The sequence below is a fragment of the Nuphar pumila genome, chromosome 5 (genome assembly GCF_984573655.1).
Source record: "Nuphar pumila chromosome 5, dmNupPumi1.hap1.1, whole genome shotgun sequence".
Classification (NCBI taxonomy): Eukaryota; Viridiplantae; Streptophyta; class Magnoliopsida; order Nymphaeales; family Nymphaeaceae; genus Nuphar; species Nuphar pumila.
The window spans coordinates 19,311,610-19,455,788 of NC_143253.1; the positions used below are offsets into that span (position 1 = coordinate 19,311,610).

Here is a 144,179-nt window from a genome sequence, read left to right on the forward strand (position 1 = left end):
GAATTCCCCATTTCACTTTTCACTTCTCTTTCCCAAATCCTTTTAAAATTTAAATGTCACATGCTACTTTGATTCCCGATTGTTTTCGAGTTTCGCTTCTCACTCCATTGGTTATAGTATAGGCAGGTTTCTAAAGGAACATAATAGTCCAAATTGCATCAAAATTTTCATAATAAAAGAAAAAGAATTTACATCAAAACAATTAGGTCAAAAACATGTTTCAGAGTTAATAAACCATGGAAAGTGCATCTCCAAGTTTGATTACATGTTACGGACCACCCCAGGGTCCGACCCGACTCAAAGACGCCCGTCCAAGATCCAATCCAGGTGGTTCTAGAAAACCGCCCAGCCTAGAGTCCCTTCATGGCTGGGAGAGAGAGAGACCTTCCAAGATGGGATCGTGGAGGTCTACCCGCCTAGAGTCCCATCTAGGCTGGGATGCCCCCTTGTATTTTATTATTTTGCCCTTTGTAAACTCTATAAATAGGTGTTCATAGCCTACATGTTTTTTAATGAAGTTTATTCAGAGATTTCCCTAAGTTTCGTTCTTAACTTCGATTCTTGATTTTCTGAGAGAACAAATTTCTCCCTCGCCTTTTCTTCAACACCCATCACCGACACGGAGAGAACACCTTTTCTCCCAACCTTGTTGTCGACCCCTCTCCACCATGCGTTCCCTTGTACAGTCGTCCAGTAAAGACGACCCACTCTTTCCTCCCTGACTCGCTCCCGTTATCATGGTGCACGCCCCTCTATCTTGAGTCGCGCCTCACGCCTAGCTTGTCGGAATCCGCAATACCGACCTCCCCTGAGCTTGGGTCCTGACAATGGTATCAGAGTCGGACGACAATGCCCGATGGCTTTCTAGACATGTGGTTTAATTGTTCTCAGTCCGCACCAAGCCCGGTTCACATTTTGGTGTAGCCTAGACACTTTGGGGAGGGGTTTGACTAATCCAGGTGCTCGACAGTGGTTTTGGGATGTTTCTGCCTTGTGTGCAAAAGCTCCACGCCTACCCGGCTGTATGCACACTCGACACTACCGGTGTTGTTTATTGTATCTCTACCCATGTGATTCAATCAATAGGTGAGCCCCTAGGATTGGTCCCAACGACCAGGTCAGCCCCCCTCCTTAGTCTCGTGCCTTTCTAGCTAGGGCCCAAGCCCTTCTTAAATTTGTATTCGTAGATCGCTTCTATCTGGACCCATTCGCAATCCTGGACACTCGAAACATGACACGAGAACAAGAGATAAAAGGCGAGCTGCGTATGGAGGTTCACGAGCAAGTGAATGTGCTCAACGGGAAACTGGACGAATAATTCCAGCATATCCTAATGGTTCTGGACACCATCCAAAATCGAAGGCGGAACGAACGTTCCCCAGTACGTCTTGGGGAATACAGCTTGGGTGGCCAAGGCTCGGATTCCACCAACGGACCCTACCAAGCTCGCCAACCCCTGTTGGAGTTTCCGAAATTTACCAGAGCAGACCCCACGAGCTGGTTGTTCTGAGTTGAGCAGTACTTCATGATTGCCAAGATCCCTGATGAGGACCGAGTTGCATTCGCCTCGATCCACATGGAGGAGGAGGTCATCTGATGGTACCACTAGTTGAAAACCCAGTTGAGAACACCTCTTTGGGAGGCCTTTTCGAGAGCTTTGGTGATACGTTTCAGTATGTCTGCCTACACCAATCACAATGTCACACTGTCAAAGATCCGCAGGGCAACGTTATCGATTACCAAGCAGAGTTTGAGAGGTTGAGGAACCTCGTCATTGGATGGTCCCAGGAGTTGTTGATTGGGACGTTTATTGTTGATCTCAAGTCAGACTGATCGAGGTCCAAACCGTGAGGCCCATATCATTGATGCAGTGTTCTGAATTGACACGCGTGGTCAAGGAGAAACTCTCCAAGATAAGCTCGTGTTGGACCCGTACCAGCAGGACCTACAGTTAGAGATTCACGCCCCCAGTGAATTCGAACTCCAACTGATCTTCGTCTCGTCCCTCATGCGAGTTTGTTCCTCAACGGGCTACCGACCGGACCACAAATCAACCTTCGCAACTGGGGCGTATGATGAAATCTCTCCCCAAGGTTTAGGTGAAGCGGCTCTCACGCGAGCACATGGAGGAGCGCCGCAAGAAGGGCCACTATTATCACTATGATGAGGTGTGGGCGAAGGACCATAAGTACAAGGTACTTGTGTGATAGCGAGGCCGAGGATGGAACGCCCAGTGATGTCAAGTTATCCGACTCGAGTGAATACGTAACGAGGAAGGTTTAGGAGACTTCGTACCATGCACTAGCCAGTGTGGAGGTACCCCAGAAAATGAGAGTACCAGGTAGAATCGGACAGTTGTTTATATTTGTGCTGATAGACACCGGTTCAACGCACAACTTTGTGTATGCGTAGACTACAAAAAAGGGCCAAGTGAGCGACCACACCTCAGCATCCCTTCGATGTGGTGGTTGGGAACGACAGCAAGCTTAGATGCACCGCCCTTTGCCCTGAAGTCTGGCTAGAAAATGAGGGAACGATCCTAACCGCAGATATGTATGCATTACCGATCAAGGGTATGGACGTGGTACTAGAGATGCAGTGGCTTCAGTCCTTGGGTTTTGTCCGGTGGAGCTTCAAAGACATGACCATGGAGTTTGAGTACGGCAGACATCAAGTGGAGATCCGAGCTCCTCCCCAGTCACCTTCCTCTATGGCTGAGTCCAAACAAGTCATCAAGGCGGTTTAGGAGGGCGTGTCGTAGATATTCCTGATGATGACGGTAGAGGGGGTTCCCATGACCCTAGACGAGACTCGAATTGATCTGAAGGCCTTACTCCATGGGTTCGGCAAGGTGTTTGACGAGCCTAAAGGCCTACCGCCCTCTCGGTCTCATGATCATGCGATCCCTATAGAGCTCGGGGCCAAGTCGACCAATGTGTAGCCCTACTGATATGCACACGCTCAACACTAGAGATTGAGCACTTTGTGAAGAAGATGCTTGCAGATGGGATCATATAGGTCAGCAAGAGTCCATATTCTTCTCCGGTCCTTTTGGTGAAGAAAGACGGATCTTGGCAGTTTTGTATCGATTACCAGGCTCTTAATCAGATTACGATTAAGGACAAGTGCCTAATTCCAGTGATCGACAAGATGTTGGACGAACTTCACGGGATGCACTTCTTTTCGAAGCTGGATCATAGATACAACTACCACCAGATCTGCATGACCCCGGATGATATCCCGAAGACTGCATTCTGAACGCATGATGGACACTACGAGTTTCTGGCGATGCCTTTCGGACTCACTAACGCTCCAACAATGTTTCAAGGCCTCATGAATGACGTCTTTCGACACTACCTCTGGCGATACATATTGATCTTCTTCGACAACATCTTGATCTACAGCCCTGCTTGGGAAGACCATATGCGACATTTGCAGATTGCCCTGGAGACCCTCACTAAGCATCGATTGTATGCTAAACAAAATAGAGCTTTGGTCAAGCTCGTGTCCGCTACTTGGGACACATCATCTCAAGCTAGGGTATGGAGATGGACCTCGAGAAAGTCAAGGCGATGCAAAGTTGACTGGTGCCCTAGTCTCTCAAGAAACTACGAAGGTTCTTCGGCCTTACCGGGTACTACCACAAATTCATTCAGGGGTATGCTCAGATTGCCCACCTCCTGACCACCCTACTAAAGAAGGGCACCTTCAGCTGGAGCCCAGAGGCTATTGCGGCCTTCGAGTCCCTGAAGGAGGTCATGACTCGAGCGCCTGTGTTGGTCCTACCGGATTTCATGAAGACCTTCGTGGTTGAGACCGACATGTCCAAGCTAGGTATAGGTGTTGTTCTCACACAGGAGAAACACCCCTTAACTTATTTCAACAAGGTCATCGCAACTGAGAAGCGAGACTTGCCCACGTACGAGGAGTTCATGGTCATCATCCTGGTCGTGGACAAACGGCGGTTGTACCTGATTGAACAACATTTTGTAGTGAGGACAGGCCATAGAAGTCCCAAGTACATGCTTGAACAATGAGTGAGCACGCCTACCCAGCAGAAGTTGGATCTCGAAGCTCTTCGGGTACGACTTTGAGATCCAATACTGCAAGGGTGCAGACGCCCTCTCACAACGGAGACACAAGGACGAGCTAGTGTGCCTCAGTATGACTGCAGTCATGTTCCCATTCTTGGATGACCTCCAATGGGAGTATGTGGTGCACGACTTCCTCTCTTCAGTCAGGATGCAGATTCGGAGATGAGAGACTCACGAGTTTGAAATCTGGGAAAATTTGGTGATGCACCGTGGCGGAAAGTGGTTCCTCCCAGATTTGGTCTTACGACCCTCCTCATAGACCAGTATCACACAAATCTAACAGCGGGATATGAGGGAGTTCATCGAACTTATTGAAGATTGAGCATGGGAGTTTGCGTGGAAGGGGATGAAGAAACAAGTTCGACAGGTAGTGGGGTGATGTGTGTGTCAGCGAGTTAAGTACGAGGTGGCCTTCCCTGTAGGGTTGTTACAACCTTCACTTATACCAAACTGTGTTTGGGATGACATATCGATGTTTTATCGACGAGCTCCCCTCCGTGCAGGGAAAGTGCGTTGTCATGGTGGTAGTGGATCGTATGTCCAAGTATGGCCACTTCCTAGTCGTGGCTCACCCGTACACTGCCAAGTCCATCGATGAGTTGTTTGTGCGCATGGTGTTCCGCCTGCACGGGATGTCCTGTACCATCATCAACGACAAAAAACCGGTGTTCGTCAGCACCTTCTAGGTGAAGTTCTTTCAGTTGTAGGCTATGTCCATGGATTCGCCTAATAGGCTACCGCATCGACGTGATGTGATGCAGGTGCGACACCCAATGCGGCAAAACTCAATAAACCAGAGTGCAATCAACACACACCTAGGGTTATTTTTGTCCAAAATGGACTCTATCAACTTTGACTGAGTCCATTTTGGTCCATTAAAAAAATTAAGGGGAGGGAGGGTTAGGGCACGATTCATCCCCTCCCCTTCCACGACTCTCCTACTCTTCGACTCCTCTCCTCCCTCTCTCACTCCTCTCCTCTTCTGACGGCGGAGACGATGATGACCTCCTTCTCTCCTCTTTCGACGGTGGCGACATCCTCGTCTTCCGACGATGAAGGTACGTCTCTTTCTCTCTCCTTTTCTTCCTCCGCCTCCTCCTCCTCTCTTTCTTCTTCTTTTTCCTTCTTCGCCTCCTCTTTTTCTTTTTTTCTTCTTCTTCCTTCTCCTCCTCCTCCAGCATTTTTTTCTTTCTTTCTTATCCTCCTCCCTCAACCGCCTCCTCTTCTCTTTCTTCTTCCTTCTCCTTCCTCCTCCCCTCGTTGGTGCAAGGGCCGAACCTAGGCTTGCTAGGTTCGGTTATATTAAACCTAGGCTTGGGTTCAGTTGGGTTATGAGTTCGGCCAACCTTTTTTTTATGAATTTTCTTTTAATAAAACTTTTATTATATATACCCCCGCACCCAAGTTTTTTTAAAGTGCCACACCAGCACCCGTATTTGCACCTTCATCTGCACCCACACCTATGTGACATAGGTGGCAGGGGACAAAGCTAGCCATGAGTGCCGCTTATCATCCCCAGACAGATAGACAAAAGTACTGAACCTGTGCTTGGAAGACTATCTTTGCACCCTTGTGGGTGATCGACCCAAGGTGTGGGTAAGGCTTCTACCATGGGCTGAGTGGTCCTATAACATGGCCTACCACTCCGTCGTATAGGCGACTCCGTTCCAGGCTGTGTATAGGCGGTCTCCTCCGACCATAGCCGAATATGTGGGTGGAGTTGTGTGAGCAGATGCAGTAGAAGCATCCTTATTGGAGAGAGACCACCTCCTGCGATTACTACAATGGAATATGGTTGCAGCCCAGGAGAGGATGAAGCGGGCGTACGACCAGAAGCATCGCCCGCGACAGTTCTAGGTGGGTGGCCTTGTGCTCCTCAAATTGTCACCCCATCGGCAATGCACAGTTCAACAAATACATCAGCACAAGCTAGCAGCCCGCCTCTATGGGTCTTTTCCCATCTTGAAGAAGGTTGGGTGAGTGGCTTATCGCTTGGACCTTTCTGCAAGAGCTCAGGTAAACCTTGTGTTCCATATTTCATGCCTTAAGCCCTATAAAGGGGAACCACTAGATGAGAGCTCGGCCCTGCCCAAATTGGGAGATACTTCGCCGCAGCCCTTTAGGGTACTTGGAAAAGAAGACGGAGGAAGGATAGTCACTTGGTCATTGAGGTGTTAGTTCAGTGGACCGAAAGTGGTGTTGATGAGGCAACCTCTGAAGAGAAGGACCGGCTAACAGCACAATACCCGAAGTTCTCGCCTTAAGGACAAGGCGAGTTTGAGAGGAGTAGATTGTAAAGGACCACCCCAAGATCTGACCCGACCTAGAGACGCCCCTCCAGGATCCGATCCAGGTGATTACAGAAAACTGCCCAGCCTAGAGTCCCTTCTAGGCTAGGGCAGAGAGAGAGAGAGAGACCTTCCAGGATGGGACTGTGGAGGTCAACCAGCCTAGAGTCCCATCTAGGCTGGGATGCCCTATTGTATTTTACTCTTTTGTCCTTTGTAAACTCTATAAATAGGTGTACATAACCGACATGTTTTTTTAATAAAGTTTATTCAAAGATTTCTTTAAGCTTCGTTATTAGCTTTGGTTATTGATTCTCTAAGGGAGCATATTTCTTCCTCGCTTATTCTTTCACGTTCATCACCGACCCAAAAGGAACGCCCTTTCTCCCTTGTCGTCGACCCCTCTCCACCACACGTTCCCTTGTGCAGTCGTCTAGGAGAGACAACCCACTCTCTCCTCCCCACGCTGCTCGCTCCCAATCTCGTGGTGTGTGCCCCTCTCTCTTGAGCCATACCTTAAGCCTGAATTCGGGTCCTGACATTAAGTAATTGGAAATCCAAAATGCTTCCAGTGTGCTGCAACATATATACATATTATAAAGCATATAAGATGCATTTTACTTGTGTATTGCCAACATTTCTCTTTATATTTTAGTTGATCTTTCTAATTGCAGCATATACAGTGTATATGTTGTGCTGTCTGTTCAACACACAAAACCCAATCCCAATACATAAACGCCATATGCACACACCCATGTATGAATACATGCATACATGTACTTATGCGACACCCTATCCACATCTAGGTAACAGTACTAGTTACAGCAGCAACAAAAACAAACACTCGAGATAACTGCATCCTTGCATTTGGCATAAAAAAGAAACACAAAGTGGTGACAAGTATGCATAAATACCTGCTGACCCACCACAAGCACTTCGCACAAGGTCTACCAATTCAGTTGTAGAATGCAATCCTCCTCCTAAGCGTGCCCTCATGATTTTAGTCTGCAGTTTGTGCCAATTGCTCTCCTCCCCATATTCACGCAAAATTCGGCCAACTTCAGCCTCGGGCCATGAATTCAGGATATCTTCTGCTTTTAGACTTGCCTGTCACAAACCTGTCCAATCAGTTAAATAAGGTCTTCAACACAGTCCAAACTCTTATTATAAACTAAAACTTCGAAACTAAATAAATGAACTTCCTACACATGCACAAAGACATATATAGTGAGGATATACCAACTCTTTTAAAAACATAAGATCCATAGAAAAATAGAAATTGCAAAAAAATGAGGGTGCACACAGACACAAGCAACAGGCATCAAAATCAACAAAAGTAGTTAAGCTGCAGGCTCAAGGAGCAATACAATGGTACTTGACACATGAGCACTTGCGCAAATGCTACATAACATACAGAAAAACTATCTCGCATAAATATGAAATTATTGTGGATGTAGCAAACAGCGCAGAAACACTGACTTTGATCAACCAAGTTGATCAAATCAGCTTGTGAGAGAGAGAGGCTCAAGGAAGACAAAAATGTGGTGTGGAGAGAGATAATAAATGAAATTAAACAAGGAATGTTATACGTGTGGGAAGAGAGGGATTGACTTCTATAAATAATAAAAACCTCTATTCATTGGTTAGAAAGAGGGAATCAGTAAACACCAAATTTTTTTCATTGGGTAGGTTTGGCATGTTTTTTAGTATATATATATATATATATATATATATATATATATATATATATATATATATACTAAAAAACATGCCAAACCTACCCAATGAAAAAAATTTGGTGTTTTTGTTTTCAAAATTCTGACTGTACAGATGTGTTCAGCATGATTGATTTACTAGAAATAGACACTTGGATCATGAATTTTAGATAGAAAAAATGGTATTTAGAGACTCGAAAAATTATGAAAATTGTATGCCGTTGATTTTTGAAACTTATAAAAACCTATCCATGCATCGGAATCAAATGCTTCAAAAACTAATTCCTAATAAAACAAGCATATAGATCACATCTCTACAGTTCGAATTCTGAAAAAAAACACCAAAAAATACAATAAAACGTGTGGTGGGTAGGTTTGGCATGTTTTTTAGTGGGTAGGTTTTCAATCCTATATATAGGGAAATGAAAACCTCCCCAATGGAAAACCCTCCCAAATCTCCCTAATGGACATTTTATTGGATTTTTGGTGTTTTTTACAAATTTCAACCGTACTGATGTGATCTATATGCTTGTTTTATTAGGAATCAGTTCTTGGAGCATTTGATTCTGATGCATGGATAGGTTTCATTAAGTTTCAAAATCAACAGCATACAATTTTCATAAATTTTCGAGGCTCCAAATGCCATTTTTTTATATACAAAATTTATGATCCAAGTGTTGATTTATAGTAAATCAATCATGTTGAACACATCTGTAAGGTCAGGATTTTGAAAAAAACACTAAAAATTTTTCACTGAGGTTTGGGAGGTTTTCATTCCCTTTATATATATATATATATATATAGATATAGATATAGAGAGAGAGAGAGAGAAATTGGTAGCTGCTCACATGTTAGGTGCGAAATGATAACGTGCTAAATGGGTTTTTCTGCCCTTCCAGTGTTTTTTTTGCAGTTATGACCCCATAAATGTGTCGGGCATGGTCGATTTACGAGGAATCCACACCTGGATCATGTGTTTTCGATGAAAAATGATATTTGGAGCCTCAAAAATTTACAAAGATTTTGGACTGTTGATTTTTTTAACCTTATAAAAGCCCACCCATGTGTCGGAATTGAACGCTTCAAGAGCTGATCCCTATAAAATCAAGTACAAAGATCACATCTGTACGGTCAGAATTTAAAAATAAAATGAAAAAAAATGCTGAAAACAGCATTTAGCACGTTCATTTCACACCTAATATGTGAGCAGCTACCAATCACTATATATATAGTGATGGGTAGGTGCTTAATGCATAGGTGCTGAACCCATGCTTAATCGCGCTTACCGTCCATCACGCGCATTGATGGACGGTCAGCACGCAAAAAAAATTGCGTCAAAAAATGCTAAACAGCGCCAAAACACGCAAAAAAATGTTTTTAGCAGCCCTCAAAACCGCCGCTAAAGGGTCACAGGGACGTCCGCAGTATTATAAATTTGTAATGCCACACGCATCCCTGTGACCCTTTAGCGGCTGTTTTGCGCGCTGTTAAAAGCTTTTGTGTGCGTTCTGAAGCTTTTTAGCATTTTTTTTTGTTTTTTGTGTGCTGACCATCCATCAACACGCGCGATGGACCGTCACCGCGATTAAGCACGGGTTCAGCACCTATGCATTAAGCACCTACCAGTTTTCCTAATAATATATAGAGGCTGATTCTATACACATAACTGTGTAGGCAGCCTTATATACTCTACCGTTTTCTGGTCATTGTGCTACTGGAAGGTGGTGAAATCAATACCATCTCAAAGGGTGCAATGTCCTATACCCATATTGGGTCTTATCACAGCTTGTAACTAGATATAGAATGTTTAGACTCATGAATGTCCTTCACTGTAATAATTCGGACAATTTTGGACCCAGCTTGACTTGGAAGAAGTCACTCCTTGACTTGCATTATTCTGGCATCAGATTGACCAGAAACCATCAAGGCGGTACCGCCCATGCTGGCTGGTGTACCCTAATGGTTGCAGCCAATCTGATGGTGGAATGTGGCCAAAAAATGCTAAACTGTATCACCATCCTGGTATACTCAAGTGTACAAAACATTTTCCATATATATAGTATGATCTTTCCCTTTGTCCTAGTTTTACAAAACTCTTGCATTCTACCACACTTCTGTCATGTCCCATATATGTCTCGGTGCATATGCTACACAGCCATCAGAAGTAACATATGCTTAATAAACTTCCCCAGCATTTCTCATTGAAAAAACATATGCTTAATGAACCAGAAAATTCTTGAAGAGCATAAAAGTGCAGAAAGCAAATGTCATTAAAGGAAACAGAGACTGAAAAAAGAAGTACAGCCCTTACCAAAGGATTCATACGCATATCAAGTGGGCCATCATTGAGCACACTAAATCCCCTTTCGGCATTGTTGACCTGCAAGACTATACAACAATCATTTTCTACATTAAATAGGCCCTATCATAAAGATGAAGGCATGCTTGTTCTGTAAGTTGGCATTGGGCAAAAAGCTGATAAAAAATTATGCTACTGATACAAGAAACCAACAACCGCTGAGGTGCAACTCGGGTTTTAGCATTACATAGAAATGAATGCATGAATATGACTTATAAAGCTAGCCACATGATCATGATGACAATGATGACTGAAGTGCGAGAACGACGGTTAAGAATAGAGATTAAGCAAAGATTTCCTCCACTAGAACACATTAAGATGTTGCAGTAATAGCAAAAACATTCAAACAGTGTGCATCATAATTCTCACATTCTGCTTTCATCATCAATAAGCCTTAACCAACACATGGCGCCAGTTTCAAATTATGCCACACAGCCTATAAAATTAAGCTCTTGGACTGAATGTTCACAAATCCAAAAGCTAACAAAATGAACATGACATTTCCTCAAAAAAAGAAAATGAAAGAAAATGAAAAATGGCTTAGGAAGAATAGCAAAGCAAACCTTAGTAGCATAACAAAACATGTTCCGACCCATAGGCAGACAGAAAAAACAGATATGGTAAAGGCAACTCATGCATGGTGAATGAATCACTAGTTCACTACTCTTGTAGTTAGAAAAACTAACCTGCATAGAAGACATCCCCAAGTCCATTAAAATACCATCAACTCCTTCAGATGCAATATTTTCATCAACCTGCTGAATAGTCGATTTTATATCTCTAAAGTTCCTTACAAAGGTATATCTTTTCAGTACTGAACCTTTTCTGTCAGCATCATCATTGTTAAGAATCAAATCGAGCTGGACATTAGCCATTTTATGCACAGCAGAATCAATGTCCAATCCAATAAAGATCTCCAACTCGGGATGAGATTGAATTATCTGCATAAGGACAAGCGAAATACGAAAGGTGTAAAAGAGTTATAATCCCCATAAATTAAGAAGGAAGACAGAAGGAAACACCATTATAAAGGTTAATGTCAAACCAAGAAGTGTCTAAAACACATTGCCAAAGCATCAGAACCCAGCCGCCAGTTTAAAGGTCAATTAAAGAAGTAGAACCAAACACACAGACACTTTCGACAACAAATTATAATTCTGATCAAGAAACTTATCCAGAAAAGTAGGACAGGTGCACGGTGTGCTTCTCAATGAAATTTCCAAACTTATCCCACTTTCTGGATATAAGTGGGGTGAATCCAATCGCCTTTTTTTCCTATTTAAAGCTTAAATTAAGCATAACTAAAAAACCAAACTTTGATGAATCAAACATTAATTTCCTATGGTAAAGGTCAAACCATGAAGTAAAACTAAATAACAAGCTTAGTAGTTGAAATCGCTAAGTGGTGCCTAGGTGCTAGACAGCAGCTAGAGACCCCCAAAAAATAAAATTATTTTTATAAAATATGAAAAAATATAAAAACTAAGAAAAAATCCTAGAAAAAAAATATCTCAAGTCTCAAGACATGCATTCAAAATATAATTATAATGTTTTAAAACATATAAAAAACAAGAATACAAAAATTAACCTAAATGATCCCCCACCTAGGCACTCCAAGGTGCTAAGAAGTAGGACTAAAATATCAAGGCGTTCTGAAGATACCGAAATTCTAACCGTCTAATGCAGAGGTGAAACCGATCACAAGAATTACATTAAGGAAAATGCTCTCGACGAGTCAAAACTCTAGGTACATTAAGGAAAATGCTCTCGAGGAGTCAAAACTCTAGGTCTCTCTACTACAAACAGTAAGGGTATGGTTGCTTGTCACAGAACGGAAACAGAATCGGACACCACCACCTCCCCCCCCCCCCACACACACACACACACGGGAACGCTTTCTGGGGAAAAGGGGGTCCAGCGAGCATTTTGGCACGCTCGATGCAAATCCAACATCCCATGTTTGTTTCGACATTTTAGGCACTGCGGAAACGCACGCCCGTGAATGAGTTTCTGCAGAAAAGGGGAGTTTTCCGTGGCAAGCAAACGCCCCCTAAAGGAAAAGATAGAACTACTCAAATTCAGCGGAGCCAGAAACACCGTCTCTGTGAATCCAAACTTCCGTCTAGCATCAGAAGCATTCTGAAGAACCAAAACCTTGGTTTCCAAAAACCGTAAGGCTATGTTTGGGAGCCTCGCAATGGGATGGAACCACAGTTTCAATGTGTTGCCAAAATATCGTTTTGACAATGTGTGATGTTGAGAGATGGAGTTGCCAAAAATATCCTCTCGTGAAAGGTGTTGAAATGTGGTGTTGGGCCTGCCAACACCAGTCCCAACGCATTGTTTCAGCAACGCCGCTGCTCCCAAACGGCAAGAGAGTATGAGAGGAAGGCGGAAACCACAACACAACCTCCGATTCAACGCTCCCAAACATACCCTAATTTTCAGAATAAAAACATACTGCGGAATCAAAACCCTAGTTTCCTAAAGACCTAATTTTTCTGCAAAAAAAAAATACGAAGAACCAAAATCCTAATTTCCTGAAACCTAATTTTTCTGCGAAAAACATGCTGAAAAACCAAATCCGTAGTTTTCTAATCCCTAATTTCTCCAATTCAAACCCTATAAAGAGGCAAAACCTGAAATTCCAGATGTTTCTCATAACGTCCATAAAAGACCAGAAAACACCACCAATGCATCAAAATGAACTCGGAACAAATCAACCAAAACACTCTCAGATTAAGAAAAAATAAAAACTTGCAAATCCAAAAAGACAAACAAAAATAATAAAAAAAAAAAAGAAACAGAAGGGTAAAAAAGAGGGAGGCAACAGTTCTGGCGAAAGTACGAACAGCAGAGGAATGGCCGGCAGCACCCATGGTGCAATCGACGAAGGAGAGGAGGGGCCGGCTGCGGCGGTCGAAGACGTCGAGGACTTCGCCGAGGAGGACGGGGACGTGAGAGCCGTTGGAGAGGAAGAAGTCGAGCTCCTCCTGCTTGAAGTGCCGGGTGGAGCGGGTTCTCCGGACGAGGGAGTCCGGGAGGGGTCGGGAGACGCTCCTCCTGGGCGACCCCTTAGAGGAAGCATGGGCGGTGGTGGTGGCACTGGTCCGGCGAGTGAGGAGCTTCGTAGGGAAGAGAGCAACAGGAGAGACTCTCAGATGATAGAGTCTCTCCATATGAGAGAGAGAGAGAGAGAGAGAGAGAGGCACTCACTCGCACGGTAGGAAGGGAGGGAGGGAGGGAGGTCACGTTTGGGAGCCTTCTATCGGGATAGAAAAAACTGTTGTGCATGCAATGCCAAAACATGGTTTTGAAAATTTAAGGTATGTTTGATCGCGCGTTCCGAGGGACACCGGGACCGCGCTGAAAGCTGTTGCTAACAAGCGCAGAACGCAGAACGCAGAGGACGGCGAACACCGTCCCAAACCCCCTCCCATACAAGGTTTTTTCTTTGATTTTCATTGATTAGGGCTTTGAATCAAATATTTTTAATTAGAGTTTTTGTTATTTAATTTTATTAAGGCTTTTTTTATTTGATTAGTGCTTTGAATCTAATATCTTTAATTGGAGTTTTAGATATTTAATTTGATGAGAACTTTTTTTCTTTGATTTTTTTATTAGGGTTTTGAATCAAAATTCTTTAATTAGGACTTCTTGTACTTAATTTGATTAGAGTTTTTTTTGTATTAGATTAGGGTTGTTTTTCTTTGATCTTCTTTCATTGGGGTTTGAATAAAGGCTTTTTATATTTATTATTACAGATTATTTATGATTTCTTTAATTTTATAGTTTTTTTTCTTGGAGTTTAGGTTTTTTTGTTTATTTATGGTTTATTTATGATTTATTTTCTTGAATTTTAGGGTTTTATGATTTATTTATGTTTTTGTATTTGTATATAAAAAATATGAATTCTTATTTTTTCTCAAATTACCCAAAATTTAAACATTTTTCGTACTTTGATCTAGTTTGAGATTCATATTTGGGGCTAAAATCCATAATTTTTTGATAAACTTTCATAATTAGATATAATATATATCAAAAAAATATCAATTCTTGTTTTTTTCTCAGATTATCCAAAATTTAGTTTTTTTTTATTTTTATATCCAATTTGAGATCTATATCCAAAGTTAAAATCCATAATAAACATGTTAAAACATTCGTATGGTTAGGCAGATCGAATCGCACGATCCAAAATAAAGTTATCTGACCCATTATTTATATGTATCCAAGTAGTCTGGACAACATAAAAGTCCAATGCCAGATACAAGGAACACAGCTTGTATCCTCCTAAAAAGAACAAAAGAGTAATCAAGTGAATCCCTAAGTCACAAATAGACAGTAAAGGAAAAGAGAAGCATAGAAAGAATAAAAACATACCTTAAGCCCTTTAGAAGGTTGTGGAATTGGGGCAGGCTCAATGCGTAGATGTATGGGTGGCTCCTCTCCCTCTAAGGGCTCTACACGGGGACGTTGATGTCTCGGTGGCCCACCTATCAACTTTGAGTAAGAAAAGGTATGGTCACCATCCATCCTCAAGCCCCCCTCTAGCGAGCTCTCAACGAAAGTTGTTATGTCTTGGTCTAGAACCTCTGCTCTCTTTTCCACGATGGTTGCATTTGCTGCTCCCTGATCCATTCGAATAATATCATATTATCATTTTTTATAAGAAATTTCAATTTTGGTTATTTTTATAATTGCCAAAATTTTACAGGTTTTACAGTGTTGGTACGAGGGTTTCACCCCTCAGCGAGAGTTATAACTAACTTTCCATTCACATGAAAATCACAAAGGTGAGTTGCTTGATGCATATGGTATTTTGAAAACTATTCTCGATGTACGAAAATGAGTTCAGCGGCCCATAAATGGAACAAGTCATGAGAGGCACAGGAAGCCAAGTCATAAGTAGAAGATTTCTAACATTCTGAAAGCAACAGGAAGCCTCACAATTTAAAAACCCAAGAAAAGTGCTAACAACAGAGATTATCGTTAGCAGATGGTCAAAATGTTGTTAGCAAAAGTACAGTCATGTTAGGATTCAAAGACTGTGATGTGTCGTTAGCAGTCTCCTAACAACACATGGATTGTCATTACCAGATCTCTACTGGCACATGATTTGTCATTAGTAGTTATCTTCCAAAGTGGGTCTAATTATCCTAAAAGGTCTCTTTAGTGGTCATTCCATGCATTTCTGTGCATTCACATGCATTGACCTTTGCACTTTGCTAACCTGTTTTCTTAGTTAACCCATTAAGTGAACCTACTCAGTCCTATCTTTGGATCATCCTATAGATAGATGGATATTAGGTTCATAGGTTGTCTCACAGATTGATGGAGCAATCCAAAATAGATTTGACGAGTGTGTAAACCATTTCTTACCTCCATAAGCATATTTGGACCAACAATGCTACTTCAAATATCGCTATCTTATCTTGATGCTTTTTGCCTAAAATCATGTATTCGTCTTTTTCTTTTACAAGAAGTTTGTCTTTGCGAACTTGTCATTAGTCTTGTGTGCGATCTTATGCAACAAAGCATTTATTTCATCTTTGTTTGACCTTGTTTAGCAAAGACTTTCCACTGACAATAATCGAGTCCAAGAAAAATCCCTTGTGTGAAATAAGGTACTAGCTTAGTCTTCGGTCCAACCTTGTATGGTAAGATCTCTTTACCTATATGGATGGGCATCGAAGAGAGACCCTCGTGTTAAGCTATTTACACACCTTTACCTACCATTTGCATAATCGACAATCATGTTATAGTCTTTTCATAAGATTTTTTTTTTAAAAATACTATGTTAAAACCAATCTTTTACTCTTTCAAGAACTGGTGTGTCTACTTTCTTTGTTATCAACCAAGTTTCACACACTAGACAATAAAGAGGGGTACCTGTAGACACTCCAATTTTGACCGAGTCATTTAATCAAAATCTGATGTCTTCAACTTATTCTAAAGTAGTGTAACTTCAATTTTATTTTTGGCCTTCAAAACGGTTTTCTCAAGGTTTAATAAATTAAACTAGAAGATCTAAACTTTTAGACAAAAAAAAATTAGGTCAATCTAACAACCAAATCAAAAGTTATAACCAAAACAAGTCATCATTCTCTAAATGACACATGGATTGTCATTAGCAAACTTTGAAGTGTTCTTAGCAATTCTTTGAAGTGTCATTAGCAACTCTTTGAAGTGTCATTAGCAGTTAACCCAAACACACATGTGTCGTCAGTATTCTACTAACGACACATCGATTGTCGTTGTTGAATGAGTATTACATATTTATTATACAAATATGAAAATATTTAATTTAATTTATTTATATATTTATATATTGCCATAAGTAAACGACTAGAATAATTAAATCTATATTCAAAAGCCTTCTCATCCTTTTACAAATGGCTTTTCATAATATTTTTAGTTTATTATTGCATATCTTGATTTTTTCATATCTTTAAAAAGGATTCTTTTATTTCTTAGTATTTATAATATCAATTTCCTTAGAACTTTGTTATGAAATTTCATTAAATAGATGAAACTACATGTAAAACTCTCATCACTTTATAAAAATAGCTATGTTCATCTTTATAGCCTGAGTCAACTTGGTTCTTAGAATACATAATCATTATTTTTTATGTTAATTCATTTTTCAATAAGTTTTAAGACATTGGCATATAGAAGTTCAATACATGATGGTTAGTGCAATTGTAATAATCTCTCATTCTTATATATATGACTGAAATGTGCTTTGTCAAACTCTTTTATGATAAACTATTTAATCAAAAGATTATTAACTCATTTACCTAACCATGTAATTTTTCTTGTCATATGTCAATGTCTAAAATACTATAAGAATGTCATTTATATCTTATATTATTATTTTTGTTTAACATCTTAAACATTTATCTTATCAATCACTTTTTAATTAACCTTTTCTTCTTGGTCTACTTTATTCCATCATTATTTGTAACAAATATAGAAATAGTTCCTTCATTTACACTTAATTGTATTCAAAGGGTATTTTAATACAACTTACATGGTCATGTTTTCAGATTTATTTTCTATAATTTGGTTAATTTTCATATAATGTTTACTTTTTATTAATATTTAACAAACCAAGAATTTATCTTATGTAATATTTTTTACGTATGACCTTTTTTTTTGTTTTTAATAACACTTGGAACTCATGAAAACTGTCATGTTTATTTTTTTTATTATCTTCTAAGTGTTCTTTAGATGGTGCATATGAAGTTCTTGCTCTATCACCCAATTTCATACTTCTATTCATATTGTCATTTAAGTTTTAAGTTGGTTTGTACTCATGTCCTTTTCCACTCTAATTTCTTAAGATTTTCTTTATTACAATCAAATTCAAGGTCTTACCACTTGATCTTTTAGTTTTTTAAAGTTATCCTTATTGATACAAACATTTTATGTTATATAATATAATATAACCTGTGCTCTCTATATGACTTTGCCATTAGTGATCATGGATGTCTAGGGTAATAGATATACTTCATTGAGGATGTCTACTTTTGCAAAAGAATACTTATGAATATTTTATTTGATCTAATAGCTTTAGTCAACCAAATTATCAAAACTTAGCACTTATAAATTAAATACTTGTATCAACTAAAATTATTCCATTACCCAGTACCATTGAAGCCAAATAAGCAAGAAAAGACTAAACCTTTTATACAATAAATCGCTTCAAGAATGCAATTTCAAGATGATAAATTAATGAATTCTTTGCAAATGCTGGATAAAGAATCATATATACTATAACAAACAATTGAATTCACCAATGGATTGCAATTATTTTATTGTATATCCATTTCAAATGTAGTTTATAAGATGAGGCTCTTTTTTTATCTACTTAATGATCTATCTTTCTCTAGTATAATGTATGAAACAAAAACAAGAAAAAATAACAAAAAATGTTAATCTTTTTCCATCTGTCTTTTTATAAATAGGTAGATAAAATTATTTTCTCTTACATATGTGACTTTCTTTCCCACTTCTCTCACCCTTTTCTTATGTCTCCTTTGCAAGTAAGACAATAAAAGAATCATATTGATTAGCACCCTGTTAACTTCCTTAACAGACAATTCAGGCAACTAAAGAGATAAGGTCATTTCTTCTTGTTCACTGTTCATCTATCCCAAGCATCTCTTTCTCGCATAAGATGCGCGAACCAAATCAACTTATAGACAGCAACTAATTAATCTACCAAAAAGTAAGGCATATCATTTGAATTATTTCGTATCTATAATTTTCTTATTGGGTGCCATTTCGTTTCGATTGTTTCATATCAATAATTTCCATATAGGGCCATTCTACCCACTATAAAAAATGTTGCCCCTCCCCACATATATATGATAGAAATTTACCATCTTTCCCTTGTATGATATCAAGAAGCCATTCTCCAGAATGTGGAAAACAAAAGGCTAGTGATGATTATGTGTCATGTTTAATTGTTTTTCTAGTTTCTTTTTGTTTCTTTGTTGTTAGTAATATTTGATATCTCCACTCAATGGGTGGGTGGGTGTTGCGATCATGCTCAGTTCACCTTTGCACTCAAGGGCCAATCCCAGTCTACCCCAAGGAAGCTTGTGCACACCTGATTTTATGTATACAACAAACTTGTGTATAGTTTATCCTTTTTTTTTTAATTGTATTGTGTGAAAGTGAAAACATGATATGCTATGAGCATTGCATTCTCCATGGCCTATCAACTTAATTAATAAGTTTTTCTTGCATATTAACTTATATTTATTGAAAAGACACAAAGTGTTTTTTCATTCTTAAATTTTTTTGTCCTTTATAGAAATTTTTGGATCATCAAACTATTAATTTGGCATAAAGATGAGGGCATCTTTGTTTTAGCCATCCTATTCTATTCATTAATTCTAAAAACACTAAGGTTTATTTTTGGAATCCAAATGTGCAACCTATCCTTTTTATGAAAAGTTATCCAAGAAATCTTTTAAGTTCTAAGCAATATGCTACACAAAATGCAGTTGAGGCTAACCTTCGAGTTGGTTTCATGGTAGCCTAAAATATTTGTTTAACAAGGGGTTCAAGAAGTTAGATTTGCTTAAAAGATGTAGCTCAGTAGAAACTCATGCTTTTTTTTTTTTGGCAGGAACAAGCTATAAAGCAACTATATAATATCTTGAGGACTTTAAAAACCATGTTACCTCTTGTTCTATTTATTCATCCTGGGGAAGTAAATAGGTATAGAAAGATGAGCTCAATTGCTAGTGGAAGTAGATTCTTCATGAGTTAGGTAGGTGTTTGCTTCTCTGTATCCCTTCGTTTGGCTTGAAAAGTTGCAAGTGTCTTTTCTTGTTGATTGTAATCAAGCTTAGACAATGTGGCTGATTTTTAATAAGCTTTTTTTTTCTTATTTGGACAAACTGACCTTTCATCCTTTTTTTCTTTCCATTATGGTTTATGTATTTTAAAAAATGTACAAATGAAACAAGTTTCTACCTATATATTTCCAAGCTGCTTTTTGTCATAGTTTTCTATAGTAACATAATTTCATTTTGGTGGTTTATATAAAGTTAACGTGGAGGTTTTGTGCATGCTTAACCATTCATTGCAAAATTTCTTGAAGAATATTCATTGATGATTTCAATCTCTATCGGCAATTTTCCAGAGGTATTGAGTATGAGCAGTATCAAAAGAAGAAGTCAAAAAAGGTACATTTGACAATGATGTGTATTTTCGCATTGGCAATGATTGTCTTCATCTTTATGTCATAGAAACAGGTCTTACAGATATTGTTTCTAACACAGAACAGGCACTTCATTGATGATTGATATGTGAATTTTATGTAACAGAGGTGGGGAGCACACTGTCATTCCCAACAACAAGATGCTGAGCTCACTTAGGAGCCTAGTCGGTCCTGGAGATGAGTTGCAGAAAAAGAAACCAGAAATCAGCGGAGACTTCAGGTAATTGGATAATAAATGAACCAGTTTCACAGTTATTAATCTAAAATTATGAATTTCCCATCCATATTGGAAGGAGATAGGTGCGATCAATCAAACCTGAAACCTGTCCACACCTTAGCCTATAGTCCTATAGTACCATGTGAAATCACTTTAATTAGTTCCACTTTTATCTATAGCAAAATAAACCCATCCAGAAGTGTCCCCAAGTTGGTTGCCTAAGTATCTAACATGTGGACCTTCTGTAGATCCTGATTCATGCAACATGACTAATTCTAAAACAACTCTATGTCCAAGTAGCCATATGACTCGCCAATGTTTGATGGATGCTACTAATGCTAGAACAATATGAAACTATGAGTTGGAAATGAACTAGTGCACCAAATACATTGGCTTCATGTGAACATATAAGATAACCACCATAGCATCTAAAACCAAATCTGATCATGGATGTAGAAAAAAGGTAATGGAGAAGAAAAGAGTACTTGTTGACATCCTTGAATGTACAACATTTATACCACCTCTCCCAGTATTATCATGTTTGGATTGACTTGTTTAGTTCCAAATTCAGTAATCTGGTCACCAGTCCGTTTAGATCCACAGATCTACACCAATTCAATCTAACTAACCAAGATGATTAATTTATATCAACAGATGCTGATAAGCTAGGGGAGAGGCCTGTCATCTTGAGCAACAGAGATACTGAATACCTACATGTCCAAATCTTCCAAACCAATCTCTCTCGTATGTCAGCAATATTCTCAAGACGTCCCCTGCTGATCTCTGCTTCAATCGGACAAAATGCTTCTTTTTTATTTCTGTCATGCAGGTCCCATAACAAGCTCGACATGGTATGTACAGCCTCCTTAGTTGATGGAGGGAAAATGTGGATCATTTTAAAAAAGCAAGTCTGTATTCCTTTCCTCCATTTTCGGCTGGTTAAATGTGATTGTCATCAGAAGAACCAGCTGATGAGAAATTGTTTGATCAATCCTTCATGGGAGTCTACTTCGAACACCTTCGACTTCACCAAATCAGTACTCTCCCAGGTATTACATGAAGCAAATCTAGTTTGAAGAGTTCAAAAAATGGTCATGTCTAATGCAAAGGAGGCAGTGAGGTTAAAATATTTGCACACTGATCATTCATGCAAAAGATTTTGGGTGTCTTTAACAAAGTTATTACCTGAGTTCCATCACTAAGGAGCTATGCAATGGATATCTGGTTTCTATGTTATTGAATTGCATGATTTGTTGGACTTGGTGCTTGCTTTCAATATTGACAATGATGAAATTCTCAGACATGTTAACAAATGCGAGGAACCCCGTGTAAGGATTACTTAACATTCACTGTAACCAATACCAAATAATGTATTTGTATTTTCCTCGCTTATTGATGTAGGAAAAATAAACTAATTTTAGTGGAATTGAAACAATTTTCCTGCCCTAAGAAATCTCAAGTGTAAATTCCCATTTTCTGTGGAAAGAATGTATGAAAACTGATAACTTGTACATTTTATCAAACACTAATAGGCATCTTCCCAGGTCAGTTCTTCCACTTCATGTTGATTGGCACAGGTGGAGCTCAGCCCTCAGAACCACGTTCTGAGTGGGTGGTGACCCAGAAAAAAACCCCAAGGGATAGTGGGGCACCCTGACCTGGACCGTAGGTGGGCAGTGCTCACCCTGACCCGGACTGCAGGTGGGCAGTGCCTTGGGTTAAGGTGGGCACCACCCGTGCCCAACCCCCTAGCCAAGTGGCCCGCATCAGGCCTATATATCTTGGATTGGGTACCCAATTACCAACCGGGTATCCAACTGGATGTCCATGTTGCTCATGCTTATATGAATAAGGTTGCAAGTGTGGAACCAACAGGGGCTAAACTTGTCTGGTAGGAGCAGCTACTGCCCGTCACCTTGTGTTGGGACGTTGTAAGTTCAAAACCCAATGGTATAGTTTTATATCTGGTAGGGGTCTGCCTAACCCACTTGCCTTTAAAAAAATTAGGTTGCAAGTGATAGCATCAAGACGCTTAAAAGGGCGTTGTTACAATCATATTCACATATCCTGTTATCAAGTTAATATCGGCAAGGAACAATCTTGCAATATTTTGAAAAACTAGAATAATTTCAGGAAAATATATGTATATAACTTAAACATGATATTTTAAAAATAGGTTTAGTTTTTGAAAATATATTTTTGTGGCAAAATATCAGCCTTTAAACATTCCTGACATTTTCAAAAGTAGTGATGTTTATACACAAATATACATCACATGGTCGGATAAAAGGACACTGGCATCACTATTTTCTACAACTTCCCGTTCAATAGAATGAGGAGACAGGAGACACCATTGCTTGGTATACTGGTAAAGTGTTTGGGCTTTCCATGTCACAGATATTGCTGATATTTTGAAAGTAGCATGATTTTTCTTTTTTCTTTTTTCTTTTTTTTTATCGTGAACAAAACCCCGGGTTCGGCCCCACAACCACCCTTGATCCGGCGCCTTCATCTCAGCCACTCACAACCACCCCACTGGCCAAACAGGCAACCCCCAAGGTGGTAGAGTAGCATGATTTAATGCTATATTTCTAATGTTTCAACATTATCTTAACCATGATGCAACATTTTGGGAAAAAATGCTTATATTGAAAATATCATGTTTTTAACATGATTTTAAACCGTGGTTAATAAATTGTAATTTTCAATATTTTTATTATTATTTATGGGTTTATTATGTTTTTATATCATATATCAAAATTTTTTGAGTTCTTGAAGAAAAACAAGAACAAATTATAATATCAAATATGACAGTTTACTTGTGCACAAGGGCTCCGCTCATCTGGTAGAGGTAACTTGTGACATCACCAAGTTTTTAAAACCCACAGGGAGCATCCTTTGTCATAAGATCGAAGCTGGGTGTACTCTGGTTTGGGTAAGGGGGATCTCAAAAGTTTTACTAACCAAACTTCAGCCAATGCTAATGTACAGTGGGTGGTGGAGGGGAGTTTCTTTTGGCCTAGCCAAAAGAAAATGATATTTTACTAAGCATTTTGATGAATATACTATCCAATTTGCCACTAACTGTGAGCAAGATCGAAAACTGGTGTACTCCCCGGTGGAGAGGAGGGACCTTAAGGGTTTTACCAACCGGAGGTCAGCCAAGGTGCGGTCGGTGATGGAGGGTTTTTTCTTGAATTATCAAAAAAAAAAAAAAGAGCCTTTGATTTGATATGTTTTTCTTTGTAAAGTTGGTAGGAATTCAACTTACCTTTCCTACGTAGTCCTTTTCTAGCTAGATCACATCCAAACGATCAGTGGCTCATCTAGTGGTTCCTCAAATTCCAGGAACTATTGGTGATTTCATTGGTGTTTGGAAATTTGTCAAGCTGCCTTATTATTTGGTGATGGCGGGCTTTTTCATCCACCAAAACTTGGAAAATCTGGCTATTTTCGAAAATTTATAAAATATTTGGATTTTAGACATTTTAGTTATGTTCAAGTAGTTTGTACCTAGAAGACTTTAACCTGATTAGGCTTAACACATTTTTTTTTTTGATATTTATATGGAGAAACCACCCTTAGGATCAAAGACCTAGCCGCAATGGCTCTGTCTGCATACTTACGGCCACTGTCCTAGCAGCGTAAAACTCCGTGGACTAATTTTTTTCCCCGCAAGGCGCAGCGACACCCATGAGATTTGAACCTTGTCCACCTGTCTAGCGGCCTAGGCCACATCCCACTATGCCAAACCTGAACCAGAGTTCAGATTCACCAATATTGTAGTTCAGATTGTGTCCAGAACCAGCTAAAGAGCCTTGTTTCCAGGTATGGACCCAAACCACGGAGTCTAACCAGGGTTGGCATGGGCATATTCCCTCTGTCTGGTTGATAGGCTTCTCATTCTTGTGGGACAGATCTTTGTCTTAGTTCAGATCTCCAATCCCATAAATAAAACCCACGTTTTAATTGTTTTAAATGGTTCCATGCCCTCTAATCCGAGAGAGAGAGAGAGATCCATGAACCAAATATTCCTGAGATATAAATATTAATCAATCTTTTCTTCTTTGGATTTTATGTGACGTTTTATTCTTTTCTTTCTCTGAGAGTTCTTTGCTTAAAAATCTCTAGAAGATATTTAGTAGTTGAACATCGCTCTAAATGGGATAGAATGAGATAGATGGAAGGTTAGCTCCTTTTTATATTTACATGGGGAAACCACCCCCAAAATCATAGACCTAGCCGCGCTCGTTCTGCCTGCAGTACTTACTGTTGCTGTCCTGGGGTTTAGGTCCCATCCCCGCTACGCCAAACCCTTTTGCGGCGCTGGAAGGTTAGCTTGAAATACCATAACTAAGAAGTTAAAAGAAAAAAGAAAGAAAAAGAAAGAAAAGGATTCCCTCAAACAGGTCCACAAACCTATGAGTTTCAGATTTTTTAACCAAAACACCTTTAGACCTATAACAAAAAAAAAATCTCATGTTTGGCCAAGGACTACTTCAAATAGGCCAGCAAACTTATAAACTAGTTACAGATTTTTTAATCAATTCTCTCAAGTTGGGATATATAGAGATATATTTAGATATGAGTCTAGGTCATAAATCATTATAATGATGATGGCGATGGTAATGATGAAATTACCATAAAAATGATAAAAAGAGACGTTCTAGCAAAAACAGCTACTACACGAGCTGATTGAAACGAGCTTCTTGGCTCATTCTAGTGCATGGTGAGCCAAGCCGAGTTTGAGATCATAATATATATCCCGAGTTCAACTAGTCAAGTTCGAGCCGTCTTGTCTATAAAAAAAACATTGGTTTAGAGCTGGAAGAAATAGGATTACAAAATAATACATGTAAAATATATTTTTTAATACCTAACGAGCTTGTACGAGTCGAGACCAGCCAAGTCCCTATTGTTCACATTCAGCTTGCTGAGCCTATTTTAGGCGTTTGAACAAGCTCTTTACGAGCCGAACATGATCTGAGCCATGGCTTTGCTTCTCAGCCCTAGGTGCAGCTCATGAATGTCACCAAGTTGACAGAAGGTCAGGAGTTTGAAACTCATGAGTGTGTCCTTGGTCAAGGCTAGGTTTACTGCCTGATCGACAGGTTTAGTAAATGAACCAAACAAGGGTCTTCAAGCTTGGCTCATCCTTGTGGCCTGCTTGGAATTAAACGAGCCAGTGGCTAATTAAAGAATACATTTCTTAAAATTAAAAACAATAGAATTAAGACTCTAAACCTAGAAAACCAATTTTAAACCAACTCATTTACAAAATAATATTGTTTCAAAGCTGTAAGCAATGGGATTTGAACTCGTTTATCAGCCATAGCCCTTCCAATGCGTGGTCGGTGATGGCATTCCAAAGGGCATTTATGCCAATAAACTAGGGGATCAAGTCAGTTGTTGTTCCTAAGGGTGTCAACAGGTTGGATCTAGTTCAGATCCAGATGGGATCGGACCAGGATCTGATTTAAGGTACCGGTTATGGGTTCGGGTCCAATCCAACCCACTATAAGAGAAATCATACATGGGTTCTGTAAGAAATGCATGAACCATACTCAATAAAATAATACTTTTTATCTTTTTAATATTAAAAATTTTGCAAATTTTAATCTAAACTTGAGTCAGGACTGGGTCTGGTATGAAATTTCACGAACCATACCTGACTCCATATATTAATTGGGCCTCCTTCGTAATCACCAAACCCTGACTTTATAGGGTTTGGTAGTGGTCGGATCTGGGTGAAACCCGACCAGTTGACAGGCTTAGGCCCTGTTTGGATGACAAGGGGCAAAACTAGGTTTATGAGAAACCTGATTTTGCCTCAGAGCCAAAAACCTAGATTACAATGTGTTTGGCTGACAAAACCCAAAAAGAAGGAGAAAAAAAGAAATATTGAGGCGGGCCATTTTCCAGCCACCCATATGCCTAAAAATGTCTGGGAGAGTATTGACTTGCTCAGGCAGTACTGAGCAGCAGCATCCCGGCCATTTTCCTGCTGGTGGGTGGCTGGATAAACACAAAAAAAAGAGGCCGGCCATTTTCCACCCACCCACCCACCCACTGGAAAATGGTCGGGTTGGTGTCGCATACACCATCCCAGTCATTTTTCGGCCAGTGGGTGGTTAGAAAATGGCTGAAACACCACACAAAAAAAAAAAAAAAAAAAAATAAGGGAGGCTGACCATTTTTTGGTCGGTGGGTGGCTGAAAAATGGCTGGCCTCCTATAAAAATGCAAAAAAAAAAAAAAATTTCTGACCATTTTTCGACCAGATAGCAGCCGAAAAATGGCTAGACCAGTACCGCCCACAACAAGTGGTGACAGTCCGACCATTTTTTCGGCCGAAAATGGTTGGAGGTGGGGCGGTGGTGAGAGGAAGAGAGATGGTTGAGGGTGTTGGGGGCTCCCAAGAAACCAGGTTGTAAACCTGGAGAGCCCCTTTTTTTCACTTGGCTAAGTTTTAATAAAACCTGGCTTAAAACGAGGTTTTGCTTTGTTAACCTACACACCAAAACTTGGGTTTTGGGCACAAAATTCAGTTAAGACCCAAAACCCACGTTAGTTGTCCCTCTGGAGGAAGTGGTGTGGTTGCTATGCATCATTTTTCAAGAATCATACCCAGATCCATATACTAATTGAACCCCTTGGGTCCGATCCGGTTTTCTAATCCGACCTCCTCCTTTATTACCAAATCCTGACCCTATAAGGTTTGGTACGGGTAGAGTCCAAGTCAAACCTCGGGTAGAGTCCAAGTCAAACCTGATCCATTGACACCTCTACTAGTGACCCATATGTGATTGGGCCCAGCCCACTCAGCTAATGCATTAAGCTTAACATCCTCTTGCTTAGCGAATATGTTTAAGCAAATTAACTAATTGGGAATCGGGTCAAGTCGGTCCCTTGACCAAAATCCTGGACTAATTTCAGGTCAACGCAGATCCAGCTACGCTGCTTGGACCAGGACTTTTCTCCATATCCACATTTTCAAGCAACCGCCCACCAACTAATTTAACACCAACATTAATAAAAAATTATTGGCCCAAAAATAATAATAAAATATTATGTGTTAATCATAATCTGACACATGTTAAAATTATTAAAATAATTTTAAAATATTATTAAAAGTATTTTTAGGTAAGTTTTTATATTTATTAAAACATGTCCATTCAGACTTGCAACGTATCAAATTTCTACAGATACACACTGGTACTGATAACATAAAGATTTTTTCTTTCCGCCTGAGCAACAATCTTCCAGCCAGAGCTCTTCCACTCACTAGATTGCCATCACCGAAGCGCTGGACTTACCCACCAGATTGGGTCACCTAAATCCCCACAGCTGATGCATTTTTCTCCCTCTCTCTACATCAAGATGAACTAATTCTCAACTATGAATTTGCTGGGTTTAGGATTGGGGTGTGAGCAGAGTTAGCCGTTTACATCCCTAATTAAATATATATTTAATGCAGTTTCAAGGCATACATTATAGGTTTCTCATAAGTTACGATAAATGGTACATTGTGTATTGCATATAACACTTCATGACAAAATATGCATTAAATAAACTTGCACAATTTCTTGGGTCATATCAATGATGTTTTCCTCATATGTTATGAATTATTTATTACATAATTATGTACACTTTTTCATCGTTTAATCTTCAAGTATGATTATTTTTCACTGTGTATTTCTTTTATTTTCAAGTATGTTGTTTTTCACCGTAGGTTGTTTTCTATATAGTATGCATTTTTTCATCATTATATGAATCATGATACTGTTTACATATGGTATGGATTTAACAATGACATTGTCTTTTCATGCACTAATTTCTCATAACTACATAAGTTTCACATCATGTTATAGTTTAAGTCATAACTCTGCAATACTATATTTAAACCAATATATTATATTGGGATCTCACTTTCTTAGTTAGTCTTAGAGTTCTTATGACTCTTGCATCATATTATAAGACATCATCATGTCCTCATACACACTAGTGGAATACTATATATTTTATCAACTCATGAATCTATGATAAAGTACGATTTGCTAAACATAACAAATACTCTTACTTTTTAAAACTTTCATCATAGTCAGTACTATCACTATCCATGTGCATCATCATCATATCCACGTACTTTAATTTTCATCAGTTTAACTATCACTAGATCATCTTGGATCAATATATCCGCATTCAAACAATCATAAATATGATTAATAAAACATTAATAACTCCATGTTGCATTCTATGCACAAGCTTCTAAAGCATGAAAAATATTCTTTCATGCATTCATAAAACAAATCATAAGGAGCATAACTTATGATGATTAATTATCATTAAATGCAAATAAATATTCACGCACGTGTGTAAAATTATAATTCAGCAAGTATTTTTCCATTACATTGCATTTAAACAATATGCGCATAAAGTCATTACAAACTATAAGCAATATGCACATTAAGTCATTATAAACTATAAGCAATATGAACAAGTAATAAAACCTAAGTCCTCATATCTAAATCTAATTTGGATATGTACTAGATTCATATCCAATGAGAGTTATCCTATTACCATTTAAATATCTTATTACCATTTGGATATGTCAAACATGATAAACTAATTCTAAGATTTTAAACTTATCAAATATGAAATTAGCAATCATGTCAACATATAAGTTTATATCTATTATCGGATCCACTTAAGATCTAAATATAAACTCATTAGATTTTTATGAGTTCATATCCAAAACCGACATGAGATGTTATCATCAAGTACAACACGATCCATATTAAAAAAAAAAAATTCTTGCAAGCTTTAATAACTCCATGGATCACCAAGGATTTGACCAAAGACCAAATCTATATTATTATGCCCCAGTTTCAAATGGATCAACATCACACATCCAACATTATATTAATCTGGATCTATCTGAGTCAAACCAGGACTCATATAGAATATATTATTAGGTCCAAATATTTTGACTTTATACTATCTAGATCCATCATAAAACCTGAATTAAATCTATATCCATATCCATATTTGGGCATTATACCATTTCAGATCCATCACCAGATTCATGCAATAAGAAACTATCTAAATAAAACATGCATCAAACCATGACTGGGTTCACATCATAACATGATTTTTGAGATGAAAATAATTTTAAATTGGATCTTAATACTTGATTCAAATTGAGTTATTTGCTCAACATCTAAATAACCTAAAAAAACTCATAAGATAACCCATTCAATTGCAATAATAGTTCATGCATGTTTAATGATGTTTTCTGGATCCAAAATTTATTAACTGAATTTATTTAGATCCATTCAAGTTCAATAAAATCTAATATTATTGCCTAGATCTAAACTAATACAACTGGATCTATCCATATTCATATAGGTTTAACTAGATCCAAAATATTGTATCGGATCAAACCAAGGTCTATGTCACCATATTAGATCAAAGCATTTGATCCAAAACTGATCAGATCCAATATTGATACAAATATCGAATCTAATGGATCCTAGTCCAATTAAACTTGATCCATCATAAAAACTAGATTAATACTAAGTCATATCGGATCCAAATCCATATATAATAGGATCCAAACATAGACAAATTATAAAACATATAAAAAATATGCAATCATGCAAACCATTTCAGGATCCAATAAATTCATGGTAAAAAAAATTCAAAGTTGCCCATATCGGGGTAGAGATTCAAAGCAGATCATAACTGAGTAAAAAAAAAAGTATCGGATCCGACAAGTTTATAAGAAACTACTTGTATCAACTTGATCCAATTCAGATCCAAACCTATCTGGATAAAGTTTTAAGAGGTATTTCGCAAACTATAAGCACTCTTCTGTAAAATAAAAAAAGTCAAAAGGTAGTTCTGGGCAAAAACAATAAACAAGAACCTGTTTATAAAAAAAGAACTTGCAACCCTGACTTGATTATTGATCATGTATAATATTTGCATTTTAATAAGCATTATTTATGCATGATCCATGTTAAAATTACTAAAAAAACCCAATTTTTATCGTTAATTTTGAGAAACCGCATTGAATTAAATTTTATCAGAAAATCAGTTTTTTCAAAGCTTTCCTTGCAGTTTTAGTGTTTTTACTAGATTTAGATTTTTTTAATTGTAGTTCAATTAGTTTAGGCTTGTATTAGCTAAATTTTAATTAGTTTAGTAAGTTTTTATTTTTAGAAAGACATGTTTTTTCATAAGAGACCTTGTTTTGGAAATTAGCAAAAATTTTCGGTCTCTTTTTGAAAAAACTGTTTAAACCTAATTAGATCATTATAAACTCATCTTTTTCAGCCATGAAGGCTGTTTTTCCAGCAGCCCTCACACCTCCTCCATCTTGCCTCTCTCTTGCTCTCTCTCCCTCTATTGTTGATTTCTCCTCCTCTCTTCTTCTCCCCTTTCTCTTTTTCCCCCTCTGTTTCATCAAGCCTTGAACCCCTTCTTCATCGGCAACCTCTTCTTCTTCATTGGGATAGTGTGCACGCAGCTGGAATCACCACTCTCTTCTTCCCTATCCCTCCATCGAAAGCAAATCACGGTTTGCCTCTTCCTTTTCTTTTCATTTTCTCTTCTTCACGTAATACATTCCATTGCATCACATCATATTTTATTGTATTGTTTTATGTCGTTGCATCGCGCATTTAGATCTGCATAGCATAGCATATCATTCTATTACCTGAAAACAAAAAAAAAAGTAAAAAAAAGAAAAAGAAAAAAATGCAACATAAACTATATTCTTGGGAGCAGATCAAATGTCTGATCCAGTCACATTGATCTCAGCAATCTGGGGTATTGTGAGTGCTGGGATCATGCACTTGGTAATTTTTTTTATCCGGCTCAAGAACCACCCGATTTGCTTCTTGAAAAATCGGTTAAGCATAACACGCCGTAACCCAATCGAGCGTGGGTGATAAGATTAAGATTCGTTCATAGTGATTACACAAAAAAAGTCTTTGATCTGCACATCCTGTCTGTACATGAAGCGCAATGTTGAACTGGTAGTTTACCAGATTTGTCAAGCATGCATATCTTCATTGATCGTTCCCAAGCTTGCACCTTGGTGACATCTATTGCATTTGCTAGTTAGGTATTTTTTTTAAGTTTTAAGTTGACTTATGTTTTACACAATCACCAATTAGTTTAATAGTGCTGCATCCGTGGTTTTAAGGTTAGATCAGACCTCACGTTTTAGCATACATTAGGTTATATTATTTAATTAGTATTCACTCGTTAGTTATTGATCTCATTAGTTTTTTTTTATTATTTATTCCATACGGTGATAGTTGTTTACATTAGTCATTATATTATAGTGGATTTGATTGTTGACTAATTTACGTTATAGTCTTAAGTAGTATATTTTATGTAAGTAGTTCATGTATTGAATTAGTTTACGTTGATTGCTTGTTAGTTATATTAGACTAGTTATATTAGACTTAGTAAGTATTTCACATTAACTCCAGCTGATTGTATTTGTGAGCTTTTAGTTTAGTTAATCTCTAGATTCCTTGAATTAGTTAATCATAGCTTGTTAAGTAATTAGTTCTTGAATTCTTGTTAGTTAGGTAGTTTTGCGATTTTGTCTTTTAGTGTAGTTTATTATTAGTTAGTCCATAGTTTAGTTTAGTCAATTCAAATCTTGTTTTTGCTGAATTCTTTTTATCATTAGTTTATAAATTTGTGTTAGTTGTCTGTGTACTGCTTGTTTTGTGTTGTTGTGTTTTGCAGGGAAGCGTTGGAACGTACGGTGAGCCCCTTTCTGTGCCCTCAAGGTACCCTCTGAGGTCCCCTTAAGCTCTCAAAAGTGCCCTCAGAAAAGCAAAAGTTCAAGAAAACATACATTACCTCAAGAAGGGACAAAAGGACTCGAAGCACTGAAGCCTTCTCTTTTCTTTTTAGATTAGGGTTCTATTTATGATATTTATTCATTTAATTGGGTCTGTAATAAAACCATTTATTTTGTTTAAGCCCTCTACGTAGGGCCATACTCCCTTAGTTATTTAATTATTTAATTTATTCTTTTACTTTTGGCAATAAAGAGTAGTTTAGCTTGTGTGTTTGAATACAAGTATTTCCCGTTCCCTGAGATCGACCCAGACTCCACCACTTGTGCGAGCCGGTTTTTATATTTTTGGTGTCTGGCTTTCACTGGATTTTCATTAAAAAAATATTGTTTTAAAAAGGGTTTTCATAAAACTCACACCAATTATTTACTAGAGAATAAACCATTTTATGAAATTTCAAGAAACTAGAGCCCATATTTTGAAAAACAAAAGAGCACAAGCATAATTAACAGAATATATAGGGACAATTTTGGGATCTTGCTCAACAAAGAAAAATTACCAAAAAAGGATAGGGGCAAATTTTGTATTCAAACTTAATAGAGAGGATTTTTTGGTAATTGAACATAAAAGAGAGAAATTACCAAATAGGACAGGTACTATTTAATATCAACATAGAAGAATATTAAGAAAATGTAATGCAACACCTTAAAAAATTGAGCTATTTCTTTTTTTAAATAGAGCACATAGTGGAAGTAAATCATTTTCAATTTTGTTTTATGAAAGTCATACTTAAGAAATTTTAATCACAAGCACAATATTGAACCTAGCATTTCAAAATCAATATTTCTATTGATTCACATGTTCAATTTTCAATGGGTAAACTTGAGTTAATCCTTTACAAAATTTATAATTTTAAATAATCTCAATAATAGTCCCAAAATACACAGAACCCCAAGGAATGGAAGGATCCATAATTCAACTCTAAGAATACTTGAGTCCATTGTATCCATTGTTGTCAAAGCTTGCCTACCTATGGGTGCCTGGAAACGAGAAAGAAAGGGTGAGACAAATAACTCTCAGCAGGTAACTCGACCACCCACCTCACGATAACGAACATAGATAGGTCGATGAGCCAAATTAGACTCCAACCAAGTCCATGACTCAACACGAGTCCAACTCTCGACTCTCTATGGGATTTTACTCGATACCTCTAATTCAAGAGGTAACTTCACAAACCATGCACAACCTAGATGCATGCATATATTTTATTTTTTCTTCATTTAGGTTATTCTTTTGCTTTCTACAATGTGCACACATACTTAATTTATTTTTGATAGAATTATTGTTTTTATGAGGACACCACTATCTTGGGCCGCTATAGGCTCACCGGTTTACATGGGGGCATATTTTCAATCATGGGTATTTTATATATTTTATTATTAACTACATGAGAACTCGATTATACCAGCATCAGGGTTCAGAACCGTTCGCCAAGGCGTTTCTTTTTCTGGACAAGTGGTAGTGCACTATCGTTAACGTATGTAGTTGGATCTCCAATATAAAGGAGTCTGTGTCTCTTAAGCCACCATGGTTGGGGACTGGTGCACTCTAGTGACTAAGATGGGGCCCGCAATAACAACACGCTACTGCTAGCTCAGAAGGAGTATGTTGTCAACTCAACAAAATCCCAAGAGGTTGGTGCAAACTCGCTCATAAGGCAAACACAAAGTCACTCAAGGTGACAGGTTACCCCATCTTTCAGAGCGCGATCAAACATTTTTATGTAACTTGTTTTATAATTTATTAAAGTTCATTTTTAACTTGGCTTATTATATACTTTCTAGGTACATTGGGCCTTGCCCAACAAATTACATTGAAAATTTTCAACTTAGGAGATATATCTTTTTCGAACTAATGCAATCACTTCATTGAACCCATGGGCCAAAAATCTTACTGCATCCTACAAGAGGCTCTCACTTGAGAAAATCATTTCTCAAGGTCCATATTACGAGAAAAATTAAGAACTTTATAAACCTTAAATTTATGCATCCCAATACAACATATGTGACTTGCTAAGGCCCACGTATACAAAGATCAACCAAAATGTCACACTACGATAGTTCTCAAACCCAAAATATAGATTTCTTTGTCCAATTATGAACCTTCCCAAATCCAAAGAAGGGTGTCACACTACGAGCATCTGTCACTCCATAAGGAAAGTATCGCAATCAGCTTAAAATCTCAATGCCAGACAACCGTGTAGGTAGACCTTCTATTTTAGTTGTGCCTGCTCGGAATGCATTCCTTTATCGTCGGAACAAATGGTCACTGGGTAAAAATCGATGATGACAATCAAACCAACACAACTTCTTTCCATGCGTCAATCTAAAAGATTTTATATCCTTCATGCAGTATGAACATGCCAACCTCCTATGTGTGCTCCAACCAGATAACATATCATATGCAAGGAAGTCCCTAATTGTCCATAGAACAACAACCTTCATATTAAAGTTTTGTTTTTTGTGGGCATCGTATGTGAGAACGCCATCATTCTACAGTATTTTCAGTTCATCAATCAATGACTTTAAATATACATCAAGATTTTGGCCCGAAGACGTCGGACCAGGGATCAATAGAGACAAAAAAAAGATTTTGATGCTTCATAAACAAGCTTGAAGGAAGGTTGTATGGGGTGACAAATACCAACCAACACGAGTATGAGGTTGATCTACTCCCAACTGGATTAAATCCATCTGTACATAAACTGAGTCTAACATTTATCACTTCCATTATGAAGGTCTGATGAGTATGATTAAAGTGCTTCCAAGCTTCCACGTCAACAGGATGCGTGATCTTGTCTTCATTATGTCAAACTTTATTTGCATGTCATCTCATGCGTTTAGCTGTCCTCGAAGACATATACAGTCATTGCAATCTAGGGGTAAGAGGGAAGTAGCGGAGTGACTTGTATAACACTTCTTTTGACCTCGTGCTAGCATTGCCCTTTGTCTTTGGCTTGAATCGAGGATGCCCACATGACGGACATGATATATTATTTTCTTGATCTTTGAAATAAAAAATACAGTGATTTTGACAGGCATTTATCTTTTGATACCCCATACCTAGAGCGTTGACCATAACCTTTGTACAATAGAAATTGTGGTAATTTCTTATTTTTGGGCAATATACTCTTCATAATAGAGCACAAACGACCAAAACATAATTGACTCAAATTATACTCTGACTTCAAATTCAGTAATTGAAGAATTACATATATGATAGTGTGACTCTCGCAACCATTCCACAGTAGCTCATCAGCATCTCTAAGTCATAAAATCTACTAGCTGCATTGTTTGTTGCTTCCTCCTTTGCCCTAGTTGGTATATCACTAGGACCCATAGAAGAACCCAATTCTAGTCCTGCGGCATCAAATATTAAATCTATATATGGATTATCGTGCACCACATCTACCTGTGCATCAAAATTGTTCCAAAATTATTCACCATGAAACGTCCAATTCTGATAACAACAGACAAAACCCTTACTGTATATGTGATGTCTAACGTCAAGAGGTTCTACAAATTGATTGTTCTTACACATCATGCAGGGGCACCTGATCCGACCGATGGGATCCACTATACTGACATTTGCCTTTACAAATTCAATAAAACTGTCAACACCATCCATATATTCAAGTGACACCTCATTATCAACTATCCTACGGTACATTCATTGACGGTTTATAGCCATTTTATCCTATAATGTTACAGATATTATCTTAACTAGTTAAAAGAGAATCATAATAATGCTATGATGAAGAAGGTATCTAATTTATCATGCATTGATGGTAGATATAATGATGATATATATATATATATATATATATATATATATATATATATATATCACATGATATATTCATTTTAAGCATATTTTCATGATATAATTGCATATGGAATGCATAATCAAATAAAAAATAACTTCATGCAAGCATGAATAGTCATGTAAAATATTGCAATACATTCAATCATTCATATCACAACAATGTCAAACATTTACCTGCAACAAACATACTCCAATACCCCGCTAACTATAACCATGATTAGCATGGTCTCTGAATTACAAAAATAAAAGCACTTCTATTCCCATGCATTCAAATCATGCTCAACATGATCTCAAAACTCCAGCAAAGCAGTCCTAGATATCTACAACTAAGTGAGTGTGTGAGTAGGAAAGTGTTGCATCCAAGAAAGTGAATAACATGTGATGTGCGTGCATCACTTACTCACCACGAGTATTTACCCGATTTGCATGCATTTGCATTTGCATTTTCTTGTTTCTTTTCGCATGGCATTTTAAATCTCATGTGATACTTAACATTAAGCATCCTACATTTTGCTCTACTACGTACCTGCAATGCCCATTACTCTTGTCGGCCAAAGACAAAGACACAAGAAGAAACAAAAGAAAACAGGCTGTCGACCAAAGACAAAGACACAGGCAGGAGGCTTCGCCCTGCCCTGTCTGACGAAAGGGAAACACGACAGGGGGTAGAGCCCCCTCTCCCTATTGGTAGAAGAACCACTCAGGTAGGAGCTTTTCCCTCCCTGCTCGACGAGAAAAGATAACATCAGGGAGGTAGAGCCCCTGTCGGTCAGAGAAACAAAGTGGACAGGGGGCGGAGAGGCTCCACCCCCTGCCGACTGAAAGAACCAAGGACAGGGGGCTCCGCCCCCTACCGACCGAATGAAAATAAAGAATGAACGGGGGCGGGGCCGAACCCCTCCCTCGTAACCCAAGCAACAAGGAGGGGGTCTTGGCCCCTCCCTTACGAAGAAGCAGAAACGGGAGGGGGTTGAGCCCCTCCCTCAAAACCCAAGAAAAAGAAACACCAAGGCAGTACGGGCAAAGCCCCTGCCGTCCGGAAGGAATGAGGCAGGGGCCCAAAGCCCCTGTTGAAAACTTTGTCACATGCGACTGGGGGTGTCTCCCATGCCGACCTGTCGAAAAAACTGGCAGGGGCTTTAGCCCCAGTCGACCGACCATGGTTTGCTAAAAAAGAAGAACGACAGGACCCTGCCGGTCGATAGAAAATAAAGAGAAGAAGAAGAAGAAGAAGAAGAGGAAGACACAGAAAAAAGAGAGAGGGGGTGAGAGGTTACCTAAAAAGGGGTCGGTGAGAGGGAGAGCACCGACGTGACGTGCAGGCGATAGGCGAGGTGAGTAAGGATTCACCTATGAGAGTCGAGCGAGGGAGAGGGTTCGGGGGTCCGATCCAAGAGGGGGTGGTCGACGGTCGGTGGTCATCGATGGCAGCTGAAAAGAAGGAGGCGATGGTGGTGTTCAGAGGGGTGGTCGGCGGCTTCGGTCGCCGGCATTTTCTTGAAGGATGGGAGGCAACAGAGGGAGAACGAGCGCGGGAAGAGAAAGGGAGGTGGATTAACAAAAGATGGGAGAGAGAAAGAGAGTAGGGGGAGGAGAGAATTTCATGCCTCAGATGAGCTATTTTACATCAAAAAAGTAGCGACAAAATAATTCTGTCTCAAAATTCATCGCTAATTAGCGACAGAAAAGTTTTGTCGCTCATCCATCGTGAAGTTGTGATTGAGTTTTAGACGAAATGTTTTCGTCGCTAATCCATCGCGAATTAGCAATAAATTTTGAGACAAAATTTTTCTGTCGTTAATTCCGCAACTAATTCTAATTTTAGGGATGACTAGTTTTCTCAAACAAATCCATCACAAATTTATGATGAATTATTTTTGTCATAAATTTCTGTTGCTAATTAACGTTTTTCTTGTAGTATTATGTTGCCGTCTCATAAAGGGCTTTACCTTCAAGTTTTCTCGTCACAATAATAAAAAAGAAACTGACAATTGTTAATAATACAAGAAGTGAGATGAAGTGCATGTGGACTTCTCATAAATGCAATGACTTTTGGGCAAAATCCATTCAAATGACAAAAAAAAATGCAACAAAAGAGACAATTCATTTAAATTTATTTTTTTTATTTTTTATTTTTTAATTTTAATTTTTTATTTTCAAATAACTATTTATAAAAAACAATCAAAACAAATAACTCACATTCCCAAAAGATGTGAGCATGATCTTGGATATGTATCCAGATATACCAAGTAACGATTTCTTGAATTTGATATAGATCTTAAAGAATAATTTACTGTTGCTTTAATCCAAATATAAATTGTTTGTTTGTCATATAAAATAAGCAATTAACACATTAGACCAAGTTAAATTACATACAACCATAAAATAAGCATATCCAATCCAAAACATTAGTTTAGATTAAAAATAATACATAATATCTAAGTCAAAAAAACACAGATGAAATAGATCCTAAAACAACAGTAATGGGCAATGATTGGTTTCAATCCACATTTAAACAAGTATACTATACATAAACATGCTCACGATAGAATCACAAGTTAAATTGGATCTAAAAGGCAAAACCCAATAGTCATGAGTCCAGATCCAAAAAATATAAAAAGCAAGTTAATAGCGAAATAAACCAAATTCAAGATATGGTGAAACTCACAAACTGATACAATGCATCTTTTATATGCTTAACTACAAATAAATGCTAAATAAATTATAATCTCAAAAGGATCTAAAAACTCATTTTAAAAATGAATCCAAATCTAAGATAGCATCCACAAACAATATCTCAAAGGCAAAACATTAATGACCTCGAGTGAATAAATACACTACTTTTAAAAATAGTCCAACAACCAGAAATCAATGCTTCTAGGTGGCCAAAACATCTAGCCAAACAGCTAAGAGAGACCATGCTTGACCTAGGGGCAAAATGAATGGCCAACCAGTCTAAAAAGGTCGTATTAAGGTTAAAAAATTGTCCAAAGTTCAAGGCATGGTCAATGGTCAACAAACTTGAAATAAAAAGAGAAGTTGGTTGCGATCTCATTTCATGTGCATCTGGCGAGAATTAGTTGGGCTCTACAGAGTTGTCAATGGAAACAAGATGAACTCCCCATTAAATACCTTGGCCTCCCTATATTTGTAGAAAAGTTGAGCAAAATTTATTGTCAACCATTTATCTATAAGTTCCAAAGTTAGGTGGAGTCTTGGAGTGTTCCATTTTGTTATGTATAGAGAAGGATGATTGGTGCTGCTTAAATGAGTGTTGGTCTCTTTTTCCACATTTTGGATGTGTTTCAAGATTTTCAACAGTGGTCTTTCAATTGGAATTTATTATGTGAATATTTTCTTTGGACTAGGTTTGGTAGCAAAAAAAAAAAATCATCTTTGGCATTGGGATGTTGTTTGCCTTCCTAAACAAGAGGAAGGACTCAGGATGCAAAAATTAGAGGAGTTCAATGTAACATTATTAGCCAAGATTTGCTGGTTGATAGCAGTTAAAATATCCAATCCTTGATTAAATTTACTCAGTATGAAATACCTTCAATGTTAATTCCTTATGGAAATATTCAATAGGCTTTTGGGGCTGGAAGGCGGCTAGAGCAGTAGCCAAAACTGTGGCAACGAGAGCTTAACAGAATCTAGGAAATAGGACTCATTAGAGCTGTCAATGGGTCTGGTTTTTATCGGACAGCCAACCTCCAATTTCCAGGTTTGAGCATGGAAAGTACCGACCTGAATATAATATTTGCGGCAACTCGAACCTGACCGGAGTAATATTCAGGCAGGGTTTGGATCATTATTTTTGCCCAGTATCCAACCCGACCCGAGTAATATATATATATATATATATATATATATATATATATATATATATATATATATATATATATATATATATATATATATATATATATATATATATATATATATATATATATATATATATATATGTGGGTTCGAGTTTGAGATTTTATTTCCATGATCAGACAAAACCCGAACCCAGTTATTAGTTATATGGGCAGGTCCTGGTCAACCTGGACCCAGCCTGTTGACGGCCAATGGAGAATTTTGGTTCGATCCATGGGCTGTCACGAGACATCCAACAATGAGGGAGATTCTATTAAAACATAGAAATCTGATGCAATATCTCTCAAATCCATCTCACAGGTCTCGAATTGCATTTATGAATCATGTTGACGGAATGTGGTGAAGGTTTTGATAAGCTGCTGTGGGACCAGTCCAAGGACCTTAATACTGGGCTAGCATGGGAGACTGTTGAGGGGCAGTTTATGCATTGATATGGGGCAAAGCATCAACGTCTCAAGGGCTCTAGAACTAGATATTGATTTGGGCAATGCATCAGTGCCTCAACTCTCACTCTGATTAGGAATCAGAGTAATTTTCCATGGCAACCCGTGGATCGGGGTTGCGAAAAAAGGTCTTCACCTCCGCCCTATCTCAAAATCTTGCCCTCCATCCTTGCCTTCATCTTCACATGGGTTTTGATTTTAACCTCCATCCCACCTCTATTTCGGTTTCACGTCTTTCATCCCCGATTCAAACCGGGCGGGGTGGGGCAAGGCGGGGATCGAGACAGGAATGGAATGATATGGGAGAAAGCGCAAGTCTATCCTCACCTCCATCCCCACATGGGTTTTGATTTTAACTTCCATCCTCACCTCCATCCCCATTTTATGTTCTTTGATAGGGGCCCCATTTTCCTTGGGTCCACTACTATCCCCTAGCCGCAAATCAGAATGATTTGAAAACCACAGCTGCCTGAAATCTCACGTTGGATTGAACATAAGATTTCAAGCTTCTTTTAGAATCAGTATCTGGACCCTTAGAGTGATTCTAAAGATGCAACCGAACAAGCCCTTAAGCTTTGAAACCAAGTTTTTTGCAAAAGCTCATCAGATTCAGTTAAAAACATATTTTATTGGGTGCATGATCAGGCCAGAGTATTTAAGGCATGTTTGCAATCACAATCATATTACTTTCTCAAGATTAGTAACAAATGAAAAAGTTGTGTTTCTAATTGTCAACAACAAAAAACAACAACAACGCCTCCATCCGAAAACAATTGGGGTCGACGATATGAACCAAAAAAGAAAATCATTCTGGTTCTTCCACATGAATCCTTCTCCAATCATTTCTATCCACTGCCATGTCCTGGGTGAGGTTCAAAGCATTCATATCTTTTCCTATCACCTCCTTCCATGTCTTCCTAAGCCTACCCTAACCTCTTTTAACTAATATATTTTTCCATTTCTCCATCCTCCTAACTGAAGCATCATTAGGCGTTCTTATTTCTCAAGTTACTACTTTCTCACCTGTAACCAAAACAAACATGCCCATGTGACATGCCCCGCCTTTAAAAAAATTCCACGGGATGCGTTTCCGTGGCATTTGTCACGTCACCGACATCTCCCACATAAGCAGCGTGCCCCAGATAGCGCCACTGCCGTGCAAGACAGCGTCCTCACCGTCGATTCCCCGACGGACGGGTCAGATCATTCTCGACGGGGCCCACAGTGATCACCTCCCTGTTTCGTAAAAGCTAAGATAAAACCAGGAGCGATTTCCGCTGGTTGCCAAAACAAAAAGCCACCGACTCGCGAGCGTTGGGGGAAATGATGTTGCTGACAGCTGTCACGCCGACGCTCTGAGAGGGGGGAATCCCGGACCGGATTCCGGCGAGATGGCGAGGGGCGGGGCGTCGGTTTCCGGCGGAGGGCGGGTAATCGAGGTGGTGGGGAAGACGGTGCTGGACTCGGGGTGGGTGGCAGCGAGGTCGACGGAGGTGGGCCGCTCGGGGGTGCAGCTCACCACCACCAGCCCCCCATCCGGCGACGAACCCCTCTGGATGGACGCCCTCGTTCCCGGCACGTAAGATTTTCTTCCCACCACACACACACACACAAAAAAAAAAAAAGACAGTTCTGCAGTAGATTGCATCCTTACTTCATTGGGTGGGGATTTAGTGTTTTAGGGACCCTACTGAAGAACAAGCTGGTGCCTGATCCTTTCTACGGATTGGAGAATGAGGCAATCATAGATATTTCAGATTCGGGGAGGGAGCACTACACCTTCTGGTTCTTCACGTCATTTGATTGCTCATTGGTATGCAGCTATTCCCCCTGAACCATCATTTACATTGTTAATTAATCTGCCAAAGTTAATGTTATTCTCACCGTTAATTAGTATTAAAGTTGTCTTTGCTTAACTTTGGATTAAGTTAAATAATTGGTGATTGTTGTTTTCCTATGCAAAACTGAAAGCGACGGGATCGTATTAGACAATGGAACCCATACCCAGGAATCCAATGAGCCCACTTGTTACAGATGATAAGAAGACTCAAGCCATTTTTTAAGTTAGAGATGGATGAGCTATGTCATTTTTGTGACCACATGGAAGGAGAAGTTCTTGGCACTTTATCTCTAAAAGGTTTTATATTACTTGTGGAGCAGCATGGTAACATGTGCTTATGTTCATATACATTTGACATGAGGAAACAATGGTTCAATAGAATGTAACCAACTCAGTAAAATTTTTGTAGTAAAATATTTACAGAAAATGCAATGCATCTTCTGCGTTGCTTAGGCTTATCGGGGTATTTAGTATTCTCGTTTGGTAATTTGTTCTAGAATTACGTATATTGATTACTACAAAAGCGCATCTACTGATTTGGTAGCTAGATTGCACATATCAGCTGATAAATTGCTTTAATGAACTAAACATTTATGGAAGATGCATTGCTTCTCTCTTGATGCTTCCCCTTTCCATGAAAGAATTTTTGAGTTATGGTAATACATCACCTACGTTGTAAGTGTGTAAAAGGACGTAGGAATCTGCTAATAGAGTATCTCTTTTTTCTTGCTGTTGCTGCCCCCCAAAATTCAGTCACCATGCAATGCACTAGGTTAGCATATTGAACCAAGTTTAACATAGCCATGTACATTACAATTCTCTTAGCTGAGTTGTCTTCGTGAAGGGGACATATTCGTTTACAGTTGATCATCCTTAAATGGTGCATTACTTTTTCCATTCATGTTGACTACTTTTCTTGTAAGCCATTGATGGAAATGTACACACAGAATTTGATTATGCAATATATTTTACAGTTCGGAGGCATGTGGCTTTTAGTTGCTCATTATGTCATTCGTTTATATTTTGTCTTATAATTTTTTTCCCTCAGACTGGAAATCAGCATGTTGATTTGAACTTCCGGGGAGTGAATTACTCTGCTGAGGTGTACTTGAATGGGCATAAGAAGGTCTTACCAAAGGGCATGTTTTGCCGGCACTCTCTAGATGTTACTGACATCCTAAATATGAATGGGAAAAATATGCTTGCTGTTCTTGTTCATCCTCCTGACAATCCTGGAAAGATCCCTCCAGAAGGGGGCCAAGGTGGTGATCATGAGGTAACTAGACATCTACTTTCACCGGTCACATCATCTTGAATGAGCACTCCTATTATATTTGTAGTTATATTTCTTGGCTTTTGGTTTCGTTCAGAACTTAACCAGATATAATCAAGTTTGCTTTCTCTCTCTCTCTCTCTCTCTATATATATATATATATATATATATATATATATATATATACCAAATGAAGGTACAAACCATCTAAATCACTTTTAAAAATCATATTTAAAAGCATTTTTGGCAAATCCAACCACACAAATGTGATCTTCATGATAAAAAAAACCCAAAAAATTGACTCTTACTGCAAACTTTTTTGATGCATAGATTTGATGGGAACAAGTAATTGGTCCCATCAAACTTGATGGGAACAACGGTAACAACTCCCTTGTCGACCATGGAGGTAAAGAGAAAGCTAAAGAGAAAGATGTAAAGAGAGAGAGGAAGAAAAAAGAAGAAAGAAGGTTGAAGAAGATAGATTGCACACTTCCCGAAGCAACGAGCCGGTGCTCCTCCAATCTTCATGGTCTACCAAACAATCTTCAAACTCAAAAAACAAGAGAGCACCAAGGTTTTGATACCATGTAATGAAATACAAAGAAATGGCTCTTAGGTGCTTGCAAAATACACAAGTAGGAGCACCACCGAGGACCACTTATGGGTCAAGATACAAACACAAGCACAATGCCACTAATGGGCAACACAAGAGCATTAAAAATATGTATTTGTATTCTAAAGAGAGCTTGAAACAAGCGTACCACAAGAAGGGGATTACTCCCTTTTATATAGAGAAGAGAGTCCATATAAAACCCTTGGGAACCACCCCAACAACTATAAATATAGCTGTTTAAGGACCATTATTCCCTTAGCTAAAAATAAAAAGACAAAAACTGAAAAATAAAAGGAACAAAGTAAAAAGTAAAAATACTAAAGTGCTTCTAATGGGCACAACCTATTTCACAAAGTGAAATGACAACAATACCCCTAATGAGTATTATATATGCATATGCAACCATATTATACACTTATATATGTACAATTTAACACTATGATGGTACACCCATATATATATATATATATATATATATATATATATATATATATAGAGAGAGAGAGAGAGAGAGAGAGAGAGAGAGAGAGAGAGAGACTCTTGCCGATTTTCTGACCATATTTAGAAAATGAAGTATAGCTCAAACAGTAAGGGCTTGGTTTGTTGCTTAAACAAGCTCACCATGATATGACTCAAATTAGTATGAGCCAACAGACAGGAAGGGCTGCCCATGGTTTTGGTTGTATGCTTGGCCCATTCCCAGCTGATTAAATGGATTTCCTAGTGCTTGTTGGTTTGGACCAGGTATAGCATGAAACCAACCTGAAGTCAAATGTATTTCCTTACCCACTTGAATTTAAATTTAGATTAAGATCCACTCTAATTTAATTGTTCACATGCATGCAGCTGAAAATCCAACAGAACCTAATTCACAAAAGTCAACTAAAACTGTACTCTATATGGACCAGAGTTGCTAGTCGGGGAAGCGGGAGTTGGAAGCGATTCGACAAGCGGGAAGCGTGGGACGACTTAGAAGCGAACCAATAATCGTTTCGGAAGCGAATCAGAAGCGACTTAAGAAGCGAAAAGGAAAAAAAAGAAAGAAAAATAAAAATGAAAACACAAAAAATAAAAATAAAAAAAGGGGCAGTGAGCTTCCCCTAAATGGGAAGCACGCTTCTTAAATTTTTTGGCGCTTCTCAGCACGTTTCGGAAGCGCCACGTTTCGCGCTTCCGAAACACGCTTCGGGAAACCACGCTTTCTCATGTCCTATGGCGCTTCTAGAAATCCTGATATGGACCAAACATGTGCGTTATTGGCTAACATTATAGTGTCTACATACTAGTGTATAATAGCAAATCATTGTAGCTTATATGACAAAAATGAATTTATTTTTTGTTCAATGCATTCAATGGGGATTAGTCCTACAACAAACAGAGTTGGAGGACCCTCTTCCATTCTCTGCTATTTATGGGGGAGGATAGGCCCAGTTTTCATTGTAGAAATACAACTATGCATGCTGTGCAGCGTTCATAGTATTCAAAATATAAAATTTAAAATCTCACATTACTACGCCTGGGCATGGGTTTGACTGTGTCTAAAATGGTCAACTTGGGTTGACTGTCTCGGATGTGGTCAAAACTGTGTTTTAGCTGTATCTGATCATACTCTGACTTGTATTTGGTGTTGCTTGTATCTTATGGGACACGCTGAGTGTCTGGTGTGTCCTTGTGATGCCTATTTTTTGTTGGAGATTGTTCATGGATAATGGGTTCTCTTTTTAACATTTTTTCGCTCTTCTTGTCCTTTCAAATGGACAATGTTGGTTGGATTTTTGGTTTATGTTTGTATTTGAAGGAATAAATGGGCAAACAAAAGCATATTTCTTTCTGTTACCAAGTACATAATTTATATGCATGTGCTTGTGCACCTCCTACTGAAATGGTGTGAGATTCTGTCTCTCAGATAGGCAAAGATGTGGCTGCTCAATATGTTGAAGGATGGGATTGGATGGTTCCAATAAGGTAAAATTTTGAAAGTGTTTTCTGTCTTTTGCTCTAAGACATTCTTAAGAGAACATTTTCTCCTATGACTTTTTAAATGCATGATTCTTAGTATGATAATTACTTTGCTTTTGCTTTCAACCACACCTTAAAAAAACCACGACTTCTTCCTTCTCTTCATTTGAGTTACTTTCTTCCATGCTAATGATTTCGCCAAATAAAAAAAAATTCAAAAGTACTCATATAAATAGGCATCTACATATTATTTAAAAATTGTGAAATAGTTTTTATCTTCTGATGGAAGCAAAAGGCAGCGTAGATTGTGAATTACTTGCATACAAAGGGGAATCCTCATGATAAATACATCACAAGCAGTGTTGTGAAAAGCGTTGAGGCGTAGCGAGGCGCTCCACCAAAAACCGAGGTGAGGCGTAAAGCGTAAGCCTCATTTTTTTTTGAAAACTTAAAAAAACTATAAAAAATATCTAAAATTATTAATAAATAAATAATGCTTTATTGATGAAGCAACAACCAACAAGAAATAAAAAATCTCAAATAAATATTGACAAAATATGAGATTAACATGTAAAAGTAACATTAATGCAACAAGTTGATCTACATAAGTATCTAAGAAATAAAATATGAGCATTCATTCAATAAAAAATTAACAACGAAATGCATATTAGCATTAACAACATCATGTCATAATTAGAAAATGCATGTTAGCATTAACAACAAAACGTTAATATATTTGTCCAAAACTCTTCAAAATGAGAGTAAAGAACAAATATACGCTAACATATAAGAATATTCAATAAAAAAACTTAATATCAAACAATTAAAAAATTGGGTAACTTTATTATTCAAATGTAGTGTGTTAACTTTTTGCCGCTAGCATTCACTAAAAGTAGCTTGTCAACATAAGGGTCAGAATTCATCTATCAATATGAAATAATAGATAAAGGTTGATTCAAGCTGCAAAGAGCTTCTTGTTCACTTTTTTCTAATGAAATCTCGTTGAATCTATAAACTGTCACATAGGTACAACTATGGGTATGGATGCAAGTGTGGGCACATAGGTTACAACATCAGAATTTACAAAAGTATGGGGTATAGGGGTACAACACAACTATGTGTGTATGTGCGCATGTGTGTATTTTTTTTGTTTGAGAAAAAATAGGTATATATGCATGTGTGTTTGTGTGTATCAAGCACCATACAATAATGAATAAAAACAACCGTTTATGCACCTTAAAATGGATAGAAATAGGTAATGGATTGGGTTTGATTGGTTAAATCCAAAACTGGTCTGACCCATGCCCATTAAAGTACCAGTATCAGGTATATCTGTGTTGACAAAGGTCGGTATTTTCATGAAGTAGCCATATTACATAGCTCATGACAAGCCAAACCAAGCCGAGTAAAAAAATTACCTTTCTTCTTCTTCTTTTTAGGCTGACAGAGGAGAAGGTGGGAGAGACCTAGACGAGCAAGTGCGTGAGAGACGAGCGAGTGAGTGAGAGACGAGCGAGTGAGTGAGAGAGAGATAAGTAGAGTTGTGGGAGACGAGCGAGAAGTTGGAGAGAGTGAGTGAGAGACCAAGACGAGTGAGAGGTCGGAGAGAGTGAGTAAGAGACGAGGCTGACAGAATGAGGCCCCCTGACCCTAATTAGGGTCGGGGCCCTAATATTTAGCCTTAATTTTTGGTCAAATGGGGGCTTTGACCCCCGTTTGACTAAAAATTTGAGGCGTGTACGCCTCAAAGCGTATGAGGCGTACGCCTCAGGGCATTTGCACTTTTATGCTGCACCTCAAGGCACAAAGGCCCTCGCCTTGAGGCGAGGTGCGCTTTTTGCGCCTTGAGGCGCATTTTTAATAACACTGATTCACAAGTGATAATAGTATGAAATATGATACAGACAGAAAAAAAAAGTCCTAGCTTGATTAAATCTCTCACACAGATACAAAGGGATGGCTTAAAATCCATATAAATTTGTGAATTCATATCATATCACCAACTATTTCCTATAGAAATCAAGTCCTAAGCTATGTCACATGGGTGCGGGGATGCGTCATCTTGGCAATTTTTTTTAAGTGCGAAAAATTGGACCAAAATGACCCTGGGTGCGTTGACCGCACCTAGGATCAGGTTGACCGCACCCGGTGCCGCACCCGCACCCGGTGCTGCACCCGCACTCGCATCACGTCGACGCGGGTGCGGCACCCTGCTAGCTGAATCCCTGTGACATAGGTCCTAAGTTGATAGAATCAGATTTTTGCTGCATATTTACACGCATATATAGGAACTTGTATGGAGAGAAAATAACATGCACATACAGGAAGCTTCTATGGAGGTACCTGACTCTAGCAGGATCGGAATGAAACCTGTTTATAGCTTATTTATCTGGTTGTTAGTTTTCCAGCCAGAAGGTGCTCGGTTTACCAGGTTAGGCCTATGCCTAGTTCCATTTGGGTGTAGGTATCAAATCCAAACTCAGGCCTAGCATGTTGGTTCTACAATACCTACAGCCTAAGGGCAGCCTGACCTGATCCTTATCCCTAGATATCATTTACCTTGTAATGCTAAGTTCACACATAAATTCAAAGTTGACTGTTGAACCCTTGTCATGCAGAACAATGTTCAAGGTTAAACTTCTACTCTTCAGTGTGCAAAGAATGTTAGTGATTTATTTTTGTATGTGTACGAAGTTCTTGTGCCATCTATTTCATCAGGTCATGCAATATCTATTGCATTAACTTTTTTGTTCTAAACCAACTTACAACCATTTAAAAAGTATTTTCACCTTTCAGCTAGATAAAAAGGAGGTCCAAAACTGAAGTATTTGTTCCATTTCAGGGATCGAAATACTGGCATCTGGGATGAAGTATCTATTTCTGTCACAGGGGTAAGCTGTAATTATATTGTCTGGTTTCCTTTTCCATTTTGAGTAACGGATAATACTGTCCCTAGATGTTTGTGATGCATCATATGCTGTGAATTGTTTGGCTACCTAAATGGGAATGACATGAAAAGTCTTTTTCAAAACCCATCATTGAGGGCATTATGATGACGAGAGAGGCACCGTCAAACACATTCTTTACCAAGCTACTTTCAGAGAATAATATTAGTTTGTATGATCCCTCAGCAGCACTTTTGACAAGAGAAACAATAAAATGTTCTGTACATAAATTGCTGAAGTAGTTGATGTTATTCCATGTATACTGTTGTTGATATTTGACTCCACTCTTTGTAGCTAGCTATCTATGCATTTTTGCCATTCTGAGCAGTAAATCCATATTTTTGAAAGTTCATAACATGGATTTTCTAATCCTTTTTTATTGCTTATGCAGCCCGTTAAGATACACGATCCTCACTTGGTTTCAACATTTTTTGATAACTATAAGAGAATATATTTGCATGCAACTGTTGACCTGGAGAACAGAAGTTCTTGGCCTGCAGAGTGCTCTTTAAACATTCAGGTAACCACTGAACTGGAAGAAGGTATTTGCTTGGTGGAGCATCTTCAGACACAGGTTTTGACAATTCCTGCTGCTAAACAAGTTCAGTACACGTTTCCTCCGGTAAGCCATGCTTTGGATTTAGTGTTCACTATATTGAGATTTTCTTTTTAAATAGAATTTATCCAAGTTTGTCTGGGTCATGTCACATATCCATATCACCATTCATATCCATTTGGGTACTACATGGCACCTCTCTATATGACCAATGATTACATGATTTTTGGATAAAACTCCATATCCATGAAAATGGAAATGTGCGTGCATGATAGACCTGTACTCCACCTGTTGTTTGAACCCTTGATGAAGACAGAGGGAGGTAGGTAGGTAGATATTCCCAAGGCTTATCATAGAAAATATATTAGTATCGTATGAATTTGTAAGTTCTTATTAGTCCACACACAGTTCCTTGAAAATCAGTAACTAGTCCTTCAAAAATTTTGGGCTGCATTTTGATCTTCTACAAGAAGATAAATGTAGACATGTATTGCTAATGCACAATTTAAGATAGGTATATTATTGAAATTGGCAAAGGGTTGAGGATGGAGCGCTATCCATGAGTGTATGTGCCATCAAGTGTATTCTTGATAAGTCTGCAGTCTACAACATGATTGGCAAAGAGATGAGGATGGAGCGCTATCCATGAGTGTTGTATGTACTATCAATTGCATTCTTGATAAGTCTACAGTCTGCAACTTGAAACTGTGAAAATTGTCTCGCTCCTGGATGGCAGTTAAAGAAATATGACATAAATTGGATGTGAGATTCTTAATCTATTGTTACAGACTGGTGGAAGTGCATTTTGTGCCTGCAAGTTAGACACTGGAAAAAAGCCAAAAAAGCTAGGGAATAGTTGATTTGCTAGATAAAGGTGCTGCATGCCACTGCATATGAAGAGCAAGAGAACCAAATGGAATAGCAGGTGAAAGACGGTAGGCTTTTCAGAGGTTTCTTTGACATTCTGTCTGAGGAGAAAATTTGTTACATATGTTTGGCTATTTTTTATGTCAAGATGAAAAGAATGGAAGCTAACTAAAGTCCTACTAGGTATGGCATTTTTGCTCCTATTTATTGGAAAGGAAAGATGTTGAGTGGATGGGCAGCACACATTCTGAATGATCATATTCCACAAGGAAAGAGCATGGATTGGCTCTTCCTAGTTGTAGACTCACAATGTAAGGTGGGGGCTATGCAACAAAGTTGCATCAAAATGTTCAGCATATCTGTTAATGTCAGTAGTTCTGGGGGTTGGTGTTGAGTGTCTCAGATGCTTCTAAAAGAGCCAGAGCATGCACATAAAACCACACGATGAACAGAGTTTAATGTGGTTCGGTTCAATGTGAACCTACATCCACATAACACCTCTCTCTCACGTTTTATTCATTGAAGCCATCCTCTTATACATGGGATCTTTACCTTCATGGTAGCTACTGATTTTACAAGTTACATTTACACCTTGGTTCCTTCAAGACAAACGTTTGTAATGCCTAGGTCCTTCAAGACAAACGTTTGTAATGCCTAGGTTGGCCTTTCCATCTTCTGTAGATTTCTTATCTTCATTAGCTGACCTGGCTTCTTTATCTTTGTTAGGAGTCTTATCTCTTCTTCTAGGCTTTCCTTCTTGATCTTGAACATATAACTCCTCTCTAGCAGTCTTCACAGTTGTTACCTTATCATTTGATGGTAACTCTTCTGCTATCTTCGGAAACTTGCCTTGATTATTGATATGCAATCCTCTAACAGCCCCCCTCAAGCTCAAGGCCTTGCAACAACATTGAGCTTGCTGCATAACATATTAAATCTCTGACTTGACAAAGGCTTGGTGAGAGTATCTGCTAGTTGGTCCTTAGATGAAACACATCGAACCTTTAACTCATTCTTTACAATCTTATCTCTGACAAAGTGAAGGTTGATTTCTCTGTGATTGCTTCGGTTGTGATACATGGGGGTGAGCAACAAGGTAAGAAGCTCCTACATTGTCAACACCATAAGGTTGGTGGGTCGGATAACTGAACACCCAATTCATGAAGAACTTGATCCAGGTAACTTCAGCTGCAGAGTTAGCTAAGGCGATGAATTAGTCTTTTGTACTGGACCTGGATACTGTCGACTGTTTCTAAGAGCTCCAAGATGCAAGATTTGGTTCAAGGAACACTGTATATCCTCCAGTGGACGGATAAAACAGGTGAGGACATTTTTCTTTACTTGAAGACCGTACTTGAGATTTGAGAGTATTATTCAAATATCTCACGGTAGTCCAATACAAATATGTGGGAGCATGCATATACTGATAGACCCGATTGACAACAAATGAGTTGTCGGGTCTGGTCATAGTAGCATACTGGAGTACTACAACACTCCAATATAAAGTGTGATCTTTGAATGGAGATCCAGAAGTAGTATTTAAGGCTGGTGACATGGCCATAGGCGTGGATATGGGTCTTGGTCCTTCCATAGACCCACGCAAGATGAGATCCACAATATATTTTTGTTGGGACAAAAAAACCCCTTCTTTAGAAAAAGTGGCTTCTATTCCAAGAAAGTAGTGAAGAGGACCTAAGTCCTTCACAACAAACTTGGCCCCCATTTTGGCAATAAGATCCCGTATTTGACTTTCTTAATTCCTGTGAGAATTACGTCTACATATACCAAGACATACATAACATGCTCCTTGTTTTTAAACTATGTCACATGGGTGCGGGTGCGGGGATTCGGCACTTCCAAAAAACCCGGTTGTGGGGGTGCGGCAGGGACAAAAATGTCCAAATATATATATATATATATATATATATATATATATATATATATATATATATATATATATATATATATATATATATATATATAAAGGGGGGTCCGGGGGTTCCGCCGGCGCGGGTTTTAACAATTTTTGTAAATTTAACCCCCGTTTTTAAAGTTTGTGGTTAGTGATAGTCATAAATATGGCACTAGCGTAATTAAGAGATAGAATGGGGCATTTAACAATTTTTGGAAATGCAAATAATCGTTGCAAAGCTGACGCGTGGGGCGTCGCAAGGGCATCAAAGTCTCTTCTTCTCTGTGCATCAATCGTTGACACGAAAATTTGTGGAAAAAAACAAGAAAAAGGAAAAGCAGAGAGAGAGAGAGAGAGAGAGAGAGAGAGAGAGAGAGAGAGAGAGAGAGAGGGTTCTTTAGGTGATCGGAGGAGCGTTTGAAGTAGAAACTGAACGAGTACGGGCTTTCTTTGTCTGAACCCATTTCATAGGGCAATTTTTTTTTTAAATTCCGCAGCCCATTTCATAGGGCAATTTTTTTTTTAAAAACCAACAAAAAATAGACCGAAATGATCCTGAGAGCGGTCAACGCACCCAGGGTCGGGTTGACCTCACCCGGTGCCGCACCCGCACCGGCACCAACGTCGAGTCGCGGGTGCGACACCCTGCTAGCCGAATCCCTGTTACATAGGTTTTAAGAATGAATAACGAAGGATCTCTTCTAGCACAAAAAAATCCCATGTTTTGCAAAAATATACTTAATCTGGAATAGCATGCTCTTGGGGTTTGTCTAAGGCCATACAAAACCTTTTTTAACTTGCAAACTGATTTGAAAATTTAGGATCTTGGAACCCTGGAGGTTGATCCATATATATCCTCAGATAAAATTTCATGGAGAAAAGCATTCTAAATATCTAATGGACCACCAAATTTCTTGAAATAACAATAGTTAAAGACCCTGATTAAATCGATATATTGCTACTTTACATGGATGTAATTGATTAGTTTGTCATGTATATGTGCAACATGTAGAAATTCATTGCAATTGATTAATTTTGTTGATTAAATTGAAATATATATATATATATATATATATTATATATATATTGCTGTTATACATGAATGCAATTGATTAATTTGTCATATGCAACATGTAGAAATTCATTGCAATTGATTGGCTTTATTGATTAAATTGATATATATATATTTCGAAGAATGAGACTCACCTGTCGGTACGAGGTTCAACCGTTCCTGACGCCATAACCAGGGGTAATCAATAATACAAACTTTGTAACATGAGCTTCAATCATGAAGCACTTTATATGGGGGAAAGGGCCGTGGGGATTAGTGGATGGGTCAGATTTAGAACTAAAACTAATTCTTATTAAAATAGGAGAAAAAGAGGTACTCTTACGGAGGCAGAGAAGACCATGACTATGTTCATGTATGAGAAAAAATAGAAAGAATGGAGAATAGGGCATGCCAAGATTATGTCTTGGCTCATTAATAGTGTTGATATCAAGAAGTGCTCGAGTCTAGCTAAGTTTGAACATGCAAATAAAGTATGCTCTTGAAGATATTGTCCACATTTGCAACTTATAAGACAAAGTACACAACATGACTCGAGGAAAAAGTATTAGAGAATACTTTAGTGAGTTGTCAGACCTTTGGAATGAGTTGGCTCTTCTTGAGCCACTGGAATTGTCCCGAAGACAGAACTCTGTCAAAGACAAATTGATGCAGAGCATTTCTATCAATTCATCAATGGTCCAAGATCGGAGTTTGAGTCTACCAAATCGACTATTCTTCGTAGAGGAAAAGTTTTTTTGATTGAATATACTATTGAAGAGCTAAGTATGGTGGAAAATAGACTAAAAAAGAAATATAAAGAAGATGATTCTCTGCTAGCCATGTTTAGGCCGAGAAACCATGTCTATGCTTACAAACCACCACATTATGTGACACGAAACAATGATAACTATGGAAAATAAGGTAATAAGTTTAAGAAGAAAAAAATATTTGCTATTATTGTCGTGAACTAGGACATGTCAATACATATTGTCCTAATAAAGAGACCCTATGAGAAAAGGTAGCATCGGTTGCACAAGAGTCAAGTGAGTTCAAAGTTACACAAAAATCAAACATTGGGAGCATGTCTTTGACTCAACTTGTAGAAGCTCTCCAACCTCTACTCAAATGAGCTTTATCAACGGGAGTCGCAGTCTCTTTTGTTGGCATCTCTAACCCCGGTAAGACTCTTTGACTTTTTAATTAAGGTGCGTCATTTAATATGACACCATATGATGATATCTTATCCGAATGTCATAACTCAAGCAGGTCAAATGTTTTTACTGTTGATGGTATATCCCTTGAGATAAAGGAAATAGAAAATTTCGAAAATATTCAAAAGGTTTTTTTATTCGAAGCATTAGATATATTCTCAAGTTAAACTTAAATCTTTTCTCTGTCTCAATTATCTGGCCATGAGTATAATGTTTTCTTCTTTTCTATTGGTTGTTAAGAGCATGATCGTCAGTCAAGGAAGCTGATTGGGGGAAGCTATAGGGATGGAGGTTTATATTACATTGATTTTTTGAAAATACCCAAAAATACCTTTTGTTACGTTATTCAAAAATTAGATTTGGATTTATGACTTAAAAGACTTGACCATCCTAATGTATCCAAAATCTAGTACTTTCCAAATATGAAAAAAATTGTAATTTTGAAAATTTTATATGTGAAGATTGTATTCTTGGCAAGATGAAAAGATTGCCATTCCAAGAAAGAACTTTTTTCTCTACATGATCACTTGAGTTAGTGCATTCGGATGTTTGGGGCCCAACACCAGTTATATTTAAGGGTGAGTTTGCATATTATGTAATCTTTGGTGATGATTTTACTATACACCTGGATTTATTTTTTATATTTTCAAATATTTCACAATTTGGTCAAAAATAAATTTCAAAAGGATGTCTCTATTTTTCGCACCGATTTAGGGTAAGAATTTTTATCGAAAGATTTTAAAGATTACCTGGAATCAAATGATATTACACATAAAAAATCTTGTCCCTACACTTCATAAAAAAATGGTTAGGTAAAAAAAAAACATAGGCACATCATAGAAACCACACGAACTTTGCTGGTCTCAAATCAAGTACCTAGATTTTTTTGGGCTGAAGCCACTTTGATCGCAATTTATCTTATTAACAGAATGTCATGTAAAACCACCTCCTGACGAAATCGTTGGAGGAGATAAAAATTAAAAAAAAGGGAGGCGGTTCCCCATCTTGGGGGATGAGGATAAACCTCACCCCCCACGATCCGCGGGAGGAGGAGAGGTTTATCCTCATCCCCCTCACCCTCCGTGAGGGCTATAAAAGCCCTCACGCAACCCCCTTCACCACGCATCAAGCAGGCGATAGAGGGAGAGAGAAAGGCATGGAAGGGAAAAAAATTTGAAGAGGAACTTACTGGACGACGACAACTCCATGTAAGGTTTTTTTTTCTTACTTCATGAGTATACCACAAACCACATTATGTACGAGCTCTTGTAGGTGACCCGAGCTCAACAAAGTCAACCCCAAACGATTATTTTTGGCATCACCTGTTGAACAGAAAGGTTTAAAAACATGCAACCTTCACTTTTTGACGACACTCCTGATGGCGTCACAACATAGAATTGGCTCATGCAAGTAGAAAAGGCCTTAGATGCCATCTAGTATCTAGAGGATTGGAGGGTATGGATTGCGATATCGAACTTGACAAGTGATGCGGAACACTGGTGGAGGACAATCAAGAGACACCTTAGAGCATGATACATATTTGCCTTAGTCCACCTTTGTGAGGAGGTTCTACAAGCAATTCTTTCCGAAGTGTCAAAGGTTGGAGAAGGAAGAAAAATTCAAGAAGTTGAAGCAGGGTGATATGACTGTAGCCCAGTACAAAGCTCAATTTAATTCTCTTTCCCATTTTGCCAAGTCCTTGGTGGTAAATGCGAGAGAGAAGTGCAGACGATTTGAGAGGGGCTTGAGAACCGAAATTTTGAGGTTGGTAGGGCCACAACAGATAAAGAAATACAATTGGCTCGTAGACTACGCTTCAAGGTAAGAATTTTGGGAGTTAGGACAAAAGAGAAGCCCCAGGAGAAAGAAAAGCCCAAAACTGAAGATAAGGCCAAGCACAACAACAGTGACGTGGCTAAGTCCTCTCGAAGGAAGTTTCAGTATAAAAGGAGATTAAAGGAGATTCCAGCAAGAGCACAAGAGGCACTATGGAGGTCAGACCAATGGCCAGACAGTAAAAAATGTGAGAGACCAACAAGCTAAGAGGCAGATCATTCAAAAGTCGGCCCAATCAGACAGTGCATGCAGGGCTTGTGGTCTTTAGAGGCACGAGAACAAGTGTGACCTAAGGAATGTCAGGTGCTTCAACTGCCAGCAGATGAGTCATTATGCTAACAACTGCCCACAACCTGATCAGTGAAACGGTGCACCCCCGATGCAAAAGCCTGCAGTACTAGGTCGCGCTTACATGGTTACTCTTCAAGAAGCTCTTGCCAACCTTGAAGTGGTTGAAGGTATACTATCTGTTTCTGGTATTCTAGCACATGCGTTGTTTGATTATGGAGTTACACGCAGTTTTATCACTTCAATTTTTGAGAAACGGTTGCCAGTTGCACTTTCACGATTAAGTGTTTCTTGATAGAAACACTTATAGGTGTGTCCAGTGTAGTGGACACTGAGTATAACAATTGTATGATAAAAAAAAACCGTGAGTTGCCTGTGAACTTGTTGCAACTTGATTTCAAAGATACAAACGTCTTTGGTATGGACTGGTTGTTGGACCATCATGATACCATTAATTGCAGAAAGAAGTGTGCCAATTTTCAAACCCCCAAGACTCTAACTTTCACATATCAGAGTGTTAGGAAACTGTAACGTCTCTAAAAAATACAACATTTTTAAAACTTTCCCAAACCTCAAATTTTGAGAAAAAAATTTAAACTTTTTATTTATATAAACAATTCACGTGGTTCTCAAAAGCAATATGCCAACAAGTTCATCTATGGCCACATTCCAACTGTTCAAAATACTAGACGGCCCACCTGAGCGCAAGCGCGAGTGTATATTAGCCTCCCAGTATCAGATCCAGTACGAAATCATCCTAGACAACTTAATTGAAAAGGGCTTCTCACATGTGAAAAAAGGAAATGTGGAGGACAAAATGTATCAAGATTTAAGATAATTGAGGAGTTACGTAAAAATTTAAAGTTCTAAACCATATGCAAGAACATAATATGAATGAAATGACAGAATTTAAAAATGTTCTCATTCCAAAATATTACACTTTAAACGTAAGGATTCAGACAAAAAGTAAAATTTACACAAGTTTTTAACTAACTCGAACTTTTGCCTGATCCCTCCAGGAATTGTACTAGGTAAGAGTGGAGCCTTCAACCACGCAGCAACCCGCGCTTCGCTTTAATCCTCTACGAGGTTATCTGTAAATATTGTAAGCCATCAACCACGTGCTCGTAGGAAACCAAATCTAAACTTAAAGAATGCAATTCAAGTTGAAATGATGCAATCAAGTGTAATTCCCATCACTTTAGAAATGAGAGTCAAAAGAATCCACATCATAATAAGAACATGATATTCAATCAAATAAACCATCATTCATTTCATGACATTCATAATTACATCACTTGTATACATGAGAACTCAAATTCATTCTCATTTTAATTTATGGCATTCAATTTCATATTCATTCATATACATAATAATCATTTGCATAAATGAATGAAACTAACAGTTTATAGCATGCTCAAAAGTGAAGTAAAAGTGCAATATATTATGTAATGCCATCATTCACTTTCTTTATTCCTAAAAGGAACATGCTCATGTCCAACTTATGACTAAGGCATACATTGTTTCAATTACAAATTCACATGTCATTTATCAGATATTTCTACATTTTGCATTCAAATATAATAATAGAATAAGTTCTATCTTGACCCTTCCTGTGTGCCTTGTACACACAAGTACCTCACATGCATCAATCAAGCCCTTGGCTTGTAACAACAGGTTAAATTATATGACCAAGAGTAAACATGTCTTTTTCATTTACATGTAACAAAATTCATATGCAATAATCATGCAAACTTAAAAGTCTCTACATGTTCACAATATATGATTATGCATATGAAAACAGTTATCCTAAAAATCTAATTAATTGTTTCTCTTGTTATTCAAACCCATCAGGTACAAAAGAGGGCATAGACGTCCAGAAACAACCATACAAATATTCATTATTCTATGTATTTTTTATCACCCTCCTATGGCTTAACTGGTTCTTTACCGAACGATTTAACCCTGCAGTACAGCGGTTGGGAGAATAGACCCATGGTCACAGGTCTTGGCCTACGCCAAACCAAAATCGCCGGCGAACAAAGAAGCATGCATCCCTAACTCTATAGAGCTATGGTCTTTTACCACCTAGAATTTATTGGTAGACCCGTCCCCTAACCTCCGTGGGATGGGGATAAGAGGCACCTTCAGTTCTCGAAACACATGTCCCACAAGACTTGTATCGCCCTTCCCTCTCCCGAGAGGACACGAGATCGGAACGGATCCAACCATCTCAGAGAGCCCAGCCTTGCTGGCGCCTTAAATGGACCCATGGTCCGGGGTTATCTTTATTATTAAGTTATAGGTCAGAATCAAACATTATATTCTCACAAGATAACCCTCTCATGCCCTCATCCATGAATTCAAAAGTCTATGCCACTTGCATAAATTAAACTTAAATGCTCTCATGCATGATATAAAAGCTTATGCCAATTGCATAATTCAAATTTACATGCTCTCATGCATGCTCATAATATAACAGATTTGTATTCACTTTCATTCATGACCCTATCATGTCACGATTCAACTATACATGCTCACATGCATGATTCAATTCTAACATGACTTTATGTATGATTTAATCTCAACATGCTTAACACAGTATGCACTCACATGAGCTATTATGCATGCATAGATAATTTCACTATTTCATGCGCAACACACATCACATCATACTTGCACACATTAACAAGATATACAGAAGAATGTAATCTTATTCACAGGCATAGATAACATAACAATTTTTTATTCACTTTCATGCATGACCCTATCATGTCATGATTCAATTATACATGCATGATTCAATTCTAACGTGACTTCATGCACGATTTAATCTCAACATGCTTAACACAATATGCACTCATATGAGCTATTATGCATGCATAAATAATTTCACTATTTCATGTGCAACACACATCACATCATACTTGCACACATTAACAAGATATACAAAAGAATCTAATCTTATTCACAAGCATGATACATTCATTTCAGGCAAGTTTTCATGATACAAATTTCACATGCATGGCAAGTATAATAAAAATTAATGTCATGCAAGCATTTGATGTATTCAATTCAAGTACAACAATAAATTCAACCATTTATTTCACAATAATGTCAAACATGTACCTGCAACAAACACACTCCAATATCCCGCTAACTACAACCATGTCCAGCACGGTCTCCGAACTACAATTGTGAACCGTCCTAGATATCCACAACTAAGTGAGTGTGTGAGCAAAAGAGTGTTGCATTCAAGAAAGTAATTCACCTGTGGTACGTTTGCACCACTTACTTACCACGGGTAGTTACCCGATTAGCATGCTATTACATTTGCTTTTTTCTTATTTCTTTTTGCGTGACATTTTTAGCTGCATGCGATGCTTAGCACTAAGCATCGCACAGTTAGCTCAGCTATGCACCTGCAATGCACAATTATACAAATCATACAATACATTTCTAACATTTGCTAGCAATGTGGCTGTGCTATAAACTCGGTGTGCATATTAACTAACTTTTATATTCTATCATACAACATGAATAACATTATAAAATTTTAGTTTGAGAATATTACCTTTTCGATGCGACGAAAAGTGAAACGGAACTCGGGATCTTGAAAGTCCAGTGCAAGTACTACACGACACAGTCTACTCGTCCCTCTCACAAGGAGAGAGCGCTACAACTGCACAAACAATGATAAATTCTAAATACACTTTAACTCACGAGCAATAAGAATCAAAACACAAATCGGTAACCCGATTGGCGAAAACCTCGAAGCGACACAGTAACAAGTTCAAAGTAAGTTTGGACAACACCCTAAGGTCGCATGCTGCCCGTGCATCAACCCAGTGATGGCACATACATCGAGGTACTCAAATCCGACAAAATATATATGTATACTTATTAAAAATCAAATAAAAAACACGAAAACCAAATTGAAAAGAAATCAACGCTGCCAAGGTATCCCTATTGTTATGTGCAACAACCTTGCACGATTCCCAATGTCAGGATTTGAGTGCATAGACTATATTGCGAAAACATTAGGAGTCGACCAACATAAAAGAAACAAAGCAATTATCGACTAAAAATTAAATCAACGGTATATATGTAATTCAACCCATTAACAAAAAAGAAAAAAACAAAAGAACAGGAGAAAAGAAAAGAAAAGAAAAAAAAAACAGCAGTGAGTGATCGAATCTCACGCACATCTGTGATTCAGCGAGAAAGGGGAAAAGGGGTTCTGATTGGGGAGAACTCGGGGTACTAAGCAAACACATGCGTGATTTGCAGAACCCAGATTAGGGTCGCTCGATTGGGATAGAACACCCAACCGATATGCGCCCTAAACAACACAAAAGGAAGGAATCACACTCAACACATGGGGATTTCAAAATCACAGGGGAACCAAGTTCTTAAAGAGGGAACTCAGTTTCTCCAAATCGAACAGGAAACCGATTCCACAAATCAAAACGGGAACGGGGACTCTGTTTTCCCCAGATGCGCACTTCTGCAAACCAGAAGAAACAGAGGGATACCCTTTGGCGTTGGGCGGTTGTGCAGAGGTGTGCGGAAACCCCGATAGGGGTTGGCGCTCGATTAGAAGGTCAGAGGTCCGGCAACGGCTGCAGAAGGTGAAAGTGGCTTCTGGCATCGGCAACAGAGGGTTCAGAAGAGAGAGGGGGTCGCCGGACTGGCGTGATGACAGAGTAGGTCCCGGCAACACCGGTGGCTCGCGATGGTGGTGCTATTCGGTCGACACACGAGCAAAGAAAAAACATGGGGGAAGGCGGAAAAGAAGGGGAGGAAGGAGGGGGAAGAAGAGAGGAAGAAGGGCATCGGTCGACGAGGGTCGGCGACGACACTGCTTCGGCTGATCTGCGAACGAGGAAGGGTTGAGGTGCTCAAGAGCTGCGTTGGAGTGGAAAGAAGCGAAATGAAAACAGAAATGAGGGTTTGCATTAGGGTTTTACAGGGGAAATGTCGGGTCCGGGTCGAATCCGGTTCGGCTCGACTCAAGAGTTTCATCGGGTCCAGACCGGACCGGACCGGACCCGACCCTAAAAAGGCATAATAAAAAAAAAATGAAATGAAACAATGAAACTAAAAACAAAAAAAACTGAAAATGAAATCTAGTTAAATTTATTTAGCAAATAATAATCTAATTTCAGACAAAAATTGTGTTCTAAAACAATAATTTATCCCGTTAAAATATTTTGTATGAAGTTTTATTACCAAATTACCCTTTTTAAGAAATTATTTCAAAAATCATTAGAATGTGTCTTGTTAAGTTCAAAACCCCTATAAAAATGTCTAAGTGGTTTTAAGACTCGTTACAATGATTAAACTGAATGTTTTAATAATATTTTATTTATCTCAATAGTTAAAATAACCATTTTACCCTTCTTTGTGGAAAAGATAAAATTAAACTTATGAACACACAAAATTGACAATAAAAGATAAAAAAAACACAAATTTTAACTCGAAAGGAGACGATTTTTTTATTTATTCTCTTAAAAATTTTCAGGTTTTACAGAAACTACCCAAGCCAATGATCATATCTTGCCTAAAGGCTAGCAAATACGTTCAAGAATGATGCATTGTTTTTCTGGCCTACATGAAGACCGAAGGCACCATATTATATGTGGATATAGTTCGAGAATATGCTGATGTTTTTTCGGAGGAACTATCAAGTCTCCCTCCTGATCGAAAAATTGAGTTCCAGATTGATTTTGTTCCCGAAACAGCGCGCTCTTTATTGGATGAGACTTGCAGAATTTAAGGAACTCAAGGAACAACTAAAAAAATTATTGGAGAAATGTTTTATTCGACCGTCAGTATCTTCTTGGGGTGCTCCAATTCTATTCGTCAAAAAGGGCGAATCATTGCGAATGTGTGTAGATTATCGACAACTGAATGCAGTGACCATCAAGAATAAATATCCATTGCCGTTGATTGATGACTTGTTCGATCAACTTTAAGGAGCTACATGTTTCTCAAAGTTGAATCTGAGATCGTATTATCATCAGCTAAAGATTAAGGAAGAAGATGCAGTTAAGACGACGTTCAGATCAAGATATGACCATTATGAGTTTTTGGTCATGCCTTTTGGTTTGACTAATGCTCCAACAACCTTGATGAACATAATAAACAAAGATTTCAGACCATATTTGAATAAGTTCGTGGTGATATTTGTTGATGACATTCTTATTTATTCAAGCACGAGGGGGCAACATGAGGAACACTTGAGGATAATTTAGAGAACATCAACTCTATGCTAAATTCTCTAAGTATGAATTTTGGTTGGAGCAGGTGTCCTTTCTTGGTCATATTGTATCTAAGGAGAGAATTATGGTAGACCCTGCGAAGATTACAACAATCACCAATTGGGCTAGACCCAATAATCCTATAGAGATTTATAGTTTATTGGGATTGGTTGGGTACCATCGGCGATTCATGGAAGAATTTTCTATGTTGACAGCTCCAATGAAAAAGCTCACTAAGAAAGACGTAAAGTTCGAGTGAAATCAAAAGTGTGAGTGGAGTTTTCAGAAAATAAAGAATGTTTGACCACTGCTCCAGTGTTGGTCTTACCTTCTGGATCCGAAGTTTTCACTATTTGCAGTGATGCTTCTTATAAGGGATCTGATTTTTTTATGAGAGCATTCTGTTTAGCTTGTATTGCTTTATGCCACTTGTGATATGAAGGTTATTGATTCACTGTCTTGAAAAGCCATAACTAGGTAGGCCATAGGTATAGGATACTTGGAGGAAATGGCACTATAGACTAGGTTTCTAAGTTCCATGATCATATGATGATGGGTTCTGGTTGGTTTTGGATCTGGGCTAGGAACATGTTCACTAACATGATCTGGTGGGTTCTCTTCATGGGAAAGCCCAGGTTGAGCAGGATCATCATTTGGTTCTTCTGGGTTCAAATTTGGGACATTATCCAAATTTTGTTCTCTATATGGGTTTAGATCGGGTTCATCTAGATTGGTAGAGACCGAAGGTGATGAAATTTGGGAAGTGATCCAAAAGTGATTTTGGGAACTTTGGGAAACAGTAAGGCGATGGTTAACAGGATTCTCATGAGACTTAAAGGAAAAACTACTTTCATCAAAAACATGCCATGAAGTGAACATTTTCCCGGATTTCAGCTGAAGACAATAGTATCCCTTATGTTGCGGAGCATAACCCCAAAACACACTTGTCTTATTTATAATCTAGCTTGTGTGATCGATAGGCTCTCAGACATGGAAAGCAAGCACAACTGAAGTCTTTCTAAAACTGAAAACCAGGTTTTGTTCCAAATAAAACCTCAAGAGGAGTTTTGTATTTCAGCACTTTAGTAGGTGTCCGATTCGCAAGATATGCAGCAGTACACTAGCTTGAGCCATCATTGGGAACCTTGTATCCACGATATGTCGGTGCCTTTTCTCAACTGCACCATTCCATTCGTGGGTATGTAGACATGTTATCCGATGTCTAATACCACACCTATTTCACTTGGGTACAGGTGCGGGTACAGGTATGGGTACAGAAGGTACAACACGACAATTCTAAAATATGTAGGTATGGGGACACGGCTATATATATAATATTAAATATCACATAAATGCAAAATAAATTCAAAATAAACTGAATATAATCTATAAACATATATGCTATATCTAAAATATATATTGTATACTGAAAATATAAAGTTATAAACTGAAAATATAATTATAAATTGTAAATTAAATACAAACTTGTATATACGGAGGGTAAAATGTTGTGTCCGGGTGTCGACAGGGGGATACGTGTGTCGACATGGGGATACGCATGTCGACACGGGTACAAAGGGAAAAATGGAGTGTCTGGGTGACATAGTACCACACTCAACTAAAAATTAAAAATTTAGAAAGGGCTTGGTATTTGCCTCCCCAATCTGAATGTAAATTCTTGATTTTAAAATCGGTGACATTTTCAACATATTTTTTGAAAACCTGAAAAACTTGGAATACATCTGATTTATGTTTGATTGAATATATCCAGATGTATTTTGAGAAAGCATCCACAAATGTCATATAATATTTAAAGCCATTCGCACTAGTCACAGGGGCTGGTTTCCACACATCTGAGTAAACAATTTTTAACTGAGCATTCACCATATTTAATGACGTACCAAAGGGCAATTCTTTGCCTTTTTGGCATGCCTCACACACACCAAAATTCAAATCCTTATTATAAGGTAAGTCATAAGTGTCAAGAATGGACTGAACTAATCGCCAAGCAGGATGGCCCAACCGTTGTTGCCATTTTTCTATAGAAGTGCATTCCTGATGCAGCTGTATTGGAGAAGGCGTGAAACAATGGCCACCGTGAAACAGTGGCTGACCTCTTTATTAAACTCAGCAAAGATTTCAATAACAGAAGGGAATTCAATAACAATTAAAGAATGAAAAAAAAGAAGACAATAGGCAGAAAGAAAAGTAGGAAAATTGCAGAAGATAGAAGACGGCTGGAGTTTCAATATTCTCTGCCTTCACGCAACCCTAGACAGGCTTCTTAAAGACTGTTTGCTAGACCGGGTCGTGGGTCCAGATTTGGATCCGACCCACGACCCGGGTCAGTATCTCTTTGCAGCTGGTTCTAGGGCGTGCGAGCTCCACCACGCCTGACGTAGGTGCGCAGGGGTACCTCCCTGCGTCGTGGCTCCGTCCCTGTAAGTGAGTCATATTCACGGGGTCCTTCATCTGCCCTGTGTGGTGGATCGAGTGGCACGATGGGCCCAATCGGGTCCTGCCCTGCATCATTCTCCCCTGGTTGGGAAGAAGTCGGCTCTGTCGACTTGTTGTTGCCACAGTAAGCATATAGATCAACCACGTTGAAAATAGGGGAAATATGCCAATCATCGGGCAGCTCAAGGAGGTAAGCATTCGAACCCAATCGCTGAAGGATCCTAAAAGGACCATACTTCTTAGGACTTAATTTGCTATAGGTGCCTACAGGAAAACGCTCTGGACGTAGATACACCCAGACGAGTTGACCGACCTCGAACTGGACATCACGACGACTCTGATCTACGAAAGCTTTGTAGGTCTCATAACTTTCAACAAGTTTGGCCCGAACTTGTCTGTGAACGTCACACATATACTCAACGGCATCAAAGGCATCCGGAGCTGGAGCTGAGAGATCTGATACAGGGGCTAGGTCAACGACATGGATGGGAGACCGACCATACACTACTTGGAACGGAGATTTACCAGTAGAACGGTTAATGGAGTTGTTATAGGCGAACTCGGCTTGGGGCAATACGAGATCCCAAGTTTTGACATTTTCGCCCACTAGACTCCGTAACAAATTTCCTAAGGTGCGGTTCACGACTTCAGTTTGGCCATCAGTTTGGGGATGATATGCACTACTGAACTGAAGCTTAGTTTTCAACAGGGCCCATAACGATTTCCAAAAGTGGCTCATAAAACGCGTGTCGCGATCGAAAGTGATTGTATGAGGTAGACGGTGGAAACGGGCAACATCCTTGAAATAATATGAGGCGACTAAAGAGGCATCGGTGGTGCGCTTGCACGGAACAAAGATAGCCATTTTGGAGAACCGGTCAACAACTACTAAAATGGAATCAAAACGACGTGGTGTGCGGGGAAGGCCCACGATAAAATCCATGGATACATGCTCCCACGGTCGTTCAGGAATGGGTAACGGGGTGTACAGACCACTATTCTGACGATGACCCTTGGACACTTGACACACATGACAGCCTTGGATAAACTTGACAACATCTTTGCTTATTTTGGGCCAAAAGTATCGTTCATCTAATAGAGCGAACGTCTTATCATGCCCGAAATGCCCTGCTAACCCTCTTTCATGTAATTCAGAAATCAACTGAAGTCTAAGGGAGAAATTGGGTACACATAATTGGTTACCACGGAAGAGGTAACCATTATGAATACAAAAACGGGGGTCGAGGTTGCGATCTGAAGAGGTGCACCCTTCCCAGACTTTGTGAAAATCAGGGTCCGTAGGGTACAACTCTTTGCATTGCTCAAAGCCAATGACCTGCACCGACATAGTCATCAGAAGGCTGTTCTTCCTACTAAGAGCGTCAGCCACCTTGTTCAGGGTACCCGATTGATGCCGAAGCGAAAAGGTGTACTCCTGTAAGAAGCTGACCCACTTGGCATGACGAGCACTCAACTTTTTCTGACTGTTCAGGTACTTCAATGCCTCATGGTCCGTGTACAAGACAAATTCCTTATAAATGAGATAATGCCTCCAATAACGAAGGGCTTGTACAACGGCATAGAACTCGACATCGTAAGTAGAGTATTGGCACCTGGCCTGAGTCAGCTTCTCGCTAAAGAAGGCGACAGGCCTACGATTCTGACTCAAGACGGCGCCAATCCCCACTTTAGAGGCATCACATTCAACCTCAAAGACTGCACTAAAATCTGGGAGGGCTAAGACAGGAGCACTGGTCATTTTGTCCTTGATGATCGTAAAGGCTTTGCTAGCCGCTGGCGTCCAATGAAAGCTAGTACCTTTTAGGCACTCCGTGATGGGGGCCATAAGGGTACTAAAATTTCTCACGAAACATCGGTAAAAGGTAGCTAATCCGTGGAAACTACGGATTTCTCCTATAGTCTTTGGGGTAGGCCAATCGACAATCGCTCGGACTTTAGCAGGGTCTGCCTTGACGCCATCGGAAGACACAATAAACCCTAAGAACACGACACTGGATGTCATAAATTCACACTTCTTGGCATTGGCATACAATTTTTCCTTTCTCAAAATATCTAAGACTTGACGCAGGTGACTCAAATGATCAGACAATGAAGAACTATAGACCAGGATGTCGTCAAAGTAGACGACAACAAACTTCTCAAGACACGGACACAAGACTTGGGTCATCATGTTCATGAAGGTACTGGGGGCATTAGACAACCCAAACGGCATGACTAACCACTCGTACAATCCATCACGTGTCTTAAATGCCGTTTTCCACTCGTCTCCTTCGCGTATACGAATCTGATGATATCCGCTTTTTAAATCAATTTTAGAGAAAATGGAGGCACCGGATAACATATCAAACATATCATCTAAACGTGGAATGGGAAAACGGTATTTGACTGTGATGTGATTGATCGCATGGCTATCGACACACATGTGCATGGACCCATCTTTCTTAGGAGTGAGTAAGGCAGGCACGGCACAAGGACTAACGCTCTCACGAATAAAACCTTTTTTCAATAAGTCCTGAACCTGTCTTAACAACTCAATGTGCTCGGAGGAGTTCATGCGATAAGCGGGAAGGTTGGGTAGACTCGACCCGGGCACAAAATCAATGGAATGCTGAACCACCCTTGTTGAAGGTAATCCATCAGGGAGGTCATCCGGCATAACGTCGCGGAATTCCTCGAGAAGAGGGGCAACGTCCGCGGGAATGGACACAGATGCACTCATCACTGGCTTAGCCACCAGGGCATAACAATAGCCATCTTCCTGGCAGTGGTCCAGGAAAAGCCGGTACGAGAGACCTGCGAGTCGGGGGACTCGCTCAGGTTTGTCCACTGTGGGGAAACCTGTCTCCCGGATAGGTAGAAGGACGATCTTATGGCCATTAAAGATAAAAGAGTAAGTGTTCTTGCGGCCATCGTGAGTGGTCTGGCGATCAAACTGCCAGGGACGTCCCAAAAGATTGTGACACGCATGCATAGGGGCCACATCACACCACACCTCATCGTGGTAGTGTTCCCCCATGGAAAACCGGACTAGGCAACGCTGAGTGATGGGAACCTCATTTCCTTTCTTGAACCAGGCCATCTTATAGGGTTGGGACAACTTTTCGGTGTTGAGTTTCAAGGTAGACACCACACTCTCAGACACCATGTTCTCACATGCTCCGGTGTCAATGATGACATCACAAGCGTGACCCTCACAGTTGCACCGGGTCCTAAAAATGTTATTCCTTAGCCATTTGGATGGAGCCGATTCTCGGGGTGTGGTCAACACATGACGGATGGACAACAAACTTTCGACGTTGCCGTCGAACTCTATAACTCCCCTCTCATCCTCAACCTCAACTAATGAATTGTCATCACTGTCACTCTCACTTGCAGACTCGACAATCCCTTCAACCAGATGGGTGTTCTTGCTCATGGTCGGACACTTGGACGCGACATGTCCTAACTCTTGACACCTAAAACAACGAAGGGTCGACTCAGTAGGTTTGGCTTTGGACCGGGTGTGGAAAGATGGACCTGACTGGTCAGGTTTGCTAAGGTCTGTCCTAGGTTTTGAATCACTAGGGGAGCTTGCTCCTCTGGTTGGGAAACTGGGCTTGGGTCGGCTGGAGGCCTCATTACGAGTTGTTCGATATTCCTGCCTCCGCTTCAGCTTGTCCTCGATGTTCATGGCATAACTGCTGGCTTGATCTAATGTTTCGACTGTGACACAACTAAAATCATCAGAGATAGCAGGGCGGAGACCCGAAATGTACCTCGTGACCTGCTGACGAGCCGTTTTCTCGATCTGCACACGCAGGGAAAGACGATGGAACTCCGCGGTGTACTCGGCTACAGTTCGGGAACCTTGGCGCAGGGTCAGGTATTCCTTGTAGGCTCGCTCGGCGTGATCCGAAGGCACAAACTTTGACTGCATCAGTCTTTGCATTTCCTCCCACGACTGTACGCGCTCTAATCCCTGCCGCTCCCTTGATTGTTGTAGCTCCACCCACCATGTCTGTGCTAGGCCTCTCAATCGTGTAGAAGCTAACGAGACACGACGATGTTCAGCAACTGTGTGATAATCGAAGAAGAACTGCACTGCATAAGACCAGTCGAAAAACTGCTCCGCGTCGAATCGTCCCGCAAACTCCGGAAGATCCAATTTCACGCCATAAGTGGAGGAGTGGTCTGGTGGTCTCTGTTGTCGCGGCTCCACTATTCCTGCAGGATGCTCGTTCCAGAAAAGGTCGTCGTCCCATGCTGCTTCATTGCCCGTATGGCGGTATTGTTCGCCGTGATGCTGGTGCTGTCGACCTCTCCCGATGGGGGGTCGGCGGTCGGGAGGAATCAACGGTTAATGGATGCCACGTTAACGCTCTTTGCTGCGGCGGAGGAATCGACGGTGGTCGGCTAAGGTGCTAACGTTATGCCAATTCTCCAAGGCACAAACAGTCGTGCAACATCAAGATACTCAATGGAAATATGACGCAGGGCAACAGGAGAATCAATCCGATCAAAGGTTTAATATGAACTCGGTAAGGGTTTACAAGGTTTAACCAAAAAACAGAAACGAGCAAATAAAAGAATAATAAGGAACGAACTGGCTGGAATGAAAAGCTTAGCAAAAGATAAAAATAAAGAAAAAAAAATAAGAAAGGTTGCTGCTGAATCAAAGCTGAAAAGGAATATAATAATCAAACCTCCAAACCCAGGTAAAGAAAAGGAAGGAATGACAGTAAAGGCTGCTGCAACAAAACAAAGAACATTAATGTAGCTATCCAAAAGCTGTGGTAGAAGGCTGAACGTGACAGAGAAAATCACAAAGTAAATAAACAAAAGAAAAGTAAGGGATGCTGCAATCCCAGCTGACAGATCTTTAAAGTAATGGAAAGGCTCACAGGAAAGTAATAAAGAAATCAGAAAAAGAAGACAAATGCTGCCGACTGTGCGTTAAAAAAAGAAACTCAGAGAAAAAAAAACATAAAGGAAAAAAGGCTGCTGCAGTATTCTGAATTCTCTATCTCTCCACGCAACCCTAAGTTGGGTTATTTAAAAGAGTTTGGCTGGATCCGGGTCTCGGGTCCGGACCCAACTCGAAACACGACTGTGTGCTGTTGGGTATGGGACGTGCTCTGCATCATTCTCCCCGGGTTGAGAAGAAGTCGGCTCTGACGTCTTGTTGTCACCACAATATGCATATAAATCAGAGACATTGACGATAGGCAACATGTAGCGATATTCCTGAACGATTCCAAATTAAAGCCTGTAGATTGGTTTTGAAATTAACCGTCTATACCATCTGCTATGGCACCCCATGGAAGCATAAGCTAAATTTCTGTCCCTCCAGCACGCGGTCTTAAGGGTTTGGCTAGAATACCAACAATACAAGCATGCTTACCAAAAACCGGACCACCTTCTGAAAACTTCACTATATCTGCCCCGGATGCATAGTGGCTCTGCTCACCGTTCATAGAGGAATACCCATCCAGGGTCTTGTTCCCAAAAGCAATCCCAAACGGAGTCAAAAGCTCATGGTAGCTGCTAAACCGAGCAATATCTAGTGATTGCCCAACACAGCTAGATTTGTAAACCTTCATAAATGTTTGGTCAGGTGGGTCAAGTCTCGAATTTTGGAGAATTCCTGGTGAGTCCTCTTGCAATTGTCGTTGCTGCTGGTCACTGAATGGTTGAAACAATTTCTGATGCAAAAGGCGACTCTCAAACTGGTTATCAAACATTGCATATGCCTCTTGCTGGAGTATCGTGCATCGGGCATTCCTGTGCAGGCTCGCTTCGATGGACTCTGATGGCACGCTCGACAGTTGGAGGTTCGCTGGGCATGGGTCGATTGTCACCGCACTTGGGTGGCCAACCACATCGACGCCCAATCCACCACTTGTTTTCAACATGGACGTTGGGTGCGTGTCCACCGTCGATTCTAGGACAGCAAGCCGATCTTCAAATCCATCCACACGCTTCGACAGACCGGCTACCTCCTTCTCTAGGCGTAGCATATCTTCTTGCATCTCCGTCACCATGTCGAGCATCCGCTTCATGATCTTCTCTCGTGCCTTTCTGTTTGTAGGACCGTTCCTCGCCCCTTGCGTCATGCCGTTGACGAAGGAGGAGGGGCTGGGCTCTGATACCATTTGATGCAGCGAAAAAGAGACCGAGACTTCACGATAAGGTTGCCAACGTTGCTACTCATCAAACAGCGAAGAAACCGATGTTGTCACGCTATGGGTAGACGTGATGACAGGGGGAAAACCTCAACCTTATCGATGCAGCGAGATGGGAATCATCTGTTAAATTATGTAATCAAACTTGTAATTTCGTATATATATTTTATATATATAAGGTAATACATATACATATATATATATAATATATGTATATGTATTTACCAATTATATATATAAAATATATATAGTCATAGTAAGGGTAGTTTAGGAATTTTACACATTCTTTTTTGAGAATATGTTTTTTGTATTTTCTTTTTTTTCTTTTTCTTTATTTATTTTTTCTTTTGCATTTAATGCATTGTACATGCATTGGGAGGGGCTCCAACGACTATGTGGAGCCCCTCCCAAGGCCTCCTCCAAAGCCCTATATATATGGGCAGCTCCTCTTGTATTTCTTGAAGGGATTTGGGATTATAGCCCAACCTCTTTAGTGTTTATGAAACTTATGGGTGCAAGTGCACATTTGTGATTCGGTGTGTTGTGCTTGTTGTGCACAAGTGTTCTTGGGTGTGTATGTTCACACATTTATTCTTAAGGTTGTTGCGTTATCGACTAAAGTATCTTGTTGAAGATACTTTTACATGGTATCTGAGCCTCGTTGAAGAAGAAGAATTGCGACTCGGCTTCTTTTGCATTCATCGGGAAGCGTGCCTTCAAGTTTTTTTGAAATCAAAGAGGATCATCTTCTTCGAGCAATATTTTAGGAGCTTCTTTTGTCAAGAAAGACACAAAAAGTAATTAAGGTACATACTATCTCTTGCATTCTTTCCTCTCTAATGGGCGAAAAAGACTCTCATTTCTCTCTTGGGTTTAAGCTTAATGGCTCAAACTATCATGTTTGGGCCGGTAATATGGAAGCCCATATTAAAGGAAAGGGGCTTTGGGGTTACGTTTATGGATCCATACCGGAACCGGAACCCAAAATTACCATTGTTGAAGGAGGGGATATTAAGATCCTTGAAGGGGATGAAAGACAAAAGGCCCTTGAAGAGTATTATAAGAAACATGATGATTGGGAAATGAAGAACTTCAAGATCTTATCTTGGATTTTTTCATCCGTTGAGACCAAGATAAATGCCAACATCATCAAATTTAAAAGGGCTTCCGAAGCTTGGGTATATCTTGAGAAAATGTACACCTCAAGAGATCTATCCCACAAGTACTTTCTCCAAAAGAGGGCTTTGACTCTCCAACAAAATGATATGACCATTCGGGAGTACTTTGCCGAATTATCTTCTATTTGGGACAAGCTCGCAATCCTTGAACCTAAATGGAGTAGTGAGGCAATCGAATTAAGGCACAAACAACTTGAAGAAGACCGGTTCTTTAATTTTTTAAATGGCTTTAGACCCGAATTTGAACAAGTTCGGTCCTCTCTTCTCTCCGCCTTCACATCCCCCTCACTCGAAGATGTTATCACCAAGCTAAGTGGTGAAGAAACCCGTATGGGGATTGGCAAAAATAATCCTAGCATTCTTGTTACTTCCTCTACTCAAGAAGATGGTGAAATGGCTAATGCCGTGTCAAGACCGGGAAATAACATGAGGACCTATAGACCTCCTTATTTCAAGAATCAAGGTCAAGGAGGAAATGATCGGTATGGCAAAAGAGACTATAGCAAAGTAACTTGCTATCATTGTAAAGAACCCGGACATATCAAACCCTTGTGTTCTAAATGGAAGAAATTGATTGCAACGGCTATGGCATCTCAAGTTGAAGAACGACCCTCTTTATCGAGTGAGTCTCTTTCTCTTCAACAAATCGTGGAAGCCCTACAACCTCTTCTCAAGGGAGGTACTTCCGGAGCCGCTATGTCATCCTCTTCCCCCGGTAAGACATCTTGGCTTTTAGATTCCGGGGCATCCTTTCATATGACCCCTAGTTATTGCACTCTTTCAAATTTTTCTAAAAATGCTTTTCCATCCTTTGTATCAACCGCGGATGGTACATCTCTTGAGATTAAAGGAATAGGTAATTTTGAAAAACAAGACTTCTTTGTTCCAAAAATTCGTTTTATCCCAAACCTTAACCTAAATCTTCTTTCCGTTTTCCAACTCTCGGACCATGGTTGCGATATAAAATTTTCTTCTAATAAATGTTGGATACAGGATCGCCAGTCCGGGAGATTGATTGGGGAAGGCTCTAGAAGAGGAGACCTCTACTACGTAGATTTTCTTCAAGTTCCCAAGAGTCAATTTTGCAACGTCGTCCAAAACAAAGACATTCATGTATGGCATAAGAGATTGGGTCATCCCAATATTGTTAAAATCTCGTATTTGCCTTTTGTTAAACATCTTTGTAAAAGTGACTTTTTGTGTAATGAATGCATTCTTGGGAAAATGAAATGTTTGCCCTTTCCTCAAAGATCCATGTTTACGACAAAACCATTTGAAATTGTCTATTCCGATGTATGGGGACCGGCTCCGGTAATGTCAAAAGGAGGTTTTTCATATTATGTGATCTTTGTGGATGACTATACTAGGTTTTGTTGGATCTATTTCCTTAAACATAAACATGAAGTTTTTTCAACCTTTAAAAGTTTTCACATGATGATTTCAAATCAATTCAATGGATGTTTAAAAATCTTTAGGTCTGACTCTGGAGGAGAATACCTCTCAAATGAATTTAAGAGTTATCTTGAAAATTTTGGAATTCTTCACCAAAAATCATGTCCGAAAACCCCTCAACAAAATGGGTTAGCCGAACGAAAACACAGGCACATCATTGAAACAACTAGGACTTTACTCATTTCTCAAAACATTCCAAAAAATCTTTGGGCTGAGGCAGCCCTTACCTCTGTCTATCTCATAAACCGACTTCCATAAAAAAATTTAAACAAAATTTCTCCCTTTGAAAAACTGTATGATAAGGAACCTGATTATAGCAGGTTAAGGGTCTTTGGGTGTAAGTATTTTGTTCTTACTGATAAGAATGACAAACTTTCTCCAAAAACCATTCCTTGTGCCTTTCTTGGCTATTCTGAAACCCAAAAGGGGTTTCGTTGTTATGATATCAAAAGTGATAAATTGTATGTTTCCAGGAACGTGAGTTTTTTGGAAAATGTAAGTGGATTCAAACGTTGTGACCCCCATAATGAAAATATAGATTATTCTTTTTTATTTGATTTATTGAATAAGGACGATGATACTAGTGATAATGAGTCAGATCAAAGTAACCCAAATGAACTTGAAACCGAGGAAAACATCTCCTTGTCTCCTTCGTCACATCAACCTATTGAATTACGTAGAGACCCTATCACCTACTCTCATAGAGATCAAAACAACTTTAGGAGTGCTCTTGACAGATATAATGATGCCAGTCCCAGTGCTTCTCAGAATGAAGTGATCCCTCGTAGAACTGAGAGAAGTAGAAGGCCTCCTTCTAGGTTCATTTCCTATGACTCTTTCTCACCAAGATATAGAGCCTGCCTTAGTGCCATCCACTCTTATATAGAACCTAGAAATTTTGAAGAAGCACGTAAATGCCCTGAATGGATTAATGCCATGGACAATGAACTTGAGGCTCTGAGAAGAGCCAAAACCTGGGAATTCCAAAATCTTCCTAAAGGCAAGAAAACAATAGGGTGCAGATGGGTTTTCAAAGTAAAAACTAAAAGTGATGGATCCCTTGAAAGGTATAAAGCTCGCTTGGTTGCAAAAGGATATAGTCAAGAATATGGTATTGACTATGAAGAAACTTTTGCTCCTGTAGCTCGTATGGTCACTGTTCGATGTCTTACAACCGTTGCCTCTATCAACAAATGGAACATCTATCAAATGGATGTGAAAAATGCCTTTTTAAATGACGATTTAAGCGAAGAAGTCTACATGGATGCTCCTCTTGGAATGGAGACTCCTAAGGGAAAGGTGCTTCGTCTTCAGAAAGCACTCTATGGCCTAAAACAAGCTCCCAAGGCTTGGTATGATAGATTTAACTCTGTTATGATTGAGAATGGTTTTTCCTCTTGTTTTACTGACACTGCTCTATTTGTTAGAAAATCCAATGCAGGGATTGTAATTTTACTTCTGTATGTTGATGACATGCTCATCACTGAGAGTGATTCTAATGGGGTTAAAAGTATAAAATCTATCTTAAAAGATAAATTTGAAATGTCTGACTTGGGTTTTTTAACTTATTTTTTGGGAATTGAAGTGGCATACTCTCTTAGAGGATATTTCTTATCTCAAACTAAGCTTGCTTCTGAGATCATTGACAGGTCAGGTATTACAGATGAGAAGCTGTGTGAAACTCCTGCGGTAGTAGGAGCAAAGATGAAAATTGATGATGGAGTTCCCCTGTTGGATCCTACACCCTACAGACAGCTTGTAGGATCTCTGATGTATCTGAGTATTACCAGACCAGATATATCCCATGCAGTCCATACTGCAAGTCAGTTTCAGCATGCGCCTACATTCGTTCACATGAGTGCCACCCTACGGGTCGTAAGATACATAAAGGGTACTCTAAATAAGGGAGTTTTTCTGTCCTCTTCCTCTGACTTAAAATTGATTGCTTATACTGACTCAGATTGGGGAGGTGACCCAAATAACCGTCACTGCACCACTGGTTTTTGTGTGTTCTTAGGAGACTCACTAATTTCGTGGAGATGCAAGAAGCAACAAAAGGTGTCGCTCTCCTCAACTGAAGCTGAATATCGTGCCATGGCCACTACTACCATGGAGATTGTTTGGATTCACCAACTGCTAGAAGACATGGGGATCAAAATTGAAGGACCCACCAAGCTATGCTGCGACAACAAAAGTGCAATCTACATTGCAAAGAACCACACCTTTCATGAGCGGACAAAACACATCGAAATGGACTGTCACTATGTTCGTGAAGCATATCTCCGAGGAGTTATCGATCTTCCTTATGTCACGTCCGAATATCAGTTGACAGATTTCTTTACTAAAGCCCTGTGCGCTCCGCGGTTCAACTTCCTTGGCAAACTATCGGTCATCTTGCCCTAAGTTTGAGGGGGGGTGTTAAATTATGTAATCAAACTTGTAATTTCGTATATATATTTTATATATATAAGGTAATACATATACATATATATATATAATATATGTATATGTATTTACCAATTATATATATAAAATATATATAGTCATAGTAAGGGTAGTTTAGGAATTTTACACATATTCTTTTTTGAGAATATGTTTTTTGTATTTTCTTTTTTTTCTTTTTCTTTATTTATTTTTTCTTTTGCATTTAATGCATTGTACATGCATTGGGAGGGGCTCCAACGACTATGTGGAGCCCCTCCCAAGGCCTCCTCCAAAGCCCTATATATATGGGCAACTCCTCTTGTATTTCTTGAAGGGATTTGGGATTATAGCCCAACCTCTTTAGTGTTTATGAAACTTATGGGTGCAAGTGCACATTTGTGATTCGGTGTGTTGTGCTTGTTGTGCACAAGTGTTCTTGGGTGTGTATGTTCACACATTTATTCTTAAGGTTGTTGCGTTATCGACTAAAGTATCTTGTTGAAGATACTTTTACATCATCACCTTCACACAGGGGACTGATGATGAACTCGTGGATGCAGTGAGGGATTTGAAGTTGTCACGTTAATGGATGCCACGTTAACGCTCTTTGCTGCGGCGGAGGAATCGACGGTGGTCGGCTAAGGTGCTGACGTTATGCCAATTCAAGGCACAAACAGTCGTGCAACATCAAGATACTCAATGGAAATATGACGCAGGGCAACAGGAGAATCAATCCGATCAAAGGTTTAATATGAACTCGGTAAGGGTTTACAAGGTTTAACCAAAAAACAGAAACGAGCAAATAAAAGAATAATAAGGCACGAACTGGCTGGAATGAAAAGCTTAGCAAAAGATAAAAATAAAGAAAAAAAAATAAGAAAGGTTGCTGCTGAATCAAAGCTGAAAAGGAATATAATAATCAAACCTCCAAACCCAGGTAAAGAAAAGGAAGGAATGACAGTAAAGGCTGCTGCAACAAAACAAAGAACATTAATGTAGCTATCCAAAAGCTGTGGTAGAAGGCTGAACGTGACAGAGAAAATCACAAAGTAAATAAACAAAAGAAAAGTAAGGGATGCTGCAATCCCAGCTGACAGATCTTTAAAGTAATGGAAAGGCTCACAGGAAAGTAATAAAGAAATCAGAAAAAGAAGACAAATGCTGCCGACTGTGCGTTAAAGAAAGAAACTCAGAGAAAAAAAAACATAAAGGAAAAAAGGCTGCTGCAGTATTCTGAATTCTCTATCTCTCCACGCAACCCTAAGTTGGGTTATTTAAAAGAGTTTGGCTGGATCCGGGTCTCGGGTCCGGACCCAACTTGAAACACGGCTGTGTGCTGTTGGGTATGGGACGTGCTCTGCATCAATTCCCCAATCTGTATTGACTTTTCCAAAGGGACCAACTTCAACTTGTAGAGACCTTTCTCACTTATTCCGCTAATAAGTACCTTCCCGATATGTTGATCCTTTACATAACAAGTATGAGGATGAAATTCAAACACAACATCATTGTCAGTAACAAATTTTTGCATTGATAACAAGTTTTTAGTGATCATAGGCACACACAAAATATCTTTAAGAAAATCATTCAGAAAACAAGAGATAACATTCTCAATAATCAAACCTGATCTGTCACTGGTTTATACTGCATCTGGTTCTTGGTATTCCTTGTGGATCAAGAGGTTGTTGATGTCATTCATTACATGGTGAGTGACACCCGAATCTGGGTACTAGTTCTCATCACTATAGCTGACCTCTGACCCGAATTGACCATCATAAAAGACTTGGGGAGGTGCACTCTTTCCTTGTAGGAGATTAGTGTATTGATGACAGGTCTTGGCTATGTGACCTGTTTTTTCACAGATCTGACAGAAAATTTCCTCAGATCTTTCACCACTCTTGCTGATTGTTCCTGCCACTTGACCGACCCCCGACACGTTTCCTGTTTCAGGACTGATATGAGCCACGAAACCCTCTACTGCGACCCCTATTAGAAGCTTCATATTGCTGACCTGAAGTCAGATTGGCTGCAGGTGAAATCTGATCAGACTTTGACTCTTCTTCATTAATCCGGGCCTCTTGAATCAAGAGAAGCCCATGCAGTTCACTCATTGTAACTGGGTCTTTGCGGGTCTCGACTGTAGTTTTAAACACAAGGTACTCTGATGGTAGGGCTCTAAGAATCTTAAGGACTAAGCCCTCATCAGAAATGGGCTTTCTGGCTATAAGGAGTTGGTGAGCAAGAGCTTTAGCTCTTTGAAACAAATCATCAGTCGACTTTGTGCCTTTGTTCAGATCCTGGAGTTGTGATTTTAACTGCATCACATGGGATCTTGAATGCGCTGCATAAGTATTCTTGAGTACACGATGAACACAAACCATAAGTATCACAAACCACACGATGACCACAAAGTTTAATGTGGTTCAATTCAATGTGAACCTACATCCACAGAACACCTCTCACTTCTCTCTCTCTTACCTTTTATTCATTAAAGCCATCCTCTTATACATGGGATCTTTACCATCATGTTAACTACTGATTTTATAAGTTACATTTACACCTTGGTTTCCTTTAAGAGAAATGTTTCTAATGCCTAGGTTGGCCTTTCCATCTTCTGTAGATTTCTTATCTTCATTAGCTGACCTGGCCTCTTTATCTTTGGTAGGAGTCTTTATCTTTTCTTCTAGGCTTTCCTTGATCTTGAACAGATAACCTCTCTAGCAGTCTTCACGGTAGTTACCTTATCATTTGATGGTATCATGGTAACTCTTCTTTTAACTTCGGTAACTTGCCTTGATTATGGATATGCAATCCTCTAACAGCTTCCACATATATGCACGTGACATGGGGTAGCTCTACCACTACCTTTTGGCTTTTATTCCTTAATGCTGCAAAATTGGATGAATTCTGGATACCCTCATGTAGTTTGTGTATTGGTTACACCCTGGAAACAAGGGTTAACAATGGATTGCTTTTTTTATCTAGGAATATGGTCTTCTAATATGCAACAATGCCCTCAATTGACAAAAAGAGTAATTCAGGAATAAAGCAATAAATTCAACCTCAGTATGCTGAAACAATCCATAAACTACATGGGCTTATTTGGCATTTTTGTTGAACCTAGGGAAGGTTCTTGGAATAAGCCTAAAGGTTGGAGAAATTGGAAAATACTGTATATTTTATACTTCTGCATATATTTTATAATTTTCTGTTTCTTCCTCATATTTTAATGAAGTTTTTGCGTTCACAGTCTCAAGATATAGGTTGTTTTTTCATTCAAGGGTTTAAGTAGCTTATTATGGACATTCTAAGTATTCACCTTCCGATTTTCAAACATCTTCCCAGCAGATCATGATCTTGCTATTTTGTCTCAATGGAGTATTTTTACATGTGATCAATTCTGAAAACAAAATCAATGTTGATCCACTATTTCTAGCTTCATCATATCATTATTGCCTGTAAAAGCTGAAGCTCAATACCATCCTATCCTTGATGCATGTAAAAGATAAAAGCCATGAAGACTCATCCTACTGTATGTTGGTTACAAATCTTATGTATATTTATTCCCTGAATATATACATATACATGCACCAAACCACACGTGTAGAAAGCGCATATGCACATCACGAGAGAGAGGAATCTTGTAATATTCATGTAATGTAATTTCTCACCAGTGTTGTGAAAAGTGTTGAGGCGCTCCACCAAAAACCGAGGCAAGGCATAAGCCTCGAGGCGTAAAGCGTAAGCCTCAAATTTTTTTTTGAAAACTTAAAAAGACTATAAAAAATATCTAAAATTATAAATAAATAAATAATGCTTTATTGATAAAGCAACAACCAACAAGAAATAAAAAATCTCAAATAAATATTGACAAAATATGAGATTAACATGTAAAAGTAACATTAATGCAACAAGTTTATCTACGTAAGTATCTAAGAAATAAAATATGAGCATTCATTAAATAAAAAATTAACAACGAAATGCATATTAGCATTAGCAACATCATGTCGTAATTAGAAAATGCATGTTAGCATTAGCAACCAAACGTTAATATATTTGTCCAAAACTCTTCAAAATGAGAGTAAAGCACATATATATGCTAACATATAAGAATATTCAATAAAAAAACTTAATATCAAACAATTAAAAAATTGGGTAACTTTATTATTCAAATGTAGTGTGTTAACTTTTTGCCACTAGCATTTACTAAAAGTAGCTTGTCAACATAAGGGTCAGAATTCATCTATTAATATGAAATAATAGATAAAGGTTGATTCAAGCTGCAAAGAGCTTCTTGTTCACTTTTTTCTAATGAAATCTCGTTGAATCTATAAACTGTCACATAGGTACAGCTATGGGTATGGTTGCAGGTGTGGGCATGTAGGGTACACCATCATAATTTACAAAAGTATGGGGTATAGGGGTACAACACAGCTATGTGTGTATTTTTTTTGTTTGAGAAAAAATAGGTATACATCCATGTGTGCATCAATCACCATACAATAATGAATAAAAACAAGCCTTTATGCACCTTAAAATGGATAAAAATAGGTAATGATTGGGTTTGATTGGTCAAATCCAAAACTGGTCTGACCCATGCCCATTGAAATATCAGTACCAGGTATACCTGTGTTGACACAGGTCAGCATTTTCATGAAGTAGCCATATTACATAGCTCATGACAAGCCAAACCAAGCCGAGTAAAAAAATTATCTTTCTTCTTCTTTTTAGGTTGACAGAGGAGAGAGGTGGGAGAGACCTAGACGAGCAAGTGTGTGAGAGACGAGCGAGTGAGTGAGAGACGGGCGACTAAGTGAGAGACGAGCAACTGAGTGAGTGAGAGATAAGTAGAGATGTGGGAGACGAGCGAGAAGTTGGAGAGAGTGAGTGAGAGACCAAGACGAGCGAGAGGTGGGAGAGAGTGAGTGAGTGAGAGACGAGGCTGACAGAATTAGGGCGTCAAATGGGGGCTTTGACTAAAAATTTGAGGCGTGTACGCCTCACCTTGAGGCGTACTCCTCAAAGCGTATGAGGCGTACGCCTCAAAGCGTATGAGGCGTACGCCTCAGGGCATTTGCGCTTTTATGCTGTGCCTCAAGGCACAAAGGCCCTCGCCTTGAGGCGAGGCGCGCTTTTTGTGCCTTGAGGCGCATTTTTAATAACACTGTTTCTCACCTTTCTATAGCATACAATAATTAGCCCATGGTTCATAACATACTGCCTTTAGTTTAAATTTTTTATGTTTTCATCTAACATGTCATGTTCAGAAAAGGATTCTTACAACAAAAGTTGACCTATGTCACAGGGATACGTCCATTTCTGGACCTGTCCTTATTGACACAAGTTGACATGCCGTCCAATCTGGGATACCATGCAACCGGACCAGGTATGGGTTTGACCATGTCTGGTGCAGTCACCTTGTTTCCACTATAACTGTCTTTTTATTGCTAACAAGCCAGAACATTTCTCTCTCTCTCTCTCTCTCTCTGACACACATGCACACACAGAGTTTTCAAGTTCCATGAAAAATAAATCACTATTGCCTTCTGTTCAATCCAATCATCACATAACACAACCTGTAATGAGTCCCCTTCCACCCGTGATTTAAACGCCCCCTTCATTCACAAGATGAACAGCCTCACAAACACAATGTTTTGAAATTACTTGTATACCCTTCATCTAGAGCATCAATGGCTCTGAAAAAAGTTGTGGACCCCGTTTTGGAAGGAAGGGGTCGGCATCCCCTTCCCTCATGAAAATTTTGTATAGCTATAAGAGAGTTAAATTTAGCTTTGAACATTGTAAACCAGATTTTTTTGTTAAGAATCTTGCTAGATTAACAAGGGGGGAATTAACAAGATGATAAAGATAAGGGAAGTCGTCAACCATTGTTTGTTAAGTTTCCTAAATCTCTCTTCCTGTTGGGAGAAGATTGAGTTTCCTCTTTCTTCTCCTAAAAACCATCTTTCGGTTAATTAGCTTTGCTATAAAAATCAGAATGTACCTCATATGATTTTATTGGAAGAAAAATAAAGAGAGTTGTAGTGGTTGCCTATCGTGGGCATAGGTCTTAAAGACCGAATCACGTAAATTGATGTGTATATAAATCGTGATATTTACAAATCGCCGTGTCAGTAAATCGTGATGTCTGTAACTTATAGTGCCTATAAATCACTGTGCTGGTAAATTGCGGTACCCACAAATTGCTGTATACCTATAAATCGTCATGGTATCAGAGCTGGAGTTGTGATCCTATCGTTCGCTTCATGCTAATCGTCACAGTGCGTTGTCTGCTTCGTCATGGCCTACACATCATAAAAGATTGTCATTCAGGAACAGGTATCTTCTTCTCTCAAGATCACCTCTATCTTACTCAATGGTTCCAACTATATTTCTTGGGCCAAATCGGTGACTCTATTCTTGAACGGTAAAATCAAGCATTATTGAAAACAATTAGAATCCATGTAATTTAAATTGAAGTAGCAAAAACATTTATTATGTTTAATTGATGATCTTAACATAATCTTTTGTGTGTGTGTGTGTGTGTATGTGTGTGTGTGTATGTGTTGTGGGTGGTTGTAAACATAATGACTTTTTGCAAAGTTCTAAACTTGTATCTCGACTCCATGTCATGCTCATATACCTGAATCCCTGTCTGTGTTGGAGCCTGTGTGCATGCCCAAGTCCATGTGAAATAGAAGTTGAGCTATGGTTCAAGTGAGGGATTTAAGTTTATACTATGAAGCTTGAACTGATGTTTTCTTAAGGTAGTTGTTGGTTAGTAGCTTTCCCCATGAACGATGCATGCACTTCCTGAAAATGAGTAGGTAGTTTTTAAAGAAAATTTAGTCTTGACCATCCGTATGACAGTTTGATTATTGTTTTTCGCATTGATGTTAATACTTTTATATATACTCGGCAAGAAAGGACATTTGCATCAACTATAATGTTTAATAGAGAAATGCCACTTTCCAGCTTTTCTTTTACAGACCCAATCTGTGGTGGCCAAACGGCATGGGTAAACAGTCCCTCTACAATGTTGAGATCTTGGTTGATGTAAAGGGGTATGGAGAGTCAGATACCTGGAAACATTATTTTGGTTTCCGTAAGATTGAGAGCACTATAGATCCTACCACTGGAGGAAGGTCTATCCCTAATTTTCCAGCTATAAAAGTTTTTAGCTGTTCTTTTATTTCTTGACATTTGTCTAGACTTATGAGCCCAATACTCTTTTTGACAGTTTTGTTGCTGCCTGCAGATTGTTCAAGGTAAATGGTGAACCTGTTTTTATCCGTGGTGGTAACTGGATATTGTCAGATGGGCTACTGCGGTTTTCAGAAAAGCGATACAAGACAGATATTAAGTTTCATGCAGACATGAACTTTAACATGATTCGTTGTTGGGGTGGTGGAATAGCTGAGAGGCCAGAGTTTTATCACTATTGTGATGTCTATGGTTTGATGGTAATTACCTTTTATTAATTTCTCATATGCAGTATCTCTTGCTTTAGTGTCAATTAGAAGCATCCTAGGATCTTGCGTTTACTTTAAACAAACAATGCCATAACTATGCTGGAAGTCTCGTGCTTGTTCTACTTCTAATCCCTAGGCAAGGAATTTTTGCTTGTGATGAATAAATGGTTTAATGTTTTGCAGGTGTGGCAGGAATTTTGGATAACAGGCGATTGTGATGGGCGAGGTGTGCCTGTATCAAATCCAAATGGACCTTTGGATCATGACCTCTTCCTGCAGTCAGCAAGGGACACCATCAAGCTCCTTAGAAATCATGCAAGCCTGGCTCTGTGGGTTGGAGGGAATGAACAAATTCCCCCAGATGATATCAACACTGCTTTAAAGAATGACTTGAAGCTTCATCCACTTTTTGAGTGTACAGATGAAAAACATAAATCAATTATTAATTTGGGAACTTCTTCAAGTGATCCAAGTCAATATCTTGATGGAACGCGGTTATACATCCCAGGGTCTCTCTGGGAAGGATTTGCAAATGGAAAAGGAGACTTCACAGATGGTCCTTATGAAATCCAGGATCCTGCTAATTTCTTCAGGGATGATTTCTATCGTTATGGTTTCAACCCCGAGGTAGGATCTGTTGGAATGCCTGTTGCAGCTACAATTAGAGTAACCATGCCTCCAGAAGGTTGGAAGATTCCATTGTTTATGAAGCTCGATGATGGATTTACGGAAGAGGTACCAAACCCTATTTGGAAGTACCACAAATACATTCCCTATTCAAAGCCAAAAAAGGTCCATGACCAGATTGAACTCTATGGCACCCCGAAGGACCTTGATGACTTCTGTGAAAAGGTGTTTCTGTCGTTCCAGTATCTCACTTGTATCTTCCTCAACCTTCTCAACTATCTGTCTGTTTCTAAATCATCTGCATGTGTCTGTTCCAGGCTCAACTTGTGAACTACATCCAGTATAGAGCTCTTCTAGAAGGGTGGACATCTCGAATGTGGACAAAATATACAGGAGTCCTTATTTGGAAGACACAGAATCCTTGGACTGGTCTCAGAGGCCAGTTTTATGACCATCTGTTGGACCAAACTGCTGGTTTCTTTGGCTGTCGCTGTGCTGCAGAGCCAATTCATGCGCAGCTCAATCTGGAGACCTATTTTATAGAGGTACATTTCAGTATCTCAAATGGATGACTTTTATTAGTCCCTTCAGGAAATGTGCCAGAAGGCATCAGAATGTTTATGTTAACTTTTGGTATCTTGGACAGGTAGTGAATACCACATCAAACGAAATTACTGACCTGGCAATAGAAGTGTCAGTTTGGGATTTAGAAGCAACATGTCCTTACTATAAAGTTATAGAGAACGTTTCTTTAGCACCAAAGAGAACACTTGCAGTTGCTGAAATGAAATACCCAAAGACAAAAAACGCCAAGCCGGTATACTTCCTTCTCCTCAAACTTTTCAGGAAATCGGACACAAGCATTCTTTCTAGAAACTTCTACTGGCTGCATCAACCAGGAGGTGATTACCGGTTGTTGGAGCCCTACCGTTCAAAAAAGGTACCTCTTCAAATGAAGTCGCAGGTTATTATTATGGGATCCACTTATAAAGTTCAGATCCACATCCAGAATCTTTCTGCAAAGCGGGACCCGAGGATTCTAAGCCATCAAAATCGCTTTGGTCACTGCACTGGTGATTACCTTCAGCATGATGGCAACGACTATGACCATAGATCCATGAATGCACTAGAAGAGCATATGAATGTCAACAAACAATCAAAGAGTTTGTTGGGTTGGATCTGCAGGGGTTTCTCTAAACTGGACAAAGACTGGAAAGTGTTGCAAACTAGTGGAAACGATTCAGGTGTTGCATTTTTTCTTCATTTCTCGGTGCATGCAGCAAGGAAGAGTTCAGATTCATGGGATGACACCAGAATTTTGCCTGTCCACTACTCTGATAACTACTTCTCGCTTGTGCCAGGGGAGACGATGTCCATTGACATTTCTTTTGAGGTACCTCTGGGTACTACTCCCAGAATCACTCTCCACGGATGGAATTACCAGCACGGACATTCTCTCTCTCTTGAGACCAATTCTTCCTAGAGGAGTTTACTATATTAATATACTTGAGCAATGAAGATTAACAGATTCTCCAGTTCTTCATGCATGGGATAAGATTTCATCTGTTTCTTCTTGTTCTTCATTTTTTATCAGTAATCTTCTACATATGATTACTGCTAGATCCTAATCTTCAGAGAGGATTAGTCTTAGAGGCTTGTAACACGAGAGGTGAAGTTTGTAATGGATCCTTGTGTATTTTCAGTTTGTGAAGACCTATGCTTTTTATGCCTCTTTAAGGATATTCTCAATTTTGAAATAAGCTTGTCACAAAGAGGTGTTGATCTTAAAAATACTGCCCAAGATCTACTTTTTTAATGCCATATTGTTGGGGTTAGGGGGACGTTCTGTTGTATCATTCAGAATCACTTTCTCAGGGGAACCTGAGAAAACGATTCTAATAGCCTGAAATCTCATGTTCAACCGAACATGAGATTTCAGACAACCCGTGATTTCCAATCAGAATGATTCAAAATCACAGCAACCCGTGAGATTGATTCAAAATCATGGTAACCCGTCTCACAGGTTGCCCTGGGATTTTCGAAATCATTCAGATTCTCCCGTGAGTTGAGGCACCCGAACGGTACCCATAGGTTTCTTACATATTATTTTACAATTACCTAAGTTGGTATTTATTTAGATTCCTACAAGTTTAGTCCCTCAGTGAAGGTTGTTAGAACTCCATTGAGATTTATATAATAGGGCCTTGCCTTCAAGGGCAAGGCCATCAAGAGGCTTAGATCTTGGGCTTACAATTAAACTTTGAATTTGGGTTCGGTCAGATTTGGTTTGGTCTTTGACCTTTCTTTTTATAACTTGGGATGATTTTAATTCTCAAGTCTAAGATTGACACTTGACCAACCTATTTAGTGACTTTGATCTAGTTTTAATTCTCGCACAAACTGTTTGGACCTTGTCCAGACTTGTACAATGTCTTTGTATGGGGCCATATCAAACAGTTCTTAAGCTGCCTCTTCTTGTTGACTGTTGACCTCGACTTTGATTCTCAACAGTCTTGACTTCCAGAGTGTTGTTTTGGATCAGGATTATACCCTTTTCGTCATTTGACACCATTTGGCTTGCCTAAGCCCATTATGGCAAGCTGTTTGGGCCCTTTAAATGCCTTTTATTAGCTTTTATTGGTAGCTGTTGGGCAGGGGCTTATATAAAGCCTAGCCCGCTCCCCATTCTAACATCATTCCTCCTAACCTCTCTTGTGCGCACGAGAGCAAGTTAGCATGCTCCTTGATCTCTATCTCATTTGCTCTTCCTGCTCTCTTGAGGTCCCTAGCCCAATCCTTGACTTAGTCAAGGCTTTTACCTAAACTGATCATATCTTCCTTACCTAAGTTGAACCTAGGGTCTCTACCCAAGCTGAGCTTAGGGTTGAGCCTAGGCCAACCTTACATTTTCAAGAGGCTACTCAAGGTGGTCCGTATTGAGATACTTAGTCTCACCAAGTGTAGGGCATAGTTTAATCTTCACGAGAAGGCGAAAGCTCAGTTGCATCATGGGAGAGAAAGTTGTACAAACAACCATTGCACCAAGGATGTGATCCTAAGTTGATCAACTATCACTTGGAAGACGTATAATGCAAACTTCTGAGTACACCTTGTTCAAGCTTAGTTGCCTTACCCACTGAGTTAAGTATTTACCAATAATTTTCAAGCGATAGTTATGCAAATGATAACTATGAAGGTTGAAAACCAAGAGTCATAAAAGTTGTTCCAATTCGTTGGCACAAATTTTAAAAGACGACAACACAAAGTTCTCATCTTTCTCACAATTGCAAATGTGTTGTAAGTGCTCAAGGAAGAATGTCCAAAAGAACAAGAGGACGAGACTATTGTTGAAAAGCGAAAGAGACAAAAGTGGTTGTAGGATGACTTAGCATGTCGCAACTACTACTGAATTTACTCTTAGACATTTTGTTCTACCTCTACTCGAAAGTCAGTATGCCGAAGAAGCTATGGCAAAAGCTTGAAATCAAATATAAGACAAAACATATAATAAATTATACATTTTTGGTCAATAAATATATGGATTTCAAATTCTTCGATGATAAGCCAGTGCTATCTCAAGTCTATGAGATATAGATTTTGGCTAATAAGATCAAGTATGAGTGTATGCACTTTGATGAATCATTCTAGGTGATTGCAATCATTGATAGATTGTCTCAATCTTGAAAAGATTATAGCATTGAATTAAAATATAAAAATAAAGAGTTTACCTTACAACTTCTTCAAAACATTAGAATCTTGAAGAAATCTCGCTTTAGAGATAAAAAAGATAAAGTAAAAGAAGTTTGTGCTAAGATAAGCATGGTTGAATACAAGTCAATGTTAAAACATAGGCTTAGGAACAAGAATAATAAATCTAAGTTCATTGCTAAGAAAAGAGTCTATTTCCTTTTATACTTGTGAAAAAACAGTTCACTATGCGAGAGAGTGATGATATAAGAAGAAATTTCAAGCCAATAAAGTTATTAAACCCGATGACAACCTGGTGGTCATAGTAAGTGAGATATTTAGGATAAAAGGTGGTACGTAGATTCTTGATCAATAATTGATTCAAATGATAGAAGTATGTTCAAAACATACAAAAATGTGAGGGAAGACTATAATATCTACATGAGAGATTCACATGAAACTAAGGTTAATAGAAAAGGGAATGTGGTGCTTCGCTTCACCTCTAAAAAATGTTTAACTCTCTAAAATGTGTATCACGTACCTATCGTTATGAAGAATCATGTATCTGCCTACTTGCTTACAATACATGGTTTTAAAATTGTAATTAAATCTGATAGTATTATACTGTTGAAGAATCACAAGTTTGTTGGCAAAGACTACTCCACTGATGGGTTATTTAAGTTTAATTGATCAATAAAACTAATTCAACTTATGTCTATATGCTTGACTCGCATAATTTATGATATGCTAGATTAGAACATGTTCATTATAAGTCTTTGAAAAACATAGACAACTTAAGATTTATTCTTAAATATAAAACTAATCATGTTAAAAAATGTTACCGTGTTATTATATTGTCATGCCATTTGACCTAAAAAATGTTTGGATAACTTATCAGAGGGCTATGGTTGTTATCTATAAATTAAAAACTAAAAGATTATTTTTGTAAGAATATAAATAAAAATGGATTTATATTTTTTTCATAAAAATAGCCACCTGATGGTTATGAATAGACATATATGGTTTTCATGAATCAAATCTAAGCAGGTGATCCCATTGAAGATACCATTTTTGAGATGCATTATAGAGATTCAATGGCACAATTGTTGGCCCATGTGAGGATATAAATCAAGCATCATGGCATAAAAGAAAAACCCAAGACAATTCTCACAACTATACATAAAATTAGTGACATAATTTTGGCTGTCGAGCAATGGTCGAGTTGAATACCTTTAATTTAATTTTTTGAAAGTTTTTGAAAATTATGTTAAAAGCCTTTTTGAAAGAAGGGAAGACAATGGAATTTGAACTCACACCACTTCCAGAAAAGACCAAGAACAAAATAATACATAATAAAGTCTAATTTCTTTATGCCTATGTGAGGCGAGCTTAATCGGACTTACCAAGCTTATTCAAGTTAGACTGGTTGTTCAAGCTCAACTCGTTACATGTACTGATCCAGAACCCTTGTTCAAGATTGGCTCATTTATTTTTTTGAACAAGTTTGAGATGAACTTAAATGGGTCGAGTTTGAGCTAGCTCGGCTAGTTGTGCATCCCTACTTGCAATTGGTTCAAAATAAATAATTAAATAATCTTCTGTTTGTTTCTTTTTCTTTTGTATATAGAGAAAATAATGCCATTGTTCATTAAGTATTGCAACCATTTTCATTTCTTTTAGAAATTTTGAACTACTTCCAAACCTCTCTTTCTAGGTTGGTGGGTTTCTCGACGCTCTGTCTAGATTGGATGGCTGGGATAATTAGGTTTGTATATTGTAACACCTTTTTGTATTCATGTACTTGTAACTAGAGGTGTCAACAGGCTTGCTTTACCCAGACCCAACCCGAACCAAATCCTATAGGGTCCGAGTATGGTTATAAATAAGAAGACTAGATTAAGACTCGAGTCCGAACCATCCAATTAATACATGGACTAGGGTATAGTTTGTGAAATTTTATACCAGACCTAGACCTGACCCAAATTCCAATTAAGACTTTCAAATTTTTAATATAAAAATGATAAAAAATATGGTTTTACAGGGTATGCTCTGGGTTTGGTTCATGTAGTTCTTATCAGGTCTGAGTATGGCTTTTCTTATAGTAGACCAAATTAGAACCGGATCTAGAGCCGATACCATACCCAGAAATCTGGTCCAAGTTTGGTTCTACCTAGGTCCGAACCAAACACAACCTGTTGATACTTTGTAATACCTCTCTATGCAAAAAATATTGTTTTTTTTTTGCATGGGTTTTGTAATGCCCCAGATTTTTAAAACAAAACTTGGTAAAAAATTCATGGATTTCTTTTTTGTTATTTAATGGTAGCAAAATTTATAAAAGAATTTTAGCATAAAAAATAAATGATAGTCGTTATAGAAGATATCGAGCAAGTCACAGGTATGTGACCAATAACTCATTGACCACCAAGGTATTTCATTTAAGCAAACCAAATCGAGTTATTTATTACAAACAACAATGCATTGAAAAACAATATTTGATAAACTAGTTTTATAAATGAAATATCCAACACAGTCTGAAGAAACCCTAGATTTCGATGTTGCTCTGCTCTGCATATCACACTGCAAGTTTAATACCTGTATCCCCCATAACACAGACTTAAAACCATCACTGATTTGGTAGGAAAACATTCTAATTTTAACAAGTATAAAGCTTGAAAACATGAGGAGCCTCTTCAGGCCGTAGTTGGAAATAATGTAGCTCAAGTCTCCACGACTTAGCATATCGATATCATATGAATCAAAGCAAGAGCTCATCGAGATTAGCTTAGCCATGTAGATACAACTTTGATAATTTGCTCGATCGGTCCAATAATGTACCGATATGAATACCATGAACAAGGCGATGCATGAGTAACACTAACACACATTCATTCATTTATTTATCACTATACCTATAGCTAATGCATTATTTCAATAATTACTCGTTCACCTTCTAGTATGCGAGAGAACTTGACTTCGATGCCAAACAAAGTCATCTGAGAGTTTATTATGCTATGTATTATGTATACCCCAGAAGCATGAGTGACCCTATCTGTAGTGGGGCAACAATTTTTATGTCGAAAGAAACCCACCAGGACGGTTCAGATGCATCTTTCTACTGTAGTAATGAGCTTCAATCCTGAGATCTTAAGGATAACCCGACCTTCTGACCTTCAAATGATGGGAGGTTACCTGAACTCTTTGGTCCATAACATCATATAGGTCACTCGAGGTGGTATCATCATTGTCATGCCTAAGTGAGTGCAAGTTCTGAAGGAGTTCGATGGCATAATCTTTCTTATTAGGACGTTGAATGTCACATAGGCAATCCAATGCATTTTGCACTAAGAGAATATGTACCCCAAACCCCACTCAGTTTTCCAAAGCATGGGCCGGTTCCCATGTGATCGAGGACTACCGTTATATTTTATTCATATGCATGAAGAACTTCACTTTTGGAATTTACAACCTTCATGAGCACTTTATCCCCTTACAGGTTGACAGCCAACTCTGGCACAATGACCCTTACGAGTCTTTCTGTAGTACAATGTTTTATATGGGCATATATCGACAACGATCACCTTGAATCGACTGCTCAACATATTTATCTACATCGAGCACTGACCTAACAAGGCACAATAACTACTCTGGTACATCGACCCTTACGAGTACTGTGCCCTTAAAGACAAAAGTAGAACGAGCCATCCATGCAAGGTTCTGACAACAGGGGCATCATTGTGACATTCATAGTAGCTCAGGCAGGTAATTTGCTAAAAATTTTAGCAACACTTTCTCTATTTGACGAAAAAAGTGTGACATTCCTTTTTACTATGGAAGGTACTTTGTTAAAAATTTTGGCAACACCTCCTCTGTTTGACGGAGAAAGCAATACTCTCTTTTAAGCTCAATGAGCATATTGTTAGAAAATTTAGCAGCACTTCTTCTGTTTAATGGAGAAAGTGCTACAATCTTTTAAGCTCGGTAAGCATCTTGTCAGAAAATTTGGCAATACATTCTCTCTTTGATAGAGAAAGTGCTACGTTTGTTTGAAAATAGATGTGCATTATTGTGCGTACTTTGCATCTTTCATGGTTTATTGAAAGCCCAGGCTTTAGTTAGGCCATATGCTAGTGACTTAGATGTTTATGTAAAAGTGATTTTGTGCAAATTGCGAAACCTTTTCAATAAAGATTTCTTCGCCAAACAATATCTTGAACGAGAAAGGGTATTTGAAATTACTTTGGCGATAAGGAACAATCTCTATTTGTATGCTTATTTATATGCAATTATATTTAGTAAAAGTGGAAGCCTGTGCACATAATAGCGCGACGAAAATGTAAAAAGCGTAAGCAAGGCCCGACGGATAAACTGAGCTAACTAAATTATGGAAAGTAAGAGCCTTGGTACCGTTCAGCGCAACGATAAGACAAAATGCATAAGCAAAGTACATATATATTATAGAAATCAAGAACCTTGGCACCATTCGACACGACGATAAGATGAAAAATATAAGCAAAGTATGTATATATTGTGGAAAGCAGAAACTTTAGCACCGTTTGACGTGATGACAAGACAAAATGCATAAACAAAGTACGTATATATTGCAAAAACTAGGAACCTTGGCATCATACAACACTATGACAAGACAAAATGCATAAGCAAAGTATATGTTGAGGAAAGTAGGAGCCTTGGCACTGTTCAGTGAGCAAACCTACAAAGAATCGATGGCAGTGGCTCAACGAGGCATTAAGATACTCTTAGGTCATGGTTGACACGTCTTTTATGTCTGGTATGGTCACAACCAAGAGTGTCGCTTGCAGAACTCAACAGTGTGACAAAGCAATGTGGTTTAAACCAAAACCGGATTGGACTAAGTTTAGGTCCAACTGGGTTCGAACCTACCTCAAGTAGGCTAGGCTAGGTCAGATGGGTTAAACCTAGTCAAGGAAATGGTACAGTAAGTTAAACAGTCAGAGCTAAGGGGTTTTGTCCCAATTGGGTTCAGTCTAGGTCAGGTGGGTCCAAGTTCACCTCAAGTAGGCTTAGTCTAGGTCAAGTGGGCTTGACTTAGGTTAAGACCAAAATAAAGGAAAAGAGAGAAAGGCTAACTTGGTAGGTCAAGTTGACTTAGGTTAAGACCAAAATAAAGAAAAAGAGAGAAAGGCTAACCTGGCAGGTCAAGTTGACTTGACCCAACTGAGCTTAGCCTAGGCTAGGCAGGTCCAAGCTCACTACAAGTGGGCTTCGTCCAATCTAGAACCAAGAGAGAGGAGAGAGGGGAGAGAGGGGAGAAAGGGGAGAGAGAGAGGCTATAGAGAGAAAGAGGAGACAGAAGATACGATTTATAAGAAGGGGTCTCTTCCTATTTATAAAAAATTTTATGGATTTTGGATCCACATGTAGTCTGAATCTGATTCAGTTAGTCTACTTGATTCAAGATCCAAACTTAAAGGCAAAGTAACTAAATGACATTTATGTATCCGTGGGGCTCACTTAATAATTTCATGAAATATTTATGTGGAGCCTACAAGATATTTATGGTAAGATATTTTCAAAATATTTTTTTGTGGAGCTCACCAGATATTTTTGTGGAGCCTGCGTATTTTTGGGGCTTCGTCTATATTTTTGCGAAAAAATATGAGTACATTATTTTCTTCGTATTGACACTACAAAATTTCTTAACTTTTTTCGAGGAGCGAGTTATGGCTCCTTGATTGTTTGAGCATGTATCACTGATGATATATATGTCCTAAGTATAATTGGCTTGATGAAGTTCATTCATTTTGCATTCTGAGTTAATAATCACATTTTTTTATAAAAATACCTCTTAGTTGTATTCAAAATTGTTACTGAAAAATAGCGAGTCTCACAAGCAAGCTTGAACCCAATGACACATGAGTGGTTGAATAACTGTCTGGTGCTTGTTTGGATTGGCCAAAGGATATTTACTGAAGGAAAGGAGCCCTAATTCCCGAGCCAAGATCAGGTGCCATCATATGGCACACCTAATTCCGTCAGTTGTGAAAAAAAATCAGCATTTTTTTCATAAATATTATTTTCATGTTGGTTTTATTGCAAATATCCCAAATCACACTCATTGTCAAATTTCATTCAAAAATTGGAAAAGAAGCCTTGCAAACGAAAACTGTTTAGAAAGAGGTGAATTGATCAAAGCTACTAGATCACTATCTGTCAAAATTTTTTGTCCTGTTTTGGGGACTTTTGTATGGACATAATCATAAACAATCATCCCCAACTTTTGTGTGAAGGCGTTTATTTTGCTTATTTGTTATCAATACCATTGTTACTATTATTAGTAATATTTTTGACACTCAAATCATCTAAAAAAAAGATATTTTTCTCGTAACATGAAGAAACCACATCCAACTAGAAGACCCTCAGCCTGGCCATAAATGAATGGATCACCTATCAAAAACACCACAATGCTTTGACCACCCACATCATTGACATTAACATTAACATCATGGACACGAGGGAGAGAGAGAGAGAGAGAGAGAGAGAGAGAGAGAGAGAGAGAGAGAGAGAGAGAGAGAGAGAGAGAGAGGTGGCCATCCCCTCAAAAAAAGATCGGGTTTCAATCAAACAACGATACGAAGAATGATCTCGGACATAGAAAACCCCCCCGAGGCAACATACTCGGCGGCGTTGCTCCTTCCTCTAACGGTCGGATTGACGTCGGTGGGGGCAACGGTCCCATGCGTCGTTGCAGTCTGTGAGTGGTGGCTAGTAGTACATTCGAGCAGTCTGCGGGCAATGAGAATGAAACCTTGCAGCGATCCTCACTCCCATGTCCAACATCTCCACGTACTTTCCCATCTCTCCCTCTGTTCCTGTGGATCTCTCATTCCTCTTCTTCTTCTTCTCTCCTTTCCCCTCTTTTTCCCCCCTCGTTCAGATGAGAGAGAGAGATATATTGGAAGACGTCCCAAACAGAGAATCGTATGAAAGTCAAGGAGAGACAAAGGCGGGGTTTCTTATTTACAGGGAGTGTCCCCCGATTGCACCAAATGGTGTGTTCCACACCCACAAAGCGTATAGATCGTTGCTCCCCCCAGGGGCAGATTGGTTTCCTGAGTGTGCGTTATGGGGTAAGGGCCCTTATCCAAGATCTCGGGTCTTGGCTTGGTTAATTTTGCATGATAGGGTTCAGACTCATAGTTATTTAAAGAAGTTGGGCTTTCAGTTTACAAGTTGGTGTGTGTTGTGTCAAGCTGCTGAAGAAACTACTTTTCATTTATTTTGGTCCTGCCCAATCTTTGTGGCCCTATTTAACAGGACGTGGAGATCTCCGAACGTAATTGTCAAAGAGGAGTCTTTTGCGCTTGATCTGCTCCTGGGCCCTATTGAAATTAGACGATGCAAGCGGTGGAGACTGATCTGGAAGACATGGTTGCTTACTACTTGGTGGTTTGTTTGGATGACATGCAATGATGCTACTTTCCGTCAAATTTCGGTCATCCTTAATCATCTTGTCCATAAAATCCTGGTTGACGTATATGCGATTTTACGTATGCATCTTAGAGACCTCTCCTTTCATCTGAACAACGTTCACTCAACAGTGGTTTCTTCTAATCCAGCGGATACTGGTTGAGCTGGCTTTGTTGTTTGTTACTAGATGTCTGTAGTTTCTTTTTCTTTAGTTTTTGTTTTTTCTATATTTTAGTTTTGTTTTCTATTTTGTTCGGTTCATGGGTTCAACATTTTGTTGATCTTCATGAGTATTAATGTTGATCTTCTTTCGTCTCTTTCTCTCTCTCTCTCTCTCTCTCTATATATATATATATATATATATATATATATATATATATATATATATATATACACACACGCCTCACACGCCTTCGTTCTCTACTTTCTTCCTATTTCCTAGCTCATTTCCTTTTCAAATGAGCGGCGTGTAGAGGAGCTTCTACCTTTATTATTTTATTGTAGCCAGTCTTATTTTCGTATTTTTCTTAGACATAAAATAGGCAGACTCCTACCTGTTCATTGAAATCATAAGAGTAATTATATTTACCAAGGAATCCATGTTGGATTAAAATAAGCCTAGTGTTAGCCATGATAGCAAGAGATTTCGCTTCTCAATTACAATCCTTAAGATCAAAACAACCCAATAAAAACAATATAAACATTGAGTGAGCAGCTCCATGAAACCATTCACTCTTCCATATGATTCAAGCATGATACTAGCCAATTCATAATCCGTATCCAACATTTGATTTTTCTCTTTGTAATGGACGCATCATCAATGCACCAGTCATATTCGCCTTTGGTTTGGTTATGTTGACAGGTTGATATTTAGATGCGTGGAGTCATTTGACTAAATTATCCCTGAACAACGTGTAGTTTCCTAGTGCCACTATGTTGGTGAACCTAAGGAAACGGCGATCGGTCCGAAGCTGTCCCATTTGGGGCGGAGACGAAGGACGTGAAACGGAGAATAGACCCAAGGTGGAAATGAAAATCAAAACTCGTTCGGGGATGAACTTACTCTTGTCATCATCCCGGCTTCAATCTCTGTTAATGAAATTACTAATATGCTTTTATTATATTATAAAATAACATTTAAATCATATATATATATATATATTTAATCCTAAGTTCGTACTTTTTAACCTTAAAAAGCATTTTTTCTTTCTCTCCACTTTCCTTCATTTTTTTCCTCTAACGCCTCTAAAGAAAGATCATTTGAATCTTGTACCAGGGAAAAATAAGGATCGGTTCGAACCCGCCCCATTTGGGGTGAAGATGAAGGTCATGAAATGATCCCCCCCCCCTCCATTACCATGTCTAGACCTGACCTAACCCAGCACCCTCTCTTACATACACCCATGGAATGATGATTAGCATGGAAAGATGAGATAAGTGTGCAAAACAGTGAATTAAAGACGATATGAGTATAATCACTCCATGTGGTCGGCAGGGTATTGAGGCAAGTTGAAGGCTCCAAATCGAATCTCAAAATAAAACCAATATAAGCCATACTTTTATGACAGATTTTAAATAAGTTAATTAAATTAAGAAAAAATTATAAAAACTCGCCAGACTTTTGATCTATTTACAAAGACACGTCTAACGTTTGAAAATTTATGAATAAATGTGTGGTTAAAAAACTATATTCTCAAATACACGCTTTCTCAAACTCACCTGGTTTTAGTGTGACATCATAAAATTACTTCATTGCCCTTTTCTTCTCTCTCTTAACAATCCCCATTATTCTCAAGATTAAACCAAGTCTCTCACTCCATCTCTCCCTCCTCAAGTTGCCTTCCTGCTAGTGCCTAGTGTAGAATCTTGAGAAATATCATGGATGTGTTCAGAGGGAGAGAGAAGGGTATGGATATGGCTTGCTCGTGGGGGATTTGCGCTCTTATCTTCCTGCAATAAGTAGGAGCTGAGGCATATATAGTCCTCTCTTGGGTTTTTATTTGAGTTCTATTTATATTTGAATATTTTTAATGTAATGGATCCATCTTGAATTCAAAATAGATATTAGGTTTCTTGTGTTTTTCTATAAATACTTTTTATAGGGGTTTCTCGAGGAGAGTACTTGAGTTGAAATCTAAGATTTGTTAAATTTTCAGTTGATTTGGTTTATTCCCAATTTCAGTTAATTTTCAGTAATTTCCTATTAATTTAATACAATTTCTATTATATTTTCAGTTTTCTCTAGGCAACTCGTAGTTGGTTAGACTTTCTTAGTAAATCCGGCGATGGGTTTAGGTCAGTTCTGCACTAGGGTTTACATTCAAATGCACAAATATACCAACTAATTCAGATTCTCGGACTTATAGAACTATGAGACCATTGATTAGTCTAAATCAACGTTGATAAACACTCTCTTTGGGGTTAATTAACCACTATACGGTGGGAAAAAAACAGGGTTCGATGCTGGTGGGTTCATGGAATTTTCAAAATGGAACCTAAAATTTGGGCATTAATAAGAAAGGACCACAGTTTTTGAAAATTGTGGGCATTATATCAAAAGATTTGCCGACGGAGGCTCCATACATCCTCCAGGGGCAATCAATTCTTCGTTTAAGCTTGACTGTTTTTATGAGCACTTTGTTAAGCGATAAAACCCCTCAAAATTTGGTATTATCAAGATTGTTGCTATTATCGATAATCTTGATATTATAAGTAAGCTTGGTTTCCTTCATATCATAACTGCTTGTGAGAGTCCCATTGTCGATAGTCTTGATCATATTATCTTCACATGTGACCTTATCAAAACCTCTTGTGAGAGTCCCATTAACGTGCTTGATATTGGTGTGATCTCCATCATAACCGGCTACACGCGTCCCACTATCGTGCCTGATATTGTCGTGATTTCGTTTGCAACCATCTTCATATTTGGCCTTATCAAAACTTCTTGTGAGAGTCCCATTATCGTGCCCAATATTATCAAGATCTTGATAGTCGATATTATCTCTTTTGCTAACCGGCACTCTCAAATTGGTCGTGGGCAGAGTGGAGAGACCCATTTGACTCAAAAATCAAGAAAGCGAGTGTGCAATAATGGCTCAGTAAAAATATCGGCAAGTTGTTTCGACGAGGGCACATAACAAGTGATGAAAGTCCCCAAAGCAACTTTTTCCTGGACAAAATGATAGTTGATTTCAATATGCTTCATGCGAGAATGAAACACTGGCTTGATGGTAGTCTGAAGTGACAAAATATTTTAACGAAAGAGAAAAGGAGGTTGATGGAGGAAGATTCAAAAGTCTCGCTGAAGAAACGTAAGCCACATAAGTTCAACAGTAATATATGCCATTGATCGATATTCGGCTTTTGAACTAGATTGGGAAACAATAGGTTACTTTTTTGCACTTCAAGAAATGCAATTATTCTCAAGAAACATGTAAAAGTTGAAGGTGGAGCACCAATTAAGGGGACAACATGCCCAATCGGCATCGGAGAAGGAATATAAGGGTAAGGATTTATTGGAGAGTAGCCAGATCCCGTGATCAATAGTGCCATGAACAAAATGAAGAATCATTTAACCATTTAAAAATGAGCATTGGTCGGGTTCTGCATGAACTAACTGACAAAGTTAACACTAAAAGAGAAATCAGGGTGGGTCATAGTGAGTTATTGAAGGCCTCCAACCATATTTTGATAAAAGGTGGCTTCCTAAAATGGCAAGTCACCATCCGTCGTGCTAGCAACATGGGCCACCATGGGTGTAGAGATAGGCTTGGCGCCAACCATTTGGGCCTTATCAAGAAGTTCATAGGCATAGCTCTTCTGATTCAGAAATAGACCCCCGAAGGATTGATGGACTTCAATGCCCAAAAACTAGTGCATGAATCCAAAATCTTTCATTGCAAACTCTTGACTGATAGTATGGATGATCTGACTAAGGAACTAAAAATCATTACCAATCAAAATACTATCATCAACATAGAGTAGAACAATAATTATCATGGATCCACTTTTTCAAATAAATAAGAAAGGGTCAATGACACTGGAGAAGAAACCAAACGAGAGAAGAAATATGCCAAAATGACCATACCATGCCCGAAGAGCCTGCTTGAACCCATACAGAGCTTTTTCTATTTTATAAACAAAATTCGACCGTTGAGGATCTTGAAACCCTAAAGGATGGTCAATGAACACAATTTCATTCAAGTGACCATGTAAAAAGGCATTCTTAACATCCAATTGGTGAATATCCCAATTGTAAGCCAAGGCAAGGGTAAGAACAATACGTATTATGGCAAGCTTGATCACCGAGGAAAATGTTTTCAAGAAGCCAACACCTGGGATTTGATCAAATCCCTTAGCGACAAGATGAGCTTTTAGTTGTTCGACAGAGCCATCACTTTTGAGTTTGGTTTTGTAGACCCACTTACACAGGATTATATGCTTGCTAAGCTCCTTAGGCACAAGCTCCCATGTGTCATTGATATGAAGAGCACACATCTCCTCATGCATAGCATCACGACACTCATTATGAGCAAGGGAAACCTTGAGACCCTTTGGTTATAGAGGTACAAAGAGAGGAATAAAGTATTTGAGATTGGGCTTTACTATACCGTCTCGCATACGAGTGACCATATGATGGATTCGAGGGGACTGAATGACAGAGGGGCCTTCATTACTATCTTCATTGGCAATCGATTGTCTAACACTAGCAGAAGAAGAATCACAAGGTTGAGAACCCGTAGAGATAATAATGACCAAGTCAGTTTGAGTTGATTCATGTTATGGGATTGTGACATCGTGTGGTGACTCACATGTCACGTTTCTGGGATCCTATGAATCATGAGACTCGACCAAGTTGGAGTCGATCTTAGCGGACCATTCATTCAAACTTATGAGCTCACTTCCGTGTTGATTGGTAGAAAAGAGTAGTCCTGGTTTATGATATGGGAAGACATTTTCATAAAAAACATGTCTTGATGTATAAACATGCCTAGTGAAAAAAAAAACAATGATAGCTCGAGTGATGATCACTATAACCCAAAAAAATACATGGTAATGTCTTTGGATCAAATTTGTTGGTAGCATAGTCCCAGAGATATGGAAGGCATTGACATCGAAAGACTCTCAAGCTTGTATAATCTGATTTCTTTCTAAACACCTTCTCATAAAGAGTTTTCATAGATAAGTTTGACATATGTACCCAATTGATGATTCATCCTGTCGTTAAAAAAAGCTTCCACCCAAAATCAAGTTGGAATTTGAGAAAGCATGGTCAACCCCAGTTTGGTAATAGATCGATGCTTTCGTTCAACCATACAATTTTGTTCTGGAGTTTTTGAGCAGCTTTTATAGTGGACAATCCCATTTGACTTTAAGTAAGTCCCAAGTTCAATACTCCCAAACTCGCCCTCTTCATGTGTTTGACAAATCTTTATTTGTTTTTCAAACTCAGTTTGAACATACGTATGAAATTCAATAAATTGGTCACAAATTTATGTCTTAGGAAAAAGTATTCAAGAAAAACAAGAATATTCATCAATAAATGCTATATAAAATTTGAAACTTTGATGGGAAATAACATGATGTAGTTCTCATAGGTTACAATAAACTTTTCTAAACAACTCTGTTTAATGATCATCAACAGAAAGAAAAGGAAGTCTACTTATTTGGCCCATTTGGCACCTTGCACATATAGCACTTTTAACGGACTTTGATGTTATTGAAATTGATTTATTTTTTTTAGGAAAGTCAACAACCTGTGCATGCACATGCCCAATTCATTGATGCTAGACTTCCCAACTTGAGTTTCTAAATCGTGAAGAAAGGAAAGCTTGCTTTTTGTGATCAACCTTGTTCCTTGAGTTGTCGAATCCATACAAGTCTCCTACTTTACTCCCTGTCGCTACTTGTCTGCCCATCCTCTTGTCCTTAATTACAAAACCATCAGATGAAAATTCAAATAAATAGGGTATATCATAAGTTAACTGACTTACCGACACAAGATTCTTTTTAATCTCAAGAATGACCAGGACGTTGTTCATGTGAAGAGAATGGTCATCATTCTTGATTTTTGTGGACCCAACATAAGTGATATTTAATCTGACACCATTTCCAACCATAATTTTTTCTGATCCATAATACTTGAAATAAATTTCAAGATTATGTGAATTAGCAGTAATGTGCGTGGTGGCTCCTGTGTTAATAAACCAATATTGATCTTGGCTATCAACAAGTTTCATGAAAGCAAGAACTTGCGAGACATCTTCAGCTTGATAGGCATGATTAAAGTGGTGCCAACAGTTGATGGCACTATGATTCATTTTGGCACATATTTGACATAAGACCCCCTTTTCTTTTCCTTGATTGCCTTTGGAATTCGATTGATTAAAATCGGATTTGGTTTTATTTTGATTGAATCGACTGCCGCCCTGTCCGGCTTAGATAAAGTTGCATTCCTTTGAGTTAAATTGTTGTTTTGTGTTAAATCAATTTTGTTGATTGGTGAATTTTTGCCCAAAAAATGCAGTGCTCTCATTCACACCTTTTTCATGTATGGTGCACATGGTTTCACGCCCTCGAAGCAAGCCAACCACATCATTATACGATGCAATGGGCGGTTTCAGCATAGTTGTAATAAATGCATCGTGTTTATGACCAAGCTCATTGAGGATCCAAAATAACATGGTTTTTTATCTTCCACGGGCTTGCCAATGGCCACAAGTACATTACAAAATTTTTGAACTCATTGACATATTCATTTATCGAGAGTTTTTTTTGTATGACTACAACTTTTGCCTCAATAGGAATTCATGTTTCTTCGAAACATGAGCTAAGGCCTTGATAAGAGTATCCCATACCTCATTGAATGTTTGGCAGCCAACGACGATACCCAGCACTTTCTTGGACAGAGTGCTCGTAATCCATCCTCACAACAACCTGTCAATCTTTTTCCAGGCAATAAACTCTAAATTTGAGATTCCATCAATAGTTTGAACATGGATTAGAGTTTCGCCATTTACAAATCGAATCATATCTTGTCTCTCAATAAGGCCAAGCAACTGTCTTTCATATTAGAAAATTTGAATGATTGAGCTTAATTATGATGAAAGTTGCCACATTTAGGTTGAAGGGGTATGAGAATTTAATAGAGCAGTCGATGGATGTTGATGCCATTGAGAAGGATACACCAATCACCCAGGATGAAAGAAGCTCTGGTACATAAAAGAAAGTGCAACACACGATATTAACGTGGTTCAATGAACTATCACCTACATCCATGATACTCCACTCAACACATCATTTGTGGAGTTTTTCACTATTTAAAGTATTACATGACTTGTCGACTTTTCTTAATCGATTTATTTCTAGATTCTTCTTTTCGATAAGATTGTTACATTTGCTATCTTGATCTCTCTTCATTCTAACCATATTCTCTCTAATATCAAGATTATTGTTATTATCGATAATCTTGATATTATCGGTAAGCTTGGTTTCCTTTATATCGTATCTACTTGTGAGAGTCCCATTGTCGATAGTCTTGATCATATTATCTTCACATGTGACCTTATCAAAACCTCTTATGAGAGTCCCATTAACGTGCCCGATATTGGTGTGATCTCCATCATAACCGGCTTCACATCTGGCCTTATTGACCTCTTGTAAGAGTCCCACTATCGTGCTTGATATTGTCGTGATCTCGTTTGTAACCGTCTTTACATTTGACCTTATTGAAACTTCTTGTGATAGTTTCGTTATCATGCTCGATATTATCAGGATCTTGATAGTAGATATTATCGACATTATCTCTTTTGTTAACAGAAACCTCTGGGTTATGATAGTGTGACCTAATCTAGAGCAGATTAGGTGATCCATGGAGAAAGTGATTTGACATCTTCACTGTCCATTGCTTCATCCCATGAGGACCCCACGGTCTTTATGCAATTTGTCGACGATGAGGATGTCAAATCACTTTCCTTATAAAAATGATTTGTCAGATCATCTTATCTGCTCTCGACCCAATCACCTAACTTTCTAGCCATCCTTTTGGACCCCTACAAGGAGCCTAATAAGAGAACTTTTTGCTTATTGGCAGCAACTTGTTACTTAGGTTCTATAACACAGTACATGCAAAATGGAAGAAACCTTGGGATTGATGGGACTGGCTATAATTTAGGTGGTGAGAGCTTTGTTAGGCTATGTCACATAGACACGTCGATGCAAGGATGCATGTCGTCGGTGGGGTTGACCTGCAAGGACATTTTTTTAGATTTTAATCAATAAAAAATTAATTTTTGATATTTTAATATTAAGAATGCATTTTATTAAAAATAAAACTTCAAAACAATAAAAATAATAAAATATTTTTCGTACGTGTCCGTGTCTGTCAACTTGTGTCATCAGGGACATGCCTGTCACATCGTTGGTAGGGATTGGCACGTGCAAAAAATGTGCAGTTTAGTCAATTAGTGGAAACATTGTATTCATGAACTTTTTCTTGTGGGTAGGCAAGTTGTGTTAGACAGACTCCTACGGGATACAAACAAGTTCAATGTATTCATGACAGATGGATGGAACCATTTTGGTGGTTTGTCCTTCCATCATACTTTCATGAATTTAGTGCCAAAGGTGACATAATTAAGCTACTAAAAATAAGTTTACTATCACAAGACATCATCATATTTTGAAAATATCGTGATTTTATTGCGATATTTGTAGGATTCCATACACTGCCAAAAAAACGTGTTATTTTTACTCAAGAAAGACCATACTTTTTCCCTTGCTGATATTTTCCTGACACCAAGATTTCTATTGTAAGTTTGGAAAGTGTCATTGTAACATCCATTGATGTGGGCTACTCTGTCAACTTTTGCTGATTGTGTTTAAAACTTGACACCCAACTTGATTCACCAAGGCAGGGATCTTTATGCAAAACCCATCTTGTCTCGATCAATGTTGTCAGTATCGGTATCGGCCCTGTATCGTTTGGCCAACAATTCAGGTGAATTCAGCCGATACCAATACTCAAGTGAATCGTTTTGAATGGGCCAAAAAATAATTAAAAAATATTATGTGTAAACCAAAACATGACACATGTTAAAGACATTAAAATAAAATTAAAAAGTAATTTTAAGTTTTTTTTTTTATATTTATTACAAATAACCGATTTAAGGGTAAAGCATATCGATTTTCTGCCGATACAATGTGTATCGGCCGATACAGGCCGATAGGCATTGGTACTGCCAACATTGGTCTCGATAGGTTCTAGAATTCCACTCATGCCCTATCTCATCACGCCCCATCTTGGCTACAAGTTGTTTTGATTAACCAACGGGGTGCTCCGTCTGTTTGGTAGGAGCAGTTTGTGCGAGTCACCATGTGATGGGGAGTTTGAACCCCACTGGTATGGGTGGTTGTATAGCCAATAGTAGGGCTTATCTACTAGAAAGGAGGAGGGCCTTAATGCCCCCAGCTTGATCATAAAAGAAAAGTTGTTTTGATCAAATTCGATCCTATAGATGTGATCTACAAGGAAGTTTTCTTTTTAATATTTTTGTGATAATCAAGTTTGGCTGGCCCTTGTGTGATTCGAACTCGAGACCTCTCAGTTATGATAGTGCCACCTAACCATCCAGCCATCTCTTCCGAGCCCTTATAAGAAAGGAGCCTTACTGGCAGTTATTTGTTACTTAGGTTCTAGAACATGTTACATGCAAGATGGAAGAAACTTTGGGTTATGGGTATGCGAAAAGCAAGATGGAAGAAACCGATTACTTAATCGAATCTGAATCCGATTACTCGAGACCCCTCATATGTAAATAGATTCGGATGGAAAAAAGATAATCTCAAATCTGAATCCGATTACTTAATCAAATATATTTATATGTAATCAGGCTAGATAATCTGCACGATTCAGATTACGATGCAAATCAGCAAACTGAATCGAAGTCCAACTAATCAGATTCTGATTCGGTTGATCATGGATCTAAATCCAATCCCTTGACATCCCAAATTGCACATTGACAATGATCAGAAGAAATCAAGTTGCTATAAAAATGGTGCATAGAAAACCTTGGAGTTTCTTTGGCAACAAAAATGCTTGAGAATCATTAGTTTGTGGGAATAGAAACAAAGACTTTAATAAGTTTTGGTTGTGTGGGGGGTGTTTCTTGTGCAGGTTTTCTTTATATATTCCTTTTAAATAAAGCCACAAGCAAAAGACAATAGTGCAAAAAAATATTCAGCACAATCAAAGGCCATGAGAGAGCTCCAAGGGGAATATCGGGCATGCTTAATTAACTAAGTTTATGCAGGGGTGTGTGGTTATATGACCACCATGTTTATGTTTATAGAATAAGCCTGTTCTATGCACCATTCATCTTGGGAATCTAGTGGCCCAAATCAATGAAGTCTCTTGAATACAAACTTAACGAAATTCTTGTGGCTTCACAAATCTAAGCTGTTGATTCTTAAGACTGATTATCATGATGGTTATCCTGATTATTCACATTAGTATATTCCCAAACTTTAGGGTAACCATGCAGAGATGAGAAATTGAAAATTTTCATATTTCTTGCATTTCTATTAGCAAAAATATAAATAAATTGAAAACTAAAAGGTTATTTTTTGTAAGAATATAAATAAAAGTAGATTTACGCTTTTTTCATAAAAATAGCCAATAAAAACATTAAGTATTGTGATAAAAACATGATAATTACATTTAAATGAAAATATCATAATATTTTGAAAATATCACTAGCATTGTCTATGCTTGCCTGATGGTTATGAATAGACAGAGTATATGTTTTTTCATGAATCAAATCTAAGTAGGTGATCCCATTGAAGATACCATTTATGAGAGGCATTATAGAGATTCAATGGCACAATTGTTGGTCATGTGAGGATGCATCAAGGCATAAAAGAAAAACCCACGACAATTCTCACAACTATAAATAAAATTCGTGACATCACATGCGATGCAAATATAAAGAACCTGTGGTTGGTTCAGAAATAAATAATTTAATAACCCGCCATTTGTTTCTTTCTTCTTTTGTATATAGAGAAAATAACGCCATTGTTCATTAATTGTTCTCTCTCTCTCTCTCTTTGGGTTCGTAGGTTTCTGAACGTTCTGTCTAGACTGAATGGTTGGACAATTAGGTTAATTTGTATTTTGTAACACCTCCTTTCCTTCGTGTACTTGTAATCTATGCCTTGAATGATTGTTATTTTTCACATGGGCTTGTCATACTGGTTAAGTGTGTCAGCTTAAAGAGTTCAAGTGTTTTTGTTTGTTTGATATTTACATGAAAAAACCACCCTCAGGATCATAGACATAGCTGCGCGGCTGTTCCTGCTGTGCTTAAGATCACTGTCTTGACAGCTTTAAACTCCATCTCCGCAGGCTTACCCCTTATCTTCAGAGAGTCGCCATGCTTTAGCTTACGCAAGAGGTAACACCCATGGGATTTGAACCTAGACCACCTGCTTAGCGGCCTAAGCCCCATCCCACTATGCCAAATCCCTATGGGGCAGTTCAAGTTGAATAATATTGAGAGTTTGATGGACGGGGTGTGTGTTTTTTTTTTGCTGCAAGGTTGAAGCTAACATGAAAAACTATCTCTAATGAGCAGGAGGGGTCCATGGTCGATGTGGCACTTCTCGGTCTACGAACAAACTCTTCCTTATTACCAGTGATTACTATTTTCATGTTGGTTTTATTGCTGTATCACAAATCAGACTCATTGTCAAATTTCGTTCAAAAAAAAAAAAAACAGCCTCAAGGGTTTGGCGTAATAGGATTAGGGATGGCAGTGGACCGGGGGAAAGCGGGGCCCCGCCCCACCCCGCCTCGCCCTGTTTGGACCGGGGATGAAGGGTATGAAACGGGGATGGAGGCGGGGACGAAGGTTAAAATCCATCCCCGTCCAGGGGTGGAGGCGGGGATGGACGTGCACTTTTCCCCGCCCCGCCCCGCCCCGTCCCCGCCACGATCCCTGCCTCATCCCCGCCCTGACCACTTTTCCCCGCAATATCCCTGCCCTGCCTCATCCCCATTTGAACCGGGGATGGAGGACATGAAACGGGGATGAAGGCGGGGGTGGAGGATAAAATCCATCCCCGCCGGGGATGGAGGCGGGGGTGAAGGATAAAATCTTGAGGCAGGGCGGGGGTGGAGACCTTGTCCCCCGCCCCGCCCCACTGCCATCCCTAAATAGGATGGGCCTAAGCAGCTAGACGAGCAGCCATAAAAATAACCTATAGGTTCAAATCTCACTGGCATCACCCCCTTGCATAAGCTGAAGAATGTGGCTCCCCAGGGGTGAAGGGTGCATGGGAGAACCGACCGGACCAGGTCTCTTCGACCTCCGTAAAGGAAAAAGCAATGTGAATCAATGCAAGGTTGCAAACAAATGGTGAACGAATCAAAGCTAACGTATCACCATTTGTCAAAAAAATTTATCCTATTTTTGGAGGCTGTTGTAAGGATATAATAATGAAGAATCATCCCCAACTTTTGTCCCAAGTCGGATACTTTGACTATTTATTCATATGATTATTAATAATGTTAGTGACACCCAAATAACATAAAAAAAGGGTATTTAGATGAAGCTGAATATTGGTTACCAACTTACGATCACTGAATACAAAAAAGAAAAGACACCACTGACAAATATTGCAAACAAATCTGGTTCAGAAAGAGAAGAATGTATGATTTATGGTAAGAATAAAAGGGATCTCCTGTCAAAAACACCATAATGCTATGACCACCCACCTCATTACTATTGCCCACACGGACTCGAGAGAGAGAGAGAGAGAGAGAGAGAGAGAGAGAGAGAGAGAGAGAGAGAGAGGTGGGTGCTCTTCCCCTCCAGAAAAATAAGAAAAAAAACTTAACTATTAAAGATTTCAATCAGACAACGGTATGAAGAATGATCTCGGTCACCGGAAAATCCCCAGAGGCGGCAGATGCAGCGGCATTGGTCCGGCAGCTACCGGCTGGAATGTCGTCGGGGGGATGATGGTCCCGGGGGTCGTTGTGGTCTGTGAGCGGTGGCTTGTAGTACATTCGCGCCGTCTGCGGGCAGTGAGAATGAAACCTTGCAGCGATCCTCACCAATATCTCCACGTACTTCCCCATCTCTCCCTCTGTTCCTGTGGATCTCTCCTTTCCTTTTCCTCTTCCCTTTTTCTTTCTTGAGTTTTGTTCTTTCCCTTCTTTCCCCACTCCTCCCTCGTCCAGATACGAGAGAGCGAGAGATGTCAGAAGACGTCCCAAACAGAGAATCCCATAAAAGGCAAGGCGAGACGAGACGAAGGCGGGGTTTCTTATTTATAGGGAAAGTCTCCACACCCACCCTTCGCCACCACCCCCACAATCTCTCTCTTAGTTTCTATCTCTACACCCCTTCTCTTCGAATTTTCTTCGATAGTTTCCTTTTTCAAATGAAAGGCGTGTGAACGAGCTTCAACGCTTTTCTCATTTGTCGGTTCATTCATTTTATTCTGCTCAGTCTTAATTCTCTCTTCTTCCTTCCTTCCTATTTTCTTTGATAGTTTCCTTTTTCAAATGAGAAGCATATGCACGCGCTTCCACGATTTTCTCATTTGGTATTTTTATTCTAATCAGTCTTTTTTCCCCTGTTCGACAGGTTGATATTTTGATGCATGAATTCATTTGACTAAATAATTCATGAACAGCGTCTAGTTTTAGAGCCCACCATGTGTACCGAACCCAATCCAGCACCAACCCCCTAGATGCACCCATGGAATGATTATTACCATGCTAAGTAGGATATCAATGGGTCGAATGATCTAACTAGTCAGATTCGGTATTAATTTTTTAATTGAAATCCAAATGTGAATCCAAATAAGATTTGAATTGGATTAAGTGTAAATTTCAGATTTTGGATTAGTCAGATCTGAACTCAGTTATATCTTTTTTCATCCAATTCTAAATCCAAAACCAAATCCAATTAAGTCTAACTCAGTAATGCTTGGATCCGGCCCATTGGCATCCCTAATGCAAAGCATGCTTGCAACATTGTTGAGATAAGGGCGCAAACCGATGAATTAAAGATGACATGCATATAACCACCGTGGGGTCTTGTGTCAAGCTGAAAGCTTGGTGCATGGGGGCTGCTGATTCTTTATCATGGTTGGGGCATATAAGGCTGAGTGATCATGCCCTCAACCCGGAGTTTTACTTTGCAGGGAGGCAGGCTTGTTAAGTGACCCAGTTCTTGGTAAGGGTTTTCTTTCATCTAGAAGAAAAAAAAATTGTCATGCATATGCAGGCAGTGTCAAAGCACGCATGCAACCAATGCTATTGCTAGGAAAATGACATAAGTGTGAATGAAATATCACACAAAGGACTTTTTGCTCATTTGGTAGGAGTAATTTGTGAAGGTTACGAGTTCGTAATTCATGGAATGCATTCTTTGCCGCATGGTAGATGTATTTATCAACGGATCAGGAAGAGAACCTCAAATCAATGATCATGTCTCTTGAATCCAAACTTAAAGAAATTCTTGTGGCTTCCTACAGATCGAAGCCGTTGATTCTTAAGGCAAATTATCATGATGGCCGACCTGATTATGCACATTAGGATATTCCCAAACCAGAGGGTAACCATGCAGAGATGACAAATTGAAAATTTTCATATTTCTTGTATTTCTATCTGCAAAATATAAATAAATTTAAAACTAAAAGGTTATTTTTGTATGAATATAAATAAAAATAGATTTACACCTTTTTCGTAAAATAGCCACACTAAGTATTGTGATAAAAACATGATAATTACATTTAAATGAAAATATCATAATATTTTGAAAATATCACTAGCATTGTCTATGCTTGCCTGATGGTTATAAATAGACAGTATATGTTTTTTCATGAATCAAATCTAAGTAGGTGATCCCATTGAAGATACCATTTTTGAGAGGCATTATAGAGATTCAATGGCACAATTGTTGTTCCATGTGAGGATGCATCACAGCATAAAAGAAAAAACCAAGACAATTCTCACAACTATACATAAAATTCGTGACATCACATGCGATGCAATTATAATTCAGAAATAAATAATTTAATAATCTGCCATTTGTTTCTTCTTTTGTATATAGAGAAAATAATACCATTGTTCATTAAGTATTTGATGCAAATCGAGTCTACCATTCACGAAGAAAACACTACGATACACTACTCCTACGCATGAGAATAAAAAAAAGCAATAAATACCGAAAGGAATTGCATAAATTCTACGAAAATAATAATAATAATCAATCATCCAACTCTCTTCTTTTTCCTCAGGACCTTCATAGCAACTATTTACAGCAAAACAGAAAACCTTACTCTACATTGTATCTTGGATAAGATCCGAATATCTAAATAAATAAAAAAACCAAAATCCAAAAATGTATCCAAAACAAGAAAATGTCCAAAGAAAATATGTATCTCAGATGATCCAGTGATCGATGTGGACCTGGATACGTGTCGCTCCGCTTCTGCATGAATATTGCAATCATTTTGCATTTCTTTTTAGTTTTTTTGAAATTCCAAACCTCTCTCTTAACGTTGACGGGTTTCTGGATGCTTTGTCTAGACTGGATGGCCGGGACTAGGGATGGCAGTGGACCGGGGGAAAGCGGGGCCCCGCCCCGCCTTGCCCCGTTTGGACCGGGGATGAAGGGTATGAAACAAGGATGGAGGCGGAGACGAAGGTTAAAATCCATCCCCGTTTGGGGATGGAGGCGGGGATGGACTTACACTTTTCCCCGCCCCGCCACGATCCCCGCCCTGCCCCATCCCCAGTCCTTCTAAAGGATGGCAATAAACTACGGGGAGACGGGGCCCCGCCCCGCCTCATCCCCGTTTGAACCGGGAATGTAGGACATGAAACGGGGATGAAGGCGGGGGTGGAGGTTAAAATCCATCCCCGTGCGGGGATGGAGGCGGAAATGGAGGTTCTAATCTTGAGACAGGGCGGGGGTGGAGACCCTGTCCCCCGCCCCCGCCCTGGTCCATTGCCATCCCTACCCGGGACAATTAGGTTTGTATATTGTAACACTTTCTATTTGTGTACTTGTAACACCTCTCTATGCCAAGAATGTTGTTATTTTTGGCATGGGCTTTGCATTCTGGTTAGGTGGGTTAGCTTAAAATGTTCAACTGATGATGTGTTGTCATAAGGTCGAAGCCAATGAGAAACTATTTAAATTGAGGAAACAAGGTCATCGTTGAAGTGAGGCTTCTCCGCCCATGACAGGATGCCCAAACAATAATAATTTTTACCAATGGAAGCTCTTGTCATCTGGTAGAAGCAGTTTGTGCAAGTCACCAATGTGATGGGACATTGCAAGCTTAAACCCACTGATACATGAGTGGTTGAATAACGTATTGGTAGTATGAATTGGACTGTTTGGGTTGGCTAAGGGTAAGTTTGGAAGAGAGAAAAACTCTCGTAAAGAAAGAAAGTTTTGCTTATGAGAATTTTTAATATGAAAACTTTTTCAAAAGAGTGGAAAAACATTGTGGAAAAATATAAAAAAATAAGAGAGGAGGAGGAGGGTGGTGGTGGAGAGTGTAAAAATACATTCTCTTGATAGAAAACATTCCTCCATCCCCTTTCATGGAGGAATGTTTTCTATCAAAAGATGTACTTTTTAGAAAAACTCTCTCATCCAAAAAGTCTCTTGTTTGGAATGGTTAGAAAATGCATAAAGATTTTTTATTTTGCATAACTTTTTTTTTACGTCTTTCTCGCTTCCAAACATGCCCTAAAGGCTATTTATAAAAGGGAAGGGGCCCAAATTTCTTCAGTTTGTTATGAAAAAATAACATGACTTTTTTTCCTCATTCTGATTAGTGATTATTATTTTCATGTTGGTTTTATTGCAAATATTACAAATCACACTCATCAAATTTCATTCAAAAATAGGAAAAGAAGCCTTGCAAACAAAAGTTGTCTAAAAAGAGGTGAATTGATCAAAGCTATATGAACATAATCATGAACCATCATCCCCAACTTTTGTGCGAAGTAGGTTATTTTGCCCATTTGTTATCAATACCACTGTTACTATTATTATTAATAATTTTGACACCGAAATCATCTAAAAAAAGGGGGGAGTATTGTGTGTTCACCCCCGAACACAAATTCGTGTCTTTGAGTGTGTACGGAGGAATATCTTGGGACCCATGATAATTCATATGCCAATGTTACCCATGATGATTTTATAATAAAATAACATATAAAAAAGATAAATAACACATAAAAAAGATAGATATGTGTTTGACATAAATGTCCTCCCGTAAGATAGATATGTGTTTGACAAAAATGTCCTCCTATAAATAGTGAGCAATGAAACATAGGAATCACTTGTGAATTCTTCAGCTACATAATTGTATTTGATTATATTAACATGATGAAACATAACATTGCATTAACATAATGCAACATAATAAACCTGCGTGATTTATTAATTATAAGCAACTTAATAAATCTCTATGATGATTGACTTGTGTAATTGAAATCATACTGTAAAATTGCACTGTAAAAATCATTGTAAATAGTGATCATTTCATGATCGATTGCTGTAATATGTATCCTTCACATGTATAAATCATTGTCTCATCTAGCCTATAGAGCTACAGTTTTGTTACCATTGGTAAATCATCGTTGTTCTGTGCTTATACCATTAGTAAAAATCATTGTCTCATGTAGCCTTCACATGCATATACAAATTATTGTAGATACAAAACACTTTTTTTCTTTCAGTGTAATTTTTATTTATGATTGCTAAACATGTGATGTCGATTTGTACAAGGGGTGCTAACTAATATAGCATTTACCGACTTCCCCCATTTGATAAATTTTTAGTATTAAATCGCTATCGCTGACACGTTTGTGGTTGTAAACCACGCCGATGAGTTACATTTACTACATGTGGGTGATTGGTGATAAATCACTATAGTTTAATTTTTATACCAATAGTAAATTGCCTTTGTAGTTTTCTATGGTGATTTACTAATGGTATAAGAACGGCGTTTATGTTAAATAAATAGTTATACCATGTAGTGTCCTATGGTGATTTACTTGTTATATAAATCATTATACCATTTAGTGTTCTATCGAGATTTACACAATGACGTCTATGTCGGTCACAATTGGATGAAAATCGCACTGTACATGAGTACAAATTGTGGTAAAAGTTAGCCTTTTAAACACAACTTACATGAGTACAATTAGAAGTACAATGTATAGAATTTGTATTTGAATCAAGATAGATGTACATATTTTGTATTTAATTAAACATGAATGTACTCAGCAATATGTATACACAGTCTTATATATGCTCGATCTAAAACAAACGAGGAGACCACGACTGTGGCGTATTTGTCATGAAGTCTATCGAAGTTTATGCAGAATATAATGACCATAATCATCCTCAATCATTGCCGCCATACCGGAGCAAGCACAAATATTCTGCATGATAGACAGAGGGTGATGCTGATGACCATCTATTTGATCTATTCCTATTGTCGGACCCTCCATCGTTCACAAACCATCCTTCGCAGTTAAAAAAATATCTGTCTAATCTTCAATATACTTCATGACAAATATACTACAGTCATGCGGGTCCATCAACTCTGCCTGTAGAAACATATCGATGATGATGGGATCCCATACATTCTGCAGCTTTGTCAGCTCTGCCTCGAAGCTTTCTGCACTAGCAAGCTGGATTTCATGCGCACCTGGATTGTATTCGAAGCATATCACTATTTGGACGTGGGGGTGATGCTGATGATAATGTCTATTTTCTTTGATGATGATGGTCATGTATTGTATCTAAGCCAAACCATTGGTCATGATGTATTGTAACTAAATACTCATATTTTTTGTAAATGAATGTGGTTGTAAATCACATCGACTTGTATTTATGAAGTTACCACGACAACAATATATCTTAGTTTGTCGTTGTGAACAATATTGATATGTAATATCATAATTTATTCATATCGATTTGCAACTGTTACTAAAATATTATTTTAGTATAAAACTTAAATCGGTATCAAGTTGTAAATTAATTTGTATTTATGAAATTACCTTAATTTATATCATTAAAGTTACCTCAATTTGTACTTTACTAAGTCTAAACATCATGTCGATTTGTTTATTGTTTTTCTTTTCTGCCTTTTATAAATCAATCATCGTGTAAATCGTGATAGGACATATCGTTCACATAGACAAAGCTCATAAAAGTAAATCACGCTAGGATAAATAATTTCTGCCTTATGTTTGTGGCTATACAAAACATGATAGAACACTTCCTCTATAAAAAAACAAATTGCGATATGTTATAGAAAGAATGATATAATTATAGAATGTTACGTTACAACAAAGAATTATAACTGGTTGCAAGCCAATCAGTATGAAGCAAATCGCGATAGCACGTAACCTTCATACGTACAAATTGTTTCAGCCTTTTATCAATCATTGTATAAATTGCGATAGAAAAACAAAGCTCATAAAAGCAAATCATAATTTTCACAGTACACAACGCTAAATGCTTCTTTGATTTTTATTTATGAAGGTCGAACATGCAAATCATTGTAGAAATCGTACCCTTCATAAGTACATATCATTATAACGTTTGGGCTTCATAAGTAAACATCGTTGTACGATTTAGCAAACTTAAGTACAAATCATGGTAACTTCATAAATTATAAATACACATCACTACTACTTCAAACGTATAAATCGTTGTTACATCGAACATACAAATCACTATTGCATTAAATGTATAAATCATTTCTGCATTCAAACATACAAATCATTGTAGAAATTTAACCTTCATAAGTACATATCGTTGTAATGTTTGGCCTTCATAAGAACAAATCGTGATAACTGTTTTTTGATGCCCAGAAGGTGGATAGGTACAAATTGATTTGTTTCAGTATAAAAATAAGTGTTATTTAACATGAATAATATAATCAGTTGTAAGATTTAGCATTCAGATTTATAAATTGATTTGTTTACATAACGAAACCTTACACGAAACTCACCAAAATGGCAAGAGTTTTGGTAATCTGACAGTGGAGTTGAAACAGCTGATGGTGGCAACAGTGCTCCCACTGCGCACACAATGACAAAGGGTGCTCTTGCATGATCAGCAGACAACGGTAAAGGGTACTCCGGCAGCAGCAAACGATGACAAAGGGAGCTCCTGTTATAACAAATGGTGCATCGTCAAAGGGTGATCTGGCGGCAGCATAGAAGTTTACTACTTAGGGCAAAAATGGATCATTTGGACTTTGAAGAGTTAAGATCATCCTCCCTTTTCTGAATGGAGGATATTTTTATCCTTTTCTTGAATCATTGTTTCATGATGGGAATGGTAGGAAAGGGTACTTAAGTCTTTACAACCGCACCAGACTCTAACGCTAAGTGATGCCGACACACACGAGGATATGATCCCCACATGCTGATATACGTGGAGCTCATTCAGACCGTCGAACACACACCTGCTTGTTCGAGAGGGGGGGGGGGGGTGGAACATATAACCTGCTTCATAAAAAAAGATATATTTTCTATAACCTGAAGAAACCACATCCAACCCCAAAAAGCTGGTCATTCTAGCTCAGTCTGTCATGACGGTGGTGTAAAACTTGAATTAAAAAACAGACAAGTATTGCAAACAAACCTTGTTTAGAAAAAAAGGTATGATTTATGGAAAGAATGAAGGGATCACCTATTAAAAACACCACAAAGATATGACCACCCGCATCATTACCATTAACAACACGGACACAAGAGAGAAAGAGATGGGTGCCCATCTCCTCCTAAAATAAGAAAAGAAAAAAAATCAGGTTTCATTCAAACAACGGTACGAAGAATGATCTGTCACACCGAAAAATCCTGGGAGGCAGCAGACGCGACGACGTTGCTCCGACAGCTGACGGCCCGATTGGCGTTGGTGGGGCAACATTCCCGATCGTCGTTGTGGTCTATGAGCTATGGCTTGTAGTATATTCGAGCCGTCTGCGGGCAGTGAGAATGAAACCTTGCAACGATCCTCACCCCCATGTCCAATATCTTCACGTACTTCCCCATCTCTCCCTCTGTTCATGTGGATCTCTCCTTCCACTTCTTCTTCTCTCCTTCCTTCCCAACTTTTGTTATTCTTTCTCATGTCAGAACTCAGAAGACATCCCAAACAGAGAATCGTATAAAAGGTAAGAAGAGACAAAGGTGGGGCTTCTTATTTATAGGGAGTCTCTCTCTCTCTCTATATATATATACACACTCCTCTTCTTTCTTGCTATTTTCTAGCTCGCTTCCTTTTCAAAGGAGCAACGTGTGGAGGAGCTTCCACCTTTATTATTTTATTGTGGCCACCCTTATTCCCCTTTGGTTTTCTTATGTCGACGAGTTGATATTTAGATGCGTGGAGTCATTTGACTACCCTATCTCTGGATAGGGTCTAGTTTTGGAGCGCATGTTGGTGGACCTAACCTAACCCATCATCAGAAAAAAAACCCTACATACACCCATAGAATAATGATTACCATGGAAAGTATGCTTGCAACATTAATGAGATAAGACAGGACTTAGACTGTTAGACAAACGGTTTAGGTTCAAATCTCATGGGCATCTTCGCGTAAGCGGAGGCTGACTCGTTGGGGTTGAGGGGTAAGCCTTTGAAGTTTTATAACGACACAAACATAGATCGTAGGGAGACAGGCCGAGCTAGTGCAGCTAGGTCTCTGGGTCTGGGGTGGTTTCTCCAAAAAAAAAAACATTGATAAGGGTGTAAAACAGTGACTTAAAGATGATATGAGTATAACCACAACTGGGGTGGGTGGTTATACATATGGTCAGCAGGGTATCAAGACAAGCTGAAGGTTCAAAATCAAATCTCACAATCAGGCGGCTCAGGAGAAGTTGAGACCCTAGGCGAAGCCTCCAAATGCGCCCTATTTTTTTCATTGTATATAAAAAAATATATTATTTATTAAAAGGGTTGCACTTTTCTTCTTAAATTCTTAATAACCTCTATGTTTACTAATTGAGTTCATATATATACTCAACTTGCAAACTAGCTCTCTCTACCCTTCACAGTAAACATTGCACATGCCTTCTATGGTTGCCTGTAAAATAATATGACAACAATTCAATGGCAATACCATCATTTGCATTTGAAAAACAAACACCTATACTAGATACTTAAAATATCTAGGATCAACAAATAAGAGAAATTGGACATAATGTTTGGAAGTAGACATTTATCATTGTCAAGCTCGATCCAATTACTGGTTTCCCTACTTTGGCAGTTGTTCATGACTGATGACCCACAACCCTGTATTACCAGTGTATCAAGGTCCTTTTGGATAAATAATCCTCTCCTAGTATACTGACAACTGGGGTTTCGGCACTTTACAGACCACAACGCCCAACCTATGACCCACTTGAAAATGCTACCAAATTATTCTGCTAGCTTCAATAGTTCATAGGAAGCAGACCACTTTGTAATCAATTTTCATCTTCCTTGCTAGAGAGCTTAAGAAACATTTTACAGAGTAAAGTTTCACAGTCACATTCTTCTACAATTTCATGATTCTGCCTAGAACAACATATTTGACACAATCAAAAGAATGAGACAAACTCTTAAAACTTGGATGAGAAGAAAGCTAACTTAGCTACATGGTCCCATTATACATAGAGTCATGTCCACTTAAGCTGGTTAAGAAGACTTTGTTGGCTTAAAATGGATCACGGAAGAGCCACTTACCGGATGCACCCTTGGATGATCCAAACGACGCTTCGGTAGATGCAGGTGGTTGGCATTTTCCTCAGCCAATTGATAACTTCAATGAACCTATGCCTTAATGTCGAAATGTGAGTAGAACCCTTGAACCCAGAGAGAGATCACACACGAATGTGACCTTCATCACACAACTACGGGTTGCATATTTATAGGGAGATCTAGAGGAGGTCCATAATGAGTCCATAAAGAGCACTAGTGGAGGTCCCTAATGAGCATGAATGAACTGTTCTGAAACCTCATAACTATCATGTAACCCCCAAAACCCACGAACCACACCCATGTATATCCCTTGATATGCCCATGTCAATATGGGTCATATCTAAGTTGGATTCGATCTGATCCAAAATTCAACATTCTCCCACTTGACTCATTGATATGAAAAAAATACTTTATCGAGGTTCTATACTGGTTATCTTAATTTATTTTTCATGTGGATTCACATGCTATCCTATATCACCAGAATGAATGATATGGGTTATGGAGATGAACACCTTTATAAGAGATGTCATATTTTTATGTATTACAATATTATTCATTTTGAGTGTTTAGTATGCTAAGAATACCTTTATGAGTAGGTTGATCTCTAACTCATTCTATTGGTCCTTTTAATATTTTTATTTTGCTATTATCTTTTCGAAAATGAGAGATACTTTACATAGAATCAACAATGCATACATAGAGAATCAATTTAGTTTCATAAATGTGATCACATAACACTAAAATGTATTGTCATGCAACAAAAGGAAACAAATAGAATCATCCTCATTATATGTTGGCAATACAATCCTGGTGCTAGCCCGGATCTACAGTCATCTCTTTCGTATCAATTGTATCAATATACACTAAATGATTCTCAGTTCTTTAACAACAAAGTAAAGAACATCAACTTCATTATTACAAAAGATCTTCAGTGACCTCACAATAGAGTCCACAATGCCAAGACTCAAAATAAGTTTCTTATCCATATGGTGTGAGATTAAATCTCATTTAAATAAATAATTTATGCCTCAATGGCTTTCAAAAATTTCTTCATTGTCCTTCAGTGAGAGATGATGCCTCTAATATTGTTAGCCACTTGTGATTGCAAAAGCAATAAGTTAAAACTACTTGAACACTCTCACTTTTCATTTAAAAACTTCTGAGCGCTCCTTCTGATCAGTTGTGTTATTCTCTGTAATCACTCTATAAGAGATTCAGATAAAAAACGTAAACATAAGACCCTTTATTATTCACCTTTTTTAAGGCAAGTATAATAGGATCATTATCATTTCACTTTGGTAAAAACAATAGTACTCAGAGTTGTTTCACCTTCTTAATTATCAAGGAATTGACTTCAATTAGTGAAATTAGTAAATCATGTAACCAGAGGCAATTCAACATTATACCTTTGAGTATGAACATGGTTCATGAGTTGGTGTATACACCTAATATTATACCCTGTGTAAATTTGGAACACAATGACCTACCTTTGGATAGAATTAGTATTTCATAAAATCATATACAATCACAATATCAAATTTTAATTTCAATATGGTCCAAAGTACCCTTAATCATCATAACTCATATCACTTTGGTAATTACATGAGTGAGTTGATCAAAATCTTTTACCATAAGTTTATATAAAGCATGTCACAACACATAAATAACGCACATATTCATAATCTCATACTTAAACAATCATGGACAACACAAAATAACATGAAACACACCTTATATCATGCTAAAGTCACAAAAAAGTATGAGATTAATGATAAAGACATGCATTTACTAGTCATATCCAAGATTGGGGTCTTTAAATGCCCTAAACGAGTCCTTAAAGACCCTCGATTGGTTATAAAAACCATGAACCAGTCTAAAAAACCACTAAACAAGTTAGGAAAACTCCTGAACCGGTCTCATAAACTATTGAATCGGTCCCTGAACACATGAACCAGTCTAAAAACCCATTCAATTAGTTCTGTAAACTTTAGAACCGATTTCAAAAACCTCAAACCGGTTTCAAAAACCCTAGAACCGATCTCAGAAACCCTGGTTCAGTGTCATATAGTTAACCGAGTCAGGTCTGATCCAAGGGTCTGACTTAGACCCGATCCACCAGAACTTTTAACAGGTTTGGGTCCCCAATCAGGTCGGTCTTAGACTCGGTCCACCGAAAACCCCCAATGGGTTCGAGTCCCAAACTGGGTTCGCTCGGGTAGGACTCAGACCGGTCCACCCGAAACCCCAACAGGTCTGAGTCCTGGACCAGGTCAAACATAGACCCAGTCCACCCAGAACCTCTAATGGGTATGATTTTTGGATCGGGTTCGATCGGGTTTCATCCCCGATCCACGCAGAACCCTTTACTGGGTTCGAGTTCAGATTAGGTGCTTCTAGGGCGGGCTCAAACCTGGTCCACCAAGAAACCCCAAAAAGGGTTCAGTTCTAATCAGGTTGGGCATTGATTTGATCCACCCAAAACCCCTAACGGGGTTGGGTCACAGATCACATCCTACTGGGTGAAACACAAACCCAGTCTATCCGAAACCCTCAACCAGATCCCACTGGATCATGCACAGACCTGATCCACCTAGTCCCGTCAATGAATCCTGCCATGTCAGGTGCAAACCCGATCCTACCAATGGGACCGAGTCTGGATCGGTCCCGCCGAGTCGGGTCAAAAACATGATCCACCTAGAAACCATCTAATGAGTTTTTGGGCTTGGATTGGGTGCCGACCCGATCCATCTGGTAACCCTCTATCGAGCCCGAATCAGGTCCTCACCTCCCAAGACAGAAGTAGACCGATCCACCTGGAACCAAGAAGCGGTTCAGGGTTCGGATCGGGTCCCCGATTGCCACCCCTTGAAACCCATTTTTTTATTAGGGCTCCCCCCCCATCCAACGTCTTCCACTATCGGCATCCGCCACTGGCGGCTGGTCGAAGACATCCGCCACTGGTGGTCGGCCGACAATGGCCTTTAGCGGCAAAAACACCAAATCTAAAGGGATTTAACCCCTCCTCCCCTCCCATCCAACCACCGTCGCTTATGGCTGCCTCCAGTGGCCGACCCCTTGTACAATCAGTGTCTTGGGTGGTCCATCGCCAATTGCAGCGATGGGAACACAATTCATATGGGCTTTTTAAGGATTCCACCCCTTCCTCCATTGCAACCAACAACGACTGACCTCATCCACCGATGGTGATGGCCGACCTCTGGTGGTCAGCTACCAATGTCCCCAACCATCCGCTGGGGACAACAACTAGCAAGGGGACTACTTTGGTCGACTGTGGTTGTTTACAACCACAATCACCAGCAAACCCTGTAGCCACCACTGGTGGCCGCCATGGCAATCATTGGAGATGGCCAACCACCATCTGTGGTGGCAGGGCCAAACTAGGCCACCCGACAGCTGTAGAGTACATTTTACTGTAACAGAAGGGTCTCCTTATGGTGGGGGGTCACAAAAACTTGAACTGAAAGCCGAAATCCGGCGTCCCTGCTTGTCGATGACAACCACTGCCGACCTCTGCGGGGAACAACAACAGTTGCCGACCCGCAGGCGGTGGGTAGCTGGACAACGCTTGCTTATCGTCATTCGACTTCCCATGGCCAAACAGAATTCGACGAGGAAGAACAACATCGACAAATTTTTTGACGAGCATCGCATGCACACCGGCGCACCCACATCCCAAAATGCGCAGCGTGGGCCCATAACCTCAAGTTGGCTTAAAATGGATCGCGGAAGAGCCACTTACCGGATGCGGCTTTGGACGATCCGAGCGATGCTTTAGTGAACTCGAGTGGTCGGCGTTTTCCTTAGCCAATCGATGCCCTTAATGAGCCCAGGTCAGATTGTCTAAAGGTGAGCAAGACCCCTGAACTGAGAGAGATATTACACATGAATGTGGCCCTCATCACACCACTACGGGTCTCCTATTTATAGGGAGATTTGGAGGAGGTCCATAATGAGCTCATAATGGGTACTAATGGAGGTCTTTAATAGACATGGATAGATAGTTACGAGACCTCATAACTGTCCTGTAATCTCTAAAACCCAAGAACCACACCCATGTATATTCCTTGATGTGCCCATGTCAATATGGGTTAAATTCGTGTTGGATCCAATTCGACCCAAAATTCAACAGACTTGCCTCGAGTTTTCACAAAAAAAATAACTCGAGGTAAGTTGCTTGCCATCAAAGAATAACCAAATTTAGACTATGGAGAGCCCACAACTGGATCCAATTCGTGTTGGATCCTCCACATGAACCACTTGCTAGAGAATTCTAATCCTGCCCAACTTCTTGGCTTGCACTACATTGCAGAAATGGGTTGGTACAATTTGATGTTATCAAGGCATCAAGCACATATGGAATGGGTGCAGGAGGTGCATTTGCTGATGTCACAAGTGAGGTCACACCACTAACACGACATACTTGCAACGAAAACCACACTTTGAGATTTGAGGCCCTCCAAAATAGGAGGCCCTAGGCGGTGGCCTCAAATCTCAAAGAGGCCAGCCGGCCTTGTTCACAATAAAATCAAAATTAGCCATACTTTTATGACAATGTTTTGAATAAGGTGATTAAATTAAGAAAAAATTACAAAAACCCGCTAGACTTTTGACCTATTTACAAAGACACGCCTAACGTTTGAAAATTTATGAATACCCGCATGGTTAAAAAACTAATTCTCAAATACACGCATTCTCAAGATCGGCTGGTTTTATTGTGGTTCAACCATAATTAGACATCATAAAATTACCTCATTGCTCTTTCCTTCTCTCTCTTAACAATCCCCAACTATTCCTAGGGTTAAACCAAGTCTCTCCCTCCTCAAGTTGCCTTCCTGCTAGTGTCTAGTGTAGAATATTGATAATCGTAGATTTGCACAGAGGGTGAGAGAGAAAGAGAGAGAGGACGATATGGATACAACTTGCTTAAGGATCGAAGATTTGTGCTCTTATCTTCCTGCAGTGCGTAGGTGTTGAGGCATATATAGCCCTCGACTGTGTAGCCATTAACGTATAATTTACTACCATGCGTTGAGAAACCCAAAGTAAATAAAATCAATTATATTTTCATTTTGAAACTTCTTATATAAAACATTTTGGATTTGCCCAGTAAATGGCCAATCCATGCGTTGAAAGAGGACCCTTTCTCTCTCCTTAACGCATGGATCCCCTACATGAGAGGGGTGACATGGCTACCTTTATTGCTTTTTTAAGCCAACACCTAGATTATGTCACTGGTAGTCATTGGTTACAGGTTTGGAGCCTGACTAGGATGGTGCCATCTCTCTCTCTCTCTCAACCAGAAAAGTTGTTGGGGAGCCCTTTTCTTAGTGGGGTGTCGCCTAGGATCAGTGTACAACTCCATTGGCAACTGATGGATTCACATTTTGAAGGCTTAACCACGTTAAGCAAATCAGAAATACAAGACTTGTAACATGAGAAGATATCCCAAACATTTGGACATCACAAGTATCAAACAATCCTTTAATGCTTGTGCACCCACCAAAACAGAAAAAGGATAACCCCCACAAACAAAGAAACTTTCTGGTTGACATATTAAACTACTCAACCCACCAAATTCGATTTAAATGCTAAACTATTCAAAAGAAAACCTTCCACCAAAACACAACAATTATGTTGGATCTTGATAATTGGATCGAGTGTGGCCATATGGGCTCACAACTGGAATCCAAAAGTCGCTCGTATGGTGAGCTCGTAATGAAGGGATCTGAGAACCCGATGTGCGCAGATGAGGAATAGAGGAGCAGAGAGGTATATCTTATAACAGACCTTCTTCAAGAAGGGTTCTTTTTCTCACTTTCTCATATATTGTTTTCTTATAAGCAAGAGATTACTGGTTGTTTTCACCCTCCTGAGTAGCCGTTACCCAACTGTTAAAACTTATCGATTTTCTATCAGTAACTGGTTTCAATCAAACAACGGTATGAAGAATGATCTCGGATGCAGGAAAATCCCCCGAGGCAGCAGATGCGGCGGCGTTGCTCCGTTCGCTAACGGCTGGATTGGCGTCGGTGGGGCGACGGTCCCGGGTGTCATGATCTGTGAGCGGTGGCTTGTAGTACATTCGAGATGTCTGCGGGCAGTGAGAATGAAACCTTGCAGCGATCCTCACTCCCATGTCCAACATCCCCACGTACTTTCCCATCTCTCCTTCTGTTCCTGTGAATCTCTCCTTCCTCTTCTTCTTCTCTCCTTCTTTCCTGAGTTTTGTTGTTCTTTCCCCTCTTTTCCCCCCTCTCATCCAGATGAGAAAGAGAAATCAGAAGACGTCCCAAACAAAGAATCGTATGAAAGGCAAGGACAGACAAATGTGGGGCTTCTTATTTATAGGGAGCGTCCCCCATTGCCACCACCCTCTCTCTCTCTCTCTCTCTCTCTCTCTTACTTTCTCAATGCACACGCCTTCCTTCTCTTCTTTCTTCCTATTTTATAGCTCGTTTCCTTTTCAAATGAGCGGCGTGTAGAGGAGCCTTCTACCTTTATTATTTTATTGTGGCCAGTCTTATTTTCGTATTTTTTTTAGACATAAAATAGACAGACTCCTACCTGTTTATTGAAATGAAAACAGTAATCATATTTACCAAGGAATCCATGCTGGATTAAAATGAGCCTCGTGTTAGCCATGATAGCAAGATAATTTGCTTCTCAATTACGATCCTTAAGAACAAACCGGACTACAACCCGATAAAAACAATATAAACATTGAGTGAGCTGCTCCATGAAACCATTCACTCTTCCATATGATTCCAGCATGATACTAGCCAATTCATATAATCTGTATCCAACTTACTAATACCTGTGTAGTTAAAAAACTAATTCTCAAATACAAGCTTTCTCAACTGGTTTTACTGTGACATCATAAAATTACCTCATTGCCCTTATCTTCTCTCTCTTAACAATCCTCCATTATTCTCAAGATTAAACCAAGCCTCTCACTCCATCTCTCCCTCCTCAAGTTGCCTTCCTGCTAATGCCTAGTTTAGAATCTTGAGAATCGTGGATGTGCAGAGGGTGAGAGAGACAGATAGAAAGAGGAAGAGAGAAGGGTATGGATACGGCTTGCTCAGGAGGAATTTGCGCACTTTATATAGTCCTTCCTTGAGTTTTTATTTGAGTTCTATTTATTTTTGAATATTTTTAATGTAATGGATCCATCTTGAATTCAAAATAGATATAAGGTTTCTTGTGTTTTTCTATAAATACTTTTTATAGGGGTTTCTCGAGGAGAGTACTCGAGTTGAAATCTAAGATTTGTTAAATTTTCAGTTGATTTGGTTTATTCCCAATTTCAGTTAATTTTCAGTAATTTCCTATTAATTTTATACAATTTCTATTATATTTTCAGTTTTCCCTAGACAACTCGTAGTTGGTTAGACTTTCTTCGTAAATCCAGCGATGGGTTTAGATCAATTGGACACTAGGGTTTACATTCAAATGCACAAATATACAAACTAATTTGGATTCTCGGACTTATAGAACTATGAAACCATTGCTTAGTCTAAATCAACGTTGATAAACACTCTCTTTGGGTTAACCATTAATTATAGGGTGGGGACAAAAAGACTCGATGCTGGTGGGTTCATTGTCACTAAAAAATGGGAAATTTTCACAATGGGACCTAAAATTTGGGCATTAATACAAAAGCACCAAAGTTTTGGAAAATTTAAAAAACATCTAAAAAATGTCATGGTTAATTAAAAAGGTCTTAGAGTTTACAACCGCAAATTTGCTGTTAAATGTGATGCAAAATAACTATTTTACCCTAAACATCAAATTTTCAAAAAATACACCTGAAAAAAAAAGAGGTAAAGAAAATTAACTCTCTTAACTCATCTTGGGTTAGTGATAACCTAGGTTAAATGGATAGAGGTTAGTTTTTTTTTTTGAGAAATTTAGATGCGTTTTTAAAATTTTCAAAACTTAGGTGCACTTTTTATTAATGCCCAAACTTTAGGTGCATTTTTAAAAATTCTCCAATCAAAGGTCTAAAGATGAATTAGCCATATAAACACAAGGATAAGTAGACATTTTACTTGTAATTAGCACGCTAACAATAATTTATGTTACGATGACTAGTTTATCTTGTTATCCCGCTTGCTTTGGAGACAAATAGTCACATAATGTCTTGACTTTATATTAGGGAGTCGCCTACTTGCAGTTTAAGAATGCATCCCAAATTTAGGGGAACCATTTTCGCTATTTTCAGTACTTTATCATATTTTGATAATTAATATAATAATACTGGTGATTAATTATTAAGAATAACAATTAACAGGTAGTTTAATTCTTTGTCATAAACTGTGTAACAAGCAAGAAAATGCTTGTCATATTTTTATATTTTTTGGGAAAATATCACCAGAATATTGGTTAATGAAAAATAAAACAGGTTTTATCAAAACAAAGAAAATTAATAAGCAACAGAAAAGAGGAACGTGATAAATAAGTTTTACTACAATTTTATGGTGAAATATTTTGTGAATTTATCACAATAAACCAACATAAGCCAGGGATTTTATGAAAAGGTTTGCAACCAGGTTTTAAATAAGCTGATTACATAATGTTGGTGTTAAATTAGTTGGTGGGCGGTTGGTATGGATATGGAGAAAGGTGCTGGTCCACGCAGCAGCTGGATCAGTATTAACCTGAAATTAGGCCTGCATTTTGGGCCAAAGGATCCACTTGGGCTGATTCTGAATTGGTTAATTTTGCTTAAACATGTTGGTTAAGTACCAAGATGTGAAGTTTAATGCACTAGATAAGTAAGCTGGGCCTAATCAACAGATCTTAAATATCAACATGTGTACCCTAACTTACAGAAAGACAATTTGGTACACAAAAAATGGTTCAATGCAAGATTTTGTGGTCTAGCTCTGACATCAACTCTATAACGACCCTAACTTATTCTCGTGAAAAGATTTTTTTTTTTTTTAAACAATTGTGAAAACCAAACCCAAAGATCCGAGGTCTCTCTGGGTCTTTCAGCTTCTTAAGCAAAGGCTTACCCTATCCCTTGCCCTCGTTAATGCAAGGGGTTTTGGCACTTGAATGCAACCCTGACCACTTATCCCCTTTAACTGCACCAATCCCTCGAGGCTCGAAGAATTGACACGTGAATCATTACGCTGGTAGGTTTTAATCTCTAAGCTTACAAATGCACTGCTTATAATTGAAAAATAACCACGTATTGATGAGATTTCTTAACGCTATAAACTTTTAAAGCGATGAACATTGCACCAAAAATTCATTACAAAGTCAACTTTTTCACTAAAATTCATCCAATCCAAAGCATCATGTTTTTATGAAATGGGTACATGTAGCTTGTGATTTTGCCAACTAATCACAAACAGATAGTTCCATTTTAGATAGTTTTTTTTTTATATTTACACAGAGAAAACACCTTCACGGGTTAGGTTCAGTTCATAATTTGAGTATAAACTTGTGTCCAGTTAAAAAATAGTGGTACCCTAAGAAGAGAATGTGGTGTATTTCTAAAACTCAGAAATATATGTGGGAATTCGATAAAATTGTATGGAGCTACAAGAGCTCTGGCGAATTCTATAAGAACATGACATGTTTATGTACATGCGAGTTGTCAAAGTGACTTGACATGTAATAAAATAGTGTTAGGCGAACATAAGCCTATGGTTTACGGATATTTGTCTGAGTGCTTACTTGCACTATGTTGGATCTGTTTACACTTACTACCACCTGAGTGCAAGATGGAATTTTGGCATCTCTACGAGATGTTGTGATATGAACCAAAATAATATTCAAACCAATGTAAATATAGTTTTGAGATAAAACCCCTACAAACTCTCCCATGGATCAAAACTATGAAAAACTCAAAAGGCTATTCACGAAGATCTAGTGCATAAAGGAAGGTACATTTTGGATTTGAACATCCATATTAGCATTACTTAGTCATAGACAGTTTGGACCCAAATAGTGTTACATTTGAATTAAGAATCTTAATTGACTTTGTAGATACAACAATACACAATTTCACTTCAGGTGATCATAATGTGTGTACCAATATATAAAAATTGCACACTAAGGGTCATGTATTGTATTTCAGTTTCATGAGTGCTCTAAAGACAAAGCCTAAGTTATATAGCAGGCAACCCCTACCTTCACACTCACATAGGCGAATCCATTAAGAGTGTAAACTTGTTTGAAACACCCCAACTATGAGGCCTATGGATCTTTATTAAAAATTCAGTTTGAACTCAACCTCTGTACCTAGGTTTTGAGCAATTGACATCAAGAATAGAAAAAATGTAAGTGTTTAACCCAATCACTCAAAAACTTGTTCTTCGCATTGAACCATTAAACTAGGTTTGACCCATATCATGTGGTTGAGTTTTCATTAACAATGATTATTTTTTATAGGCTTTAGCCTCATTCTTCTTGATATCTTAAAGATAATTTCTCGAGAAATTTCTTTTACCAATGGATACGCTAAGCCTTGGCAAGATTTTACATATTTGAGATTGCTCCTTGTTTGAGCAATTTATTAACATAAATGACTTTTAGACTTTAGAAGTCTATATTTACTCTAAATGTTTTTCTGTGTCTATATGGAACTTGCTCGACTAGCAATCACAAGTTTATTGCTTATTGAGGTCTCTATCAAGAGATTCATAATTGTTCAGCTTTCATACTAGTTGAAGCTAGTGCTCCACATTAAGAGAGCCTATTTTAAGAGGGTCACACAACTCCTTGAGAGCCTTTAAGGCCTGTGGGGCACCAAGGAGGTGTAGCCCACACATTCTCCCTTAGATGCTTCTAGAGAGGATGTCCATAGGTGGGTTCCATATCCAATAAATGTCTTCAAGGAGGGATGCCCTATGCATGGGTCCCATTCGATTAAAGTGCTGAGGTGGCATCCCATAGGCGGGTCCCACAACAAGGAGCAATTGGAGCTTGGATCATGGATTCAGACTGGTCATTCTTGGGTCTTCCTCAAGTCTTTGGAGCGAAGGAGCTAGATCTGGACCGTTCACCATTTGACTCACATCGCATCCTCTTGTGGATAATGATTCATTGGAATTGGAATTTCAGTTCACATCATTGTGTTTGTCATGCACAATGGGTTTTTCTTATATCCTTGGGTTCATTTCAAGTTCTTCAAGAATTGATATGTAGCATCTTAATGATTTAGTCCTGCATTTTTAACTTATTGGCTTATCTTACTTATGCAATAGGCTATTTTATGTGCATAAGTGTACAAGGGTTTAACCCTCATGACCGACATGCTTCTTTTAGTGTTAATAGTTAGTTCAACACTAGGGTAAAACAAAGTTACAAAGGATTTTAATTATAGTGATTTTATTCTTCTCAATGTAGTGGGATTGTGTAAATGCATAACTACACTCATGTATAAACAATTTAATACTAGGTATATAAAATTAATTAAGCTCATTTCTTTCAAAAAAAAATATTTGGTATTATTCACACATTTTACACTATTGAGCATGATTAACATGTCATCTACAAACAAAAGATTATAACATCACTATGCTTATACTTGAAATATATTTGTTTGATGAAATAATGTCAGAATTTTACTGAATTGCAACAAAGTTGGAGAAACAAACATTTTCTCAATTGAGACTTCACAAAACATATCTTCTCTCAAGATTTTAATTTGAATATTAAGTCAACTCCTTGAATTTTCATAAAACTTTGAAAAAAACTTTGAAAATTATGCCAGAGTTCTAAAATCTTCATCAAGTCAAACATTCTTTCAAAACTTTGATCATAAAAGAATCCAACTTGCATTTGTATCACTATATAAGAATAGTGGATTTCTAAGTAAATTATTTATTTTTGAAGCTAAAATTTATTGCCTTGAATTTTCACAACTTGCCAACTCATTACTACTATTATAGAATTCGTCTTTTAATGAAAGGTTGTCTAAACATGGCAAATTTAAAAAATTCATTGTTACCCCCATGAGTTTTTGCATTAAAGAATACTATTACATGATGAAATATTATTTTGAATAAATTTCTATCACCATCAATAAAAAACAAATTATAATCTTAACAAATCATTTTAATAACATACTTCCAACTTTAATTAGGCTCTAATGATTAGATAATCATTATTTAGTCTAAAATAAAATTTGACCAAATAGCCAAACTCATCATAGGCATTTATCCATTATGCAATGTCTATCTCTATGCATTTTTGTGGATCCCAAATTTTTAAAAACAAAAAGAAGGGTTTTTACAAGAATTTTTTTAGAAAAGTGTGAAAATTGGATCTAAATTTGAGAGTTGTGAGGTCTATTTTGCAAGGTTGCACACCTTTCCTCCTCTATTAAGCAGAGATCACCCATACTAAAAGCTCAAAATATTTGTGGGTCTTCAGCTTGTGAGTGTGCGTACCGTGTACACAGATCTTAAGAAAGGCGAGCTTGATAGTATAAGCCACCAAGGTTTGAAAAAATAAGGAACAAAACATGATATACCATGGTTAGCAAATTCTAAAATTATAAAAATACAATAAAAAAATAAAAATAAATAGTAAAATATATTGAATCTCACTTCAGGCTTAGGTATCTCTTTCTACATTATTGACGAGTGCGAGAAATCATGAACAACACTTTGGCTAGTTATGCTTGGATTTTAACAGGGTAGAAATGCAACTAGGACTTGAATTCTAGATGCTAGAATAGGAGATGCCCCCTTATTTATAGTTTTTCTGGTGGATCTAGAAACATTTTTTGAATATCCAGGATTCACATTTTTTTATCTATCTGAAGATGACATGGAGGGATCCTATTGCTTGGATTTCTAGGTGGATCGACGTGATTGGTCAGAGCGACTCAAAGGGTGAGTTTAGTTAGGTGGCATAGGGCTTGAGAATATTCTTTTCTTAGTTTAGAAAGGAGGTGTAGAGATAAGGATCCATACAATTTTCCCAATTGGCATGCATTTATTGATGATAGATAAGTTGACGACATATAAAAAATTGTTAACGACAAATAGGTTGACAATACATGGAAAAAAATGCTATCGATAATCCTAAATCTGCTAACAATCCAAAAAATGCAGGTATCGTCAGCATTTTGCTAACCACACATGTCATTAGGTTAACTTGTTTTGACAATAACTTCTTATCCAAATATCATTTTGAGGTAATTTTTGATGAATTATAAAGCTAACATCTTTTAATTTAATTCATATTTTAAGTAAAAAATTAAATTCAGTTATTTTGGCGGTAAAAATTTTGATCAAAGTGAGAACTACTTGAAAAACATGATTTTTACTAAATAAGTTACCATGTTTTGGTCATAACTTTCTATTATAATGTCGTATTGACCTGACTTTTGGTTTGTTGGAAAGTGAAGATCATTTAGTTTAATTGGTCTTTTGAATAAAAATCTTGAGGTTGTTGTTTTAGAGGCCAAAAATGAAGTTGAATTTAGTAAAACTTTAAAATAAATTAAAAACACTAGATTTTGGTACATGACTCCTAATATGACATGACATGACTCAGTCAAAATTGGAGTATTTACAGATGCTCCAATTTATTGTCGGGCATGCAAAGCTCAAACGATATCAAAGAAGTAGTCACACTAGTTTTTGGAAAGACCAAAGGATTGACTCTAACATTGTGCTTTTTGAAAAAGTCCTAGTGATGCTTATCTATATAGGCAAAGGGGTTTTTTCAAACGAGGTTGAACTAAAGACTAAGCTAGTACCTTGTTTAACATGAGGGTTTCCCCTTGAACTCAATAACTGTGAGCAGAAAGTATTTGTTGAACAATGTTAGACAAAAGACTAAACAAGTGTCCTATCGCTTAAGATCACACGAAAGACAACTAATATGTTTGGACTAAGATAAGTGCAAGAGCATTATTGAGAACAACTGGAGTACCCCTTGGCCCTCCAATGTTGTGTGTGACTCTTAAGCTAACTAAAGTAAAGAGAAGATTGTCAGAATGGAACCACAATGAGATGAGTTCGATCTTTGACCAAATCGACTCGGTCTGAAGCATAATGCTTTATATTCATTCAAACATTGAGTAATTAGGCTTCCTTGACTATGGTTAGTCAAGGTCAACTCAACAAGCTTTTAGAGATAAAAAAGACAAACTTCTTTTTAAAAGAAAAAAACAAAGACAAAGACAAATTTTTGGACAAAAAAATAAAAAAAATGACAGACATTTGGAATAATTTTTTTAAATTTATACATACTTTTAGAGAGAAAGGTTTATAGGAAAGGTTTACACGCTCGTCAAATAGGCTTCAGATTTCTCCATCAATCTGTGGGTTGTCCTATGAACCTAATGTTCATCTATCTACAAAACAATCCTAAGATAAGATTGGGTATGATTACCTAATGAGACAATTGGGTTCCTAAGAACTATGTTAGCTACAAGAAAACTTGTTAGTAACATAAAAAAAATGCATATAACATGACATGGTGATGCATGATTAAATGCTCTGATTTGACTCATTTTGATCAAGGTGATCATGAAGAAAGTTCTTAAAATATTTTTTGATGCATGAAAGATCGACTTTATGAGAGAACAATGTGAAAGATACTTGACCTTAGCTTGCTTGAAATCAATATTATCATCTTTCACAAATAATGATCATGTTGATAAAATGCACTTTCAAGTGTTCTTCACTTCTTGACTTAATGATTAGTTGTTCAATGTGTGAGGTCTTGTTGATGGCCAACCATCGATTTTAAGACAAAACAGAAACCTTGTCTGACACGAGGGTCACCCCAACATAATGAGTAGTCGTTAATGTAGGAGGTCTTGTCGATAACCAACTATTGTCACAAGACAAAAGAAGAAAGATGAATACAGTGAGGCAAAGACATATTTTCTAAAGATTGACTCAAAGTGTTGCTTCTTGCAAAAGCTATGACAAAGATTTGTGCATTATAAAAAACCCAATGTGGATGAAATTGATAAAGATTGCAAAAAATTTTGTCAAAACAAATTTTGTTGTAGGATCAACTTATGAACCTTTGTGGGTTAAATGAGACAATATGAATGATTGACTGAAATATGAATGTCATTGATGAGACAATCAAATCATGATGCTAAAGAACTTTATAACAAACAAATGACAAGACAAAGATGACATTTATTACTGATTAGGTGTGTGACATAATGATAAGTGCCATAGTTAGGCCTATGAAATGCAATGTGAATAATGACCTAAGTCTAAAAATGGTGCTTTATTTTTTTAAAGAAAAAAGAACTTTTCCTTGATAAAATTATTGAGAACAAATTTTGAAAATAATTTTTTTTATTTAACTAGATACTTGTTATGGAAAGTGTTTCAGACATAAGAAGAGTTAGTATAAAATGAATGTGTGCAACTTGCATTACTCAGCAGCACTTTGATTCTTTGTTAATGTTGATGTGACTTCACTTTTCAATTTTTACCCATAATTGAAGTCATCATAAAATAAACAAGTTCGTTCTTCTTCACTAGAATAAATCTTTTGTTTGACCTTTAAATTTTAAAATAATTAGTCATAAAAATACATGTATAAGCTTATACTTCAATAGTTGCCAATTTAATCTTGCAAATATTGAGACTCTAGAAACTTTTAAATGAGCAAGATTCATTGGCCATGTAAACGATAGCTTTGTCTATTCTTTTCCTATATTTACCTAAGTTTTTGTATTTATTAAACCCTTCAAAAGTTTAGTCGCACATTATTGAAGAGCATGATAACTTCACTTGGCTTTAAATAGTATAGAGTTGCATTTATGAGCAAGGCCCATTAGGGGCATATCAATTGAACTTTGGATTTTGGACCTTGGCTTTGGACTTGAACTTGGATTTGGGTTTGGGTTTAGTATGGCTCGACTCAGTTTGGTTTGGTCATGGTCATGATCATTCTTCGACATTGACCATTATTTCTTGTTCTTGAGAAGTTTATATCCCCAAGACATTTGATCGGCCCATTTAATAGCTTCGACCAACCATTTAAGTCTTTGATTTGGTCCAACATTCCTACGTAACCCTTTTTAATGGTTCAATATCCCAAGATCCTCCCCTTTTATTTCTGTTGACTAGTGACCACGCCCTAAACATTAAATGTTTTTTTACTTCGATAGGGCTTTTTAGACTTGTTGACCAGTCTTTTTGCCCTTGGCTTACACATGGTCTCTCTTGGCCATTTTGGTCACCTAGAAACATTGATTTATAGTTGTTGGGGTTGTGGCCTATATATACCCCAATCATCTCCTATTCTTTTCATCACTCACGAGCTCTTTGTACTCCCTAGCTCATAGGATCTCTCTCTCTCTCTCTCTTAGTGCGCTTCATGTCCCTCTCAATTGTGGGTTTAGACCTTGACTTAATTAAGGATCTGCTAAGTTGAGCCTAGGATCTAAGCCTAGCCTAGGCTCTGCATAAGTTGAGTTTAACATCTAAGCCTAGCCTAGAGTCTAAGCCAATGTTGAGTCTAGGATCTACCTAACCTAATCAAGAGGATATTCAAAGTGGTTTGTGTTGAGTTGCTCAGTATCACCCAATATAAGATAATGACCGAACTTCACAAGTAGGTGATCAAAACTCAGTTGTATCATGGAAGAGAGGCTGCATGAATACCCATTGCACCAAGGACATGGTCCTAAGTAGGGCAACTATCAATTTAAAGATAATATGTGTAATGCATGCCTCTGAGCATACCTGGTTTTGAGATAATTTCTCAGCAATTAATGCTAAATTGACATTCCATGGGCACATTTGGAAGTGAGAAAGATGTAGGAAAAGTGATGTGAGATGAAAAAAAATACAATTTTTCTAACCTTTCCAAATGAGAGACTTTTTTTTAGAGAGTTTTTCTAAAAAGTACACTTGTTGGTAGGAAATATTTCTTCATGGAGGAGGTGGATGAATATTTTCTACCAAGAAAAAATGGTGATTTACACTCCCCACCACACATCACACCACCACCACTTATTATCACTCGTCTCTTGAAAAACCTCCCTCCCCACGATGATTTTTCACCATCTATCACCACCATTCTTCTCACCACTACCACTGCCATCCACCTCCCAAAAAATTACATCGAAGAAGCTCTACCACCATCCCCATGGTGTTTTTTCACCACCACTATTATCATCATCCATCTCACCACCACCCACCATCACCCACCTCCTATTAAACCATGCTTCTACGGTGATTTTTCACCATCTATCTCACCACTACCACTATCACCCACCATCACCCACCTCTAGAAAAACTGCACCAAAGAAGCTCCACCACCACCATGATAAATTTTCACTACCACCACCACCATTCCCTCCTCATCTCTATCATTTTTTTTAAGATTTTCTATTTTATTTTTCTCATGCTAGTCAAACAAGTGAAAATTTTTCATTTTAGAAAAATTATCATATCAAAACTTTTCATAGGCAAAATTTTCTTTTTTCATGAGAGTTTTTCTTGCTTCCAAACGTGCCCTATATGTGACCCTCAATTTCCATGGGATTGTTCTTGCATTCATTGAATCTCTCTTGAATTCTCCCAAAGCCATTATTGTTCCACACCTTCAATCTAACTTTCACAATTTTCAGCTTAGACGACTCTTAGTATAAGAAAATCAGTTGGGATTAAGGGTGATGCAGAAGATGAAGTTAGTGATGGGGAAACCAAGCCGTTTTAGCCTGCAGTTTGCTAGAATTCAACCAATTTAGTGGTGGATTTGTATGTCGACAAGAATAAGCATCTACGCTTCTTTTTAAAAAAAACCTTTCATTATTTTTATTAACATTCCTCATAATGCTCATTACAAGACTTATCCTAATAATCATAATCTCTAATCAAATTAATTTGATTCCATATTAGATTTTCATAACCAATTAACTCTATAACCCATAGAATTCTCAAACTAACTTGACTTAAACACGTGACCAACTTAGACTTGACTGACTAGATCATAGACCATACTCAATCCACTTATATGAGGTTATAACATCATGGTTGAAAATTATGGTTTTTGTCATTATGTTGGTTTGTTAAAAAGCACTTCATTGTGCATGCAAGTATATATGTATACATATTTGCCTGTTGATATTTTTGAGTTTCTTAGTTACAGTTAGTGGAACTCTAGCAAATATACAATACTCATTCATACTTTCACATGGAAATAAGTTGTAAAAGCCCTTTTTAGAAGGCATCATTAAATTCATGTGAATTGGATCCAAGCATTTAAAGCCTTTAATACCTGCTATCACATTTTCATTAACACTTTTGTAGTGATTATTTTCTCCTCAGGCTCTAGGGTCTGATATGTGGTTTTCATTTATTATCCTTGTCTTTTAGCTCATACTTTTGTTTCAAAAGAAGAACTGTATATTGAAATAGAAGAGTTAAACCTCACTTCTTTACCTTCTTCATTTGGAGGTATTATTTTAGTCTCATGACACAACATGATTGCATCATACCAACTTCAAAACATTATATTTGCATTATAAACATACTTGGTAGATAAGGGTTTTTTCATGACACTAAAATTTTTGCATGTCAACAACTGCCTATCATTTATAATATATTTGTCTCACATTAGAGTCAAAAGTTTGCACGAGAAAACAAATAAGAATCTGCAAGAGTGTATTAGTACCATTAACAAAAAAGAAAATTAATATTATAAGATTATGGTTGAGAGTTACATTAAAATTTACTATTTTACATGTATCCCACCATGTCTCTGTTGCCATTTTACAAATTATCTTTAGATTTTTGACAAAATTAATACCAAGCATGAGTACAAGGGCTTCATTTTGAAGCTGAAGATTGGTTTTCTCACTTCTTATCACCAACTTCCACATGATCTATAAATCCAAAGTTACAATATAAACTAGTCAATCGTCTTGTCAAATTTGCATTTCAACAATACAAGTAGGGGTGTCAATGGGTCGGGTTTACCCGGATCCAACCCGAACCAAACCCTATAGGGTCCGGGTATGGTGATAAATAAGAAGACCTGATTAAGACCCCCGGTCCGGACCTGAAGGTCAGATTAATACATAGACCCGGGTATAGTTTGTGAATTTTATACCAGACCTGGACCCGACCCGAGTTCTGATTAAGACCCGCAATTTTTAATGTAAAAATGATAAAAAATATGGTTTTACAGGGTATGGTTCGGGTTTGGTTCACGTAGTTCTTATCACGTTTGGGTATGGTTTTTTCTTATATTAGACCTGATAAGACCCGGTACCGGACCCAATACCATACCCGAAAATTGTCTCCAAGTCTGGTTCCACCTGGGTCCAATCCAAACCAGACCTGTTGACACACCTAATTACAAGTACATAGATCCAACATCCAAAAACCTCAGGAGTCACTACAAATTTAGGGACCCCACAATATTTTTGTGCGTCTCTGATCATGTTTGATCATATTTGAGAGCATTAGCAACGCTACAAGTTTTCAAAAATTTCGAACGAAGACATATAACATAAGAAATTCAAATATTCCGATCACAAGTAAATCGCTAAAAATCTTGAAAAAAACGTAACAAAAAAACAGAAAATGCTAACTACTATTTATTAGCAAAAAAAGAAGGTTTCTAGTCACATAAATAACCTTGGAATTCTTAATTCTTATAGCAACATTGTTATTAAACACTTAATCAAATTTAAAGCCTAAAGAAAAATTTCAAAATTTTCAATCATTTAATCTCTATAAAAACTAATAGCTTCCCTGAAAATCAAAACATTCCATTAACACTTTGATCCTTATGATTCTATCGAGCAGTTTGTTAAATATGAAGTCTGAAAACTTCAAAAGCAATCAAAATCAACAAAATCAATTTCTAGTAAATAACTAATATCATCACATATAAACTCCTATTCGTAACTTAAAAAAACATAAAAGTACTAAAAAGTCGACTTTTCACCCAAAGAGAACTCTAGTTACTCGAAGTTGGAAGTTACAAATACTCCATAAAATTCAGTAAAATCAAGAAACTTCCCAATTATCTGTTGGATGCCAAACAAAGACCTGAAGCTGACACTCTTTACTAGAAATCAGAACCGAATTCCCAATGTGAACAACTAACCATTCTATAGTTTAAGCTCACCACTCTAGAAATCTAACTTGATAAGACAATTTCAAGATGTCATAAACTTCACATGTCCTAATTAGATCAAATCCCCATGGCAATAGAAATCCAAAGTTTAGCAACATGCAATTGACTTTTTCCTTAATAATAATACGAACAAACAACAAAAAAAGTTTTTTTTTCTTTTGGATAGTTCAAGGGAAACTGCAGATTGGCAAAACCCTTGAGATCCCCCCCCCCCCTGCCCATTGCAAAGTACACCCAGGTTCAGCCTCGCAGCAAGGAACACCACCGGTGGGTTTTGAACTTGTGACGTCCCATCAACTTGGTGACATTCACAAGTCACCCCTACCAGGTAAACGGAGTCCTTGTGGACCCACATAAAGAATTGCATAATATATGAAGCAGAGGAAAGAGTTGAAGGAATGAAGGTTAGGGTTACATTAACAAGGGTTTAAATTAGGTGCAAAATTGTCCTTCTCTCTCACTAACCGGTGTTTAACTTGGGTTAAACTAAGAGGCGGTAGCTAAGAATGGAATGACTATTTGATATAACATGCAAAAAATAGGTTGTTAATTGTAATATTCCAAAGGTAGGCGAGTCTTTGTAAATACCTTCTAAGTTAGAAAACTTTTTTATATATTGTTCTGATATTTTTTTAGACCAAATACATATTTTCCAAATTTGGGCATGAGCCTAAGCAATACGGGTTTGCCTAATCTTGCCAATGCTTGCAATTTGGGCCAGAGCAGATCCAACACTTCACTTTTTGGGGTTTGATTAGGGATGGCAGTGGACCCGGGAAATCGGAGCCCCACCCTGCCTCGCCCCGTTTGGGGCGGGGATGAAGGGCATGAAGGTTAAAATCCACCCACATGCGGGGATTAACTTATGCTTTCCCCCGCTCCACCCCATCCCCGCCTTGCCCCACCCCATCCCATCCTATCCCAAATCCTTTTAAGGGATGACACTAGACCGAGGGAAAATGGGGCCCTGCCCCGCCTCGTCCATGTTTGGACCGAGGATGGAGGACATGAAACGAAGATGGATGCGGGGGTAGAGGTTAAAATCCATCCCCGTGCGGGGATGAAGGTTCGGATTTTGAGCCAGAGCGGGGGTGGTGACCTTGTCCCCCGCCCCTGCCCCGGTCCATAACCATCCCTAGGTTTGATAGTCATGTTACGACAATGAAGTCGTACATGATACTTCAAGTACAAGGTTTTGATGATGAACAAGTAAATCAACTGCATTTCAGCTAAGGCAATGAAGACATTGAAGAATTCGATGAAGAATCTTTGAAAACTAGTGTGCAAATGTTAAATTCATTAAAAGTCTTAGATTCTTGTAAGAGCCTTACTTAGAGTGCATATTTCGATTGCATTTTACCTAAAAAGTCTTAAGAAAAACTTTTCTAAAAGAACCCCTCATGAAAATCTTTTTAGAAAACTCTTTTCTTAAATTTTCGTGTTTATTAGTCGACCAATAGACTCACTAGTCGACTGATCCTTTCGCGCCATATTTTCTAAAAAATCATTTTTGTCAAATTAGTCGACCAAAGGTTTTATCAGTCGACTGGACAAAATGTCTGTTTTATGGAAAATTCAGCAGCAGTCGACTAATGACTTTATCAGTCGATTGAACAGAACATGTGTTTTCTGAAAATTTAGCAGCAGCCGACTAATGCTTTTATCAGTCGACCGGACAGAATATATGTTTTTTCAGAAGATTTTAGCAGCAGTCGACTGAAAGGTTTTTCAGTCTACTGATGATATTATCAGTCGACTAACTTTTCTCTAGTCGACTAAGTTTCAAAAGTTCAGGTTTTCAAACGGCTCGATAAACAGATCAGTCGACTGACGATAACTGTCAGTCTACTAATAACTAACTATTAGTCGACTAACTACTGTTTTAGCCGACTAATTTTGTCGTTTTTCCTGAAACTTTAAAAAAGGCGTGTCTTTTCATTTTTCAAACGTTTTGATTATTCAAAATTGACAGTTTTGACACCCTTTCATACCATCAACGTATGAAAACTTTCAACTATAAATATGAGTGCATTTTACACTAAAAAAAACTTCAATTTAATCAATTTGAATCAATTACTCTTTGATTTTCACTCATATTTATTTTCTCACTCACGTGATATTTTTCACTTCAGTTTTTCACTCAAATTCCTTTGAGAGATAGTGAATTCGTGAGTAGAGTATTTCAACAACCTCAAAAGCCAATTGCATCTCATTTGCATTCAAAAGAAGGGCTCATAGGTTGTATTGTAAGTTGTTACTTATTTCAATTTTCTGAAAAAGGAAGGACTCCTTGGTTTAAAGGAGTTGTTTGCTTTGAGTAGGTGTGTTACTGGAAGTGAGACCGGATTTGGTCTGTATGATCTTGTAGTTACACAAGGTTGATAGTGGAAATCTCAAGCGGGTTTTGCTTGGGGACTGGATGTAGGTCGGGAAAGACCGAACCCGGATAAATTCTTGTGTTCCTTTGTGTGTTTGCTTTTCAAATTGCAAAATCCGTCAATATTCCGCAAACAATTTTTAAAAGCACTATTCACCCCCCTCTAGTGCTCGTTGCCTTGATCCTACTGCACTTTCATTTGGTATCAAAACAGGTTTGCTATTATTTTGATTTGATCATTATCTAGCATGGCAACTACAACATCTCAGCACAAAGAAGGATGCTCCTCTGTTCGTCCTCTTCTCTTTGACGGAACAAACTATGGATACTGGAAAGTGAGAATGACAATATTCTTGCAATCCATGGATCTCGATATTTGGAGAGTTGTTTCAGATAAGTACCAAACTCCATCAACTGATTTTAGCCGATGGATTGATGAAGAAAAGAAGACTGCTTCACTTAATGCCAAGGCAATGAATGCATTGTATTGTGTCGTTGACAAGGTAGAGTTCAATCGCATCTCTCAATGCTCTACAACAAATAAAATCTGGCATACTCTTCTCGTGACTTACGAAGGTACATCAAAGGTAAAAGAATCTAAAATTGCTTCTTTAGTTCATAAATTTGAATTGTTTAAAATGAAGCAAAATGAATTTATATCGGACATGGTAACAAGAATGACCGATATAACGAACACTCTGAAATCCCTTGGAAAAGAATATTCACAAGTGGATTTAGTCAGAAAGATTCTAAGGTGTTTAACTCCTGAATGAGAGAGAAAAATCACTGCTATTGAAGAAACAAATGATTTAAACACTCTCATTCTTGAAGATTTGGTTGGTAACCTAATGGCATATGAAGTCCAACTTCAAGATAGATAAGAAGAAGAACCCAAGAAGAAATCTCTTGCTTTTAAGGCTACTTCTGACTTTGAAAATTCAGAAGAAGATGAAGATGAAGATATTGCCCTCATCACAAGGCAATTCAGAAGATTCATCAAAAAATGAGGATTTTAAAGAAAGGTAAAGAAAGCGGATTCTTCCAATCCCAATGAAGTCAAGTGTTTTAATTGCAAAAAGGCTGAACATATCAAGAAAGATTGTCCTCTTCTCAAAATCAAGCCCAAGGACCAATTCAAGAAGAAAAAGGCATTTCAAGCATGTTGGGATGATAGTGACTCCTCTTTCGATGAAGAACCAAATAAAGAAGTGGCCAACATGTGTTTTGTAGCACAAGAAGATTCGGTAAGTCAATTTGACTATGATGAGTTATTAGAAGCATTTAATGATTTATATGCTAAATTTAAGAGTTTAAGTTTTAAAAATAAAGAGTTAAAAACTGAAAATTCAACTCTTGACTCTCAAAATAAAGTGTTACTTCAAGAGATATAAGATCTCAAGAAGGAAAACTCTGGCCAAGCATTTGAGATAAAAGAAACTGGAATTGGAACCAATCTCTTACAAAAAAAATATCTAGTCTAAAAGAAAAATCAAATGATCTTCTTTCTATAGTGACCAAATTCACAAATGGTCAAGAGAATCTAGAAAGACTTCTTGGTTCTCAAAGATGCTCGGTTAATAAAACCGGATTGGGATATAGCTTCTTTGATACTCTAAATAGACCAAACTATGTGGTGAAGAATCAAAGACAATATTCTCAACCATTTATTCATAGAACTAAATTTTCCAGTTCTAATAGAAATGCATCTAATCATGAAACTTATAATGCTTATAATCCTAGACATGATTATTCTAGAAATGCTAAATCTTTTTATAGAAAGAATATTTATTATCAAAGGAAACCAAAATCCAAATGGATATGGGTTCCTAAGACTAACTCTCATGGACCCAAAAATAAAAAGGGGTCAAATGCTCTGTCTTCTAATTTTGTTGTAGGTACACAAAATAAAGAGCAAATGGATATTGAACAGCGGTTGTTCCAAACATATGACTGAAAGGCCGGAGTTATTTTCCACCCTCTAAAGTAAGGATGGAGGAACCGTCACCTTTGGTGACAATAGCAAGGAAAAAGTAATCAGTATTGGTAATATTGGTAATCCAAAATTTCCCTTGATAGAAAATGTTCTTTTAGTAGATGGTTTAATGCATAATTTATTATCTATTAGTCAATTATGTGATAAAGGTTTTCATGTTTCTTTTGAAAATGATTTATGCTTAATTTCTGATTTTCAATCTAAAAAATTCATTTTTAAAGGTAAAAGAAAGAACAATGTGTATGAACTATATCTAGATGAGTTACTCACTTTTAATGAAAAATGTCTTATTGTTTCAAATGAAATTCAATGGTTATGGCACAAGAGACTTGGACATGTTAACTTTAAAATTATTTCCAAGTTATCCAAGAATGATCTTGTAAGAGGCCTACCTAGAATACCATATAAGAAAGATCACTTATGTGATGCTTGCCAAATGGGTAAACAAATCAAGAGTTCTTTTAAAGCAAAAAATATAGTTTCAACAAAACGTCCTCTTGAACTTTTACATTTAGATCTATTTGGACCACCTAGAATTCAAAGTTTGAATGGTAGCAAGTATGCTTTTGTTATAGTAGATGATTATTCTCGATTTACATGGGTGATTTTTCTAAAAAGCAAAAATGATGCTTTTTTTGAATTTTTCAAACTTTGTAGAAGAATTACAAATGAAAAATCTACATCTATTATTAAAATTCGTAGTGATCATGGTGATGAATTTGAAAATGAATCTTTTCTAAAGTTTTGTGATCTACATGGTATATCTCACAACTTTGCTTTTTCTAGAGCGGCTCCACAAAATGGAGTTGTTGAAAGAAAGAATAAAACTTTGCAAGAATGTGCTAGAACCATGCTTCAAGATAAAAATTTACCAAAATACTTTTGGGCTGAAGCAATAAAT

General features: G+C 38.2%; 2 protein-coding genes across 4 annotated transcripts in view; one reads left to right on the top strand and one right to left on the bottom strand.

Moving 5' to 3' along the window:
• The window catches only part of LOC149837012 (mraW methylase family protein), a 15,642-nt gene extending 2,007 nt beyond the window's left edge, over window positions 1–13,635 (bottom strand). Inside the window, exons 1-4 of the mRNA XM_090007947.1 lie at window positions 13,309–13,635; window positions 11,143–11,397; window positions 10,409–10,477; window positions 7,297–7,489 (exon numbers count right to left, since the gene is read on the bottom strand). Of these exons, the coding sequence (XP_089864073.1) occupies window positions 7,297–7,489; window positions 10,409–10,477; window positions 11,143–11,397; window positions 13,309–13,635 (844 nt within the window). The remainder of the gene's footprint in view (window positions 1–7,296; window positions 7,490–10,408; window positions 10,478–11,142; window positions 11,398–13,308) is intronic.
• A 26,434-nt stretch (window positions 13,636–40,069) lies between these two features.
• On the top strand, window positions 40,070–86,603 carry LOC149837013 (glycoside hydrolase family 2 protein). Of its 3 annotated transcripts, XM_090005749.1 has the most exons (12): window positions 40,070–42,019; window positions 42,115–42,253; window positions 43,329–43,556; window positions 46,073–46,131; window positions 48,968–49,016; window positions 49,462–49,692; window positions 83,723–83,892; window positions 84,006–84,210; window positions 84,403–85,071; window positions 85,164–85,391; window positions 85,493–86,090; window positions 86,208–86,603. In XM_090005749.1, the coding sequence occupies exons 1-12, from the start codon at window positions 41,832–41,834 to the stop codon at window positions 86,327–86,329; spliced, it is 2,886 nt and encodes a 961-aa protein (XP_089861875.1). In that variant the 5' UTR covers window positions 40,070–41,831; the 3' UTR covers window positions 86,330–86,603. The 3 variants fall into 3 exon arrangements, with proteins under 3 accessions (XP_089861875.1, XP_089861874.1, XP_089861876.1); XM_090005748.1 differs by having other exon boundaries at window positions 85,493–86,603; XM_090005750.1 differs by lacking the exons at window positions 40,070–42,019; window positions 42,115–42,253; window positions 43,329–43,556; window positions 48,968–49,016 and adding an exon at window positions 45,378–45,414 and having other exon boundaries at window positions 85,493–86,603.
• Window positions 86,604–144,179: the final 57,576 nt, after the last annotated feature.

Coding starts and splice junctions, on each gene's coding strand:
- LOC149837013 (XM_090005748.1), top strand. CDS start 41,832: ATGGCGAGGGGCGGGGCGTCGGTTTCCGGCGGAGGGCGGGTAATCGAG. Junction 49,693..83,722: donor TTCAGTACACGTTTCCTCCG/GTAAGCCATGCT, acceptor GCCACTTTCCAG/CTTTTCTTTTACAGACCCAA. Junction 85,392..85,492: donor TGGAGACCTATTTTATAGAG/GTACATTTCAGT, acceptor TATCTTGGACAG/GTAGTGAATACCACATCAAA.